At 39.0% G+C, this 144,179-nt stretch overlaps 1 protein-coding gene across 5 annotated transcripts; it reads right to left on the reverse strand.

The window, feature by feature from the left end:
- Window positions 1–4,692: 4,692 nt before the first annotated feature.
- On the reverse strand, window positions 4,693–103,786 carry SLC4A7 (solute carrier family 4 member 7). Of its 5 annotated transcripts, XM_086742730.1 has the most exons (26): window positions 75,786–75,865; window positions 67,312–67,393; window positions 52,446–52,589; window positions 50,041–50,176; window positions 48,877–49,037; window positions 45,912–46,100; window positions 42,870–43,238; window positions 39,050–39,165; window positions 37,400–37,557; window positions 35,385–35,472; window positions 33,630–33,776; window positions 32,205–32,308; window positions 30,501–30,675; window positions 28,041–28,174; window positions 27,245–27,490; window positions 22,572–22,677; window positions 20,526–20,687; window positions 19,472–19,585; window positions 18,863–19,024; window positions 18,324–18,575; window positions 16,041–16,109; window positions 15,440–15,613; window positions 14,958–15,089; window positions 14,134–14,231; window positions 12,238–12,345; window positions 4,693–9,149 (listed from the first exon to the last, which is right to left on the reverse strand). In XM_086742730.1, exons 1-26 carry the CDS (start codon window positions 75,819–75,821, stop codon window positions 9,068–9,070), a joined length of 3,744 nt encoding a protein of 1,247 aa, XP_086598856.1. In that variant the 5' UTR covers window positions 75,822–75,865; the 3' UTR covers window positions 4,693–9,067. The 5 variants fall into 5 exon arrangements, with proteins under 5 accessions (XP_086598856.1, XP_086598851.1, XP_086598855.1 ...); XM_086742725.1 differs by lacking the exons at window positions 42,870–43,238; window positions 75,786–75,865 and adding an exon at window positions 103,641–103,786; XM_086742729.1 differs by lacking the exons at window positions 12,238–12,345; window positions 42,870–43,238; window positions 75,786–75,865 and adding exons at window positions 13,869–13,903; window positions 103,641–103,786.
- Between the last annotated feature and the right edge of the window lie 40,393 nt (window positions 103,787–144,179).

Raw genomic sequence — 144,179 nt, forward strand, 5'->3', positions numbered from 1 at the left:
AAGGTGGGGACAAACATTTTAGCAGGGCCTGTAGCAACAGGACAAGAGGTAATGGTTTTAAAATAGAAGGAAGCAGATTCAGACTGGACATCAGGAAGAAAATATTTACCATGAGGGTGGTGAGGCATTGGCACAGGTTGCCCAGAGAGGTGGTGGATGCCCCATCCCTGGAAACATTCAAGGCCAGGTTGGACAGGGCTCTGAGCAACCTGATCTGGTTGGAGCTGTCCCTGCTCTTTGCAGGGAGGTTGGACTAGATGACTTTTAAAACGTCCCTTCCAATCCAAACTATGCTATTATCCCCAAGAAATTCCTCCTCTCTCCTCCACGCATCCACTCAACAGGGTTATTAAAGAACACTTCAGACCACTTCTGTTATTACCAGGGAATTAATATAAATAGGATCTGTTCTACCAGGCAGCAGACTAAATTTCTGAATTCAGCTAAAACCAAATGAAGTTAGTTCAATTCATTTACTTGCTTTGCTTCAAAAGCAGTCAAGTTAAGAGAAGCCAAGTACATTGCTAAGCATGTTTAAGAATTGCATGAGTAAGAATTGTCATGCATTGATTTAATGATACTTGTATTTTATATCCTCTCCCCAATACCCCAATCTATTTGGCCTGTTATTGAGGCATGACATGATGCAATCATCACCTCACATTTGCACTGTAAGAAACACTGCGAAACTCACAGATCATCAACTTGCTCATGAGTACGTCTGTACAAAGAACAGATTTCAAACAGTTAAAGACTCACCAAACAAAACCACACACAAAACAATTTGCCCATAAGCAAATACAGTTAAATCTGAACATTTTCAGCATCTCATTTAAAAAAAAATAATCCTTGGGTTAAACCTCTAAACTGTAAACAGCAAGATTCCCAGCATGACTAGGATTTCATCCAAAATTGTTAGGTCTTTGCGATTATTTACAAAATCTTACAACTGTAAACCAACCTTGCTTTAGGACTGCCAGTCCAGTGCTTTTGCTGTTTGTGGTACCTTAGTAAAGATGAAAGAAAGTAATAGCTGCCTGATGTTTTAAAGGTTCATTGCCATTATAGATCCAGATGTCCCTGTACAAAATTGAACCTGACAAACATCAAATCAAATTCCCTTCACTGCTGTCTGAGAAAGAAGGGATGCAGCTCAAGCAGGGATGCAGCCCTCACCCAGCTCTGAGGACTCATCCTGAGGTTATCTCTCTATTTCCTAGAGGCCACTAGGCCAGCACAGGTCAGCAAACGCTTCAACAAAAAGAGGCCATCCCTGGCCGCAAACTGACCCCACACAACCTCTTTGGTCTGCCGGCACAGCTCACCATAGGTGCACAGCTCACTGGAATGGGAAACCTGGTTCAGGTTACAAATAATCTCTTCTACTTTAACCCTGATTACCTTGCAGCTTGTCCCAAAGTACTTCTGCTGTGCAAGGGCAGGTACAATTTGCAGAAAGGAGCGTTTATCCATGCAGCTTAACATGCTGCCCTTCAGCTTTGCTACAGAGATAAACCAATTAATTAACAGCCACCTGCTGATGGAAATGGTAGGTCCTTTCCCCTTCCCTTCCCAACCTAAGCCACTCCCCTCCATTTCTGAGCCAGTTTAGAGAGCGAAACAGGCAGCAAACAATATGCTTCCCTTTGAATAGTTAGTTTTCTACCAATTTAGCTCACTGGCACACTGGCCTGATGAGTATCGCTGCTGACAAGGCAGGGGCAGGAATGCACAGCTGTAAATAGAGGCAGGAGAGCAGAAAACGCTTTCATCAGTAGCCAGTCATTAAATCGGGTAGGTGTATTAGCACCACACCCTGAGTGAAAGGTAACAAAAGGAAACAACCCTCTATTTTCCTTGTATGAGCCATAAACCAGAGAGAAAGAAGACATGAAATATTTCCTTACCTATTCTCACAGTTATTTGACTTTCTTGAAATCACTGAGTAAGTTCCCACCCCTGTGTTTCTTCTTTACTCGTGCCAGCAAAAATTTCCACAGAGCCAGGCTATTAACTGTCCTCATAACTATCCCCCACTATTAAGCCAGCCCCATGAGTAATGTGTAAGAAATTAAACCAAACATGCAAGTGAAACTCACATTTCACTTAGGTTGTGCCAGAAAAAAAAGATTGAGATCAGACAACTTGTTAAAAGAACAGAAACACATTAAAAGGAAAATATCTTTACAGCATAGAGTCTCATTCAATTCCATGTAAAACAATGAAATGAGAGCAATGTTAATTAATTCATTTTCACTGGAGATAATTACATTTAGTTAGTTTTTAATTCAATCATATAGGAAGAGAGATGCATTCTGATAGTGCTGGCATGCAGGACAGGACAAGAAAAGCTCCAAGAACCCTGTCAGAAATGAAAGAATTCAGATGATGAGAAATGGGAGCCAAAGGAATAACGACCTCAGACTTGATGTGTGGCCCAGTCTAGAATCTGTCGCAGATGACAAGCACATAAAGCTTCAGAAGGTGAAAATAAACCCCAAAATAAAAACACAAAGATCTGTTGGAGGATAAATCTACCACCACAAACTACCGTGTAATGGTTAGAAACTCTCTTAAACAAAAAGATGTCTTGCGTTCTTTATAATCTTTATTAGCAGTAACTTCTGGATATGGCTAGTTTGTAAGACAACTAGTTGCTTGATTTACCCTTGAACTCCTTTCTTAATCACCCCAGTGGCTGAGTTCCACTATCTAATTATACACAGAAGGTTAACGGGCTTAAGCTGGATAAAGAAGCAGTAGATGTGTTATATCTTAGCTTTAATAAGACTTTTGATGCTGTTTCTAGATAGGAATGTATCTAATACCATAAGCTGGGGGTAAGGTCAGGTTAAAGTTCACTCCTTAAAAGAGCAATTATCAATATATTATTGTCAAAATAGAAATGCATGTCAAATATGGTCAAAATTATGGGAAAGGAAACATCAAAACAACAAAAAGTTCCCAAAAGGTCCTTTTCCTTCTCCAGTCTGATGAAACCAAAGGGAACCCTGGACTGCTTCCCCTCTTGTTCTTAGAGAGCCCGGCAGCCAGAAAGATGGGTAAGCACTGGTGACGGCCCATGTCTAGGAAATTCTACGGATGAACCCATCAGACAACACTTGAACAATATTTTTTACACATTCTACTAACTGAATCAGTATAGAAGTCTGCATGTTTACTATACATGAAAACTTCCACATGCTTATATTTATCTCAAATTTCATTTTGTTTAATAACTTCTTTGAAGATTCTCTAAAGTTTAATTAGGATCCAATATAAGGTTCCTGTTTTCCTAACAAATGGAAATAGTCAAGCCACTGCTAGTTTTTAGAGGGTTTTTTTTTTGTTTTCCCTCTGCACCACTCCAGTTCCAGTGCAGCCATAAATGGCCAGGCCTATTCTCAGATTCCTGGACCTACGCAATGCGAGACTCTGGGCTATTTTCCACATTATACCTTTTATCTTAGGGTCTGCCTAAATCCACCCTGTTAACCTGCAGTTCACAGATGCAGGAAAAAAAAAAAAAAAGAAGAAGAGGATTTCTGAGGTCTAGTGAGCAGCTCTGTATGAACTCAAGAACAGTACATATTTCTGTGAAATTCATCTTCTCTGCCCTCCCAGACCAGGCTGGCCTTTTTAGGGAACTGTACTGCTGGGACTTAGAGCTTCTGGGAACTGTGAAGGCTCAGAGCTGGGGAAGATGTCATTAGGAGGAACAGGGGAGGGATGGGTCAGAGTAACCTTTGTTTTAGGGGCATTACTCCTAGTTTATCAGGCGAGATTCAAGACTCAGATGCGCTCTTGGGCTGGCAGGCAGCAGGTCGCACAAACTGAGCTTCATTTAGAAGCACAGAGATTCCCTGGAGGTTTCACGTGTTATTGGTGACTAAGCAGGCCTGGCTCAGGACTTGATTTTTTTTTTTCTTTTATACCAAGATGTGTATTTACATAGACATGTATGCAAACATATATGAATAACATTTACATACACGCATGTATGTAAACGCCAACATTATCTTTTGACTTTGTCAATATCGAGTTTGAAACTTGAACCTCCCCATGACTTAATTATGCCATGGCTGGAGAGCGTGATCATCCGATAACTGAGTCACAAAACCGTGGCAAGGCTGAGAAGACAGCAGCCTAACTGTCTCGCCTCCTCCGTACCCCCCCACCGGGGCTCCCTTCCAGGGCAGCAGCGAGGCGCTGCGGGCCCTCCACCGAGGCGGCTCCCGGAGCAGGGCCAACAGCCGGCCCCGCAGTGGAGGCCGCCGGCGCCCCTTCCCTCCCTCCGGCCCCTCTGCGGGGGCTGCTCCCGCCAGGCGCTTTCCGTTGGGGCGGCCCGCGCCGCGCGCGCCCCCGTGCCTCCCCCCGCCCCGTCCCACTCACGTCGCAGCGCGCGCGCGCGCTCCCGTCCGCTGCCGGTCTGGCGACGCTCCGCGTTCGCCGGCACAGGAACCCCGCCCCGCGGCCAATCGCGTCCCATCTTCTTCGAAAAGAGCCGGGCTCGCCGGCCAATCGCAAGCCGTCGTACTCGGCCGCGCCCGGGTACCCGAGCGACCGGTGACGCCGGTGACCGTTGCCATGGGCCCGGGGACGCCACAAGCCCCGGGGTCCGACCACAGCACCCAGAGCTCCCCCCTCCTCGTCCGCATCGAATGAAAACCCCAAAATCCCTGATAGGTTCAGTAGACTTTTATTGCTTTTACCAACTTTCTGAACATTACAAAAGATAATTTTATTCTAGCAGTAATTAAAACAACAAAGGCTGGATCTTTCACATTAAAGACACGTCTGAGAGTTGTGGTTTCTGTATAAACTGAATATTGCTACTACACTTGGAATAATGTTTTCATTTGCTTTGGATTTTGTTAGAAAGTAAGAAAACATATCTGTAATTAGAAAAGCAGTCGTAAAAAATTCGAACCATACAGTATGTCGTCACATTTCAAATAATCAGTATCCAAATCAAAGTTGTAGTTCAGCTACAGATGCTGAACCCTGGAAGACACCTTTGCTCAGGAGTATCAGCAACAATAGAAAGAAAAATATTATAAATGATCTGTCTAGCCCATAAAATCATTTAGAAAAAGTATTGACTTTCAAACTCATTATTCCAAATAAACACCAACAGATAGTATGAAAGTGTCTTTAGATTAACATCAATGCCAACTAAGAAGTCCTATAAATTTTCACTAAAAATGTTACAAAATAAAATAGACTTAAAATTATTGAGCAATTTTCTTTATTTATAGCACTACTTTTATGCTGACTCAAAGCTGTGTGCCTCTAGTCTTACAATTTGCCATAAAATAAATTACTGTTGGTATAAACAAAGTATTTCACACGTTTGTACTGTACTTGATAATGAATTTGACCATGATGAGTAATTAAAACATTACTAATCAGATAAAGCGAAAACTAAAACCCTTGTGGTGCTCATCTAACAGACTGCATTTGTGAACTGAAGATCAGGAACGGTTTCTCTGATGAGTTACAGAATGCATGTACAACACAACCCTTCAAACTGGCGCAGGCTCCGCGACGTGACACCTATTTGTTAGAGATACATCTTACAGCCTGTCAAACCCGCCTTTGCAAAGGGCACAAATCAGGAAGCTACCATATAAAGATGGAGATGCAAGTGAAGCAAATGATAACTTGCAGGAGAACTTTGACTAAATGTTGAAAAAATGGCCAAGACATTTGGTTGAAAAACCCCCACTAGGGCACCAAATTCTACCCTAACAGGTTTTATGATGACAAACTTGGCAATTTGGAACATTTTGCTGAATAATCTTATGTTACAGCTGCAAAATTAATCTAGGATCAAAGTATAATTAACTTGGGCACATGTAAACAGAATGAAAAGCGTTTCATTGTAATACATACGAAAATACCAGGAGTGAGTTTCATAGAACATAATTTAAACACAAGACTGTATTGTAAGTGAAGTATTTTAGATGATAATTTAAATGGAGAGGTCAAAATTAAGACCTACACTTTATGTAAACATTCATATTTATTAGAAATAAAATCAAATAAATTAGAAAAAGAAAAGAAGGGGGAAAAAGAAAAAAAAAAAAAAAGAGAAGGGGGGGTGGGAGTGGAGAAAGAGGGACTTCCTGAGGTGGCTCTGCAGCCAGATAGACAGTAGCACTAAGCTCCATTCCAGGAAAGCAAGGCATCTAAAAAAAGTGCAGGGCTGTTTATTCTCCTCTAACTGTTGGAATGGAAATACATTGGCGTAGTTTTTACAGGGCTTAACCCCTATGGAAAAAAAAATCAGTGCACAGCAATTATCACTGCTCTTGCATCTGTTAAGGCAAAACATATAGCTACATAAATTACATCCCTAGCCGTTTTACTTTAATACTATGTGTGATTTTAAAGCAGAGAAGGTGTAAAACGAGCAGCGAAATGCTTAACCATATATTATCGATGGGGTTTTATGCACTTAATACCGGATCTTCTTCTATTCATATGGGAAAAAAAAGTGCAAGCATAACACGCTACTGACCAAGAACATTGGAACTAAACTACTTTGCAAGTCATGGCATTCCTGGCACTGATTAAAATACCTACACAATTAAAATTAAATACTGCGATGAGACTTGTGGGACTTTGGTTTTGTTTCCTTTCAACTTAAAACTAGAAAAATGCCCACTTCCTGTACTATTGTCCAAAAGTGAAGCTTTCTGAAGTAGAAGCCAGATACAAGATGTGCAGCACCAGGGAACCCTGATTTCCAGCATTAAAGAGTTAAAAATCTAAGAAGCTTATAGTAATTTTTTGGGTCTTTGGAAATCATTGCAGGACTGAGAACAAGAAGTGTAAAAATACTACTGGGGAGGACTGGTACAGAAGTAATGTATTCTGGATAACGCTCTGTAAACTGCCCAAAATATCCTCCTTCTTTGATTCAGCAAGAGCTACTTGGTAGTCAACAACTGACATGCAAATGTGTACTTTTTTTTCTTTTTAAATAACACAAAGTTTCGGGAAATCATCTGCTATAGTTTCACCGTATCCGAGTTTGACTAGGGGGAAAACACAGATATTATCTGAAAGAACACACACTCAAGTTAAGGCACGAGCTACACTATTGTCTAAGAATAAAGGGACATGCATACAGGTCAGTCAGTGAAATTGCTAACACAGACCTCACTTGATTTGCCACTGACCTGAGCCTTTGTTATGACAGTTTGGATAGCAGTATTGCTGTACACTATGATTTGCTTTCTTTGAACTGTCTTCTCGGAATTCAGCCAAATGAAAAAAAAATATAATAAAATTTTAAAAAAAGAAAAACATGATTTAACTACATTACTTTTAAAGTGAACGGTAACAGTCCATGTAAGTTAAACGCTATTTTAAAATATTTCTATTTATTTCCACTGATTGCTTTATTTTTGTAATATACAATTATCTTCTCTCCCAGTAACACTTGGCTGAACGGCACCAAAATTCCATCTCAAGTGTTATTTTCAGATGAACTCTGCCCTCCTCCAAAATCAGCTCCTTCTGCAGTCGTTGAGAATTTTACCACATGGTCCATGGTAAAACACCCAACTTTGCCAAAAGCAGAATGAAGCAAACAGCATCTTCTAATTTTAAATGAGCACAGATTCTAATTACAGCCATTGTAATATATCCAGAAAGGCCTGGTGGAAATTCAGAATGAAAAGAGATAATTCCAGAAATTAAAGCCAAAAAACCTAAGGTGTAAGGCAAAAAGAACATTAATAATGGAAACTGCACAGGCAAGTGATCAAGATTTTCATTTATACATAAAATTCTCATTATTCCAAATATTATAAATCCTAAATGCTAAAACTTGAAAAGGTAAGTACAAGAAATGCACTGACTGCATCTTTATCAGTGAGCCCCAAAAAATCCCATTTATTTTAATAAATGAATATTTACTTTTTTAATTCCTCTTACATGATAAAAATTTATACTAATTAAAATAAATAAAATGTTTAAAAATAAGTTGGTGTACTATCATATATGCCCTTTACAATGGAGAAGATCAGAACTGTACACACAAATACCACAAGCAATTTGTAATCCATAAAATAATACTGATCATAAACCTATTACAGAAATAAACTACAGCTAATTTAATCATTACACAGTAAATTTAAAAATTAAGTGAGAAACAGATTAGATAAGGACATGAAATACTCTAAAGTTTCAGTCTTGGAGCTGAGTAAATCAGACTCAAAGTCGATGGAAAAATGTAAAGTGAAAACAGGAACAAAAGAATTCGAAAGTACTCGTGCGGTACTTCTGTGTAACTTCCTATAGACCAAACTGCTGCCTGTAAACCCAATCTATATTGTGTAAACATGAAGTGTCCAGAATGGCAAATACTGACTTGGGACTGTAACTACAATTACTGTATTCACACTGCTACTGGACAATAATGGATAATCAAGAGTGAATTCTTTTAAAAGTAGCAGAACAGGGTATTTATATGTATTTTAAGGATAAACTAACCATCTGACTTAGGGCACTAGGCCACTTCTGTAAAACAGGACAGACAGAATCCAGGATACATTAACATGTAGTGGAGACATAAAACACAGTAGTTCTTATCAATAGCACATTAGCATTTGTGCTACGAAAACACAAAAAACTATACCCTGCAAAAACAAGCAGTACTTGCCTGCATAGAAAACAAACTTTTGTAGCGCACACTATAAACAGAGGTATTGGGAAATTTTAAGCAATGTGGACCAGTAATCGTCAGCAAAAGCTGATTTAACTTTTACGCACATATTGATTATTGAAAATAATACACAATCATTACAATCTTCCTATTAAAAAATGAAAGTAAAATTTCCAATAAAATAAATAGTTGAAGTGTGATTACCACTCATCTTATTGTAGGAAAATCTTCTCATTACGCAAGCATATCTACAGTGCCCCAAACAATGGCAGAATTAAATACATGTCACTCCTTAAATTGGAAATCACACTTCAATGGTATAATAACCTGCAGTGATATATATATATACACACACACACACAAATACACGCAACTCCCCTTGGTTCAGTTCTATAAAGATGTTTCAGCATCCACGTATTTCACAATATGTGAATCTTCCATATTTATTTTCACGCTTTCTGGTTTTTCAGGGCTGTTTGAAAGCAAAGAGGAAAATGTAAGGTTTGATTCACTTTAGTAAAGGTTAAGTTTCAAACATTTTCTTCTTAGTGAACATGTATTTGTATAACATTCCAGTAATTGTTAATCCTATTCGCAGGAACAGTGCGAGCTTACAGAGAGACACGGCCAAGATCTCATCTATAAATGTAATTTCCAGTCCCACTATTTATTGATTCTATTGATTTGAAATAATTTTGCAAAACATCTTTTGGGAAGAAGAAAAAACCCACAACTACAAAACCGCCTGGTTAAAAATACTCAAAAATACTTAACAAGCAATATCACAAATACTACTCAATTATTGGTCAGGGAAACAATTTTGTTCACAATACAAGACTGGGAAAACACTTCAGTCTTTTCAAAATGGGGAATCACACTTGTACAACAGTAGAGGATAGTTAGACATCTCTGTAAGTGTCTGTGCAAGTGGAAGACCCTAAGACAACAGGTTGGCTGGCACCTGAACAACTGACATTCTTGGGGACACTGCCACTGAACACTGGCTTTATCCACTGGATAGGAAAATCCTGAGCTAGTCACAGGACAGCAGAAGAGAAATTGGACCTGCATAGGAGGGAGGATTGTCTAGGCATGAATTTTAGAAGAGATGACACATTTGTGGAGTTGTTCTTGAAGGGAAAAACATGATTTAACTACATTACTTTTAAAGTGAACGGTAACAGTCCATGTAACTTATATGAGGGACAGTCGAAGTAGAAAGAAAAACCAATCTGGATCAGTTCCAGAAAGAAAAAAAATATATCTTTTTTAAAAGGTAAGATTTTTAAGAAATAATGCCAGTCCACACAACATGTCATATGGAATTTCAAAAGACATTGATTGCTTCCAACAGCATCCTATTTGAGTACATCTGAAAACAGCAGTGTCTATAGAACCATTTTTGCCACAGCACTAAACATCTGTCCCTGCTGTCAGATGAAGACTGTTAACAAAACTGAGATGAAAAAATTACTGGGACTTACTTTTGACTGAGCAGTGGTGATATCTCTAAATCTCTCCAGCACCCACTATATAGAAAGGGTAGCAAATACCTCAGAAGACCAACCAACTGAGTTAAGGCTCAAGGAAGTTCTGCCTTCTAATATTTTCCAGATTAATGCAGGATCAGATTGCCTCTTGAAAGAGGTAGTTTCTGGCACCAGTGTCTTTTCTTCTCAATTTGTAGTTTTAGCAAGTTCTGTTCAAAGACGCAATTTTTACCATACTAATCTCAAACAGGGCATGTTATGGAATCAAAAGGGAAATGTCTTACAGCAAAAAAATAAAAACCAGATAGAATAATGAATATGACCTAAGTAGATAAAAAAATATTGCAAACTGGTCAGAAGCCTAATTGACTAGTGCTGCATATAATTCTATACTAACTAAACCTACTCAGGAAACAAGAAAGCATAAGATGGAGTTGTACTAACTTCTAACTGTCTGAAAACCAAATCTAAAAATTTTAGTTTGTCTGGAAAGAAAAATACAGGTCTGTATCTCTTCAAGCCTTATATACGCAATGACTATCAGATAACGTACCAGAAGCATCCACAAACTCTGTAACAGCTTTCTCAGAACTTAGCATGAAAAAAAATAAACCATTAAAATACATGGGTATACTGACACACACATTCTGTTATCTGGCTAATGCCTCTGTTATCTATCTTCCTGACAGTCCAGCTTGCATGGTACTCAAGTTTCAAAAAATGTTTTTAAAACATTTATTTAAACATTTTAAAAAGTTTAAACCATACAGGCTGAAGATTCACCGAAAATAGTGCCTGCACTAACAAGTCTCTACAGCTTTTCCTATTACAATACTTCCAAGTTCTCTCTTCGTCTCCTTCCTCAACCTTGGCTGACCTACTGTCTGGGCAAAACAAAGCGTATTTCCATGCCTAGTTTGGAGCAATGCACGTGTTGAATAAACACAGGGTGTACAAGTGCTAAGTGGCTAGTCACTACTGCTGTTTCCATGATGCAAGCTAAACAGTACTTGAGAGCCTGGACGGTTACGTGTGAATACTGTCTCATCACCAACTCTTCCACAGAGATGTAATTTTACACAAAACTTGACAACTCTATATCTCTGAAATCTGTCTTCTTTTGACAGATTAGCCTGAAAGGGACCAACCAAAAGAAGACGCATGTACAGCACCATTGCATAAGCTTAGTTTTCCAAGTCAACCGGGCCAATTCTCCTCTTTCCATTTCTTTCTATTACTAATAAGTAACAGCTGCACTGCGATGGAACAGTTCACTGATACCAGTCCCTATAAATTACAAGCCTTTCAGGAAGCTGGGGATATTCTATACCAATATAAAGGATTTGGTTTGTTCCCCTTGATAGATTCAACCAGACAGCGAAGAAACTAGGATGGAAGAGCAGAATGATTCATTGTGTGCAGACTTTCTTGTTTGACAGGGAGCTCACCAAGAAAGAGGTTCCGGGCCATTACAGAAAATGGATGTCATCTTACAGGAAATGTTCATAGCACCAACGGCTCCTAATCTGTCCAGTACTTCACTGAAGTATATTTCAGAGCCAGTGAAGACAGTGTTTGAGTCAGGTTTAATTTTCAGAGATTAAAAATGAGCTCAGAAAAAACAAACCAACCAACCCACAAAAACAGGCAGTAGGCTCTAGGGCAGCATGAAGCAACAACGAACGTTGTTGACTTACCTTTTATTCCCACTGGCATTTCTAATGTTGAGGATCAAACAATTCTCATGTTCATATACTCTCTACTAAAGCTTTTAGAAACCTTAAGCCCATCAGAGTAGCATACAATTGTATTAAGCAAATAAAGAGTAACTTTAAAATTGTAACAATACATTTAATAAAACAATTGGAATTCCTTATAGAAATTGTTTAACTGCAAAGTAAATAGCAAAAATTAAGTTTAAATGCAAGCTCCTCAAAAGTAAAAAGTCAATGCAGATTTACAAACCATGTATGCTCTTTTTTTTGAGGTACATTTCAAGAAATACAAGTACACCTATTAGCTGCTAAACACAAGACCTTAGTTAGAAAATGTGTGAGTAATTATAGCTACCTCAGGTTAGCTCTGGTTACTTTGGCATTCTCAGTACTCATGGCAAGAGCCTTCCACTGTGCAGTTTTGGCCATTTCGTCTGATATGTTTACAATTGAGGGATCAACACTAAAGAATAAACATACTTTCTGGTTAGTATTCAATACCTTGCAACAGCATTACACTCATTGTCACTCATCATTTACATCAGTTGTGCCTTCTTTCAATATTTACGCAGCCACAAGTTGAGTTCATCTCTTACAAATGTATTTTAACAAAAATTTGAAAATTTAACTTGCTAGCACTGCTTTAATCACACAGCATCTTTAAAACAGTTTTTCACATAGATACTACTAAGACATTGAGAATATTTGAGAGATACCTCATTTCTAAATTACCTGTAACTTCAGAAAATTATTTTGCATCCTCAGAAATAATGAAATTAAACACATTGTTCCGCTAAAGCTTTCATAAATCAGAATTATTTTGTTTCCAGGAAACAATCAAGGGCAAAAGAGCATATGTTAATAAAATTTCAAAACTGATAACTCAGTTGAGATTTAAAACTAGTAAAAATCTAGAAGTCCCAATTATCTAGACAGATTTCAAGTTCATTTTTTTTCCTGCAAAGCCTTACTAGACATTCTTCAAGGCTTTTTTGCCACCATCTCACTAAGTCCTGCAGAAGCTAAGTTCACCCTCTCAGATGGTAAGCTTTCAAAACTTATTTCCCCCTTTGCCCTCCACACATTTATATGTACAGCAGACTTAGGTGCCGTCTGTAGATATGTTTTCTGTCTGCTCCATACTTAAGCTTCAGAATCTACCCCAGGGTATCTGTAAGAGTTCTTCAAATTGCCCATAAATCTTTCAAAGACATTTTTCCTAAGGAATCCCCCCAAGATGCAAGACAGTGAAACATACATTAAACACACATGCACACAGATGACGAAATCATAGTTCTATTGTGAGAGCAATTAGCAACTCAAATGCTTTTTTAAAAAGCTTTAGCATTTTAATTTGAGTTGCTAAAGTCTGATTAAGCCTGTTCTTAGAGTAGACAAGAGCACTCAGCAGTACTATCTGCCTAATCCAAAAATCTGCCTGTTCCCATCTGAGATCAGGGTCAACCTAACACTACCCTAGATCCATAGGAAAGACAATTTTTAACCTAGGAACCCTTAGTATTAGAGAGGCAAAAAAAGCTGTCAAGCTATTTATCCGTCACATCTTCCGGGTGCACTGAGCAACTGTAGAATACGTGACAGCTAAGCTGAATATATCCCCAGTTAGGGAGATACATACTGAAAAAAAACACGTTCCAGTGCTGAAGGAACTTTCCATCAGTGGAATTCCAGCACTTCCTTTTCTGGAAGAGAATCAGTAACCCTGTCCTCACATTTACTTTCAGACAATGACCTTTTAAACGAAAAATGCCTGCCCGTAAAAAGTGGGGTTTTTTATATCACAGAAATTATAGACTTTAGCCTTCACTTAAATAAACCATCAAAGAACTGTACAATTTTTATTAAAAACCCTAGTGGCTGGTAAACACATGGTTCAACTGATGCTATTAGTTGCTTAATACTCAGCATTTCATGCACAGTAACACACAAGTATTCCATGAAAACTGACCAAAGAAGCATCTTCACCTTGAGTACAGCTGGTCGAAATTGAGTCATCTGATCTGTTCAAGATGGTCATGTAAATTTATAATTAAGATGCAGTTTTAAAGAACAATGCAACATAAAAATGCTAGTATAGCACCATAAGATATACCTTCATACTTCCTAATCAAGACTGAGTTACAAGCTTGAGGAAAAAAAAATAAATTCAATTCGTATACAACCAACATAATATAAAGCAAATTACAACACATGACACAAAAACTCTTGAAAGACTAACATTTTATTATACCTGTATTTTAGGGTTTTTATGGGAAAGTCCAAATTCGCTTCTCCATATGCAAGGTGTACACTTTCATTGTCCCCTGTGTGAAGCATTCTCTCTGCTTCCTGTAAATTCCAAGTAAAAATTCTATAAAATTACCCATGCAGCAGATCAAGGAGGCATCTCATGCTGAGTTAATTTTCATAATGATAAGTGGCATTTCCCTGTAGGTACTGCAGTTGAATGCAGGAAATATAGTCTAAGACCTTTTTTCTTAGAAGTGTTTTATCCAGGTAGGGGGAGCAGGGGAGAGGGGAAGGAGGATGTTAGAAGTTTTGTAAGGAATTCAGATAGCTGGTGTACAGTCAGGTAAGACTTTTATGGAAAAGTTACACAAGCTATATTACTACATTACTGGTAACTAATGGCTGGTTTTAACTACAGCTCTGCAAACACACACAAGCAAAATGTCCCTAATATGAAAAACAGTTTTGTGATTAATTTAAACAGGGTAAAGATCCCTACTCCACTACTTTTCTCTCCCATCCACATCCACCTTCTAACCTGATGATGACAAAGAAAATAACATGTTGCGCTAAAAACTGCTTCCTTCCACTTGGCTTACTGATTTTAATCACAAACAAGAGTCATAATAGCGTCACTGAAATAGTGACTTTCCCTTAATTGCCAGAAATAGTTCCTCTAGCATTAAATCTCATTAGTAAAGAATTTCAAAATGTATATTTGGTCTATAAGGTCATATGATCAGACCACTTAAAAATCTTTTAAGTCTTCATTGAGTATTTTCTAGTAATTTACTACATGCTTAGTTTGACTGTTTTCATACTTACTGCTTTCTCTTTTTTCTTTTTGTCATCTTCTTTCTTCTTTTTACTTTCTGGCATAAGATCATCAAGCCAGCTAAGCTCTCTTTTGGTGAAACACAAATCCATGAGCTTGCGAATGAACACTAACGCTAGAACCTTAAGAGAACCAGAAATTGAATAATTTATATTAAACTGAACAAAATGAACAAAATGTGCACACACTTTCAGTAAATTAAGAATCTTTAACTGAAGCCCTTTTTTGTAGTACTAGTTTTATCTTACCACGAAGTTAAATGATTTCCACTTTCAATAGCTACACACAACTGGATTGCTTATTTTCAGGAAATGAAAAGTCTTTGTGTTTCAAAAGTGAACAACTTGTACTACAGGTTCTTTTGTTTCTTTCCCACTCCCTTCTCTCTTAAGGCAGCAAATACGTTCTGAAGGGATCCTGGATGACTCACATACTCTTGGAAAATTATTAACTTGTAAAACAGATAACTTACCATCATAGGGAAAACAACAGCAGCTGCAGAGGCTTTAATCACCCATAACAGAACTAGACAAGTGAGCTGAACAACTGTAAAGATATGGACCTTCCAGAGTGGCACATAACGTAGATAAATCAGGTCGGGTTGATGTTTGGCAGGCATTCCAAAGAGTTTTATACGGTCAAAAAACTGCATTGAAAAACAAAATCATCTTTCAGTTAATTATTTTCTTCTCCTCCAGAAGCAAATAAACATTTTTAGGGGACTCCAGAAACATAAGTTAGTTCAAATAAAATACTAATGAAGGGCACTGAACATTCAAGGGGGTGGGGCTAGCAGCTGTTTTGTTTTGTTGGGTTTTTTTCCCCCACCTCTCATTACTACTACAGAATTTTAGAGTATTTCAGAAAATTTGTTGCTCAACTACACTACTGAAAGAATAAATGCAAAAGAATTGAGAAGTGAAGGCACAACACAGTAAGAACAAATACCTGAACACTCAGGAAGTTATCCTACATACTATTCAGACAATATGCTCGCATAAAGTAATATGTTACAGTCTCCTTTTCATTTAGTGTTAAACAAAAGCAAATTGCTCATTAAAATCAGACTTTACCTGAATGCCTTTTAATGAAGATACTCCCATGTAAAGAAAGACACCATACAAAACTGGCATTGGAATAAACTGAGGACAAAAAAAAAAAAAAAAAAACCAAACAAACATCCACACAGTTACTTATGGAACATGGCATAACATAGCAGACATTATTTGAAGACATGGACCAAGTCATTTTTTACTTTATATTTTACTTAAGTAAAAACTGTAAAAGCTGAGGCTCTTTACTTATAAAGAAAAACATATGCATCACTGAGCAGCAAAAAAAGTCTAGAACTAACAAGGCTATCACTAGGAATAAAAAAGTAGTTCAGTCTTGACTATGCATTCATTCAATTTTATAGGTTGCAAGCAGGATTTCTATTAATGCTAAGTATGCTGCTTTATGTTGCTATCTGATAGGAATTGTATCGAGACTATGAACTTCATGAAACTGCCATATGAAGTTTTACTTCTGATCACTGATCTTGCCTTTATGAAGGAGATGAAACAAAACACCCACCATACTTACTGAGCTGTGAAAACCTGCTAATTATTCAGGGCTAAATTTTACTCCAAGATGATGAATTTAAAGCTTACTAAGCTAATGAAGTTGTCCACTGATTTCAGTGGCACTTGCATCAAGCCTCTCCAGCTGACAAAGCTAGCAAATCTTTTTTCACTCCTGAATTCATGAAACTCCTGAGTAACGGACAGCCAAGATACAATTAACAAAAACTGCTGCTATTAAGCCTGAACAAAAGCCTTTACTGAAACTTAAATAGTGTGGAATAAAACTATGCCTTAGAGATTCATTACTGTACATATATATATATGTGTGTGTGTGTGCATATGTATAAATATTTTTTAAAAGCTAGTATCTTTACTGTAAGGTCTATAATTTGACATGCTAGTACTTAATTTATGTTAACTTCTACTGCATTACATCAGTATAAATCCATACACGGAACAAAAGCACGGCAACCTAGAGATGCAAAGACTTACTTCTCCTTCCCTCATTTGAACAATAACAGCCATTCACATTGAACAAGAAAAACATTTCATAATGAGCAATAGTAATAATTCCATTCTTACTACCCTTGGTTCCATAAAAAAGGAAGTAGTAGTTTCTAAAAATCAGTTGTTAAAATGCAGGGTAAACATCTAGCTTGAGGAACCAGCACATGTATCTTTTGCTTCCGAGTAACAATAAATCTATTTCCATATTTCTGCTTCTGATTCTAATAATTTGCATTATATGGATGAGCTCTTCGTAGCTTTTCAACCAGAGACTGCCAAATCTGAATACTCATTTTTAATAACTGCTACTGCCTTGTTGTTTTTAGACCTTTACATACTTTAACACACATAAATAGTCAATGATTAAGAATTTACACCATGCAGCTCTAATTACTAAACTATAGCTGTGTGTTCATAGGCTCATTTAAATAGCCAGTAGAAGCTACTTTTTTTTGTGAAAGGACTTGTTATCTGTCTTTAAACAGACTTTCACACATTTCTTTAAACGTATTACTAATTGTGCAATTTATGCCCTATCTGCTATTTTGGCCACAAAAAATAGTTTTTTTCATTTCTCCTTTTAACAATTTTATTTGAAACAACAAAGCAGAAGTTGAATGGATTTTACTCAAATTTGAGCAAAAAGCCAACTGAACTGATTGGTTTTCTTCCAATAAAGTTTTTGGAAGGGCACCGTGGATGTAAATTAAGAGACAAAATATACATTGAGGCCACAATATGACCTGTAAAATCTGTATTACATTGTAATGACGCACAAGATAATCTCGACACTTTAAACGGCAAAGGACGTTTAATAAGCTGAAGATAAGAATGAGAAGTGAACAACATCATTTCTGATGATCACTTTTTAATCCTGATGTTTCTGTTTCTTCTTCTACATTGTATTATTTCCACAAGCCAATTTATATCTTTATCACACTCCTTTTCTCTCTCCATTTATGCACTCACGCAGATGGAGATGAACTACTTAACGTGGACTTGAGAAACTAAAAAATAGCTGGCAAGAAAATCAGGTAATAAGGACAAAGTTTGCTTTCTTCACTACTCACTAAATTTCTAGCTTGCTGAGATTTCATTTTCTTACATTTCCCTCCATCGTTTCTGTTCAACTAACACCTGTTATTAAAAAGGCAATCTGAGAATGAGTCCATACACATTTTACTTAACATGATAAAACTTCCTAACATTATGAAATGCTAAATCACAGTATCAAAACCAAAACCACAAAGAAAATATAAGTATTTTGGAAAAATGGTCTTTTACCTTTAACACAGAGGTCATGAACACTGACAGCCCCATCAGGACAAAAATCATCAATCCTGTCACTCGCTGCTCCCGGATTCCCAAAAACTTTGGTTGCTCTCCTGGGGCTGAGCATTCAGATTCCACTTTCAGGCTATTAACATGACTTATAGACAGGACAGTTGCAGCAACAAACCACGGTAAACCCATGATAGAACATATCCCCAGCATAACACCAACCATGAGCAGATCAAGATGATAACCACAGCCTTTCTGTAAAATTAAGCAAACAAGTCATTTGATAAACTTTTAATATATTTTTTTTTATTTATATATATATTTTTATATATGATACCATATTTATAACTTCACTGGTAAACAACAGGTAACTACAAAAGTTAGATACTTTGAGAGTGTCCACAAAATTACATTTGTTCTTCATTAATCGATATATACATTTACTTAGCAGCTGTGGCTAACGCTTCACAGACGTGCAGAATTAGTCTCATTTAAAATAAACTTGACCTACACAACATTAGTTTTGTTAAAATTACTTTTACCTTCAGCTTATGCTCTTTCCTGTTTATAATAACAGCTGTTATTTGTTGATCCATGAAAATGAGAATGGTACAGAGTAAAGCAGGAACAGCAGCTACCAAGAGTGTCCACCAAGGATTGCCTCCAAGAGGATCTATGAACCATCCTCGGTCTTTTCGGGTGGGCTGAAAACACAAATATCAACAATAACAATTAAATGTCTAAGATAAACTGCAGATTTTATTGCTACAAACAGGTGCAATGAGCAAATCAACAGTCTCTTAAATATCTCTAATTTTCTTTTCCAACGGCTTTGACCAGAAGGTTGATTTAGCTGTTACATGTGAATGTGATATTTACACAGAAAAAATCAGAACAAATCCATTCCATTCCTTCATTTCTGCACATTTGCACAAAAGAATGTTCCTTTTCAGTGATATTATAATATAAAGCATAGTCTCCTCTTCAGCTGACACATACACCCAAAACAGAAAAGGGAGATTATTGCATCACCTACATGGTAAGTAAAAAAAAGATAAAATTTCTGTTTTCATACAATTCCATTGTTCTACTGTCTACGAAACTGCAAGCATTTTTAAAGTTATGTTTTTTTAAAAGGTTTTATTTCTTACTTCAAATTTCTCTGGAACATGAAGCTTAGGAGAAGGTACTCCTACAAGATAGTCAATCAAAACCATGATAACTATGGTCAGAAATACTGCAAAGTCACTGATGGTAGAACGCACCTATAAATAAAAGACTTGTGTTAACTCTTGCTTTTTCATCATTATAATTTGCATGTATAGAAAGACAATTTTCTCCCCTATGAGTAGCAAAGTCTATTTTTATTATAATGCACCACTGAACATTCTATATATTTTCTCTTTTTATTTTGAAATTTAAGCTGCCTGCCAGCACAAAATGAAGTTGCAGAAGCTAAGTATTCTGTACAATCATTCATCCAATTATCTCATTTAAAATTATCTACTGCAAGCAGCAAGTTACTTAAAATAACTCCTTCCTCATACTCCTGTCCTCTCAAACCTACTGGAAGGCTAGGGCATCACATCTAGTCTCTTGTATCTTACCTCAATAACATCACCGAACTGTTCTGAAATCAATATTCATACATTTGATGTTTTAATAGACAGGAGGATGACAATTTGCAACAGATTCAGGTTATCAAAGGTGACTTATTAAACATTAGGAACACATTGTCGGGATCAGCTGAGGTTTAGAAAAGATCTAACCACTTTATTTTAGCTAGCAGAAGTTGTGTAAATCAGTCCAAGGAGAATAATTTTGTTAGCCTCTATTGGAAATATTAATCCTCTGAGGACCTGCTCAGAACTCTTCATACATCAGCAATTTGGTGAAAGCAATCAACTGTTCTGTACAGGCAGGCAAGGAAAACAGTAGCGATATCTCTCCAAATGATACCTGGCAATACTCATTAACATGAGGAGACAAACTGCTTAGGTCTTCTAATGTTTAGAACATCTTGTTGTAACTATAGCAAAGTAGAGAGTAAGCACTGAATTTTCAGCAGACAATTTATTTACTCTAATGTCTTTATTTCTTAGAATGATCAGCTAATTACAAAAAGTTCTGAAGCAAAATGAAAAACTAGTTAACTTATACTAATGTATTTAGCACAAGATAACAATAGTCTCTAATCAGAATTACCTTAGTTGGGAAATAGCGTTTGGTCTTGAATTGCTTAAGGAAAGAGGAGAGGAAAAATGTTGTGAAGAATAATATGACAGACCAGAACAGAACATCTGGAATATATGGTCCATGACGGCCACAAGCTGATCCACGAAACACACCATGAAATTCTAAACATTCCTGCAAAAGAGAAAAACTCCTTAAATTTCTATGTTTTTTTTCATTTAGTACATTCAACCTAACTTGTTATCTTTCTATATAAAACACAACTGAGAACTTCCACAATCCCAAAAAGGGGGGTTCTTTCCTTCATCACTACCTCATCCTGAAACGCCAAAAAAAATGTGTACTGTCTATTCCAGAAGAGCCACAGTATCCATCACTTGTTATTTCAGGATGTCAAAATGCTAGGAGATGCCCAAGAAGAAACAATTTATTTGTATTCACCTAATTGTTATTCTATTTCTCAATGCATCACAAGACTGAATGTATAAAGACTGGGGACTAAGACCAGGAAAAGCAGACAATCTATCAGATTACTAAAATCAACTTTCAAGCTGATGGGCAGCAGGGGCAGAGATCTCTCCTCAGCTTCTCCCACCTATTTATTCTTGACTTTTTTTTGTCCTGATACAGTTAAGGAAAAAACACACTTAACAAAATGAGATAACTCAACTGTAAGAAACAAAAAAAATTCTAGTAAAGTAAAAAAAGCATTGTAAATAATGAATTTTAAGAAAAAAGAAAACAAAGTCAGATGATCCCTATCCAAAAGGCTCACTGAAATGCAAAGCAAAGAATTAGACACATGGAGTCCAAGGAAATCACAAGTCAATAAATCAAATAGCTGAAAGCAGCACTGTCACAACCTAGTCTTTAAACAGGTTAATTTATTGAAAATTTAACTTATGACAAAAATTCTCCCCATTACCAATCTACTTTGATCATAAGCACCACCAAATTCTGGATCAGTTCTGTCTCTCTGGGAAGACTAAAGATGCTTAAGAGAATGAAAAGGAGTATTTATTTTACATTTATTATTTATTTTATATAAAAACTAAGTTCAAGAGAAACTGCAATCCTAGCAGGTTATGGTAGACTAGGTAGCCATTGGTGGTACACAACGAAAACTCAAATAAAGCACTGCTGTGTAAAACACCTTCTACTTTCAGTGTGAACATCCAAGCTTACACACAAGGAGAGCCCATACATGGACATCTACTGCCATTTCAGACAGCCTAAGACAGCCAAAGTAAGTACATGCAGCTAGCAAATGCAACACAAAATCTACAGCAGATCCAAATCATTCAAGATGTTGGTGGAAACCAGATGCCAGGGTATGCAAAGCAGCTGTAGACAGCTGCATTTAGGCAACTGAACTCCTCCCAAATCAGCAAAAATGTTTCTTCCTAAAAGCCTTCAGTATCACTTTCACGTTAACTTTCCTCCTCTTCATCTACTCACAAAATTAGATATTGTTATGAAATATCCAGTTCAGAAGGTAATGCTTTCAAGCCTATTCCTTCAAATAGCTCTTGTCCTTTTCTTTCAACCTTCAATTTTCTAAATAATTATTTTCTTCCAATCAATATTAGTAGTTTCTTTGATTCTGTTGTAGTTTTATAACAATGTCTAAAACTAATTAAATGTGTTTGCTACCGCATTTTAATTGCGGAGTCCATCTTCACATCTTCTTACAAATATTTGTCCGTCCCTTCCAGGAAATTGAAGGAACCAATCTCCTGTTTACTTACCTCATCATATTCATCTGCACTTTAGAAAGACGACTGTTCTCCCTAGTAGGATTAAAGCAGCTACGTCAAGTAGATATTTACGATATTAGCACTTAGTGCCACAGATTTGCTCATCCAAAGAACTACAATGACAGTTTAAAGCATCATAGGAGGAGTTCAAAAATACGGTTTTGAAGAAAACAGTCCAGGTTTAAATCAAGAAAGAAATCAGATGAAAAACATTAACCAAGACTGGTACTGTGTGAGTATTTAATTTTTATACATAATATATGCACAAACATATATATATACATAGCTTTTAGATACTCACAGAAACTGTAAGGTTACTCCATGCTATATTTTCCACAGACTTATTCATACTCCTCCACACCTGCAAAGTTTCATTGCTGGGTTTCTCAGGCTCAGAACACACACATCTGAATGCAAGAAAAAAATAATTTACGTGCTTTTAAGCTGTATGTACCAGTACAAAACTCCTCCTTACATGTCATGAACTAGGATTACTCAGGGGTTGGGGTGGAAGAAATCAAGAGTCAAAGAAGCAACTGCTCAGGAGGCTTAACAGATTGGACCAAAAAAACCCAAACTATGTATTTTAAAGAATCAGAAGTAGGCAAGATGTTGAGTCATATTATTGATCTGCCAGTTTTTAAACAGAATGACACCTGCAAAATAAAATGAAATAAGACAATATATGCAGATTGCTACATATTGTGAATAAAAAACGAAGATAAAAATATGAATGAAATCACTTTCCAACAACCCTATACTAACATATATTGTGCTATTTCTGAAGATTTCCAAATAATTGGATTAACTTGGTGCAAGTAGTTTTCTATGACTGTACAAATTAAGAGTTTTAAATTTCTGTAGAGCATAACATTCCACTATTATTCAAACTTCAATTAGTCCTCCTGTACATCAACCTAAGGGAAAACAGAGATTGAAAGCATTTCATTTTAAAAAGTTGGATAGATGACACATTTCAGCAACTTATTTTCAAACTAGACATGTCATTAACCTCTAGGCATTTCCAAATCTTTTCTAAAATCTTGGTAGAGTTAGTCACTTATCTTCCATTTAGCATGCCTTCTGATCTACACATGACCAAAACTGGTCGCTCTGAATTAAGACACCATTTCTGAGTACATAGTGGGCTAACTGAAGATACAAATGCATAAATTGCTCAGATTTAAAGCAACTGCATATGTCCATTTTTAATAACTTTTCGAACAAACAAAAGTGCCCCTTGCTACTACAGTGGTTTGCAAACTCAGACTGCAGAATCCTTTCTGTCAGACAGGTTGTCAGAAGCACATATCAGTAAAAAAAAACCCAGCACACTGAATATTAATTTAACAGAATGTTTTCAAATAAAGCTATTTAGGTACACCAAACCATAAGCTTAACATGTAAGCATTTACACAGGAGAAACAGGTAATAAGCAAGAAATAAGTCTTTCTATGAGATTCATCGAATACTGAAAAACAAACAAAGAATCATGGAAATGTTAACTTGCATCTTGATGGTGTGAAGGTAAAGAAGGAAAAAGCACTAAATGTGCATGGGCAAAAAGAATCTAGATTTGCAAAACACAAGGTTTAGGGAACTTAAAAAAATAAGTAAATATAATTTTTTTTTTTGCTAACTGAATCCTAAAGTAACAGTAAAAGAAACAGGAGAAGATTGGAAAGCAGTAAGTCCTAAAAGGTAGTTGCAAACAGAGTAACTTAAGAATCATCAGAAAAGAAAGGAATTGCAACAATAAGTACGATGAGACAAAAAGAAAGCATCTTCAGTTGTTGGTCAAGGCAGTTAACACGAACAAGTCCAACGAAGACAGACTGACAAATTTCTAAACAAATGCAATTAAGATAAAGAATGTCACGAAGCAGGTAAGTGGAAATTTAGGAGGAGAAAAAAAAAAAAAACCAGAAAATTTAAGAGTATTTGTGACTGTCTTCTGGCTAACTAAGCTGAAGATGTTTGTTCTGCACCCTCTTCCCCATTGGGGGAATAGAGGAAATGAAAAAAAACAAAACCAAACCAAACCAAACCAAACAAACCAAACAAACAAACAAACAAAAAACAAAAAACCCAAAACCCAATTGTAAAAGGCCGGATCTCCTACAGCTTTCTGACATTAAAACAAACAAAAAAAAACCCACTATAAAACAAACTAAAGCTGAAGTTCGTAGCACATCCTGGAAGACATGTGTGACACCTCACAGAGCTAAACCAAGGAAATGCCACACTCCTCTCTCCACCCTCACGGCCTGCCTATGCTGGTATAGCAAAACACAATCAGGTGGCAAGGGTCAGAAGACCTACAGACCTACAGTACAGTTTCTGCTATGTAGATTAGTGAATTTAACATGCTAACATAGGGGTCCAGTGAGGTCCCAGAGCCACTGAAACAGAAGGATGAGCAGCCAAGAAAAAGGGGGAAGTAAGTGCACTCCCACAGCCCACTTACAGCAACATGGCCTGGTCTTAACGCTGTTAAGACAGGAAAGCGAGTGTAATTGCCTTGTGTGAATGGAATACACGAAGCAGTCTGAGAAGGCGTTTGTCTAAAACCGATCACGGTGAAGAGGAAGATGACAACCATCAGCTGAATTAAATAGTAACAAAGAAACTACAGAAAGACTTTTGGGGTAAAGATGGCGTGTGTCTGTAACCCACACATCTGGGGCTGGAGGGTAAATAATGGTGCGGGGACAATTAGAACTTTTGGGGGATTAGTACTAGATGACAATTTAAAAACTTGTAGGTTCTTACTAGTATTTATTAAGTGTCTCCCATTGTGGTTTATCTTCTGTATCATGGATACTGATCCGGAACATAGGGATCATTGACTGACAGTTAATTGTCTGTTGTTGACTAAGGAAAGAACAGCTTTGCTTTTGATTTGGTTTAAGCTATGTGAAATAAGCAGTTTCTCTCAGCACCAGCTAGCAGGATCTCCTCCTTCTGGGAGGTGTGAGCTGGTAACACATTTCATTGTATTTCATGCAACTAATGCCATAAGCTTGGAAACTCCGTAGTGAGCAGCAAGATAAAGCAGCATTTATGCATACCATCAAAACCAAAAGATTACAGAGCATCAAGACACATGGTATAAAAGTACTCAAAGCTAATTTCACCATATAAGCAAACTCTTTCAATTCAGGAGTGGTACAGCTGCACACCAAAAGGCAGTGTACTCTGTTTGCATGGCAACATTTGGTAGTGAGGGGGCTACAGGGGTGGCTTCTGTCAGAAGGTGCCAGAAGCTTCCCTCATGTCCAACAGAGCCAATGCCAGCCAGCTCCAAGATGGACCCGCCAGTGGCCAAGGCTGAGCCCATCAGCGACAGTGGTAGCACCTCTGTCATAACATAGGTAAGAAGGGGAAAAAACAGTGGTGCAGCAGCAGCCAGGAAAGAAGAGTGACAATATGCAAAAGGAACAACTCTGCAGAAACCAAGGTCAGGGAAGAAAGAGGGAGAAGAGTAATGCGGCTCCTGACAAGTTTTCCCTGCAGCCCATGGTGCAGCCCATGGTGAAGCAAGCTGTCCCCCTGCAGCCCATGGAGGTCCACAGAGGAGCAGAGATCCACCTGCAGCCCGTGGAGGACCCCATACCACAGGAGGTGGATGCACCCGAAGGAGGCTGTGGCCCATGCAGGGTCTGCACTGGAGCAGGCTCCTGGGCCTGTGGAGGGAGGAGCCCACACTGGAGCAGATTTGCTGGAAGGGCTTGTGATCCTGTGGGGGCCCCACACTGGAGCAGTCTGTTCCTGAGGGACTGCACCCCGCAGAAGCGACCCAGGCTGAAGCAGTTTGTGAAGAATTACAGCCCATGAGAAGGACTCGTGCTGGAGAAGTTCATGGAGGACTGCCTCCCGTGGGAGGGACCCCATGCTGGAGCAGGGGAAGAGCACGAGGAGTCCTCCCTCCGAGGAGGGAGGAGCGGCAGACACCAGATGTGATGAACTGACTGCAAGCCCCATTCCCTATGCCCCCTGTGCCACTTGAGGGGGAAGAGGTAGAAAATTTGGGAGTTAAGTTGAGCCCAGGAAGAAGGGCGGGGTAGAGGGAAGGTGTTTTAAGATCTGTTTTTCTCTCTCATTACTCTCCTCTTATTTAATTGGTAATAAATTAAATTAATTTCCCTGAGCTGAATTTGGTCTGCCCCTGTCCTTATCTTGACCCACGAGCCTTCCGTTGTATGTTCTCTCCAGGTCCAGCTGAGGAGGTGATAGAGCAGCTTGGTGGGCACATGCATCCAGTGAAGGTCAACCCACCACAGGCAGATAATATACAACTGCCAGGGAAACAAATCAAATGTAAAAAACATACACCTAAATAGCTTGCTTATTGCATTCCTTAAATTAAATGAAGTTCTTTTTGCACTGATAGTTTTACTGCTACTTACTGTGACAAAGAGAACTAATAGTTCTACTTAGTCAGGAAAGAAAAAAAAAATAGCTGTACTGTATTTTCTATCATTCTCCTCTCTTTCTCAAAAAAAAAAAAATTTAAAAGTCAAATATTCCCCATAATTATAGTAGAAAGAAACACTGTTTAAGTTGTTAACTCCCTATTCATAGCATGTGAAAGCTGCAGAAGCTCTCCATACCTCAGCTACCTGAAAAGAAGCCTCACCCAGGTGGAGTAAACTCTCATGATTTCTAGAAGAGGCAAGACAGAACTTGTATTCTGACCTTTACTCTCCAGACTGACCTTTAATAAATCTGCAGTTAAAGCAGGCATTGTCACAGCCCCTCGTCCCTTCCAACCACCCAGAGCTAACATAGAAAATTCCATTTCACAGCATCCTGAATAGAATTTTTCTGAGGTTTCTCATGCCCGTACCACCCCCAGCATTCCTCCTACCCTTCCACAGAGAGGCACACATTGCAGTTTAGTAAATGGTTTGTCTCTGTACTACAAACATTTTCCCTAGGTATTCTACTAACAGTTAGAAACTTGGTACTTACGAATATAAAGTCAGTTTATCCAAATCATTGTGCATATTGAAGGCATAGACTTCTCCCAAATGAAAAAGCTTTTCCAATGCCTCATAAATAAATATGATGCATATAAGCGCTGCAAAAGCTTCCTCAGTAAATCGAGTGATGTAACACACAAGGCTGCTGGCATCTGTGGCTACAAGCACTATGCATAAAAATGCAGTCCACAGACCAATGCTAGTTCGCAGGGAGAGGTAGGAAAGATCATAATCCCTGCATGAAGAAAGAAAAAAAAAAAAAAAAGTATTAACTGAGCCAAAACTCACCTATACTATATTCTATTTGAAAACAGACAGTGAGGTAAAGCTCTATAGGTATTCACCACATCCTTGATGTTAGTTCTGAAGGAAGTGGAAACTTTTTTGTCTCATCCTCCACCAAAGCAATGCTGCAAGGTGTTTCTAGGACTGAGGGTGCAAGTACCTATCTTGGAAAGCATCACGGGGATGATCTTTCCAGAACTACCTAGATTCTTTCTCCTAGAGGGTAGATCAATCCCTCTTTACCCCTGCAGAATCAAAGCTAACATCTCCACACAGTCAGAACATAACTTTTTTTTAGCTCCTAGCCATTTCTCACCACCAGTTTTCTCATTAAGGCTCACCAGTGCCTCACAGCTTTGCCAAATCACATCCATCTCTCAGTCTCTTGCTGCTGCATTTACATCTTCATGGACTTTTAACACACTTCGGCTTTCAATTACAGCTATTCTAACAGGCTAGAAAGTTAAAAAGTGTATCAAGCAAATACAAACATCACTTACCTGCAAAATTTAAATAGTATTTTTTCAAATACTAGAACTGGTCCGGTGCTCCCCAAAATAGTAAGAGGTTGCCCAGCAAAGAGAGAATAGGCAATCCCAGTTAATGAGGCTCCAAAGAGAGACTCTATTGCACTCTGTTTGGGGGAAAAGAAACTGCTGTAACTATGCTGACTTCAGGTTAGCATTCAGCATCACATCAGCATACAGTTTTAAGATGCATTAGCTTAGAAACAAGACAAGATGTAAAAACACTGCAATTAATATTGATGTTTGAGACAAGAATAACACCACTAACAATACCATGGACAAAAGATTTTGAAAATTTCACTCCTGAGAAACCTAAAGCCATCCAAAACAATGAGAACAAGTTACTAGTCCTGCTAGCTATGGAGGAAAAACATACCAACAATTACTACAAATTTTTTAAGTTACGCAACATGTAGTTTACAGGAAGAATTATCTGTCTCCGTAAAGAAAAATAGATATATATACATAGCAACATACCTGTACCAAAATACAATATGGTGTGCCATATCAAACCTACATCATTCAACCAAGTATTACAAAAGAAGAAACTGATAGGTGGAGGTGCAGGGGAAATTACTGAACAATATTGGTTTATGTATGCATGACACCAAAAATAAATGAGCAGTAAACCAATGTCCCACCTGGTAATGCATTTCTTTTCATTGAAGTAAGATATCTACTTCAATTCTTGAATTAAATGTCTTACTATAACATTTTCTGATTAAAAAAAAAAGTTACAATGCACCTCAGAAGAGAGGGGCAGGACTTGTTAGATCCTAAAACGATATTAAAGTTACTTGAAAATATTTAACTACATCATTTACTACTATGAGAAGTCACGGATTACAGATTAAAGGGTTCCTGGTGGAATTTTTAAGTGTTTGCTATTTTGCAATTGTGCAAGCCTAAGAAAACATTCATCCAAACTTAAGCTCCAATTCAGGAAAGCATTTAAAATTGGGAAAAATAGTTTGCTGAATTGGGGCTACTGCAAATGAAAACACAAGTCTTTTATTCATTACACTAGAAAAAAAAATAGATAATCTCAGTCTCTTGTTCTATTACCTTTGAATTAGTGCTTTTGGTTAGTCAATGCATTAACCTTGGGGCTCTCAATCAGGGTGGCAGGGACAGGAGTACCATGGAGGTGATGACCTCTGGGAATGTGAGGGAAGGTTTCAAACACGAACTGTGTACCTTACAATGTCAGCTACTGTGCTTGAACATATGTGTGCAGTAACTAAATTTTAGAGTCAATGATGCACACCAAGTATCTGAAGGCAGGAACAAACCCGCAAACAATTCCAGATAGCTAAAAGAAAGAAGGTGTTTAAGAGTCAAGCTATTACACATGATGCATATTCAAAAATTACATCAACATCTTGATAACCATTCCTACTTTTAGAGTGGCAAAAACAGCACACACAAAAGATGTAATTTATTTCTGTATTTGCTATCAGCTTGAAGTGTTACATCAATAAACAAAAATCTGAGTCAACAGCATTACTTGAAGGAGACAAAATTGTTAACTAAATTTTAATATAGTACAAGCTTAAAAACTTGATCTAAGTATCAAGAACAATTTTATAGCATCATAAGCTTTATCAGAATCTTAAAATTTGTAAAGGATGTGTCGGGATACATCTTTCCCTCTCTCAAAAGGACAGAGTCTTGTTTCTTTGTGATAGATTAAAAACAGAAAATACACTTCAAACTAGTTTACTAACAAGCCAATTGACACAAATTGCTCATGTTAAGTATTCTTTCCCTGCTCAAAAAACCAAAGTGCACTGATAATTTGTTTAAAAAGGTGCTGGTGTTTTCTATTCCCAACATAACACTACCAAAATCTTGTAGGTGTATGGTTTACATTCAAGTAATTTACAATGAAGAGTATTTTCTGCTCATAACCTTTAGCCGTTTTATTTTATTGTCAACAACATACCATTAGTGAAAGCATATACATATCCTGTCCGTTACTTAAATACATAATTGACTGCTACCCATACACTGCAGGCATTATCATCCTCGTAGGCCTACTACTCAAGGCCAGTACATGATCTTGGCTATCCACCTTGAGCCTCTGACTTTGCCTAAAGTAGGCCTAGTGGGATGGTGCACCTTTACTGCTATTCATTATTTTTTAAATAGTCAAAAAGAAGGCAATGCAAGCCCTTTCTCAATTCATGAAGCCATTCATCCAATAAGGCAGGATAAACATTTTTTACCTCCACTGTGCATCTTCTCCTGTTCACATGGGTTCCCCACATTTTCCACAGCAATTACCTTTTGGGGAAGATCTGCTTTGGGGCAGGCTAATCAACTGCTGTGGGTAAATTCTTCAAATACAAGTATAAATAAATGAGACAAATGCACACAGTGACTTGCCTCTGAAGGTCTAAAAGCCTGGCCACTACCATTCTTTGTACTCACTATTCTGCCTTGTGTAGCTTCTCCCAGGAGCCCTCCAAAAGTGATTACAGGAGACATACAGGCACAGTATAGGAAAAGAATCGAGGCCAGGCACTGCAGGCTTAATGCATCCTTGAAGTCACTCAAGAAAAAAGGTGCTTTCCTTTGGATGTCAAGTATCAAACCACCAAAAAGCCTAAATAGGTGAGATGAAACTCGTCAAACTGTACACTAAAGGATTCTAGCTAGTTCAAAACTATGGGCTACACATGACTGCCACTGCCTATTGCCAGCACAAATTAGCTATTTCATAATCCAGATTAAAGCATAATAGTTTTAAAAGTAAATGAGAATCTTATCTATTCCAATTCAGTAGTATTTAAAATACAATCAAACAGGTTATTCGTATTTTTAAAAGCTGGCTAGGTATTTTTGTGTACGGGCTAGATACCGAAAAAATATCTTTGCAATATATTTTACCTAAATAATGTTTTAAGTCAAATCTGTCTTATGATATTCAGAACAAGGAATAGAAGAAATATGCTAAACCTCAATCAAAAGCAGTGCATTGATACATTTCAGCATTACTACTCCAATAAGCAGTTGTAGCTTTTCGATTCAAATTCTCCACATATATATGGTTAGGTCCATAAATAAATTTAGGTCTATCATTTTTAACAGGGTTTTAATCTGGAGTATAGAGATACTCTATAAATGGAAATACAAAACCAAACATAAGTCAGTTCAACTGGGTAAATTACTAGCAACAAATTTAAAAGCTTTTGGCAGTTTCAAAACAAATTTTCAAGATTCCAAAATATTAGGTATAATTTGCACCTACAAAAAATGATTTTATTTTGAATTATTATTTTTTATATATATAATTCCGAAGAAAAACAATAGTCTCATCTAGAGATAATTCTCTGGGAGGGCAGAAATTAACCTCTCAGCTCCACATACTTCTGCAAAAAGGCACAGTGTAAGTACAACAAAGCTAATATGCTAAGAATCAACACAAATGTTGCAAAGTCCTTCTTGCAAAGGTATAAAAGAGATGGATTTCATTTGGAAGTTTATAATTTTCAAGATAATGACACTGTACATCTTTTCCAGAATTTCTCAGTCAATTTAATCTCTACTATCTCACATGAAATATTAAGGTTTAATCTTAATCAGTTATTTCCAGTGTTGCGGACTTGTTTGGCAAGTATTTCAGCATTAACAGAGAACAACAATGCAACTTAGCTGAAAGAAATTCCTTCAATTTTATTTTAGATCTGAAAGAAACCTAACCGAAACTTAACCAATACCAAAGTATTTTTTGCCATTTCATATTCCTTGTTGCTCCATTTCATACACTTTTAATAAAACAGATCTGCAGTAATGGAAATTTTGAGTACCTAGCCCAATACTGAAAATTGTGTATTCCTGCTATAATTATGATAATTGCATGCTCTTGACAATTAAAAATTAAAACTCAACTCTTAAAAGTCAGTTAGTTAAATCAGGCAGCATCTTCTATAAAATCCTTCACAAATGTGTTGAGAAACATTGCCACAGGCTTGAAAATGCTTTAAGGCAAGAATCCAACACTTGAAAAGGAAAAAGGATGCGCTCTGACACTTATACCATAATTTTTAATGTCCAAATGTCATCATTAAAAACTGTGAGGATTTATCACTTTTATTTCTTTATGGTAGCTAGTATTTAGGGAAATGAACACACCTTCCAGTTCGCTCAAGTTCAGGTCCAGCATGATGGCCTTCTTCTTTGAGAGTCTCTCCTGTAGGAGTAGATCCATTTGGAAATTTAGGTACCTTCCTTTTCTCCTACACACACACACACACAAGAAAAAAAAAAATTAAAAAAAAAGCCCAAGAAAAACCCACCATATTTTGAGATTGCCTTTACACTAAAAAGTATAATTCAAAGACAGTGTGCAAAGACTCTATGCCTTCTAAATCTTTTTCATATTCCCAGCTTAGCAGTCCTCCATTTGCCAAATTCATCTTTTGTTGAGTACAGAGAATGAGATTTGTACAACTATCCCAAAAAGGTATTAGTACCTTCCACAGTAGTATCAATCTTCCCTCTTGCTGCAATAAATATGCCCCTGAGACATGATGAAACAAAGTCTACCTTTTCAAGACACAGTAGAGGCCCAACCATGAGGCCTAGAAATCTTTAATTTTTTTTCCTCAGTCATTTCCAGAGCAGAAGCCTCTAGCTTCTAACAGAAACCGGCCTCACTTTATGACACACATGCTATTTAGCTGACATATAAATGAGAAGTCATTCTCCTACTGAGCAAGCTGCTCACCAGTTCCCTATACATTTCTCAGCTGAGCTCGCCTTCCAAAAACCCCTGAGGCTTGCTTGTTTTGCAAACAAGTTAAGTGGTAGACTCAGGCTATTCGTGACTACTGTGACCTCTTCTGTTGCACCCACTCCCCCAAACCACCACTAGATTCGACACCAACCTCAACCTTCTGAATCAAGAGCACTGGTATCTCCCCTCACTTTTGATCCTGGCAGCAGGAATTCCCCTCAGTTGTAAAGTAGGAGAAAGGGAAGAAATCAGAGTTCCTCTAAGGTCCAGCTTCTGCCTGGCTCTCATTCTAAGCTTGTATTACAACAGAGTGATACGATTTTTATCTACTTCATAAATATTCTGTGAACATTATATGCTAGTCAATATACATTAAAACATTTCAATCAATGTTGTATGCAAATAGAAGTTTTATAAGAATTATAATATTCTTGTTGATCGCTGAAATTAATAATAATTTATAATATGAACTCCAGTACAATTTCAGACCAATTCTCCTAGATGTCACATGAACTAATTTCAGTATTACAAAAGGAAATATAGTAAATACAATCAACTTAAAAGCATAATAGGAAACTAATCCAACAGTTTGTGGGTTTGAGTTTGGTTTTTTTTTGCCACACTTAAATGGACAATTCACTTTTTCTTCCAAATGGATGTGGGAGCTTTCCTGATGCTTTGCTAAAGTTTACACTCAGTACACAATTTACTTGCATTGGCAAATGGCATTTTCAAAGCAAAAATCAATGGAGCTCTCTACTGGACTTTTGGATTTTTTGTTTGGTTGGTTGGGTTTTTGGTTTTTTTTAAAGTTATTTTACCTGGGAAGGAACACTTTTTGGTGGTTCAATTCGTATAGATGGATCCCATTCTCCTGGAGGCAGGACTGTCACTTGGTCTAAAAATTCATCAATTCCTGACAACAAATCATTTCGGTCTTTTGCTTTGTAAGCAACATCATGGAAAACCTACAAAAAGAAAGTACCCAAGATTCTTGTTTGGTTGTTTTTTTTTTTTTTAAAAGGAACTAATTAAAAAGAACACTATTACTTTTAAAATGGCACAGAAAAGTTTGTAAAGGTCCTCATAAGTTAGGCTTTTACTTTACTTGCATACTTTTGCATTAAGAACTACCTGTATGCACACCCCTATGTAACATAAAATAAGTTATATCTCCAAACTCTTAAGGAATATTTAGTTAATTTCTGAAATTAATTAAAAAGTTAATCATCAATATTCAGTAAATCAAGTACATGTACTATTGCCTGAATAATTCTGCCCTACAGCCACTGTGCCGCTATGTTGTGCTAAATCAGGACAAAAATATTTTAAGTAACTTTCAAATCAAAACACAAGTTTTTACTAAGAACTTCTTTTGTATACCTCTAGCTTAATTAAAAGTCCTAAAAGGTGCATGAAAGCAATCCTCCTACTACTCAAAAATAAAGCCTCACCACTCTCTACACTAGTTTTACAGACTACTCCAATACAAACTCTGAACTGACAAACACATAGTATTTAAACAAAACAATTCCTAAATCCCATGTTGCATTTTATACAGAGAGGGGAAAAATAAAATGCTAGTTTTGCTCTTTAAAAAACTGTTTGCAGAAGATGGTCCTAAGTTGCTTCTGTCCATTTGAAGCCTGAATTGTTTGTCTAAAAAGACCTGACTATTAAGTCTTCTAATTGCAAATTAGACCTTTTAGGTCTATTTAGGTCTTTTTATATCACTGAATAACTTTAATTTTTCTGTTTCAATGATCTACAGTATTCCTAAAAATCAGCCTACCTAAAAAATTAGAAGTTGCAACTAAAGCTTTTAATAGTCAGCTCATACACTGAATAAATATTGTATTCACAGACTAGTTGCGCAATTGTAAAATGACCAATTTCTGGTTTACATTTCAAACTTTATATTGCTCTAGAGTAAAGAAATATTAGAATTTCTGCTAGATAACCATAACAATTACCAGCAATTCAGTAGATGGCGCTCAATGCGAAGTCAGAACTAAAACATCCTGATTTTGCTCAGTAAGATGGCAATAGTCTTAAGTCTGGATTGCCCTCTGCTTTTTAAAACTGTCCACCAGCGCGCTAAGTATATGATTTCTAACACCTAGTAAAATTATAATTTTAATTATTTGACCTCTCTTTGATAAAAGGAAAAAAAAAAAGTGTTATGACTCAACTCACTCACACGCATTCTTAAACTTTGTCCTGAACACTTCGCAGTTTGCTGTGTCCTTTTCGACATACAGTGATTCGTACTAGACACAGTTTTATTTAACAGTTCTATTTCCTAGTTTAATACAAAAATGAAATCTATACACCAAAGCTAAGATTTTTTTTCAGAAATACATTTAGGATTTCTTCAAGAAAGACAAGTGGAAAAGCTAATTTGCCATTATCTAGTTCACTAACACAAGAAATAATTAAGTTTACAGTTCTTAATTTAACCAGTTTGTTATTTTTTTTCTTTAACCTGTCACCCCAGAAAACATTTATTGAAAACATTCCATAAATACATTATTCTAGACTACTTTAACTATGAGTGTTCAAAATACATCGCTCACATCATCTGTCATAAGTGTTGCTATTGATCTTCCAATTTCATGGTACTGTGGAGCTTTTCCTGCTGGTCCCAGTAATAAAAACAAAAACCTGTGGAGAAAGCAATCGAGATGAATAGAGCTGACTCATTTGAATATACTCAGAGGGTTCTTTCAAACTAATGTCTAAAGAAAATTTAGGTGAAGTAAAAGTATCTTCTTCACCATTTCAGATCTTAAATACTGCTGGCAGACTAAGAAAAGACTCGCCTCAAGTTCTGCAAGGAACTCATAGCCTGAACCAAAATTACTCCAAAATCTTCTTAATTAAGCCAAATTTTTCAACTCCTTATAATGTCATAAATGTAGTAGAAATCCACAGGCTAGAGCTCAATGAGTATTTCCTCCAGATTATAAGCCTTTCTGACATTCCCACTGTCAAAAACCCCTAAGTGAGGGTCTAGTAGCTTTATGAACTGTTCTGGCCTCCCTGATGATCACCCCTTCGCTGGAGTTAAACCCCTCTCAGTTGCAGTGACTGGGTATGTCACACAGCAGATGCACAGATATACTTCAAGCAACACACTGGACATGCTCATATAGACACATCCTCATCCTGTGTCAGTGGAAAGGAAGGGAATCTGCATTTTGAACACCTAGGAAGGTAGAAGTGATGCTTTGGGAAGGAAATCCAGTCTGGGGTGGGTCACAGCGTACACTAACAGTCAGTCTCCATTTCCAATCACAATAATAATTATCACACTTAAAAACCAAAAAAAAAAAAAAAAAACCAAAACACCAAACCAAACCTTGAACAAGACTAGTATCTTGCCAGGATACAAACCAAAGAGTGAACCTCAGTAATCTTTTCACAAGCTTCTTCCCATACTCCATGAAAATGAAGTTCCTAAGTACAAGACATTTGAAAAAAGTAGTGCCTTCTTTCACCTCACAGTACAAAAAGCTCAGAGTTATTTTCCCTTTGCAATCTGACTACCCTAACAAAAACTGAGACTGCACCTTCAGAATCAAGAATACTATTCCAAATCTGGAGGTCTACATCATCCTGAAAAATTTAGGGCGGGATAATTTTAGCTACATTAATAGAATAATCTGTAAGCAGAAATTTTGGAATTTCCCAGGAAACACTGTAAGAACTAACATCAACTACCCAGTGAAAAGTCTCACATCTATTTATAAGAACATAATCAAGATTCTTTTTGCCTTTCATTAGAGCATATAAACTAAAAATTACAAAGATAAACAGGCACTTTGATCACTTAAAACATTAAGAGAAACACCAAAAAACATAAATGTATAAATTTATGCCAAACACCACAGAACAGCCCAGTACATCAATGTGCACATAAAATCAAGTGTCCTCCATGATGACTGATGAAATGACCTGCTATCTGCATTTTCATCACCTGTGGTAAATATACCCATAGCATACTGGCAAGACCCAAGATTTTTGGGAGGTAGGGGTGGGTGCACCAGGCTGGATGGCATATTGCAGACTGAAAACTGATTCAATGTATTAGCTGTAGATTGGTTATCCCAGTGTCAATCATGTAGATTTGGACATATAATAAATAAACTACGTTTTCTGCCACCTAGGTTATTCGTATACAGAGTATTTGGATGCAAAGAGTAGAGCTTCAGATTAGATGGACTTTCAGACTTAGTGGACTCTTCTCCAGCTGTGTCTTGCTGAAGGGAACTGTAATAATCTTCATGTCCATCTTTAAAATGGCAACACAAGCATGGAAGATTCATTGCTTTGACTCTAGGTCAGCTATCAGTTTCAACTTCTGCACTTGCTTAAGACAGTATCATTATATATACTTAAAGCATAGAGCGAATTTTATGGTGGATTTCATTCCTTCCAATTTTGTAGAAGACGACTGGCATCATGTTAAACAAAAGTCTACGTTTCTTGAGCTTAATAGAGTAGGTATAAAAATTTACAAGTATTTGCAATCTTAAATGTTATTATCTTATTGTACAAGTAAAGCCAGACTTTCCAGGCATTTATTTACCGTGTAGGAACCGGAACCTCTGTGAGACCTGAGAGAAGGACAGCAGGGGAGAGCCTCACAAAAGCAATAATAGGTCTTTCTAAAAAATCCACTTCTCCCACTAACACATTTGATGCTTCTGCTCCTGAAGGAATTTTCCTCATGAAGTTCATATCAACCTATTCATACAAAGATGAAACAAGTGTTTATTTCCTTATATTTATTAGCAGAAATTCTATAACTTAATTATAAGTGTATCAGTATTTACTAGACATTTATGCTACAAAGAAAAATAAAAAAGCAAATTAAACATTTCACAATACAGAAAAGAAAAACATATGTATGAAGTGTCAGCCAGTCAGTCAACTAATAATAAACTATTTTCTAAAAGTTAGAATTACTACCGCCCACTATATTCTAGAAGACTCCAAACTGCATAACCACTTTTCTAATATTATTTATCATGACAAACATTCCGTGATAGGACATAACTTAACAAAATCTATGTACAAATAACTAATGAGAGTTCATGTAGTTACATGTGATTTCTAAAATGGAATTAGTTATTTCACAGCTGCATATTTTAAATATATCATAATTTTGAAAAATAATTTGTATGTTTATCTTTTCATCCATAAACAATATGATGGCTGAAAATCTTAACTTTCATTTCTGTACATAATTACAGAAGAGCAGTAGAAAATAGTACAGCACATGAACTCTGTGTTCACATACATTACACACACACACACAAGCACCAGTTACGTTGCTATCTAGAGAACTTACAGATGGCCTCTTGAGTCCCATACCAAGTGTGCCACAACTACAGTGCCAGGAGGCTGACTCCTGCCCAACAGGAGACAAGGCAGGTGTACAGAAGGACAGGCCAAGCAAAAACATAAAAACTGTGACAGAGGAGCAGGAATAACTGGCACCTGCCATGATTACATGAGAACTACAGCGTAAGTTAGCTTTCCTTAAACATAATTGGCAAACCAATTTTTTTAGTGTTTCACAGCACAGATGATACTACAGACCAAGTTGTATAGTAAAAGCCATAATGGAACTTGCTCAGCAAACTTAAATTATGAAAAAAAAATACAAGAGATTTACAGTATTACATAAGATTTCCTTTAAAAAGTTATATTATGTGCTCCTGATGATTAAGATGTACAGTAACATTTGCATAGCAAACTTATAAAACATAAAAAGCAAATCTCCTTTAAAAGTCCTCTTTGTAAAAAAACCAACCAAACAAAAAAAAATAAAACCCACACCACACCACCTCCAAAAAGCCAGTCCTAGAAAAAAATGCTACAACACCATCCACAAAATAGTTTTCATAAGAGTCTTTATAATAGATCTGAAAATATCTCCCTCTGCATAAGAAGTACAGCAGCTGGACTCTAAGTTACCAAAATACTGAAAAGATCAAATGAAACAGAAAGTTCAGTCCCACTGGAAAGTTTCAAAACACCTGACACACTTCACCTATGCCATATTCTGACACTTGTACGTACAAGTTATATCTTAGTACATATGTCTTGTGTAGACTCATATGCATGTGTACGTATATGCATCTTAGTTGTAACTACGGCAGCAGCTGCACCTGCAACATTTTTGTTACATAGCTATTAGGTGCTAAGTATTAAGGTATTTAATGTTATTTACCTTACTAAAATCAACCGTGCTGTTTTCTCTGCTTCCTCCTGTCCCAGTACCTTTTACGTCTGCACTCTTCCCAGTGTCTAAATTTCCAGGTGCTGACTGTGGAGATGCTAATAGGCCTAAATTAAAACAAAGGAGGTAAGTTCAGAGTGGTGCAGCAAGTGAACTGAGTATGCAACACTACCAAAACTCAATGTGGCAGCTTGCTTAAAGCCAATGTGCAAGTTATTCAGTAAGTGCCCTACATTAGTATCATAAATGCAACATTAACAAGTCACTGTGTCGTCAAAATAAGGACACAATTAAAAAAAATTAAAATTAAATATTGCCCAAATGATGGCCATTTGCAGAACAGTCACCAGAAAAGACAACAAAGAGCTTCTTTAAGAGTAGAAAATATCACAAGCGTTGACATTTTAATCGTAACCACTCTAGCAGTTGGTAGATAGCATCTTCACTATATTTAGGAATCTGCAAACACCAAAAGCAAACACCTCTTCTATCTAGTCTGCTGTGTAGCAGTTATTTCAATTGTAAAAAGCCTCAGCAAGCCTCAGGCTAGCACAGCTACAAGGAAGCTACAAGCAAATAGCGTACTACACGAAGGACAGACAGCTTGCAAACTATTATTTCAACCAACAGACCAAAGCTCTAACAATTGATTTCACTAGATGGTACTACATGAAATGGTCTCTCTAACACATTAAACAGGCACATACAATAAAGTTACTCATGTTAAACGTACAGCTTTCCTCTAACATCTGCACTCAGACATCATTTGATGTAGCTTGCTAAACTACCAGCAACACTGAACTGCAGGTTCAGTGAAAGTGCTAAAGCCAAGTAACCCAGGTGTTCTTACACACTGAACTGCTTGTTGTACCATGGTTATCCTTACCCAACTATCATTTAAACGCTGGTCTAGGCATGCACAATCAGGCCAAATCCCATCTTTTGGATTACAGAGCTTTTAATTCTTCAGTTTAACACGCAGCAGAAGTGCATTTGGCCTTGCTTGTCTACACTAGACCTTTCAGATGTGGTGATAAACATGCTTTAACGTGCTTTCAAAACCACATCTAGACAAAGATTAAAGTCTAAACATTGTATTACATGCAGAAAGTTTGCATTTAGGTCAACCATCACTCTAGTTAAGATAAAACTGAAGTCCTCACCAGCTACATTTTGGCTATTGTTCTACCTACTGCTGCGTAACTATTTGCATCCCTCCATGTTTATGATTTAGCAATTTGACTTTTTTTTATATAATTTCAAATGGTAACTGAATTTGCTTTATTTGATCCCCAAATTTACTGCCAAAACACTCCTTCAAAAAGCCATCATATAAATGTAAATTTGCAGGTCCAAGTCTTTACCATTAATTTTCATTCTAACAGTTCATAGGGATATAAGTGGTGGGGGTAGTTTTTCCTGAAGCAAAAACCAAATGAAATTAATAACCTGCAATTTCCTTTATGAATCCTAACATGCACAATAATTAGCTAACACTATAAATACATGATCAGTTAGCGCGATTTAAAAAAAAAAAAAATAAATAAACCAAAACCACACATTCTACCCTTCTCCAAAATGTATGTATTATTCACAAGGATAACTAACAGCAATCAACCACCTGTGAAATCAGCTGTTCAAAGTATTTAACTGCTTAAGAGCTGATGTTAAGAAGTGTGTGTAGGACTAGAAATAGAAGAGAAATATTAAACAGTTGTTGCAGAAGAAGATCATAACATAAACGTTTTTACACGTAAACTTCTTTCACTTCCCACCCTGCATAACAATAAAGGTAACTGAAGATGTGTATGACTAATGAAAGATGAGCAATAAAGCATCATTTTGCGCTTTTTGCCATGTAAGCAAGAGCAAGCAGAGACTAGAACAAGAAGCGGAGAGACAATCAAGGAGGAGGACAGAGAATAAGGATTCTACATATTAGCATAAACTAATTTATTATCTCAATACTGAAGTGATACTGATTCTTCTGAAAGGTTTGCCTTCGAAATTTCTCCAACCAGTCACAGTCAAGGCCGACAAGTTTTGGCATGGATACAGGAACATTTATATGATCCTAAACCATGTGTAAATAGTTTTCCTTTCCATTGGTCTTACAGTTGAACAGACTCCTGTGCTCAGATGAGAATACTGTTTACAGGTTTTCAGATGTGAGCAAGCATTTCCATACGATACTTGCATTTCATTATGCACATCAATCAATCTGGCATTTGCAGGGAAACTCGGAATAAAAAATTATCATCTCTAATAGCAGAACACTTTTACTCAAATCTCACACTAAACTTATTTCCTTCTCTTCTCCAGTTCAATGGATACAAACTCAAGACTACCTAGTTTTTCCAGACTGTGAGACAGAAATTAATCTAAACAAGCTACCAGCTATCAAGGGAATCATTAAAAATATTCAATATTCTTCTTGATGTTGTTATGCAGATATACTACCTGCCTCCTTCAGAAGACAATAGTGGATTGAGTCTTGAGTAAGTTTGGATTAAAATCTCATAAGATCATTCAAGTTAAAGTACTTGTAACTACACCTTCACTAAAGATTATATGCATTTTCTAGCCAACTACATTTAGTTTAGTACTGTGATCACAAAAATCTAATGGACACACCTAAGCATGACTGTTCCAATATAATTATGCTTATACAGGCAAAATTTATGGAATACAAAACTTTTGAATACAAAGTCACACCATGATTGTTTTTGAGGAAATAAAAATCTTTTTTTAAAATAAATTCCAATGTAGCTTTAATGTGGAAAAAAAAAATAATAATCCTAGACGGCAAATATCTAAGCTTCCTGAATTACTATCTTCAGTAAGTAATTATTATAAGAGCAAAGCTGTTCTAAACATTATTTCAGTCTTAAAGTACATTTATAGTGAACTGAAAGACCCCTGAAAACAGGCTGCTTTGCTGTTGTTCACAGATATGAACAAAGCATAACGATGGTGGTGAACTAAGTGTTCATCTCTAGCTGTGTCACAGCTCTCTTCCTAGCTCTGCCTATGGAATTCATTATTCAACAGTTTCAAAGATGGGAAAACAAAAGCTGTTCTTGAACTGATGACAATAGAAAAAAAATAAATGTTACAGGGAACCCTTTGCCTGGTTGACTTACTATGAACTGATAACTGGCTGATAAAAATCAAGTGACAGACTGAAAGTGTGCCCCCTTTCCCTCCTTTTACAGTAAATTCACATTAAATTCAGTAACCTTTCAACTATTAATAAAGACTACTGCTGTTTTTCATAGTCTTGGATTTTAAAAGCACAAAAGCAAAAAAAAAAACTGCTTAATGACTTCATGATACAACTAAACTACAAACACTACTGATTACTGCATCCTTCCTAATTCTTTTCATACTCATTTCTAATACTTCACTACATCTTCAGCTGTAGCTAACTCAGGATATCAAACACTGGCTTAAAACATTACTTCAACCACTGACAAAAACAACAAAGCAAAACCTGACATGGACTGTAGGTGAGTGAAAGGAAAAGGCCACCATTTTTGACAGTTTGCTTATATATTTTTAAATCATATTCCTTTTTAATTGTACAAATGAAGATTAATTAAAGAATTTTTTTGCTGACTTTAGTTAAAAGCTAAAAAGTTAAAAATACCGAACAAGGAAACAGTCGCAACTAAGAAGAAATAAAACATGCAGGCAGAGGTAGCAGTTATCATATTCCATTGTGCCCAAGTTATGTGCCAAAAACATCACAATGCAAGTGATCCAGATGCAGAGAGCATCACACACGGACAGCTTAAATTTTAATAGTTGCCTGGTGTTTTGTCAATATTTTCCTCTGTCTTCTTTTCCTGGCTTTCCTGCACTTCTAAGTCCTCCTCAGGTGGGTGGATTATTACTGAAGGAATAGCATCACTGGCAGGTGACACCAGCAATTCCTTGCCCTGAAGTGGACTTGGCTGGGCACTTGTGGTTGGCAGGTGGCTGCAGGTAGGACTGGAGGGTGGTGTGTTTTGAGGGGTAGTTACAGGGGTTGTACACCTTGAGGTTGCCGGGGTTCCAGCTCTTGAAGAAGGAAGAAGGTAATTGAGAAGAACTGACAAACGGTTTTCTCCTCTCAGGGAAATATTTGAGGCAGAGAGACCTGTTCGCAAAGAGTGGCGGGAGGCTGAAAGGCCTTCCCCTGAGATAAAACAAATGAAACACCATGAGGCTTACAACCGGGATTAAAAAAAAAAAACAAAAAAAAACCACCACACACAAAAACACACACACACAACCACAGACACAAATATGCATTAACAATTTACATAGTAAATTGCAAGCTTTACAGCCCAGAAGTGTCATACTCATGCAGGTAAGACAAAAGATAAGAGCACATCTGATTTCAGACATTTGAAAAATCAGAAGTTACTGATGAGTACTAAATTAGAACACCAAAGATACGTGGAAGAAGATATTATCTTAAAGTCAGTAAGATTTGTTAATATAACAAAAACAAAAAAAAATTCTCTTGAAACTGACTCTTAAATTTTCGTAGAATTTCTTATTCCAAATTGCACAGCAGCTACCTTTAATGCCATCCAAAAAACACATTAAAAAAATCATTAGCAGCCACAATACTACAAGGCTTCAGTTAACTGCATCCACTAAATAGAAAGATTTGTTAATTTTTAAAATTACATATTTCAAAATGAACATGATCAAACATATCCGATGGCGTTAAATGCAACTGTCTTCCAGTCTTGTTTTAGTAAGAAGCTTCCTAGCCAGCTGTAGTCTCAGGATGAGATACATAATCTCTTCTCCATTTATTCTTGCTGTGACTTACCAAATATCCCCATTGCCTAAAACCAAATACATTTCTCCAGAATTCATTGTTACTCTTCTTGCCCTATCCAGTTTCAATGTCCCACTAATTTCACATAAAGAGAACACAGCCATGTCATAGTTCCCTCAGATTTAAGTTTGTAATGGATTTCAGTTCTTCCTTAAGTAGGAAGAGAGACTGTCTATCTTCGTATCAGTACTTCCATTAGAAGGTTTAGCAATACCATTCCCGCCATTTACCACAAACACTTCTCCTGGGACAGTAGTCTCCTTGAAGAGAATACTGATTACTTCTCCTACAATCCCTGAAGTCAAAAATATGCTGTTTTCATGCACCATGCCATCAAGTAAGGAAACAGCAAACTAGACACATTTAGTCTCACATTCATACTAGGCACTACAGAGACCAATAACGTTGGACAACCCTAGAATAATTTACGAGAAGGAAGCGCAGAAAGTGTGCCTAGGTAAAGGTCACATACATTTATTCCCCTCCTCTAACAATGGAAGAGTGAATCCTACAGATACAAACTTGATTCAAATTAAGAACAAAGGCCTGAATGATCAGCTATTAAAACTGCACCGCAGTAAAGACAAGAGGACCAGTAAAGTAAGCTGGCTGATTTTGTCTATATTGATCTGTGATGAATCATGAACATGAGATGTCCTGACACACAGAGGTGTTAAAAGGAGCTTAAAAATTATTATGCACATATGCATGTTTGGTTTACCCAGTTATGAGAGGGTCAATATAGCATTATAAAGAAAAAGTAAATGAGTATACGCTGGCAAAGAGTTCATCATGTTACACTGGTTTCTTATTTCAGTATATATCCCATATTCTGTTGTAGGAATAGTATTAAGAATAAAATGCACTGGAAAATAGAAGTGATACATGAAAAGTAACTGACAAGCACAAGACCTTGAATACAAAATTCTCAGATTTACAATTGGGGTACAGGTGTTCAAGGATGGGTAAAACCAAGTTTAGATGTGAAATTTTCACATTTGCTAAACAAAAAAGGAAGGTCAGAAGTTACAGAAGAAATTATGCTCTATATAAATTAGCTGCATTTTCATTCTAAAAAAAAATCATTCTGAAACCATCAGGGAAATATTTAAGCATGCAACATATATTCACTAGCTAACAAAAAAATATCAGCAAGCTTGGACATTTGCTGGAGCATACTGAAACTATGTACTGAACTGAGAGCTCCCAACAAGCACTTAACTAAGTGGAACATGTTCTAAGCAATGAGGTATCTTTCAAGACGGAAAAGGAACTTCACTTTAAGGAAAGATTCATTAAATCAGTACTAAGTTTTCATTAGACTAAAAAAATTCAGTTGAAATTATATGTCTTTCCATGTCTAGAGTAAATGTATTGATATTCCAGAATATTTTCAGGAATTGGTTCAATAAAAGATGTGGTACAGCCTATAGAAACATTGCAAATATCTTTCTTGTGGTTCCCCCTCCACCGTTAGATCCTTCTCTACAAAACAAGGTAAGAATAATCAGTGTCCTACCTAAAAGTAATTTCTTCCTAATTAGCACAGTGAACTTTTTCTAGTCATACTAACATACCACACCAGATTAAAACACAGTAATTGTCAGCATCACTAAACTCATTACATGACCACAAAGTAAATCTCTCATATAAAGACTGAATAAGCAAGTAGGATCCATCTGCAAACATACAAAGCTATGCCACAATGCTGAAATTCCTCAAACATTACATATTTTCTTCAAGCATACCCCAAAATACATTTGGACCAATGTAGGTCTATTTCTATACTTTAAAACGATAAAACATGTTGTGTATAAAAGCAGGAGCAGAATGTTTGAGTAAATTCAAAAATATACAGAAACATCATCCACAGCTACACATAGCACACACTTATCATTAGTTCTTAGCTTATCAAGGAAACACTTATCTGCTATTATCAGCTGAATTTTCCTTCATCTCCCAGTGAGAACATTATTTAACAGGTTAGAACAAACTGGATGCTACAACTTATCTCACCATTTCGTTCAAGCAAGTGAGGGTCAGAATGTTTCTTGCCTATATCTGCAAAAGATCGAACCAGAGGAATCCGATTGCTGAATTTTTTCTCATTCTGATGATGGTGCCTTTTTAGAAGAGCCTCTCTCACATTCTCTCTTATGGATTCATCCAGCTGGCCAGAGGCAATCATGTTGTCCAAAACCATATCTACATAATAACAACAAGAATTAAGAAAATTACATATATATAGAGAGAGAGCGCGCCATCAAATCTCTCCTTTACCACACTCAAGCACTGCAGTTGCATCAAATAATAAGAAAAAAAACCACAACTGATCTTAAAAAGTCTTTTCTTTAGCAAAGTCATCTTCAAGAATCCTCAGTAAATTTTCAAAGATGTCACTAAACAAGAAAATGTAAGAATAAGGAAAGCACAGCATGCAGATCCAAAAGACAGTATTCATTAGTAGCATCATTTCAGAGAAAGAAGTTACTTAATATTTTATAATCTATTGTCATTTACTTCAACTTTCAATGGTGTTTTGGTTTTGGCTGGGATAGAGTTAATTTTCTTCATAGTAGTAGTATGGGGCTATGTTTTGGATTTGTGCTGGAAACAGTTGATAACAGAGGGATGCTTTAGTTACTGCTGAGCAGTTCTTACACAGAGTCAAGGCCTCTTCTGCTTCTCACACCACCCTCCAGCGAGCAGGCTGGGCTGCACAATAAATTGTGAGGGGCCACAGCTGGGACAGCTCACCCCAACTGACCAAAAGGGATATTCCATACCCTATGATGCAATGCTCAGCAATATAAATCTGGAAGAAGGAGGAGGAAATGGAGGACGTTCAGAGTTACAACATTTGTCTTCCCAAGTAACGATTATGCATGACAGAGCCCTGCTTTCCTGGAGATGGCTGAACAGCTGCCTGCTGATGGGAAGTAGTGAATGAATTCCTTGTTTCACTTTGCTTGCATGTGTGGCTTTTGCTCTACCTATTTAACTGCCTTTATCTCAACCCATGAGTTTTCCTTTTGTTTCAATTCTTTCCCTCATCCCCCCTGGGAGTGGGGAGGGTGAGTGAGCAACCGTGTAGTACCTAGTTACTAGCTGAGGTTAAACCACAACAAATGGCAACTCCCCTTCAAAAAAAAAAAAAGCATCTATGTATTCAATAACCCTCGACTAAAAGTGAACGCACAAAGACAGAAACACAATGAAGAACAGACTTAAGACAGTCTTAGCCTGGTGTTCCCTATTTTGAAAGTATACAACTATATAAAAGTGAAAGTTATTACAGAATGAGATGAATTCCCTAACTCATGTCACCTTCAGATGTCCTAAGTTCCTGAGGCTGTCTACCAAACTTCATGCAATTCACATGCTTTAGAAGAGGAAGCGTAAAACAAAAGCTACTTACATCATCTAAAACCAACTAATCAGCTGTCAAACAACACCATGTTTCAAAAGGGCAGCTCATCAGTATGCTCACACTAGGAAAGAAAGCCTGCGTATCTGGGAAAATATCTTCTGCGATTTCTCAGCTGCCCTTTTTTTTTTTTTTTAATTAATTTAGAAAACCCTGCACAAATCAACATGAACCTATGTGACAACTTTAAAAATAGATTTTGCCAATCTTAAGTGATCTACAGAACATAACTGTATTGGTAAACTGCAATTACATAGAACTTTTAACAATTAAAAAGGTTATGGCTCAGACACCTTACAAACAAAATTATATGCAGCAAAGTCTCTGTCAGTACAGTGCAGCTTCCTTCTGGCATTACTAGCAAGACACAGCCTTTTGTTACAGCTTCTCAAAAGGAAACCTGTCACTCTCTCCCTCCTGCTTTGAGTGAGAACCAGGAATACCTGGTTCACGAAAACAAGACAATATATTTATATGTCAAGGATTGTTATCCTATATGCTTCACAATGGCACCTAACTCAAAACTAATGCATGCAATCTCTTAAGACATCCTAGTTCCAACTAAAATACCCACTATTCAAAGAGTGCTGCTTACATAGAATTAAGCAATATCTATTTTTTTATGTAATAAGATCATTGCTAAATTAAATTACTAAAAATAACTTACACATCAAAACATTACTTTCACAAACCACATGTTGAAGACTCTCGCTCAGTAAATCAGGAAAACAGGAAGGGAATACCAGTTTCCTGAGTGAATTTTGAAGATTTCAAAACAAAACAAGAAAACATTTCAAGCATCACCAAAATTTTTAACGCCAAAACACCTTGCCCTTCACATACATGTTGGTCAGCCTTAAGCCTAGCATGATTCATAAGAAGGCAGTCCACTGTGTGGCATCTATAGCAAGAGATACCAGGAAAATTATGTAAAACTAGTTCAAAGGCATTCAGGCTAAGCAGGTGTGTCTGTGTATATATATACACACACACACACATATATGAAAAAGTCTTCAAAGCTGATTTTATAGTATCCAAAATGACCATGTGATTAGTGAGGACACTCAACATAGGTCAAACAACATGTACAAAATTTATTTATGCTCACCTCTTATAAAGGTGAAAAAATTACCAGATGTGCAACAATCAACTGCACTAATGGCATCAAGTTACCATCAGCCAACTTATGATTAATAATTATGGTACTAAAGTGCACAAATAAGTCCTAAAATGTTCTGGTAGATATTTACATTTCATCTGTAGAAACAAAGACAAAGAACACATTCAGGGATTAGAACATAAAGGTAAATTCTGGGCCTTATCCTAAGATATGTGTTAGAGGAGGTCCTACTCATCCAATGTAGCTCCTTTTGTAAGTGAAGTTTGTAGGATCAGCTCTTTACAACCAAATGAAGAAAACTACAGTAAGTATGCACATACCTGTTTCTTCAATATAGTATTTTCAAGAACATAAAAAGACACCACCAAAAATGTCTCAAATTATAGAACAAAATTTAAGAATAAAATATTTTTTAAAAAAAGTTTTACTGCAACCTGCTATCTCATCGAGTGTGTTTGCTCTCATGTCCAACATGACCGTCCCATTAAGAATACAGCTTCGCAGTTCAAAGAGACTGTGCAAAGACAGAGTTGCTACATAAGGCTTGCTCCATCGATCACCACCATCTTCAACATCTTCTTCGAATTTCAGCCACCTGAAATGCATACATATACACATATTTATATTTCTCCTGAAAGACAATTTGGCAAGGAATCCCATTCTTCCCTGTGGATTCTGTATGACACAGAACAGGAGATCTCATCAGATCATACTAGCTTTCATTTTCTCATACAACTCAACCAACTGACAGTCATAACATTTCAATCCACCTTTTTAACCACACTCAACTGTTTCAGTTCTCGCTCATTTTGTTTCCTTTAGTCTGAACAATACCTGTCTATTCACGAGTTCTTGTGAACAGTGTAGGATTGTGCCTTTTTACTCAATTTGCATATCTCAAATTCATTGGTATTTTAGGATTAGAAAGTTGTCTGAAACACACCATGTACCATGCTCAGAGCTAGATGACACTAATGTGTAACGAAATCGATCTTGATTCTGACTCACAAGCGTTATGTAAATTTAACTTCTGCAAAAGCTAGCACACAATAAGGGAATTAGAAGTACTGAATGTAGAATAATTTTTTACAAAAGATATGTAGAAGTAACTTAACCAACCTGGGCCAAAAATAATCATGGCATCCTATAATAGTCATGCATGCAATTTGCAAAAAAATAATCAAATACTACGTAGGAAGAACTTATCTAAATACCCTATTTTCTTTATGTTAGTGTGAAAAAAATTGATACTAATTTATCAGCGATAATAGAGCAAAGGGATTTCTGAGACTGCAAATACTGTGCTCCACAGCTGAACACCTGTATTTATAACCAAACACAGTTGTACCTTTCACAATGCTTGGCATGATCGGTTTTAGCAGAGTTAACACAGGATCACTAAGAGTGAGTGTCTCTTGAGAAATCATATTGATTCTTCCAGAGTTGGACAAAAAGAAAAGAAGTTTTGATTTGCTGAGCATGAATTGAGTGAACAACTGCTGTAGAGTTCATGAAAATTCTAACCCAGATCTTGCTTGCAGTTCTTTGAAATAAAATCACTAGAAGATACACTTTGAAACAATCTCCTTTTAGCATACCTAGCTGTTTCTTTCCATTCATATTCTTCTCCATCCCTGAAGCAAAGTTCATCCATTTCAGTGAAGAGATCATGGGGAATGTGTTCATCATCATCTTCAGTACCCAAGATAAATTGCACTCGTTGGGATGGCGTGTCTTGAACAAAAGGACAAACTGAACAGTTAAAATAATTCATACTTCTATTATGCAAGGAACACCACCTAACAGTTAAATCTCCTGCTCTCAGTTAGAAATATGCAGCAGAATATCTTTTCAAGAGGGAAGAGGAACAAAAGAAACATGGGTATTTCTTTAAAAGGAGGCCCTTTAGAAATTTTCCATTGTTTCTGAAAACAAAACATCTGGAAATTTATGTTTATGTAACACAATTAAGTATTTAACTCTTCTATAGATTAACAATATGAAAATAAACATCAACAGCAAAACTGGTAAACAAGTAAAAATTAATATACCAAAGGGCTAGAAAACTTGTTTTCAACTTTGAGAACAAAATTATACCATCATGACACAGACACTAATAAAAGGAGGGGGTAAAAAAAAAAAAAAAAAAAAAAAGAAAGAGGGAAAAAAAACCTCACGGAAAAAAAAAAAAAAAACAACAACAACAACAAAAAAAGAACCCAGGTCTACAGAAATAAATAGCCTGACTTAACACATTAGCTGGCTTTTTCCCCCCCTCCCTGCCCCTCTCTACATAGTAGGCAGTTAGGCACTCATTGTTAGAGCAGCAGATTTTTCAACAGCCTGTTGCCACTTATGTAGGATGGAAAAAACTATTAACTTTCTCATTGTATGATTTGAGCACTGTACATAAGTTAGCATACGAAAGCAGAAACTACACAGCTAAAACGTTGAAGAAATATTTTAACTTCTCATAGCATAATGCCTAGTGGAACAGGCTCAGTAATAACTCCTAACAAAATTTAACTATCTTTATTGATCAAATATAAGTAAGTAGTAGACTTCACTGCTTTGAGCAAAACGTAAAAAAAAAAAAAAAAACAACCCCAAACATTAAAAACATATGGTTTTAGAGATATTTTTAATATCTATACATAGATCTTGTTTCAACTTAAAAGGAGAGCTTTCAAAATGCAAGGGTTTAATAGTGTAGTAATCGCAATGTTATCTCAAGGAAGGTCAGAGACAGAAAACCTTAATTTTAAAAATTTTATTTTGTTCACTGAAATGTCACTCTCACAGCTGCTAGATCTGAACATACAATTGTATTCTTCCACTGCAGATGATCACCTTTTAGATTTAGACTTTTGAACTGAATTACTAATGAATTTCATTCAGAATTGAATTTTGCTTTTGCATTGTTGTTCTGGCATACATCATCATCCAATAACGTAATTTTCAAATGAGCTCTTGAATACAAACAACATCCATTACCAATGAAGATCTACAGTAGATTGTTTCTGTCTCAAAACCAACATACCCCAAGAATTCTGCTATACCCTGAATATTCAGGATAGAGATGTAACCAGAAGAGAAGAGTGTATTTCTATCTATTTAATATTACTTGCTGTTTCATAACTTGTACAGCAAGATTCTACAACCCTAAGATCAAATTATAATAATTTGTATTTGGGAGGGGAAGTTTTGAAGATGGATGAAACTAAGAACTGTGGGAGAATGGTAAAAGGAGACTTGCCAAAGCATTCCTATTTGAGAACTCCTTTGTTTCAGGGAACTGGCTTCATGTAGAACATAGAAAGTCACAGAAAGGTAACAGTGAACAGCATGGTGTCCACGTTTGAAGTGGAACATTGCAACATAACTTTCCCATTCATTGCAGTCTAGGAATAAAAGTGGGTTTGAGGTCTTGAAGAAAACCTGCTAAAGAGTACCGCCAAATAATTTCATTTCAGAGAATGATAAGACAAAGTCAGGGGCGGGTCAGGGGGGTGGTGTTTGATCCAAAATTAAAACTTATGAGGCAGTACAATTCCTTTACTAACAGACAGCAAGAAGGATGAAGAAAATATTTGAATATATTATTGATCAAATTATCATGGCAAATGCTGCTTCACACCTATACTGATACTTTCAAAAATCTTGAGAGACAGACGAAGGATAATACAAGACTACACAATTTGAAAAAAAGTTGTCTAATTTAAGTAACACCGATTTTTACGCTACAGGCGAGTATTACAAAGCTCTAGTCTAAGCTATTCAGTGCAGGTTGTTGTACATTCACGCAGACAACTGGATGAAGTCCAAAGGCTTATGATTTAGATAAAAAAAAAGACCACAAAATCCTTGCCTGATTCTACACAGTAAGACATTAATTACTGAGAGAATAAAGAAGCAGCACAAAAGAAACTCCATTTAAGCACAGAGTAGGTACTACAAGTTTATTTTCAAGAGGCACAAAGAACTCGCACAACAGATTTCTTACCATACGATGGAGATTCTCGGCCATCCTCTCTGTCAGTTTCTTTTTCTCTTTTTCTTCTGTGATGCCTGTGCCCACGATGTCTATGCCGTCGACGGCCTTGCTTTCCAAATGGGACATGAACTCCAATATAGACAGCTCTGTGGCCTTTTCAAGAAAGTTTAAAAGGAAACAATTAAACAAAAAAAATGACTTCCTGCCTAAATTTAGTGTCTTCGTCAAAAAGATGAGGAGTTTGGCAAAAAGAAACCCCAAAGCACTTGGCAAAACCACCTGTAGTGAACTACTATTACCATTTCCTTTCTTTCCTTCCCCAGCATCAAGGAACTAGTGCTATACCCATTGCTCTGATAAACTGGGCCATATTCTTATTCAGTGTAAGAACGCGGTTGTGAAACAAGTAATATACAAACACAAGCTTGACCTATAACACTGAAAGAAGCTACTTGACAAAACGCCAGGGTAAGGCAGAGAAATTACATGATACTCCTCTTGTTTGCAGGGATTCATATCAGGATAGGCATTACAATGGCAAGATGTAATCTCCTAGTTCAGTTTATGAATTCATTAAGAAATTACCCATCGTTTAGAGTCTGCAAGGAGTTTTTTTCCGCCTGAATGAATTGCCAGTATTTCTTCAAGTACTATGTGACACATCTAAGTGAACGTGATATTCAACTATACTGTTAATTTAGTATCATTTAGGAGCATAAAAGTAACCTATATTTGGAAATGTATGACAAAATATCAAATAACTTATATAGAAAGTTGGGGTGCTTTTTTTTCTGTTCTAGAATTTTAAAATAAATTTAGGTAGTGCATCCTCAAATTAATAGATACTGCACTTCAAAACACGTACTTTTAACATTTTGTTTTTCATTTGACCTTCCACATTGAGGCAATACTAAGCATCAACAATTTGGCAAAAGAAATCAGTCAATCGGACTGTTACGAACACATTACTACCATGTCTCCTGTAACAGAGTTAGCATATACAATAATATTTTCAATTCCTTTTTAAACAAACAATCTCAGGAAGAGACCCATTAACTACAGACCTGGAGGTTAATACTAAATACTTTGTTTCATATTGTAAAAAAGTTATTACAGAAGACTGACATTAACAAAAGGAAAAGGAAGTGGTTTTCCAGCTCTTAGAGAGATGCAAATTTATAGAAGACAAGCTAGCCCTAGCAGTTTGCGACTGCACACATACATGTACATATATATCTGTGTATAGTATGCACACTAGATTAAGAATAACAAAAAATTCTTGTGATTACAGAGCTTTAAGAAATAAAAAAAAAGTGGTAGTATGTCAAACCTTTTTCTCAAGGAAAAAAAATCTCTAGGCCCAAAAAGATACACAAAACTTTTATAAAGCAATATTTTTACAGTGCTAAAAGACTAAGCAAAAATCAGTAATAATGCATGAGTAAGTTTAACATTTAATTAATCTGGTCCAGAGTCCTTTTCAAGTTACAACACTTGATTCTTGATGGACTTCCAACACCAGTTTTAATTAGTCAACTGATTGGCACTATGACCAAATCTGAAATTAAGCGTATTAAAAGCTATTTGTTTCCATGTAAGAGTGGAAAACAGATTAATTTGCTGGAGCATTCATCAGTCCTATTTACAGTCCTATTTCTTCCAACAGGAACACTCGGCCCCTGTCGAGCAGCCTGACCTCCACCCTCCACGACTACTGTGCACAATGCAATTCCCAGAAAAGTTAATTAAAATCTGACACCTAAATATAAATCAATGCGCTTCATTTTTAATATGACTAGGTGGCACCATTAACAATGGTCACACTGATACCATTGTGATACAATAATCTTATGTGTAGGGAAAGTAGAAGTACCAGGTTCAAAACCAGCTCCATTACTCACCACATCTCACTCAAAGCTGCCTGCTGCAACTGAGTGACCCACCACTCCCTGCAAATGCTGTTATCATCTGTTAGGATTTTTATTTTATATATTCAATTATCAGGTACTAAACTCTAATTATATATATAGTTAAACAGTTGTATTCATTGTCAAAGTGTTTGATTTTTTGCAGGAACTATTTTTTCCTAAGAGAAACTCAGACATATTTCTAGTAATAGAGCATTTTCTATTATTAGTTTATTTTCGTGTTCTTAATAAGACAGTTTTAGGCATGTGTTTTGATCATTGTACCAAAAAACAAAACAAAACAAAACCAAAAACAAAAAACTTGCAGGTGATTACTTTCAGATTCCTGAAGTTTTTCAAGATTTTACTTCCTGAAAAATTAGAAGGACTTCCACATTTTTGTCTCTTGCTGTTCCCATAAATTAAGATCAAAGTCTCACATTGCTTTCTGTACAACAAAAATACCATACAATTTTTTCAAGAGCCTCCATCTTAAACAATTCACACCCTGCTATTGCAAAAATTAGCATTTGCTATAGTGTTATATTTTCCGTAGTAAAATACCATGTTGCTGCATAAAGGAGAGGTGGAAAAAGGAAAAGAGAAGTCTATCTCGTACCACACAATTGCAGTCTGACTCAAAGATTTTTTCAATAGAAAAGTTTGGATGAGAGCAAATATGTTGCAAGGGAACAGGTAAAAGCTAGGGAAAACCAAGTTGAAATAAGCAACAAACTGAAAGCGGTTTTAAACAACCTGCAACCATAGCTAATTGCTCTCCTACCCAAAACGCACTGACCTCTCAGCTCTCCCCACGTCCAGGTGCCTCACAGCTGCTTGAAGGCACAGCAAGTAGGCACTGCCAACTTTGCCATCAGCCTGGGCAGCCAGCCCGCAACCTACAATATTCGTTACTACTTTCTACTCCAGACATAAACTTTAAAGAAAGTGTGTTCTCATGACCCTAACAGATTATAGAGTATCACAGAGAGAGGGGAACAGGCTAGCAATGGGTTATCCCACCCTTCAGCCTGCGCTGCTCAGAAGCGACTCTTGTGTGAACGGCTATTTCCTCACGTAGACACTGTCTTGCAGGCAAATGTTAAACAAGAATCCCTTCCCCAAATCACTTGTGTATATGCAAAGTGATCAGACTGCTACACCTGCAACTGTATTTTGGGACTGATGCGAAATGCTGACGAGCAAGATGATTTTCAGCGATTGTTAATTAAAATGCATCACAACCATATGTAATTCTATCACAATAATTTGAAGAAAAAAAATTGATGTTGAAAAAGAGCCTCTCAGCCTTTTAGTTTTGTTTTTTGGGGCAAGCATAGGAGGTGGCAGGACAAGAGAAGTTTGGCTATTGCAAACAGCAGCTTATGAGTGCGCCAGACTGTTCCTTGAGAAATTGACTTTTTTTTTTTTTTGTATCATGGATATGCATAAACAAAGACATCTCCACTAACACCTAGGAAATCCAGAACTACTGCTGTGGAGTATACTACCACGATTACCCCAGAACACATTGTGGGTATATTCAACTCCAAAAGGCTGGGCAAAACTGCATAATAACAGCTGGACAAGCTTAACTTTAATTCTAACTCCACAAAGCAAAGCAGTGAGAAGCCCTCTGAAAATAAAGACAACTGTATTGGGTAGGTCTGTGTTCCCTTAAGTTTCTTTATTCAGATAGGAGTAATTAATGTTTGCAGATGGACAGGTAAAGATTTACTTACAAATCCAATTCACAAGGAAAAACAAAACAAAAAAACACAGATATTTTTTTCTTTCCTTCTCAATGAATTGGGCAAAACAGCTTACAGTTCCATTCACTCTGGTCAAAAAAAAAAAAAAAAAAAAAAAAAAAGCCAGAAAGGCAAGTAATAGAAAAAGTTAACTCTAAACAGGCTGGAATTCATATTACTAGCATCAGAGTTGTTTCTAAAAGGTCACAACCTTTCACTTGAATATTTTTTTTTAGAAGCTTGAAAGGTACAATTATGTGACCTTCAAAGCTTTATTCACACAAACATCTGTACCACAGTACCACTCTCAAGCAAAGCTTGTTATAGAATTACTTTAAACCAATAATCAATAGAATTAGTCGACTGCCCAACACTAAATTTAGTAATTCAAAGCTCAAGAGATAATTGTTCATTTTAATCTAACATGACTTTATCCAAGCTTAGCTGTTCAAATCCACCAAGAGTATTTACTACTTAAGGTCCTTATCGGTATGAAAAATTTAAATGTTAGGAGCTTGCTACATCTCTCCATCACATGGTTGGTCTTACTACAAGAGTCAGTTTCTATCAAGTCCTATGAAACTGACAGAATAGAAAATGCTCTGTTTAAGTTCCCCGATTTCTCCCCAAAGCCCCTAAGAAAATGGTAGTAGAAGACTTCTAAAGCCTGAGAGAGATCAAAAACATGTATACAAAAATGCTCTGATGTGGCAATCCTTAAGTACAATTCCACACAGAACTTCCTTTTTTTCTAACCATCATTTTGTTAGCTAGATGCCTTTTAAGCTTTATACAAAGGAGGACATTCTTCCCCATGTTAACAAGGGAAAGTAAAGAAAATCAAGTTAGTATCTATGTGAAATCTCAAATACAGTTACTTAGGAATCTGATCTGCAGAGATCATATATTAATTATGGTTGTAAAGGACATCTGGATCGCTATCTGGTGCGATCTTGCTCAAAGTATAGCCAACTTCAAAGCTGAAATAATCTTTTTGATCAGGTTGGTCAGGATGACAACCAGCTAAACTTTGAGTATCTATAAGGACAGATAACCTACAGCCTCTCTGGGCAACTTATTCCAACATACAACAATACACTGCATGAAAAAAAATTCCTAATATCCAATTAACACTTCCAATACTGCATCTTGGGTGTGCTCACCCTCTCACTATGCACCTCCAACAAGAGTCTGACTCAGTCTTCTCCAGAAGCTCCCAACAGTTTGCTGAAAACAAAAAACTTCATTACAAAAATTACTATTTTTCCAAAAATCTTCAAATAATAATCTGAAGATAGAGAATACATTTTATATGCAAGCCTTTATTTAAACAAGTAATGTCATCATCTATGTTATCCCAGCATGGAAAAACTGGAGGATCTGCAGAAGAGATCCTAATCTGTTCACTAGGACCATAAAATAGGGAAAAAAAACCCAGCTGTTCTATTTGTTCTAACTCACATTCCCAAACACTTTACCCTAGTAGGAAGCATTTGAAATCTACCATCATCTCCAGCCTTGAGATTAATTGCCTTTACATCACAGAAAGTACTCGTATGCACAAAAATAAGCTCAATGCAATTTATTAGTACAACTTGTACCTTTTCTAGCACAGGTCTGGTCTGAAGGTAGAAGCATACAAATGGAAAAAATAATCTTGGGTGGATGGAAATAGTAAAGAAAACAAGAAAGTATTTTCATGCCCCCCAAAACTTCACAGCCTAAAGGTCTTCTCTAAACATTCTCTGCTTTGGTGAAACTTAAGGAACAAGCAGAATCCCTCATTTACACCTTCTCCCTTCTGTTTAAAGTTTATTTATTTATTTATAATTTAAATTCTAAACATTCACTTAAGTCAGTAATTCACTGAAAATAGTGCTACTATGCTAATTCTCTATAATTTTCTAACTAAAAGTAATGTTACATTTTTGAAGCATGCAGTTAAATGTACAATTTAATATTGATAGTAAAATTTATTTTAAAATAAATAGTAGTATTTTAGCTTATTTTATTAACTCCTCTCACATGAAACATCCCCAAGAAACAGTCAAATTATTTTCTAAGGAATTAATGTAGTAAAAGTATATAAAAAATGTTTTCATATAATCTTGGTCTTCCATGCATGAGGTGACTATAAAAAAGCCCTATTATAACCAAGTATTCTTTTGCTGTGCCTTGTTAAGAGAATTATTTGGCAAAAATTACCTCTTGCTTTCAGACTAAAACATTTGAAATAAGCCATGTCTGTATAAAGAAGTAAAGAAAATTCTTTCACGGGACAGTTACATGCCATAGCTGGAGCCCAAAGGTTCTCCACAGTGTAGCGCATTTTAGAATCCGTTAAATCTTCTGGGCTGTATTCTGAAATCTCCTGTTGCTCCTGGTAATTAGGTGTATTTGAGAATATACTCTTTATTCCAAAATATTTGGGACAGACAAAATTGAGAAGGGTAATCCAAAAATCTAGTATAGATTTAGTATAGTATAGCTATAGTATAGCTACGGTAAAGCAGCTCACTAAGAGTGTTTTCTCACTGCAGGATGAGAGAGAGCATCATACTATGCTGACTGGCAGAAGCAGTAAATGCCAGATTTCTCATTACACACAGAAGTTATTTTTTTTTCTGACTTAAAACTAAATATGAGTTATTAGTGGCAGTCATAAGAGAAAAACACACTGAATATTTCTATTTGACACAACCAACAATATTCAAGAAGGCATTATCAGTAGTTACATTAGGATTGCAGGTTGTAACAGTAATAGGAAAAGCTTAGTGCCAGCTGACAGAGCTACACGGGGATTCTGGCACAGTGCGCCCACCCTAGGTCTTTGTGGCCCACTGTCAGCACCAATCTCCCTCGCCTGGGAAAGGAGTCAGCACTTGGTACTCGTGGGAGGGGGCACTAGCTGCCCTTGCATCATTCATCCAAGTCAGACCATAGTTGGGCGCCACGCTTTATCTGAGCTGAAGGTTCTTGGTCCTGTCTCTGCAGCAAAGCTCATGACAAAGGACACATACCCAAGACAATTTCAAAGAGTTGCTTCTGTTGGAGGGGAGAAAAACCTAGAAATACGCAACTGAAGTAAAAGTCCCATTAAGATCGAAGATTGGCCCTCCACCCACTAATAAAGAAACCAATGTTCTCAGCCCTTCATGGATATCATACCCTGTAACAACACAAGGCTTCCGCATTCCTAACACTGTGCTTGTGAAGTATTTCAAAAGAAACATTTGCAAAGATCTTCCCACTTTATCAACGGGTCATAAATACATTCTTATTACAAATTTGATCACATGCCTCTCTTGTACAACTGCTGCACACATCAGCTTGCCCCCAACTGCATCTATTTCCTGATATTGTAAGATATGAAAAATATTACAGAGGGAATCTTGCCTCATGTAAGAGTTACCCTGTCCAAGGAAAGCTCAAACTTTCACACTTTCTTTATAAAATAAGAAATGTTGGGAAATAATGAAAAAAAAAAAATCTCAGACTTTAAAAGCTTTAACTTCTGTGAAACGTTAGCTTTCAGTGAATTGCAAATGGAGAAGTCATCCATTCAGAAAGACTTCTGACACTCATCAAGTCACAGGTTTACCCAATTTTTGGAGCAACTGATTTTAAAGGGATTAAAAATATTAAGAGAAATGTTATGAAAAGCCATCAGGAAAGAATAGGCTGCAGAATCAAGTACAGTCTCCTATTTCTTCTGCCTCACCTCAAAATTTCTAAATTTGAGCAATATATGGCCATCAAGATCACTTAAAACTTTAAGTTTCAATTGGTATTGTTTGGTAAAACTTCAGTTTTATGGCATACTACTTGAATAATAATTTTACATATGTTTCAGATCTTAAAAATGCTGTTAGTTACCTTTTTACAGAATTTCTGACACAGTCAGAACAGAAACATTACCTAATGTTATCTCAGATAAAAGTTTGAAAATTTAAAAAAAGTTAGCATAGTTCATGTCATGAAGTTTTAAAAAGTATTGCTTCCATCTTAAGTCTATTTTACATTAAATATTTCTTTTATGTCTTTGCATAAAAGGTTATTTGTTCTGAACGGCATTCATTTTAAAAACAACTCTGTTTTAAGAAGAAATACTAAAACTAGCATGGACATTCCCAAAATGGAGTTTAAAGATTTAAGTATAAGCAAACTTATGGTCTGCTGTTCTCATGAATGCATTCACATTTAAATGTTGATTCACTTTGAAATACCATTACTAGAAGAAAGACATTCTGATTGAGCAGTTTTGTCTGTTTTGGTGTGTGAGTATTAGATAATCTAAGTTTACCTGTTACAAGTTTTAACAGTTCAAGGGTATGCATATTCCGTATTGCCTTCTACCCTCTACAGAAAAAGCAGCTGCACACTGAAAAATGCTGCATCACCTCCTTAAAAGATTTTGTGCACTTAAGGTTCAGTATTTATAAAAAGATTATCTACTTTAAAGTGGCTACATAAGAAAGGAAGGATAGCTAAAATTAATGTTATGATTCCCTGCACATGTATTCCAGTTCCCATGCAGAAATCATTGAAATTACTGAAGTCTACACTTCCATAAAGCAACATCGTAATATTAAATAGAGCTAAGTCATCACAAAAGCTGTCTTCTCTGAGAATGTTTTTCTTACTCTAAAGCAGAATACATACAGATTTATACATCATACATACGGTATACAAAGTCTTTTAAACAAAAATAAAAGTAGTAATACTATTGTTATTCTAATGAATGACTTAAAATATATGCAAAAAAGTTGATTTAGTTTCAGTATGAATACGACTACTCAGTCTCACCTCAGTAAGAAAGACTGTAAAGGTGGACAGTCTTTAGCAAGATAAAACATCCTGTCAGCCACCACTCGTCAATCAAGGTACGCAGAAGGACTCCTTAGCTGTTTAGACCATTTCACAAATAAGAAATTAACAACTGTCTCAGGGACACTCCTCAAGAAGATCTGTTTGTAGAATAGTGAGTCATGTCCCTTGAAGATGAGGACAACAGTAGTATCAAAACTGCTACACTATTTTTAAGCACACTACAATTGTTACCTAGCTAAAGAATATGAATTTTGATGTGCACTAGTCTGTGCTTCTTTTTATAATCAGCTCTTGTTAGGCTGCCATCAAGAAGTCTCACGATGAGGAAAAAAAAAAAAAAACCAAAACATGTCTTGTCTCAAGCAACTTCTAACTTCTATTAAGCTTCTCTTGCCAGGAGCTTACAGTATATCTTTGCAGTAATTCACAAGCAATTTAAGATGCAAGTAAATATTTCAGAATTTATAGTAATCTGTAAGTACTGTGTTTGGTAGAACCAGAAGGAACCTCGAGAAAGAATGTTCTAGAAATTAGAAATAATGCCCTGCCTCCAAAACTAATGACACATAAACACTGAAAATTGTGTCCAGTCACTTTGGGTGCCCTAATGAGTTTTACATCTACACAATGAGGTTGCCAACTTTCCTGCTCAAAAAGCAGTCTGAAAACAGTTTTGATAGCATTTAAGGATTTACCTTTGTGATTAATATCACAAATAATAAAATAAAATAAGTTGAGAACAATTATTCTCTCTACACAGAAGTCTGAATATTGCACAAATGAGCAGCACACAAGAAGTCCTGAGGAACTTGCTTGTGGACTGTATAATGCAGGATACCCACAGCAAAATATATTATAACTAAATTTTCACACATATGTGACAATGGTCTAGCAACGTAGCCTAATTCCAAACTCACTTTATCAAGATTGTATTAAAAATCACATTGGGAAAACATCCTCAATTTTTGTGACTTATAGAGAAGGGCTGAGCACAGCTAATATTTATTTCTGAATGTTAAGGACAAAATAATTTATCCTTCACCAGCTACTAGCACAACTGATGCAAGTGAACATTTTGTTGATGTTGCATATGAATCATAGAATAGTTTGCGTTGAAAGGGACCTTTAAAGGTCATCTAGTCCAATCTCCCTGAAAAGAGCAGGGACATCTCCAGCCAGATCAGGTTGCTCAGAGCCCCATCCAACCTGGCTTTGAATGTTTCCAGGGATGGGGCATCTACCACCTCTCTGGGCAACCTGTGCCAGTGTTACACCACCTATTCACACATTTTAAAAAAATTTCTTCCTTATATCTATAGTCTAAATCTACCCACTTTCAGTTTAAAACCATTACCCCTTGTCCTACTGCTACAGGCCCTGCTAAAAAGTTTGTCCCCACCTTTCCTATAAGCCCCCCTTTAGGTACTGGAACACCGCTATCAGGTCTCCCTGGAGCCTCCTCTTCTCCAGGCTGAACAGCCCCAACTCTCTCAGCCTGTCCTCATAGGAAAGGTGCTCCAGCCCTCTGATCATCTTTGTAGCCCTCCTCCGGACCGTCTCCAACAGGTCCATGTCCTTCTTATGTTGGGGGCTCCAGAACTGGACACAGTACTCCAGGTGGGGTCTCACCAGGGCAGAGTAGAGGTGGAGAATCACCTCCCTCGATCTGCTGGCCATGCTCCTCTTGATGCAGCCCAGGACATGATTGTCCTTCTGGGCTGCAAGCCCCCATTACCGGCTCACGTTGAGCTTCTCATCCACCAGTACTCCCAAGCCCTTCTCCTCAGGGCTGCTTGCTATCCACACTCTGCCCAGCCTGTATTTGTGCCTGCGATTGCCCCAGCCCATGTGAGGAACATTGCACTTGTACATCTCATATCTGACTAGCTGTACTGTATCTGAACAGAAACATTTTTGCTTGCTCTCAGTTCAACTTAAACTAAGGAGCAGGTAAGATCTTCCCAGTTCAGGGATATCACTAGAAAGGATGGATGAAAAGTGGCCTGCCAGAATCATTAATGACCATTCTAAATTATTTTTTGTTTTCAGAAGCAGCTGCACATCACATTTTTCTACTTTCTGAATTCATAAAAAGTTACAGCTTCATAAGATATAGCATTTCAAGATTCTTTTCTGTTAAACATCATTCTTTTCTAGACCATTAAGGGGTCTCTTAAAGCTTCAAGCATTCATTCTGTAGTTTGAGAACTCTAAGAAACCTGTTCAGTACTGTCTAAATTAGTACAGCCTATTAAAGAACATAGAAACATAAATACCAAGCACAATCTTAAAGTGCCAGCAGCTACAATGTCCTGTTGTCTTACTTGCATTCACCTGCGCCTATACAACTTGTTTTCTTAAAAGATTTTACAGAAGCTGTTTTTGGTTTTTGAACAGTTGCAATTTAGATGCATCTAAAAGTCAGAATAATAGTAAATCTGCCACCTGAAAAAAAATTCACAGTATATTCCACTACAAGTTGCCGTATAAGTTACCTTAGTTCCTCAAAGCCCTTTCATAAAACTAAAATAATTTCTAACTACTCACAACACATTAAATTGCAAAACACTTGTAGAGCAACTTTTCCACTGAGATATAAAATATTCACTTCCAGAGGGGAAAAAAAATCCAGGATTATTTAATTACCTTTCCTTATCAACTAAGATTAAATGAAAACCATAGCTGTTTTCTTGATGGAAAAATAAGGCTCTAAACCATTAAGGTATCAGAGATAATAGGGTCACTTGAAATGTAAACACTACTTACACCTGCCACAGGGTAGTGTGAGAGTAGAGTAGCTATTAAATCATCTTAACTCTTGAAAGCTGCTTCTTGGATTTATGCCACAGAAACCTATCCTACCAAGACACACACTCTTGACCTCAGGTTGTTTCTGGAACAGGACTTCTGTTACGTGTGAACTCCTTATCTTTGCTATGCCTGTAACTGGTCTGCTAAGAATAACAGAACATATCCCTTCTCCCTTAAACTGTATTTAGTAAATGTATCCTCAAATCAAGGTGGAAAACTAACTATCCTGGTAATACCAAGCCAAATATGTTAACTCAGGTTTAAGAAAGCTTTCCTTAAACATGATTCTTAACAGAAAGTGCCTTTTACAAGATGCCATGAACTACCTCTGCCATTACTGTTCTTGCCTTACTTCCAGTTCCTGCCTTACTTTGTTATTTCTCTCATTCATTGCAGCTCTAAGAGTCTGGCATCAAGTAAAGAACATTAGGTGCTTTTAAAAACGTTATTTTAAGATGTTATTCCCCTTTCCAGCTCCTTTTGTAAACTGACATTTGTTATTTCAAAGTAAAGCCTTACAGCTTCATTAAAGAGAAGTACCTTTATTTAGTACACACAGAGCCTGCCCACAATTGCAGTTTACCATCTCTACCCACTCCTCTTTTACAGGAAGAGAGTTATGAAACAAGTAGCCTGTGCCTAACCTTCCTAACCTAAACACTGTCACTCTGGATACGTACCACACTTTCCCAGCCACCATAAATAGAAAGCAGAGCTTGGGAAGCCCTAACTCCAAGATCTACTTTCCCCTCTAGCTTCCATTAATAGCTCATCACAAAATTTCCAGAAAATAGAAGTACCCAATACTGACACAACCAAGAAACGTTTGCTTTAGTAGTAGTAGTAAAATTGTGCCTTCTACAGCATCAAATCAATCAACATTAGTTTGTACAGGCTTTAAAGCAGTTAAATGATTGGTGCTTCACATCATCGCTGAACTGAAATAACTGCTTGCTGCTCTCCTTGAAAACAAATCAACACACACTTTTGGAAAGGTTCCAAATTCCTAGAACTCCTTCTCAAGTCACCAGAAAAACAAGTTGGAAGACTGGACCGAAACAATTTTGTATCTTAAAACACTTACAATACCTAATGCCTGACTACAGGTGTTCCTAAACCTACAAGAAAACATTCACAAGTTCGTAATAAAAAATAATACTACCTGGAGATCTTTCACTGCTGACAGCCAGCAACTCCATTTCTCCTCTTGTAAGATTTTAATATCAGAATTAAAAGCAAAACCCAAACATCTCACATACATACATTAGTCATGATAGCTTATAAATAACAATCTCACAAAAAAAAAAAACCTAGAGCTGTAAGTTTTAAATTTATCCCTTGAATCTAAAGAATCTCTTTTACTGACTCTCAGAGACAATAACTATGAGTCATGAACAACTGTACTTACATACCTTTCTCTTTCATACAATAAAGGAAGAAACTTCTTGTTCCTACTCTGAAATAGCTTCCACTGATAAAAGTAAAAATACATGCCATTCCTTCCTTCCCTCATTCTACCATTTGAAAAAAAAAAAAAAAAGGACCAATTTTCTTACAAATACATAAGATAATACAAAATATATGTAAACACCAAAAATAATTCCTACTTATGTGTGAAAATGTGTGCCTATATGAAGTTTCAGATATGTGATAATCAATACATTTTTCTTGTCAGATACTTCTTATTAGTTATTTGTTTAACCTCTGTATAGCCAGCCCCCTTTTGTGTCGAGACACTTGCACCGGGTCACTCCAAAGAGAGTGAGAGGTAGCCAAAGGGAAGGTAAGGCAGCATGGCTAAGAGCAAAGCGAGGACAAGCGCGAGCATGTCATGTCCTCCTTTCACCAGCTGTTATATTGACTCACTTGCTCGCGAAACAGAAGTCTTGGTTTCACCCTAATTTATTCTTTGTCCATAAGATAAGATATTTTCCACAGTCAGCAATGTCAGTGCTTAAATTGCCTCAAGCAGCCTGAACCCCCTACCTTCCCACCCAGTATCTTGTGTAACTACAGTGTTGTACCAGCTGAAGCAGTCCTGCAAACGTGCTAGGAAAGAGACTGTGGGCAAGTGATCTGGCTGCACGTTCCCTTGTCATTCTTTGTGGCTGAGGCATTACAGCTGCTCATGCTGCTGCACACTACTCTAGCTGAATGCCTGCTTCCCCTTAACCCCTGCCCCCCTGCAAAACACACGCATGCTTTTTCTGGGTCACCTCCCAGAGAAAAGCAAGAGAAGGAAATGAAGGAGGAGATAGCTTAAATCTGCACTGAAGATTTAACTGCAGAAAGAGACACAGCAGTGGTTTCACCACAGCTCAACCCTATCTAAACTGGCATTGTTGCAGCCTCCACTGCTGTACCTCTCAGCCTCATATTCACACTTCCTTCCTCTGCTCAGCACTGGCACACATCCATCTGTGTGGCAAATTGGTTTGGGGTCCTCAGCTGCTGAGTTCTTGCTTATTTTTCTTAGTCAGGACTGCTACATTTTCTGCTGGCTTAATGTACTTAACCAGGCTTATGGAACAGTCAGACCAACAAAAGTGCCAGTACAAGATGGAAAGCAGCAACAGACTGAAGGGAACAGAGCAAGAGTACGACTGCAACAGCAACAAACAATCACTTTAAACTGTCTCTTGTTAGACCACAGTGTAAGAAAATGTGACAGCAACCTAAATCAACTTTTCCTAGCTAGAAACTGCCACTATAATGGCTCTCGGTGTTCTGAAACAGGAAAAAAGTCAGTACTGTCAGGAAATACTACCTAATTAATCTACTGAGAATCTTCTAGCACTTTGCAAATGTTAATTAAGCGTCAGAGCAGTCTATGGGAAAGATGAATAAATAAGATTTTAACACTGAATCTCCCTAGCTTTTTCCTCTGGCTTCGCTAAAGAGCATCCATGAATCTTCAATTCAATCTACTTCAAGTCAGTAAGACATTGTATCTTAGATGAAATATCTAATTTTGCGTCTTGCTCTATGAAACTTACTCAATGCCATTTTTAAGTCAAATAATGAAGACTAACAGGATTCCACAATGCTTTAACTGACTGCCATTGCAGAATGTACAGTCTACTGTGGAACTAGAAGCACTGTTATCTGTTCAGGCTCTCAGTATTTAAAGTGCATGACCTCACTCGCAAGGACACTTAACTTTCAGAAAACAAAACAAACATCTCCCCTCATGGCCTCTGTTCCCTGAGTTTTGATTCTGCAGAACTTGACATCATTCGTGCTGGGAAATTACTAACCAACAGCAATCATTTCTTCAAAACTATCATCTCAAAAAGAAGCCTGCCTTGGAAATATTCACACTTTTCTTTTAATATTTTTTCTATGACAGATTTGAATAACTGAGTATTTATTAGCATGCACAGAGAAAAAACAGCACAGGTCATCCGCCATTCACTGGTTCTACTCCTAGAATTTTATGATGGCCATAAAATTCTGATTCCTTTCAGTGATACTGGTTGCACTTAAAGGAAAATAGATCTTTTATCCTGAGGGGAAAAAAAAAAAAAAAAAAAAAAAAAAGTATGTTAAGCAAACAGAAAGCTACCACAAACTTACTCTCTAGTTCTTCTTTCTCAAAGTTTGTATTGATAGTAGAGCTGATTTTGCCCATATCCACAACGGCTTCTTCATCATGACCCTGAAGAAACAAGACATAAGTTTAAGTTAAAACTAAATAGAACTATTTTCTTCTAAATTCCTAAATATATTCTGCAGCTCTGAAGTTGTCAACTTTTTCTAAAACAACACATTTTCACCTCTTAGAAACTGATACAGAAAAAGTCACGGAAAATCCACCCACTCAATTCTTCAAGAAAACATTTCCCTGTATTAAAGGAAAAACAGAGTAAATCAACAAACATGCTAAATACCATGCAAATTCCTTTTGCAATGCTTTTGACTTCATCGTATCAAGGATCAGGACATACATTTCAGGAGTGCAACATTCTTTTAGTTTTGTACGTGACAGTAATTTACTTTAAAAAAAAACTAGCAAATTTATAAAAAGTTATATTATTAACATTCAGAGATCTTGAACCCATTTGCTTAGAAGCCAATTCCCATGTGAGATCTTCCAGCACAAGTAAGAAGCTTCTGTAAACCAAAGTTTACATAAAGGGGTGGCAAAAGAGTAATATCGCTATGTAACTTGGGGGTTTCTCCCAGACCAACAGTTTCGGGAAGATAAGAATAACCGTTTCACTCAGGTTTCAACAGACAGCTTGTTAATCACACTCCTATGTAATTCATGTTTTTATGCACAAAGTTAGAAAACAGCAGTTGCAAGATGATCTGTTCAGATTCCATTACTGCTGAAACCTCACCACCCCTAACACAAAAGCACAGTATTTGGAATAGATATAGGCTCAAGAATGAGGCTTACCTCTGGTGTCCTCTAATCGCATTTAGCACATCACTAAAGTGGACCTTTAAACACTGCCTTTTGCTCAATCTTGACAAAAATAAACCTTAAAATAACTGAGCAGTAAAAAATCTCAATCTCACCTCAGACTTGACCAAAACAACATTAAAGTTGCCTTTCTCCAAAGGTCTGCAGTCTTTAGAATACAGTTTAGTGAACAGCTCACAAATTACAGGTCCCTGGCAGAACTGGTTCTCCAGAAGAACTGCTGGCTACCCAAAGGGTAATGCTTTACTTTACATCCAGGTATGTATAACAGCAGGCTAGCTGCTGAAGAATACTGTCCCTGCTCCTTCTGCTTCCTTGGGCACACACTTTTTTCCTGAAGTCAGATCTATCAATTATTAAGTCAGATACAAAGAGCTGAAGCAATGGTTTTTGGTTTTGTTTGTTTGGTTTTTAAACAACTTAATTAGTTTTCCATTGATCAGCTGACCAAACTGATTTTTCTTGTGGCCATCTGACAGGTAGATCCACCACAAATAAATCTGTTTGATCACTGCTTCTGGCAGTAGCCCACTGGTGCATCTACATCCATCACTGTGGAATCTGTGATAATGGTTTCAAGAGAAAAAAATGGAAGTCTAAATGAGGAGTCCCTAAGGGGGGGGAGAACCCTAGCAGTGTTGACAGTCACCCAAACTTTGATCTTAGAATTAATAGTGCAATACTTTAAATACAGAACAAGTTTGTAATCTCATGGGGAAGTGACAAGGATTAAAAAGAACACACGTGGAACAGCTGTAAGTTAAAATATACTGTAGCGACCTACACCAAAAAGAAAAAAAAAAATTTTGAACAAGTAACTCCTTGGTCTTTCTAAAATATTTATTATAGTGTATTGTGTGTGCACATACACAATAATCCAAATCTTTGTTTGACTATTGAGGAAAGTAGATTAAAGAATACAAAGATGGCAAATGGTACATGTAGGGAAAAAAAATTCAGATGAGAAAAGAGTGGCACATGGCAGAATAAACCTCTGGAAACTTAAAAAAAAAAAAAAAAAAAAAAAAGGTCGATAATAAGTTGTGTCTCCAAGAATGGGGGGTTTTTAAGAAAGGCGGGGGGGGTGTGGTGGGGGCAGTAATACATTCCTGTCTCCTACACACCAAAATGAAATTAGAGAGCCTTCTAGAAGATGTCTTCATAATGTAATTTGCCTCTCATCTCTTTGATAACTATCTTGGAGGTAGGGAAAAAAACACAGTTACAAAGTGAGTCTTGGTTCTGATCTTTACTGAAGATGTATTTTCCAACACAGCTTGGGAAACAAAAGTTTAACATTCATAAACTCAATAGCAAAAAGAGGTCTCTAAGCAGTAGCATTAAAAAGCTTAAGTTAACAATACTTTCAGGCATCATTTAACTGCATTGCCAAGGCCGTAACGCCATCAAGGAGGAGTCCAGCTTACCTGCTTTCTGATTTATCTCAGTGACACAGAAATAGAGAATTATAGGACTGTAGCACACGTCGATTACAGAAACAGACATGCATGCAAACCCTGCTGGTTATCAGAAAACTCAAATTATGGACAGAAATAGATGAAGTACTACAAATCCTCAATATTGTATCAAGTATCTTACGAGAGAGACAAAACCTCTAATATTAGGAAAACTGCTACCAAAATCTCTTCCACAATTAGCTTCACTGTTACAGCCCTAGACTGCTGAAATATTCTGTACCTAACTCCCTAACTCCCCCCTGCATCCCGAATAGTCCTTGTAGGACTCTTGGAAGCTTGCCCAACACAGTTTTTGAATAATAAAGGAAGACAAAGGTTTTCTCCAGATTATGCAGAAAATTACACACACTGTGAAAAATACACATACAAGTGTAGCATTTTGAAACTGTACTTGCTGTATGCCTTGTACCATGTTATTAATATTTATCATCCTTTGCTTTAGTAACAGAGTTACTTTGCCAACTTTGTACACACAGAAGCAGCCTTCAAAACCACATCATGTGAAAGTAACATGTCTTTTGAGATTAGATTACAGAAAGGCATGCGTGCCCTTGCAAATCGTTCTATCACTGTCTCAAAGTACTCAACCTATGCAAAGACTCTTCCAAGAATAAAACATTAACAAGCACAAATATCATACTTGAAGGAAGCGTATCATTTACAGCCTTTGTTTAGAAAAAAATACAGCATCATTTCAATATAGACCTTTGTGATGCCAATAGTAAATCCCACTCTAAGATCTTTTTGCCTCAGGTCAGGTAGGTAAAAACCCCCAAATATTCAAATATCCTATAAAACAAATTCCAAGCTACAGCCTTTTCCTTGCTAAAAATAAAGTCTGTAGGGCATAAGTTTCCAGTAACTATAGAAGACCTACCATGTCAGTTTAAGGCACAAAAGTGAGAGGACAGTTTCAGTTGCTGAATCACAACACATTCCCATTCTAGTTCTCTTTCATTTTCTGAATTTTTTACATACATAAACAGTTTTACCTACAGAAACAGGTTAAAACTCATCAGCTGCCCTTTCTTAGGCACAGGGAATGAACTTCATCTTAAAGCAAGCATTCCTCTGCAGTTTACCAACCATTTCATGTGAAACTTATGTACAGCAATCCCTCAGGTGCCCAAAAAACAGCTGATGAAGAGGAGCAAAAATAAAATTTAAGATCAACTTGGAATCTATGTAACTCCTGTCTTCAGTCAAGAGACAGATCAGTTGGGGGGGGGGGGGGGGGAAACACAAACAGCAACCAAGGTGCCCCAGGGAGAGATTAAGCCTTCACCTTTGGTTTCCTTTTTCACAAGGAGATGGTCACTTATAAAAAGAAAACCAATACAGAGTACTTCAAGGGAAAAAAAAAAAAAAAAAAAAATCACAGAAATCCTAGTACATTGTAGTATATTAAGTACAATTTTTCCTAACAACAAATTTGTGGATACTCACAAACACACTGTAGAAACAACCTTCCAGTAAAACCTTCGTATTTAGCCAGAGGTGCCTACATACACTGCCATATGTCTGCTCAGCTTTCCAACTTTCCCCAGCACGAAAATGAAGCCCCTTTTTGACTGTTACAGACCAGACAAGACTTTCAAAGGCTCTTTGCCCTAGCAGAATCACAGTAGGATTCCTCTTGCCACCTCTGATTTTCAAATGTTCTTCTCAGTCCAGGAGAAAAGAGTAATCCTCCTTTCACTGCAGACAAACAAGTATCCAGAAATTACTACTTTCTCAAATATTTGTCTTCATTTAGTATGGTACACTTTTGATACCTAAAATATGAACTCTATGTGTTTTTTAAAAATAGGTTTTTTTAAAAGTCAATCCTAAATTGCATGAAACATTAAGGAAAGCCCTCAAGTTTGCAAGACTTAAGCTGCCATCCTCCAGCAACGTGTGTTAGTTACCATCAAGTGGACTGGCACAAATATGACATGCAGAATATTAAACCTACAGGAAACTTTCCCCTGTCATCTGTACAAGCTCTTCTCACCATGTAATGCACGTAACCTTATCCAATCACATACACATGACGGACTTCAGATGAGCACACTGCCAAAGAGATAGCACAAGTGTTTGTGGGACATGAACAGGTAGGGCACAGGAAAGGACAAAATCTATGACTGTAATTATATTCCATCTTCTTCAGCTTGAGCTGAAGGCAAATACTTCTCCTCTGCTTCCCACAAGAACCCATGGATACATCTCTGCCTTTACAGAGACACCAGATCTAGTAGACAGGATTTAGCTCTTAGACTGGAATGAGGCACCAACAAACCACTCCTCTCAAAACACGAGCACACACTGCTTACAGGCCCAACTGGTAAAGCTATATTGTATGCCACTGTAGATTTACATACCAAGAGCAACAGCACGAGACATTTTGCACAGTGCATTTTGCACTTCATACTTTCCGCTTCATTCTTTCATCATCAGTACATAGGGGCAGTTAAGCTGGATCAAACCATCCATCCAACCCAACAAGCTGTCTCCAAGAGGGTACAACAGTAGAAGCCTACAGCAACTTCCCACTAAACCTACAAACCAGTGCAAACAATTCAAAATGGTGGCCTGACCAAGACTTTGGAAGCATTATCAAAGTAGTGCTTTTGTTGTAACGTCTGCCCTCACTTTGTTAGATATGCATTCAGAAGACAGATAGCCATTAAGACTCCAGCAACAAAAAAAATAAAAATAAATAGCAAAAAAATTACCAATATTCCTCTGCTTGAAAAATAAAAAAGTTTACCTGGAAAAATAAATAAAAACCTTCATTTTGACCACATATCTCAAAGATAACTAAAAAACCTGATTTTGTAACTGTCTTCCAGATAGATGTGTGTGGGTATGTATGTATATAAAGTATTTTAAAATTAACCTTTTTTATAGATAAACACACACAAACTCATTAGTTTTGTCACACAGCTACTGAAATATGTTGTTCAGAGTAACTAAGAACCAGTAAGGTAACTCACCATTCGTTTTCATAGCAGCATTTCATAAGTGATTTGTTTCAGAAGCCTGCATTTCTGCTATAAGCACACAAAATACACCATGGAGTCGGGAAATAAGAGATCTCTGATTTACAGAACACAGGTACCGTGACTACTGTATGCAGAGTTCAATGACAACCACACTACCTCTGGCAACCATCAGCACTAGGTCCACACTATGGCACTCTCCTCTCACCACTTCCCACACGGAGCATCAAGTAGTCTTAGGCCAAGAGTTAGTAAATTAGGAAAGGCTTTTTGACATGGTTCACCTGCAGGAATGACTAACAGCAGCACTTGGTAAGTTCTAAATATATTGTTTTACTCCTCTGTCAGATTGATTCTGCTTTTAAACCAGAGGTAAGATGAGCCTATGGTGGGCAGGAGGGCAGGCATCTCCGGTTGCTGCCTCCTTGAAGGACAGCCAGCATATGAAAAATCAAAAGTTCTTTCTACATAGCAGTAAGTGAAGGTATTATTCAGCCTATTAAACAGTTTTTAGCTGAATTGCACAATCAATCCTATAAATGTATTTGAGATAAGTCCTTTGGGCACAGTATTGGTCTGTGCAGCAATACTGTATCTTCAGAAGTTGCCCAAGTGATGAAAGACTATCTAAATCCAGCACATCACTTAACAGCCAAGGGAATAGTGCACCAAATATAAACGGGCCCTGTCTCATTTTGTCAGCACACAATTTTTAGCTGGGCTTGCCCTCTAAATATACACAGATGATAGTAAAATTAATAATAATTCACAAACAGAACAGTTGCCAGTTTTAAAATAGGAAGTGTCCTCTATTGATGGGTTCCCCCTTGCTTGTATTTGCTATGGTCTCATTTGCACAGAACAGCTGCTTTCCAGATTTTTTTTTTGAGGGGGTACTATCATAGCAGTGGGTACTGCTCTAGCACTACAGGAAAGACTCCAGTACAACTCAAGTGTTTTGGTGTCACGTCTTCTGCTCTTTGCTTGTTTATTTTATCTGTGGTTATAAAATTACTATTTTACAGAACTATCCTCACATGTAAACGCAGACCCCTCCTGATCAAAGCAATACTCAGAGCCTCGCAGGAAGGTTTATGCTCAGATTTCAGTAAGACCACAGCTGTAACAAAAGAGGTCAGGAATACTTAGAGAAGTTTTTCTAGCCTACTAATCCCCTAATTAACTGCTCAGCTTACCCTACCAAATACGTCTGATCAATCTGCTTCCAGAAGACTTACAAAAAACACAGGACTTGTACAAACCTTCAGTTTGCTTTAAGTATGTCCAATAGACATTAACAGACTTCAATAAGACTCTCCAGAAGTTGCATTTTACTTTTACAAAACTGTATGTGGAGAACGGTAAAGAAAGAAATGTATGTATGATCCTTTAAAAAAACGCAACAATAAAAAATACTCCACAACCAACAAAACACACCACATGGCGGGGGAGGGGGGGGGGGGAACAACCACAAAGCCATCACACTTATGGAAAAAAACAGTTCTAAACATGTAAATGTTTTTCTTCCTGCATAACTGAACATTTAATGTTTATAAATAGTTTTATTTCAGAGGTTCTAGCAGGCATTACTCTGGCCACTCTCACGCTGAGCACCACAATCTGCAAGACAAGCCACATCCCAGACAAATCACAGTCTTTGGACAGTAAACAAAGTGCTTATGTTAATCAGAACACAAAATTAAATCGGGAATTAAGGAAGCATAAACACTGACAAGAGACTGTTCATAGTAGTGAGTGGCTGTCAACTATAACACACCACAGCCATTTGTCAAAAGAAAAAAAAAAAAAAAAAAAAAGAAAAAAGCGGGGTTAGAATGAACACAAAAAAGGGGATGGCTTCATGAATATAATGTAAGAGAACATTTTATTCAATTTAGAAGTCCATTTGAATTCAACCTGAGTGTTCAGCAAGTCAGAAAATTTACCACCATGCATAAACTTAGCAAATAATGTCACCAATCCAAGAGATCAAGTTGCATATCTAACATTATAGTAGTCATTTTACAAAGTTGCATTTTATCACGCCTCACAGCACTAAACTTCATTCAAAAAATTCATAGCTCCACTCACTTCAATTTCTAAAATTACAGTTAGAAAAAGTAGTAGCAGTAGAATCTTTATAACTAGTCACCTCAGATCTTTGCCTAGTTTTCTAGGCATACGCATGCCTGATAAGAGTTCTGTGTCCAGAGGCAGTGCCACAATGAAAAGCGAAAATCCATCACTGTACTACAGAGATCCTGACAAACAAGACCACTGCAAGCAGATGCATTTTAATAAGTCTAAATTAGACTTTTACTTCTTATGCTCACACAAAGAAACAGAAAATTTAGTGGTTGTCTTATAAAATTAATGTAAAACAATTCAGGAGTCTTTAAAGCTTTACAGTGTAGGAAAACTCCATCCTATAGATTTCAGTTTCCAGGGAACTCTAAAGTAGTAATCCCTGTTGCACGCTGCATTGCAGTTCAGCGGCAGTGATAAAGGCTACCCAGACAAGAGCTAAGCAATAGCTTTTAACATTAATACTGGAGTTCACTGCCTCACTGTAGAAATACCTACAAATGGGAGTTTTGTAGCTATGTCACAAAAGTCTGAAGAAAACACAATCTCTGTGAACATGTCACCCCAGTTACACAGCTTATTAAGTTAACTGGGGTTTTTTTGGTCAAAAGAAACAATCAATAGGCTATTTCAAGATTCTTTACCAGAAACTTCTCTGCTATATTTGCACAGAATTCCTCAAAGCCACAGATGATAACCTTCAATTTAAGAAAAGATGACTTAAAATGATGCAAAAGGGAAAAAAAAAAAACAACCAAAAAAAAAAAAAAAAAAACACAAAACCACACCTCACACAAAACACACACAGCCGCTCTCAAAACCTGATGGTATACTCTTGTGATTATAAAAGCACATTTTCATTCTGAATTAAGCCAGTTACTATGATTAAGCAATTTCAACTACAGAGAAAAGTATCTTCCCCAGTACAGAAGTCTCTACTTCAAGTATTATTTCTATCATCAGATCTTTCAAAAATTTCTTCCACAACTAACAAGTCTAAGGTAGCTGCTAAGTATCCCTTGCATCAAAGCACAATCAAACTATTAGTAAGTTATTCAGCTGCTATTTACATACAGGTTGCATTTTCTTCCCTGGACGAGCTGCTTCCATGCCGATGTGCCGAATCGGAGAATGCCCTTGTACAAGACCCTGTAATGAACCTCCCAAGAGATCAGAGGCTGCGCATACATGACTGCTTTAGCTCGCTCTGCTTGACACAGATGTACTCCGGGAAATCGCTCCCCAGCCCCGCAGCCAATCGCTACCTCGCCAGTCTCTCATCTCCCAGGCCACTGACTACAGCTACCGCAGGGTCGCACAAGAGCGGAATGGGCAAGACAGCATGCCTTCAATTCCATCTCCAAGAATACCAAAAAAGGAACTGAAACGGAGTTCGAGACTTAACATTTTCTGCATTGACAGCCACTAAGAACAGCTCCAAGGTTGTATTTTTGCTCTGATCCAAGACTTCATTAGCACTACAAAATGAAAGCACATTTGTACCTCAGGTCCCAGAACAGAACAACCCAGAAGTCAAACATCTGCTAAGTGTGTTTACAGCTGTATTATCAACCTTTCACTAAATACTCATTCCAAAGCAAGCTTTTTCGACATAAGCCATATATTCTCATTCAGCAAGATAAACCAGGGCTTACTAAAAAAATCCTTGTTTATTTTTTTTTTCTGTTGAAGCAGTAAAAAAAAAGCCATGCTGTTAGTTGTAATTAATTTCATGTCTCCTTCCAGAGTAAGATGTCTCTCTGTTTCAGGTATGATATGAGTAGCTATACTTTCTCCTTGCTTAAGCCAACCTTTGAAAAATCCAGCCTCCAACACCAGCAAATCAAGTTCAGAGCTTCATTTCACTCCACATCACCGACATACCTTAATCTCCCTGTCCCATCATGTAACATGTAGAAAACTAGCTATTAAAGGCATTATCCATAACTTACCCTTCATGACATGACACTGCCTTCCTTTTTCTTTTTTCTCTTCTTTCATTCCTACTTCTTGGATGACGAAAACTCTAGTAATGAAGCTGGACTGGTGCCACCCCAACCAACAAACAACTTGTACAAAACAAATAATGTACTGTTCACAAACTTGGGGCAAATACTACCAAAAAACACACTGTGCAACTGTGAAGTTATTTATCAGCTAGCAGTTCAAAAATCAGAAGACTAGATTCAGTTCCCCTCACTGCCGTTCTCAGTTCAGAAAATTCTCTAACCATAGACTAATAAAAGTATTCTCAGATAGTGCTGACAAGAGAGTTTAAAAGTAGTTTGTTTCCACTCTGTAAATAGATGTTCACTCTAACATGTGTGTGAATCTTTTCACTTCCAAGCTATTGAAGGCCTCTCTGTTGCTATACATAAATGACCATAAACTATATTATTCATACAGGAAGAATAAAGTTAAACAAAAATATCAGATACCTTAACTCTTAGTGATCTCTTCTCAACTGAGCGTCCTTTAAGCATCCTAAAACAAGCCTGTTCTTTTCCTAATGCAGAGCAGATTCATACAGTTCTTTCAGCTACTCAGATGAATACTGAAACAGCCATGCTGAACTGTTCTGGTGGCTCTCCCGTATTTTAATGCACTCTTCCTTAGCATAAATCCATAATGCAAGTTCTTCAGTTTCTTGAAGTACTGAAGTTGGTTTGTTTAGGTCAAGGTTTTTTTCTGTGTGAAGGGGGAACAGGCTGTATAGATTAGGGAGGGGAGGGTATAGCTGGGAATCATACCTTTTTTTTTTTTTGTAAGTTTTGGAAAGAATACTTACTTGGTTTGGAAACTTTAAAAAAAAAAAAACAAAAACAACAACAACATACAAACCTCTCTGAAGCGATTTATTGAAATATCTTTCTAGTCTGTAGTCAACCAATGCCTAGTTAACAGTCACTTAGTCTTGTGACAAAACAAAAAAAAAACACTCAAATTTTATTAATTAAAAAAATGGAAAGCAAAGAACATGTGCATGTACAGTCAAGCTGAAAAATCCATCACTCAAATACAAACAAGATTTTTTTCAAACAGATGGAAGTTTTTGTGTTTTAAGTCTCATACCAAAATACTTTGTGGATAAACATCTGCTCTTACCTCAGAACAAATACCAGGGAAAAACCTTTGCATTTGATGGAGAACAACACAGCAACTTCAAATTGCAACTGTCTCAACAAGCTTAACTACAGAAGTATTCTAAAACAAACTGTAGGCAAATATATTCAAAATTATCACATCCGTGAATATGTTTAGTGATAACACTGTGAGAACTCAGAGCAAAACTATTTGTGCTGCAGCGCAATAGGCACTGTACACTTTGTGCTGCAAAAGAATCTTTGAGGTGTATGAGGGCTTTTTTTTTTTTTTTTAATAAAAAGAAACATAGGTAGCTATCACAAAACATACTTTTTCCTTCTTAATTTTTACTTTTATACTCCTTCAAGTTCCACTTATTTGAACTTATCTCTAGCTATAAAAGCACTTTTTTGGAAACAGGTCCAAAAAAATGTATCTGTCCTCTAGACAGAAAAAAAAAAATATTTCATCTGAGCTCTTAACTCTTTGCAAAACTTTTAATCTTTTCACAAGCAATATATTGTCCATGATGTCCCTGTAAGCAGTACAATCTTCCATTAAAAATTCCCTCAAAATCAACCAAATGGGACTAATTCCAAAACCTCTGTTAATCATGAGGTGGAATGTAGGAACATTTACAATGGATTAGAAGAGAAATTTTCATGTCACTTGTTATGACTAGTTTCTGGACCAATCCTAAAATATCCCCCATCACACCTCACAGCAACACTAGCATTAACACACCAGAAGCTGCATATACTACTACAGCCACAAGCTCCTCTTTCCTATCCTCCAAATTTTACTCTTAAAATGAGAGAGTAGTTATGATTGCAGTCTATCATGAAGTGGCAGTAACTGCCTTACTGCGGGGTCTGCAGAGTCTCTGGCAGGCAGAGCTGTGCTTAATCTCCCATTCTGAGATGGCAGGACATGAGCACATTTTTATTTAAAGTAGCTGTGGTGCGCAGGACTGTGCTCTCAGCAGGATTTACCACATGAGCCCATGCCCAGTGTTACCAGACCCAGCAGACAGGAACAAAAGGAAACTGAGTGCTTGTTGGCTTGCAAAGAGGCCATACTGGCGTACAGACACGTCTAGCCCTGTAAATTGGTATGAGGTTTCTATCGATACTTTAAAATCCTGTTTCGGGTGCTAGGCAGGTAGAATGTTAGAGTTGCATCCATAATCCAAACTCAACTCCTTCCTTATATGAACAAATTATACAAAATGAACACAACAATCTTTTCTAACATTGCAGCCCAAAAAAAACCAACCCAGTTCACTGTCGCCCTTCTTCATGCATCTGAAATGATGGCATCTATCAAACTCAAAGCACCTCTCTTTAGAAAAGAAAGTAAGAAATACCTACCCATGAGACAATAACACAATACTTTTATACAAGACTTTATTTTGGATGGGGGGGTAGTCAAGGTCACAGGGGAGTCAGGAGGGGAGGCAAGGTGCTAGGGGATTAAAATTACACAGGAGCAAGCTGTGTGACACAAACTGTCTAACGTTAGTTATGTCAAATACCATACGACTACAGATGGTTTTGCTCAGCTTCTTATTAAATGGAAACCTACTAGCTCATTACAAAGAACAGCTTCCTATGAGTTTTCTACTACACATAAATTAAATGTAAACTATTCCTCTAAAGAGAAGTTATTCCCTTAGCAAGGGAACACAGAAACCTTCGTAGGCAGTGGCTCAGCATTCAACGAATTAAAACTATCCATAAAAACTAAGAGTTTGACTGTCTAGAAGTATGTTTCAGAATACAATTTCCACATAACAGCTAGTTCCCAAGCGGTTTATCTGCACAGCATGCTTCAGCTTGCTTTAGTTTGTATCAGCACGTACACACGGAATTGAGTGTTTCCAAAAAAAAAGAAAACAAGGCCGGGGGGGGGGGGGGGGGGGGTAGGGAGTTTAAAAAAAAAAAAAAAAAAGATAAGATTTACTCTGCACAGATATTCTCTAGTGTATTGCCCCAGTAGCAGATTCTTGGGTTTCTCAGCGCATTGAGGGACAGCTGTCATAAGCCACCAGAATGCCGAGAGCCAGCGTGAGGCAGATCGCTCAGCTCGAGCCCTCCTGACATTACACAATTACACATCATTCTGAGAGCTGCACACTTATTCTCTAGAGAGGATATCACTGAGATTTGCAATCCGAATCAGCATCAACAGCGAGATTACTATGTACTCTATTATAAAGACTACTTCATTAATCACCTTGCAGTCCTGATTTGGATATATTGATGAAGCAGAAAAACAAAAAGACGTATGTACAGTTTTAGAGTACTTGTTTCTGGACTCAAAAACATCCTTTAGTAAAGACAGATGGAAAAAATTCACCATGTTCAAACAGAACACTACCGAGAATTTCACTTCAACATGTACGAGCATGTGGTCACCATGCAAATGGCACTGAGCTAGGCTAGGGAGGTTTGGGATGATTTGATTTGCTGGGGGTTGTTTTTTTGTTTGTTTTTTTTTCATTATTATTATTTTTTGGCAAAAGAATGAGGATGCTTTCTAAATTCAAAGCTGCTCATTTTACAACTACAACATATCCGTTATCGCTTGCTTTTACATAAATTCATCTCCAGGCATTTTGGTAGCATTTTTGAGATATTCTAATTTTTCTTTATCCTAAAGGAGACTTAGATCACTGTGCAAGTTCACAAGAACTATAAACCAGGGCTGTTTCAACACTGTTAAGGCCACCTAACCAAGGCTGTATGTTTAAATGCTCTACAATCACTTGTACAAATATTAAACATTCATCTCCTAGAATAATCAATGCACAGAAGTGAACAGTTGACGAGTCCGGATATGAAGCAGCATAATATGGGGCAGATAATTTTATCTGTTTTGTACTAACATTATTTGAAGCACAGGCACACGAAAGCCTTCCCCTGACAGCAGATGTTCATGAGAAAAAAGAGTGGGGGAGGAGAGAGAGGAAGAAGAGAGAGAAAAAAAAAAAAATTAAAAAATTTAAAAAGATCAAATTACCCAATTATACAGTTAGGTCAGACTCTGCAAATACAATCAACCCAAGCTACACCCACACAGAACAGTTCCTTAACAAGAACACCAAACATCAACAGCAAAGAAATAAAAAAATTTCTCTTTCAATGAATGCTTTCATTTTTGAATGATTATTCACCCACGTCTTTCTCCTCATAGAAGAGTGAACGATCATCTCACCAATCCACAAGAATTCAAGGCTTAACTCTTTACTTTCAGCTTTCCCTGTCTCTCAATTTCTCTATTAATATAATTGCATACCAGTCAAATCAAGTATCTGTGTAATAATTTACTGACAACACGTTTACTGTTACAGTGAACAAAAATTGCTACCTACAAATCAAAGCTCAGCACACTGTAGCAGGAAGGTAAGACAACGTTTCCAACATCAGTAGCAGGAGTGAGACAGGAGGAGGTACCAGCACTCTGCTGGCCCACAACATTTCTTCTTAAAAACAAGGCAGAAGGGAAGTAAAACTCTGGGCGTGTTCATGACCACTGCAATTTGAACGAGGGCAGAATTTCATCAATGTTTAAGTGGTGTCACTCAGAGGATTCAATATTGTTGTCTGCGGATTACTTTAACACAAAACACATACCAGAAATCACATCTCCCAAGTTATACTGAATAACTTCAAGATATCTGAAATCTACATTTGTCATGAATACTAGTCAGACTATTAGCACTGTTACATGATGTCAACTAGCTACCTGTGTATTAGCATGCCTCCATCATGATAAAGTCATGGCTACAAAAAAAAAAGAAGTTCTAGCAATCCACATGTATTTTATTAATAAGGCAGACAGTAACAGAAAGCTGCAATTGCCATTTTTGTGCAATCATCTGAACCAACAACATATCCGATCAGGGAACCAATCCAGCAATACAATTACACCGACAGTATTTTGCCTCTTCAGCTCTGATGCCATCCATTACCGGCGGGGCGCAGGCAGGGCACAGGGCGAGTGAGGCTGTTGAGCCCGGAGTAGGAAGGGCAGGACCAGTGGGCAGCTCTAACGGAGACCAACTTGGCTCCAACTTGGAGCCATGCTTCAGTGCTGTAGCTTCACATCTCAGCTTGGGTAAAATTAACAGCTTGGGGAGAGATATCCGTCATGCCACTTTCCCTTCTTCTCACAATATTTTGACGGGACATTACAACATCCTTGCCTTACATTAGATCTGATGCTTTCCTGATCACAGAGTAAACATGTAACTCAGTTAACATTCATTTCAGAAAACTAACTGACAAATTTTGGGTTGATTCGTTGGTTGTTTGAGGTTTTTGTTTTCTGCCAGCTTCACAAGTTGAATCAGCTTATGAGAAAGGAGATAGGACAAAGAGGGAATTACACCTCCCCTTCCAAGTCCAGGAAGGAATTAGTCCAGCTCAGTCTAAGCATGAAGCCATATCTTAAGACTTTTACTTTCTTGCCAAAACTTCTTCCATTTTCCTCCTGCAATTCTAAAGCACAGACTATCTTAAAAGTCTGAAATAATATTTATAAGGAAAGATGTTGCTAGACAAAAAAACTGTCAGAACTTTAAACTTCTAGGAGCCAGCCTAAGATCCTTCGGAAGGATCATTGAAGCGACATTTAAAAGCTGATCCACTTCTATTTCTTATTGCCTTGTCTAACATCATTTAAGGCTATACAGTTGAGCTTATTTTGTTTCTGTTTAGAGAAAAAAAAGCAGCTGATTTTCTGATGCACTAAGAAATGCAATGTTTTTGCTGTGTCTGATGAGGTTCTGGGATAAGTCAACTTAAAAGTAAAGTGCTGATTCCAACACAATCAATTAGTGCATGACATCATACATAGTACACATTTTATAAGAAAGTTCAATTGACAAAATGTAAGGGGAATCACAGACAGATCTAAAAATTAGCCAAAAAAGAAAAAGAAAATCTACTACTTTTGTCGCTACTGCATCCTTTGTCTAAGAACAACTACTGAAAGATTTTTTTTTTAGTACCTTTTAATACTTTATTACAATTTTTCCTTTTGCAAATAACCACATAAAAGACAATCTACAACATAGTACTGCTAAGAAAGATGCACACATTTTCCTTATAAAGATAAAAAACTAATGCTGTAGGACTCTTACTATGAACTTATGACTTGAGGCGCTATTTAGTCAAAAAAGTCAAATGCATCCAACACAGGGCAGGCAAATTATATGCTCTTCATTTGTTTAACAAACACTTAGAATTCTCTACTTTAGAGAGTATTAACCTGTGAGTTTGCATGGGAGTTCTAACCAACCAAGAACTGCTAAAAAGGGTGCTGTCTGAAAAGATTACTCAAACAATACAGAGACATTACTAATCATTTTGGAATAAGCCACAGAACTTACCTGTCTTCCTAATACAGCCACAGTTCGACCACAGTTCCACGCAGCTTATTCTGTACGCTGCCATCCAGTAGCACATATACAAGTTCAAGGAAAGACTGATTTTAAGTTAAATTTGAGTATGGCACAACAAGGAATTTCAGTAGGCTTTTTGGCTTTCACATTGGCTTCTTACAGACAGACAATTATCTAGCCTTGCATAAAGTCTACCCATAAATATTCTACTGCCATTATTTTATTTTCTCGTAAGGCAAATTTGAACTTTCAGAATAAATTTACACCAGATCCATGCTCCTTGAGATGCAAACATGGGAATTTTGACCAGCCCTAGGAACTCTAAAGCTGGCTTTAATATATCAAATCATGCTCCTAGATACAAACTCTCCTCCTGCATTCTCTTCCTGAACTTGAAGAGAGACTCAATAGCCAAAAGCAAAATGTAAAGAAATATTCAAATAGGAAAAATTTGAACATAGTTGTTCTCTAGGCAATTCCCCATGTTTCTAATGATAAAGTTCTCATTTGCATAGATCATACACATATTATAAGCATATCCGTCCCTTTTTTCCAGTGTTACTTCACTTAAGTCACAGAACACACAAAGAAATTAACCTACCCACCAAATTATTTGCTATTATTCTCCCATTTCTTCACAGGACTGACTACAGAAAAAAAAAAAAATCAACTGCCTGTAAACTAGGCTGACACCAAACAGCATGCCGTAGAAATCTCCTATATACAGAATAAACAGAACCAAACTGGCTTATACTGCACGCTAACCTTAATCAAATGAGATCATATCTGAATGATGGTAAGGCACTCGACTCTGGTAGAAAATGGTACCTTTTTATTGAAATTTGAATAAAATTTCATATTTGGGGCAGTACAACATCACAGCTTTTCGTGATCTTGACATCAATTTCAGAGCTTCTGACTGAGATGTAATTAATTTAAATAGAAGCAATAATTTTGTATCTGATTTTAACAAACTTTTACAGATTTCCCCAAAAACTGAGGTTTCCAAAAGAGGTCTTTAAAATTTGAATCAGTTTTCATTGATTTCCAAAATTAACACTAGCAGAAAGATTACTTTTAAAAAAAGTATGTAAAGCAAAATCATTCAAGCATAATGCGACAAACAAATGGGTATTTTAAGATATTTACAATCAGGTCAACTGTCTGCTAAAAAGACATCTATGTTGTCTGAGGTCTCTGTGCTTTGACAGGGGCTTAAAGAAAGGGTAAGGCACATATTTCTCACTGGGACCGAACAAGCCTGCCAAAAGAAAGCTCTTGCATTAAAGGAAGACTGAAAGGTAGCTCAGTTTAGAATTACTGGAGAGGTGGGCCCGTGCAAAACTAATAAAGTTCAACCAGGCCAAAAGTGCAAGGTCCTGCACACGGTTTGGGGCAATTCCAAGTGCAAATACAGGCTGGGCAGAGAATGGATCAAAAGAAGCCCTGAGGAGAAGGACTTGGGAGTGATGGTGGACGAGAAGCTCAACATGAGCCGGCAATGTGTGCTCACTGCCCAGAAAGCCAACCGCATCCTGGGCTGCATCAAAAGCAGCATGGCCAGTAGGTCAAGGGAGGCGATTCTTCTGCTCTATTCCACTCTGGCAAGATCCTACTTGGAGTAATGCTGGGGGCTCACCAGAGCTGTATGCATAAGAAGAATGTGGACCTGTTGGAGTGAGTCCAGTGGAGCAACAAAGATGATCAGAGGGCTGGAGCACCTCTCCTGTGAGGACAGGCTGAGAGAGTTAGGGCTGTTCAGCCTCGAGAAGAGGAGCCTCTGGCAAGACCTTCTAGTGGTCTTCCAGTACCCAAAGGGGGCCTACAGGAAAGACAGGGAGAGACTCTTTAGCAGGGCCTGTTGTGATAGGATGACGGGTAATGGTTTTAAAATAGAAGGAAGCAGATCCAGACCAGACATCAGGAAAAAATTGTTTACACTGAGGGTGGTGGAACACTGGAACAGGTTGCCCAGAGAGGTGGTGGAAGCCCCATCCCTGGAAACATTCAAGGCCAGGTTGGACGGGGCTCTGAGCAACCTGATCTGGTTTGAGATGTCCCTGCTCCTTGCAGGGAGATTGAACTAAATGGCCTTAAAAGGTCCCTTCCAACACAAAGGACTCTATGATTCTATACAGCATTCATACCAGGACACTAGGGGGAACCTGAAAGCAGTCCACTTGAAAAATCACTTCTATATGCTGATGCCACTATTAACCCCAAATTTTCACTCACAGACAAGTTATTTAGATACATGAGGGAAGATAACTTTTTTTCAGACCACTGAGGTCATAATGCTTGAACACTTGAAATTCAGTCATACAGACTATGTAATTGTGAAAAAAAAAAAAAAAAAACATGGAATTCTGATAACCTCAGAAAGGAAGATATTAGAATCTTAGAATGGTTAGAGTTGGAAGGGACCTTCAAAGGTCATCTAGTCCAACCCCCCTGCAAGGACCAGGGACATCCCCGACTAGATCAGGTTGCTCAGAGCCTCATCCAGCCTGGCCTTGAACGTTTCCAGGGATGGGACATCCACCACCTCTCTGGGCAACCTGTTACAGTGTTACACCACCCTCATTGTAAAAATTTTTTCCTAATATCCAGTCTAAATCTACCTCCCTCTATTTTAAAACCATTGCCCCTCATCCTATCACAGCAGGCCCTACTGAACAGGCTCTCCCCATCTTTCCTGTAGGCCCCCTTGAGGTACTGGAAGACCACTATAAGGCCTCCCCAGAGCCTCCTCTTCTCCAGGCTGAACAGCTCCAACTCTCTCAGCCTGTCCTCATAGGAAAGGTGCTCCAGCCCTCTTATCATCTTCATGGCCCTCCTCTGGACCTTCTCCAACTGGTCCATGTCCTTCTTATGTTGGGGGCTACAGAATTGGACACAGTGCTCCAGCTGGGGTCTCACCAGGGCAGAGTAGAGGGGGAGAATGAACTCCCTCGACCTGCTGGCCACGCTCCTCTTGATGCAGCCCAGGATGTGGTTGGCTTTTTGGGCAGTGAGCACACATTGTCGGCTCATGTTGAGCTTCTCTTCCACCAGCACTCCCAAGTCCTTCTCCTAGGGCTGCTCTCAATCCATTCCCCGCCCAGCCTGTATTCGTGCCTGGGATTGCCATGACCCAGGTGCAGGACCTTACACTTGGCCTGGTTGAGCTTCATGAGGTTGGCACGGGCCCACCTCTCCAGCCTGTCAAGGTCCCTCTTGATGGCATCCCTCCCTTCCAGCGTGTTGATGGCACCACACAGCTTGGTGTCATCGGCGAACTTGCTGAGGGTACACTCTATCCCACTGTCCGTGTCACCGACAAAGATGTTGAACAGAGCCGGGCCCAACATGGACCCCTGAGGGACACCACCCGTGACCGGTCTGCACATGGACATTGAGCCATTAACCACCACTCTCTGAGTGCGGCCATCCAGCCAACTCCTTATCCCCCGAGTGGTCCGTCCATCAAACCCATGCCTCTCTAGTTTAGAGAGAAGGATGTCGTGCAGGACAGTGTCAAAAGCTTTGCACAAGTCCATTTGTACTATTGTACAATAGTACAGAGCACAACCATCATTCCCTCTATTCTCATGCTTCTTTCAGTATTTTCTATTGAAGAAAATCACCAAGCTGCATACTCAAATAGCAATCTGTTAAAGAAGTATGTTAAATAAAAAGCAGTTGAAAAGACTGCAGTGCATATTTACACTTACTGTTTAAGAAATGAAACAATGAAAGCAGCCTGAAGAAAAGTTTATTCTGCGTATTTGAAGCTTGTTTCCACCTCTGACTAATTCCATAATGTAACTGGATTTTTGGTAACATATTATACACATTCACAAACACACATGCCCTCCTGAACAGTATCATCACCAACACATTGCACAACACAGTAACTATACCAGACTTTTGTAACTATTGTGTCAGGAGGCTTCACTTCTACTCTGGTTCTTAATTTTAGTTTGCAAGATAACTCGACATTTCTAAAAGCTCTAAAAGAATTAAGTAGCATTAGGAGACAAAGATAGGCATGCAGGTTTGAAAGATGTCATTAGGAGCACTCACAGTCTAATACTTTATAAGAAGAAAGATGGAGGAAGAGGGTGGTGAAAGAGAGGTCACCAATGGTTTCCTGAAACTCACCCCTTTTCTTTTTCTTTAAATAATAATTATTTTAAAAGCTCTGAGTGCTTACTGACACTTTAAAGCTGTATTATATTCAATAGCTGTATTATATTCAATAGCTAGTCTTTCTCCAATATAAATAAACAATCTTTCAGATAACTACTCATGTATTTTCTAGGTGTTGCAAACTGACTTGAGTCAAGTACTTTTTACTAGTGTTATCAATGCAACTGTCAAATAATGCATACCAACAGGAAGTACAAACTTTTGCGGATGGATCGATCTTAAAAGTCTTTTCCAATAAAATTACTCTGATTTCTGTGATTCTAATGGAGATACATTTGTGCTTACACTGCTGAAGTGGAACATCCTTTACATTTTACATTATTCTGAAGCATCGACTCAAATACAATTTTTCAAACACTAACCTCTCACCAAGATTTTATGAACAAAAATCAATAGAGACACAGTACAAAAAACTCTCAAGTTGCTTTTATTGGAAACCCATGAAACTATAAAGGCAAATTCTATCTATTTTATATTAGGAAGCTACTGAAGGAGCAGAATAATACTAATACATGATCTAAGAAGCCATGAACATAACTCTCCCACGCTATACTCCCTTGTCAATCAGGGTCTACTTCTTTGCAAACACATTGGGAAAAAGCATCTTGAATTTACAGGCTGTCTCCATTACAGTAACAGAGACTCAAAAAAAAAAAAAAGTCACCAGGAAGTATTTAAAACCAGTTACCTCACTCAGCCCTCAGTTGCAAGGAAGACAAATTGTCCTGTTCCCTATTCTAGACTTCTCTGAATGCTGTAGTTGTATGCTGGGTGGCACTTTCTAGGGTGAAAAGATGACCTGCTTGTTGCTCAAGTGCAGTCTCAGAATACCAGGAGAGGACCACATGCAATTATGCAGTTTAAAGCGAGTAACTCTGGCTCTGTTTTACTACATCTAGTCTCTGAACAACTTTGATATAAACCATTATTTCCATTAATATGGCTTCTGTCAAACTACTTGCTACCAGTAAGTTTAACACATAACTTGCATGATCAGCAGAGGACACTTAACAAAGACCAGCTTTCTCCTCTAGAAAGAGTTTCATGATGAACTGCACCAAGATCTTTGCCCCTTTAACACTACATGAGCTTATTTAGACTCTCATTGTTTCCAACAAACAGTCAGTTGTCGGGTTTGGATTGTCTATGACTTGAACTGATAGAGGATTATTGACCTATCAGATGGAATATAAAGCATATAACTTGTTTTGAAACTTCTGTCCACACTGGTGATGCAAAATTAGGACATCACTGCTGATGACTGTCTCAAAGCATGATCGTTAGGTATATCAAAGGGAAAATAGGATTATTTTTTTAAGTTCTTCAATTTCTAGTTCTTCAATTTCTAGTACTTCTTTCTTGGGACCTAAGGGGAGAACCAAAGTTAAAAAAAAATACAATTACATCAAGGACAAAATTTACAGTTCGGTTTTCATTACTATCTGCCCCCTTGCTTTCCAAACTCCTTCCAGGAAGGAGCCTATGTGCGGTTGGATCCAGACTTGGCCCCGACTGTAATGAAGAGCCTAGGTTCTGTCACAGAGTCAGTTTATTACAGCTCGACCTGGGCCTCTCCCACGAGGGACCCAGAACAAGAAACCCCTGGGTAATTATACCCTTTGCAGTTAAAGTTCCCACCCATTACATCCTCTTCACGTGCTGTCCAGGCATTAGTTAGTCCAATGGTATTTCAGGGCTGAATTCTTCTCACCCCTCTTCACAGGCTGTCCACGGGACATTTAATCCAATCACATTTCTGAGCTGGAGTCTTTTTTGTTCCTCAGCGGTTCCGTCCTTATCTCTAGATAGGCCATCTCCTTATCTTCAAAGTTTGCAGCTGGATGCTAATTTCCTTGTCTCCTGGCTTGGGTCGGTCCCCCGGGGCCCTTAGCTATCAAGGTCTTTGTTCGTTGTCTGTTAGGTGACTTGAAGGTCTTCCTTTCCCTTAAGTCATGGGTTTGGTTCCCCACATCTTGTAAATTAGGATATCCGGTACTCCTTTGTTACCTCCTCTGCATAGCCATCCATGTTAATAAACAGAGTTCATTTAAAATTCACTTATGCTAAGTTTTAAACAAGGCCTACTCATGCTAAGCTGTAAGCAAGTTACAATTCAACTACACTTGATTCTAATTTTGCTTACCTCTAAGCAATCACACAATTAATTCTAACATTCTACAAGTAAACTTATTTTAGTCCCCAACAATCAAGTCCTACAGATTTCTTCCAACGATAGCCAAAGAAAAATAAGCCTTTTGTCAAGAAGCTGAATTATTTGTGAATGCATTAATCCACAAAAGTTTTTAAAGTGTAGTCTTACTCCCCCCACAACTCCTGCAAAGAAACACAGCTACAGAGTTGATGGGTGTGCACTTACCCACTAGTCCACATACCCTGCACACATTGAAGCACATGGAATATGGTCTGGAAAAGTATATCTGGTTTGAATACTACTGTTTTAACACGCAAATTCTCACCTTTACATGGCCTCCTGGATCTGGAAGTGTGTAATCATTAGATATCCAGCCTGGGCTAGCATAAATGCAAACAGAGTAAATATCCAGTCATACAACAAACCACTGAATGTGACAGAGAGAAATTAGTCACCTTATATAACAAAGCAGCATATTCCAAGTCATTTGCTGTATTAGGATTAGCTAAAGTCCCATATACCAAATGGGTCACAGTGGGTTGGCCCCATCACCAGTGAGAAAAGCATGCTGCAAAAGCATCCTTGTTTGCCTGTCTTTTCAAAAGGTTCTGTCCATTCAAAGCACAGAACACAAGTAATAGCTATACTCTTTGCCCTTCAGCATATCAAGTTTCTTCAGTTCCCTATTTATATTTGCCCTTCATTTGCATCTTCTTCATACCAAAGGCAACTTACTCAGGCTCAAGAACTAAAAGCCTCAAACTAACACCACTGTCTTCATTCAATAGAATACGGCCATCTTCTTCCTTAACTATAAGCCAACAGGCTTCCTCATCATCATCAGTTTTCAAAACTCATTAATTTCCACAAAAATCAGTTTGAAAAGCTTTAATAAATTAGCTTGTATTTACAATCTAAAATTAAAACCGTCCAATAACAGTGTCCATCTATCCTATCATTATCTATCTGCAATTCAACCAAATATTAATTTGATAAAGAGTATCTGCCTCTCCAATATCCCTCAATGGCAGGCAAGCAATGTTAATAAAAATCAACCTGAAAAAGGAAAAGTTCTCTGCGACTATTGGTTTTTATCACTTCCTCAAATGAGTCATAACAATCATCAGATGCTATCTGTTTGTTTTTATATAAACAGTTTTAAAATGCATGTCTGGTAGGGTGTAGTCATTTGACAAACAAAAGGAATTTACCACCAACGGTAACACCAACTGTGGCTATTCACTAAGAAGCCTCTCATTTCCTTTTTCGTACACAAAGTCTGTCTGGAAATATGTTTGACATGTTAAAGAAATGCATGCACTTACATAATAGTATATTCTTACAATAGTGCTGTACAAGCCAAAGGAAAAAAAAAGGCAAAAAATCACTAGTCCTAAAACAAGCAGTAGTTTAAATACAGTATCCAATAGCTTTTTTACTTAAAACTAGAAACAAAGAAGCAACAAATCTAGCAACAACCTAAGTAATCCTACTTTACTGTTTAAATTGGTAATTAAAGAGCTTGCAATCAGGCGCTTTGACTTCACAAGTTAGTCAAAGAACCCACAAAAGTGTAACTGATTCTTGATTTGGACCACAGCAGTGCTGAGATGCCAGTTCACAATATTACTGTCCAACAAGTTTTTTTTATATCATGTACACAGTCATCATCTCTCCATTAACACAAAAAAAAAAAACCCAACATTCCTGACACTCTTTTAAAGTTTATTTTTTGTAGACTTCCTCTATTTTTTTTTAATTAAGGTCCCTTTTATGAAATTATATCTTTACAGGCAACTTGGAGACTAAGCAGATGTTGCATTTGAGTCTCAAAGCAAATGCATACCACCCCTTTGAAAAGATTAAAGGCCAAAAGAGAAATCAACACACCTACAAAAAAGGGTATGAAAGGTTATTAGGGAAAAGGAAGCATCTTTCATAAGCTAAAACTATGTCCAAGTGACAGTCATAAACTATGATATTTTAAATGTAGCCATACAATAAGCAGGCAAAATAGACATCAAAATTACATAAATTATTAAAAAAAAAAATAAAACCTGGCACTAGCTTTTCAACTATAACAGGAGTAAGACAGACTGCCATAGAGTCTGTAAAGAAAACAGATAATCAAACTACAAAATGAATGTTCATAAAATACTAAGCTACTCCTGAAAATTATGAGGTTTTGCATCCAGGTTCACAACGGAGAAACTCAACACCCTGAAATGCCAGGACCTACCCCAAGCTTCACGTAGTAAATGTCACAGCTGCATAAAAATGTCAGGTATACGAAACAGCTTTCACTTGATTTTGGTGTACAACTTTACAAAGGATCTGAAAAGTCATAGTACTTTCTACTGCATTCTTCAGTGTACCTCCATTAGTTTGCTTTGAAGGTTTGTAAAATCTATTATCTTTAAATGTCTTAATTTTTTTAACTAGGGAGACTGACGCACAAAAGCAACTTGCCCCAAACACATCTACAACAGACATCAGTGCTTACAGCAGCTGTCAGATCTTTTGGAAAATAGGATGTTAGGTTTATTTTACCTATAAATAAAACTAGTTAACAGACAACACTTTAAGAATTAAATGGGACCTCAGATAATGACCAAAGAATGTTCAGTTCTCAGCCCATACGTGTACAGTGGAAGTCATTTATTAAAGCATTCTACTAAGCATAATTGGATAACACAGTAGTGGTAAGTCAAAACACAAAAGGTTACAAGCAGAACACAGCTGTCCAGTATAAAAGAGAAGATTGTGAGCAGGTAAATTAGAGAAAGTTTTATTGCAGTCAGAAGAAGAAATGTGCAAAAATAAGCTTCCAAACACTTCAGGAGCATAAACTGACATTTCATGCTGCACTCCTATACAAAAAACTGAACCATCATGCCTCAGGTATGAAATTTTCCTGTTTGCAGCAGTGTAAGAACTAGAAACATTTCTTAGTTAGATGGCAAGCATTTAGAGTTTTGAGAACTGAAATGATTCTGACTCAATTTCATTCCACTGTGCCTTGTGAGATTATTAAGTTGTTCCTGTTTGTAGATATAACAGATTGTACACACAGATTGTTTAAAGAGCTCAAAGTGTTAAGTAAAACAAGCCATACTTGTAAGCTAGGCCAGAAATTCGGGGGGGGGGGGGGGGGGATCCCTTCTTTTAAGTGTTTTTTTTTCTTTTTCCTGGGAAGTAACCACAAAAGAGGATACCCTAGTTTTACCTAGCACTAGTAAGCACTAGTAGCATTTTTCAGTTAAAACTCCTCTATAAAAGAGACAGAGACGAAGGAAGTAACTCCCAGAACATAGGCCAAAGCTGCAGCGTTTCCACCTGCAACAAATTATGTTTACAGACACCACAGAGAAAGAGAGAAGAAAACCTAAGCTTTGACGTGATGTGTCTATCAAAACCACTTTCAAGTAGAACAAAGCATTCACATAAACACGTGTGTTTTAAATCTGTCTTGTGAACCGAACGAGATGTTAAAGTTTAATAGCTTAACAACATGGGCACAGCACATCTCCCACCAGGGCTCAGCTGACACAGGCAGCTAACAGATGTCACACCAGTCCACACGACAAAGCTACAAAGGGCCCTGAAACACTGTTCAAGATTTTGCAACACGTTACAGGGTGAAGTCTCCAACACCAGCCAAAGCAACTGTCCCTCATACATCAGAGATCCCAACTCCAAGAACTGCACAGGAAGGATGTCATCATCCAGATGTTGGGCTGCAGGGAGCACCCACTGTTCCTCCCTGATGCTGTTGACAGCAGTGGCCTCATCTGAGGGTGGTGCACTACTTCTGAGGTGCTGAGTGGCCTCAGAGAGAGGCCTCAGGGCCTGTGAGAGCTGCAGGAGGGGATAAACACACTGCACAACAAGTAAGATAAACAGGAGGTCCTGGGAGGTCTGCTGCTTGCTGAATAATGTTTTGGAAAGACTAAGGCTCATCTAGTCCTCGAACTATTGCACTTTTCTGCTTATCTATGTGGGCACCAGTGACGCCTCCAAAAAGCAATTACTGAGCAAATCAAGAGTACCAAGCACTGTGGGCGTGGGTAAAGAGGCCCAGGTGGTGCTTCCCCAGTCTCTCCAGCTAGAAGCAGAAGGCTTAAGGTAGAGTAGATGTATCCAGAGGGTCAGTATCTGGTTATTAGCAGAGCTTTTACTGCTATGACCATAGGAAACTCTTTCAGGAACAAGGATCCCTCTGACAAAGTGTGGCAAGAGTTACTTTGCCATCACGGGCACTAAACTCATGAATAAGACTTTAAACTAGACAGTGAAGAAAGGTTGTCACACTTAAGAGAAGTGAAGACATGGGGAACATGTGACAGGGAAGGCTGTCACTTCCCTTGTGAAAGAGGCGTGTCTGGGGGCCCATCACAAGTGCTTGCACACAAACTTATACAGCATGGGAAGTAACAGGAGGATCTAGTCCATGTACACTTGCAGAGCCATAATCTCAAAGAAACTACAGAGTGACAGTGGGACAGCTCACAGGGCTGGCGTGCTCCAATGGATTGATACAGGCTCTTGAAAAAAGCCAGATTGGAAAGGCAAGGAATATGTTTTTCAATATAGCAAATATAGCAAATATAGCCAGCAAAGGGCTGGCAACAACATACACTGCTTTGCTTGGAACAAGTGACAAGACAGTCAAGACCTTGCAGGTAAGGATCAGACAACAGTCCACTGTGGGTGATGCAGTGCTAAGTGCCTGCTACAGACCTTCTGATGAAGAAGGGGAAGCAGAAGTAGCCTTCATTCAAAAGCTGGAGGAAGCCTCACGATTGCAGGCACTGGTACACATCAGGGCCTAAAACCACTAGTATCTGCTGGTAGGGTGCAGCCAAGCACAAGCACTCCAGGAGATTTCTTGAGTGTGTTGAAATGGTTTCTCGGTGCAAGCGATCTGTGAAGTGAAGATGCACTGCTGGACTTGTTGCTTACAAACAAGGAAGAACCAGACAGAGATAAGGAAGTTAAGAGCAGCCTTGGCCACAGCAACCATGAAACTGTGGAGCTTAACATCCTGAAAGAAGTGAGAAAGACTAACAGTATAGTGTGCAAGACCCAGTACATGCAGTTACAATGTAATTCAGGAGAGCAGATTTCAACTTGTTCAGGGATCTTCTCTGTAGAATCGCATGGAAGACCACCATGGAAGGTGAAAGGAAAGCCTATGAGAGCTGGCTGATCTTTGAGGACAGCATCCTCAAAGCACAAGAGGGACCATTCCTGCATGCAGAAATTCAAGGAGGCCTGACAGTGGACCAGCATGAAAGAAAAGGGAACCTGTGACTGAGCTCAAATGCAAAACAGTGCATGAAACATGGAAGCAGGGGTGGGAAGAATATACAGACATTATCTCATCCTGCAGGGGTGGAGCTAGATAATCTAAAGCTCTGCTAGAGTTGAAAATAACAATGGATGTGGAAGGCAGTACAAAGAAAAGAAAACACATTTTTATTTTTTCTTCCAAAACCAAAGTTATACAATAGAAACAGAAAACATATCTATGTACAACAACGTTATACACATTAGTAACTCCTATACATCCTTTTGTTACATATGTAAAAGAAAATCTGAAGAACGAGGGCTGCTAAATGTGAACTCGGTATTTGATCTGTTAGCAATAAACATGTTTTACTAGCTATACTAGCTTACTCATAACTCTGACTAACAATTAAAAAAAAATCCAAAAAACCCCACAGTTATATGTGCTTCCCTTAACATGACTTTCGAGATTCAGAACACAGCAGCCTAAATCTCTTGACACGGCAACAGCATTTTTGCACTGAGAAGCAATCACACTCCAGAAATGGACATCAAATGAGATTCTATTATAACACCTCTATGAACACAGGTTTGCTTTAACCTCTTCCTGTTCTTTGGTAACAAAAATATACAAGACCACCTGATTGAGATTCTCTAGTTTTCTGATTATACTCTGCTAGGGAAACAGTCATGATGTTTCAGAAATGGCACTTTTCATTGAAGCAAATTCTTAGCTTTTTCTAGCAAGGAATAATTGATATCATTACCCTTGCCATAACCTAGGTATTTACAATCACTTAGCTGTCTTTCTCTTCATCCCAAAATAGATCCCAGCCAAGACACAGCCAGCATATATTTCGTAGACATTAGTCACGGAAAATGCAAAGAAATCAGCCTAGTGCAACAATAAGCAGGGGGGAAAAAAAAATTAAAAAAAAAAATTAAAAAAAAATCTTCACATTCCACTTGAGGTAAGCGTAGTTTTTCAAGATATGCTGTTCTCACACACACTCTTGATGCACACGAGCCTTCACAGTGAGAAGATAATGATGAAAAAAAAAAAAAAAAAACCACCAGTTAAGTTTACATGTGAGTCTTCAGCTCTCCTCACTTAAAAGCAGATCTCAGCTATAAGATCCTCAGTAGTATAGCTGTACTGTAGAAGGAACAGTAGCAGAGGGCAAAGCAGAAGATCAAACAGCAGAATTCCAGTGTACAGCACATGGTGGGGGGACAGGAGATGCTGCTTTGTAAGTAATTCCCCCTTCCTCTATGCAGCCTCTGCCCAGATATCTCACTCACAGGAAGCTCAAGTTTGTTTGGAGGCAGACTCCAGAAATCCTGTTAAACTGAGGCAACAGTTTGACGACAGGTGCCCAATCTGAAAACTTCTGCTGAAGATTCTCTTTTAGTTATAAAATCTTCAAGTCTGTTTTCAAGTTTAAAAATATTTTGGTATTTCAGGTCTTAGCCATATTACCAACAAGACCAGTCTAGAGGCCTTCCAGCACAACTACATCTTATGAAAAATATCAGTACTCCTTCTATTATCTTTTCTAGGAAATTTAAACTTCCAATGAGATTAAACAAGAAGTAGCCAAAAAAAACCAAACCAACTCACCACTGAAATTAACAAAAACTGAGTCACAGGAAATGTCAAAATCTCTCCCAGCAGAAATCTGAGGAAGACGACGACACACCTATACTTCACAAAATACCATATACTGAGAGAGTTAAAAAAAAAAAAAAAATAAAAATTTGAATAAGGTCCTACTCTTCAAGTTGACATTGCATTCACCAAAAATAATCTTCAGTGTCAAAGAGTTGAAGGAGTAACGTGAAAGTGGAGGTCTGTACACTACTAAGTACAAATGCAGGGGCAAAGGGTCAAACTCTAAGAAAAACATTTTAGAAATGTGGATGCTGAAGGAGAATATGAGATGATACAAGTACAGCACTGCGAATACTTCTGCTAAAATGGGACTTGCTAGAATTATGAAGCCAGGGGTGTTTCAAGGTTATGAAGCACTCCAGCATTGCTGAAATAAGAGAACTTGTGCTAGCACACCCAAATAAGACAGTCATTCCATTACATAGCTTAGAGTCAACTTAGCTTAAGGCACTGGAGTAGGAAAACCAAAATCTCAATGAGAATTAAATAGCCTTTCCTGGGCAGAAGTCACAAGAACATCCAGACTGTCAGATAAAACACTATGGATAAATATTCCAAAACGTTACTTCAGGCAACACAAGGTTTACAAAGACTATAGAGCTTGATACTGGAGAATTTACAGAGGTAACTGTAATTCCCATAAAGCACAAGCATTCATTCCCTTTTTTGCATATTTATGAAAATGCAATAGCCCTCCTGCTGTACAATCCTGGCACTGTTACTGGAAGAATAAAACATTGTGTCTTTATCTACAGAGAAGACTAAACAAAATAATTGTGAGTCATACTCGAAAGACAAAATGACTGAAAAGACTTTAAGAAACAAAGTTTTCAAAAACTTACACAGACATGCTGATACATAACTAAAATGGCTCCATCTACTGGTTAAAATAAACATTTCCTTTGTTATGACACGCTTTCTGGACTGCAGAAAATTTAACCCCCAGTGACACAAGAACTCAGAGCGCAAAGCACAAACTAACACAGACAGTTATGCAGACAATCCTTTCTAATAACCACTGAGATACATCGGCAAGGTAGATTTGGGATGCTTGCATAACTGATGCTTTATTCTCAGCAACACAAAAAGGAGCTTCTAAGATATCAGGACTGACTTTTTAAATGCAAGTGTTGTGCTTTTAAAAAAAAAAAAAATGTTGTAATATTTTCACCTACTCCTAATTGTGCAAATATAAATTTAGAGATCCATATTTAAGAACACTGTAAGATTATCTGTAGAAGAATCAATAGTCTCAGTTTGCATTCAGACATTTACTCATCTACAGGGTTAAGTAGTTTGTGGTGCTTTTCTAGTATCCTTATCTACAAAAACCACATTTGAATCTCACTATTCGTATCACTATTTCAAAACATTAGCTAGACAGCTATCTTAATTTTAGCAAAAAATTTTAAACATTCCTAAACTTTATCATCTCAGAATATGCTACACCTAAAGCACGACAGTATTCTTTGGTGACCTTCTTAAGCTAAGTTCAAGTATATTCAAGTCATAGTCTGTATTTTGTCAATCACCAGTTATGAAGCAGTTCTGTTTACTAAAGGCCACTAAAGATCCTGTGTAAGAGACATCCTTGTGTAAAGGATATCAATATTCAAAAGCCAACAACAATCATGGTGACATGTCAAAAGTCACCTACAGAAGCAGATCAGTCACATGGATTTAAGGCAACAACCACTCAACTGAGTACACCCCACAGTTTGTTTTGGACAGCAAATAAAACTACTGCAATGAAGCCTAATGAAAGTTATCAAGTAACATGTCAAGTTTTTGACAGCTCTGGTAACTTTTTAAGAACTCAAAGTCTGCCAGCATACAGTTAACAGAGGCTTACAGTACTTTAACCCAGAGGTGATCTGAGACATTGCCCACAGCATGGTGCAAGTGGTACAAGGCATGCACCCTGCCCAAACAGCACAATACAGAAAAGCAGTTTGTCTCTCAAAAGTCACAGATTCAAGTCTGCGAGGTTGTCAAGCTAGTAAAAGCCTCTCTCATCAGGGCTATTTAGCTAGGGCACTACCACACCAGCGTAACAGTATTGCTTTAACTTGTGCAGACCATGTGTTCAGCCAGATGCCATGAACTTGCGGAGGAGGAGAGTTTCCTGCACAGTTCTCAATTATGCAGTACAAACATATCCTCAGTTACCCTCGCTCAGCCATAAAGGGACAACACTGGTTTGAGCTTACCATGTTAATATGAAAAAAAAAATTGTATGTACCAGCACAATACTCTTCAGAGACCTTTCATTTGATTCACCGTCACAATAGCTACATGTCAAATAAGCAAGCCAATAATCACACTTAAGAACACTTTCCACTAGTTAGTTTATAAAACAGTACGTCATCCAAGATAGGTGGAAAGATATGAAGTAGTCAATTGTGTAAAACTTTGCTTTAGTGTACTTACACTCCTACATATAAAGTACAACCAAAGGCAAATCAAGACATATTTTAAAAACATTTTTTTTCAATAACCACTTAAGAGAAGTACTACATAACTAGACAAAATTACCAAGCTATCTGAAATGCAATAACTGGACGAAAGCTTGGTTGGGAAACTATTCCAATTAGTTAGGAAATTATTCCAATCTAGCTGCCACCAAATACCTGGTTCTGCCTTGAAATCTATTCATGAAAATTAAGTTACAGTTAAGATTTTTCTTTAAAGGAAAAGGCACTTCGTATTTTCCATTATTAAACTGTTGAAGTTGTAACAACCAGCAGATTCTGATAGTTAGGATACTCCTCATCAATGTGCGTACTTTTTTTTATTTCCAGTGGCTCTGGTGCCTGTCACCCTACATTCCTACAAGCCTTCATGGGTTTCGTTATGGATTTGAGAAGTTGGGAGTACCAGACACTATCTTGCGGCATTAAAAAGATGCATCAGTATAAAGGAACGGACAGATCCCGTTGAGGCAATGATGTGTGTTGGTGAAGCAGTCTGTACCTGAACGAGTCTTCAAATGAAGTCTGAAGTGAAAGCCCAAAGCAATCACTGAAACAAAACCACTGTTGAACAAGAAAGTCTAAAACCCACCTGATATTGTGCATACACAGCTGATAAAAACATAGAAGTGGTAACCAACCGCGTAGCCACTTCAGAAAAAAACACAGGGATACTAATGCCCTCTTCAGTGAGATATGGCAGACCACATCACTTTAACGCTTTGATTAGGAAAGCCAGAAGTAGAAGCCTGGAAACACACCCTTCAACAACAACAGCCATTTTCAGTCCTATCATCATGTGCAGTAGAATAGTGATAAAACCGGATTTGTTTTATTGAAAGAAAAAGACGACACAAAGAAACAGAAACCCATTACTTAGCCATACTGCATGGTCTATGACTTATGTGAACATTTTATAATATACATAAAGTAGTATCAAATACTAGAAGTTTCCATGTACTTTTTTTTTAAGGTAACAAAGTATTTTCAAAATATTACCTCAAAATACCTAGAGGCAGAACTGCAATATACACCCCTTTAAATGCTACTTACAGTTGCTGCAAAGAAACCCACCAAACTATTTGTTAATGAACACCATAATGACAAAAGCTAGAACCAAGATCACTGGTACGCAGTATTAAGCATTTTAATACCATCACTCTAACTGTCAAACTCACCACTGTAGAGAAAGCAACATACTAACAATGCTCCACTCCTACTTGAACAAACCAAAAAAGAATGATCATAAGTAGCTGTTGAGGGAAGAGGAAAAACAAGACAAGCATACAACTCCTCCTCCTCACACTCTCACAACCTCCAGCTATTTTCAGCTCAGACTTCCTGAGGCTGTTACTCATCCATTTACTAACCTCAGTGCATTTCTCTTCCAAAGTTTGCCCAGCCTCCCCTTAAGTCCACAAAAACTTCTTGTGTATGCATCCTATAGCAAGTATACCTCAAATTCCCCACACTGAGTGAAGAATCACCTCTTTTTGTTCTGAACCTAGTGCCCAACTCTGATATGATTCCGGCATCCTCACCTGCTCGCTGCCCAGGAGTTTTATAGAGCCTTACTCTATCATTGTGCCATCGTCCCTACTAGGCTGACAAGTCCTAGCCTGTTCAATCGTTTCTCATCAAGGAACTAATTGCTATCTTGTTGCCCTTCAGCAAACTTTTTCCAATAATCATAGAATTATTAAGGTTGGAATGGGGCTTTCAAGGTCATCTAGCCCAAGTCCCCTGCAAGAAGAAGGGACATAGAATCATAGAATGGTTAGGGTTGGAAGGGACCTTCAAAGGTCATCTAGTCCAACCCCCCTGCAAGGAGCAGGGACATCCCCAACTACATCAGGTTGCTCAAAGCCTCATCCAACCTGGCTTTGAAGGGGATGGGGCATCTACTACCTCTCTGGGCAACCCGTTCCAGTGTTCCACCACCCTCACTGTAATTTTTTTTTTTTTTTCTTCTTGTAATGCATCTTTTCTAAGGTGAGGGGCAGAACAGCTTACATAAGATATGAAAGGACCATGGATTTATGTAGTTACATAGCCTTCTTCTCTACTTATCCCACATGTTCTGGTCATCGATTGCTCTCTGGTTGTAATAACTATATCAGGCATTTGCTTTATCTCACCCTTCCACCTTTCACGTATACACTGCCACCAAGGAGTCTCCTCAAAATATCAGTGTCCTAAACACTTGATGACTCTCTTCTTTAAGACCTAAAATGCAAAACAAGCAAGGGTAAAGGCTTACTTTTGATAGAATAAATCCGAGGGAGGGTAGTGCTGACTGATTGAGATGCTCCTCCATACAAGAAGCACCAAAGCTTACTTATTACATATCTAATACCACATAAACACAGAACCACCTGATTTACCAACACTGGAGGAAGAAAAGGAAGTGTTAGGGAGTTTTGTTTGATCATGTATCTGTATTTTTAAGCCGCAGCACTTAAGTTCTCAGATGTGATTCATACTTTCTACACAGTCCTTTTATCTTACCAAGACACTTATTTCTGAAAAAGTGATGCATGTGTAAGCAGTTTCAGCAAGCTGTGCCATCAGGAAGATGACCTATACTACCAGAAGCACAGGATTATAAAAATTAAGTAGAAAATACTCATATTTTTGATTAAGTAGCTGTCATGTATATAAAATTACAACCCTTGCACACAAAAACCACAGCAAATCTAACATCGCTATGATGTGTAATTGCCCAAAGATCAGCATGCCTTATTTTTCCTTTAAGCCATTTACTTCATGTGTTTTTCCTAGATATTCCTTTTTTTTCCTAGTTCCTACCAATGTTTCTACTCTCACTTTTTTAACCATTTCAGTTTTGTCTCAGCTGCAGTTACATTCTGAATACACTTCGGCACCAAGGTCAGGTTCCTGCCTAGGCGTTGCTGTTTTGAGGAAACCAACTTGGACTGCTCCTCTGAGCACCTCTGCTCAAAACACCTACATCAAAAATAACCATGCAGTAGTATGGCAGCTTATGCATCTGTACCAAAAGACCCTTAGTTATTTTTGGTAAAACAGAATCCAAATGACTCCTTGCCAGGCCTGGCAAAGATATGCTCAAGGCACACCAACTTCCATGAAATCTGTAATCCTCTTTTCATTTTGATTCACCTGAGGGTAACCGTTAGCATCTCGCACTTTAACTCCATACACCAGAAGTCCAAAGCTTTTGCAACTTGCTCCAGACAGCCTAGCATCTCTTTACTAGCTGGGAGCATTCTCCTGCCAGCTAAGAGATACCTTCTACGGAGAGACAAGGTAGTCTTAACAGAAATTAAACCCATCAAGTAGTCTACTCTTACCAAGAAATTTATCTTGATCAAACTAACATGAATTAGGAACATGCTTTTTTGGGGCAGAAACAAGAAGGTGGAGAAGTAGTCTAGAATACATCTACAAAACCTTTAGTGGTGAGCACATACATTAACTTCTCAAGCCAACATACAACGACTGTAATAATCCAAGGAATTTGCAAAATTCATGGACCTTTGAACCACTAAGTTATCAACGCTCCTGTTATAACAAAGGAAAGACATACTAAACATACTCATGTCACAGGAAGCTAGCACTTCATTAGATTGCCAAATTTATCAAATGTGACTGAAGTCTTTCCTTGAAGAGTAGCGGAAAGATGATGAGAACTCGCATGTTTTCAGTGTTATTTCCCTCTCCATGACAGCATTCTTTGTGTCACAAACTACACATCCCTCCTCTCCAGGCACTGGAAACAAGTCGCTGTGCGACACCTTTTTGGAAAAGGCCTTGAAGGGGAATATCAGAGTAAGGGCTCAGAGGCTCATTAACAAAATCCAGACTTTGACTCATCTGAAGGGAGGGGACATTACAAGCGTGGAACCACATGTATTTTTCAGTAGCACAGGAAGTAAGGCAACCCGCCTGCTTTACTTAGCCACCGGCCCGGGAAGGAAGTGAACCCAAGCTCGGTAGTTTTATCCATCTCCCCTCCCTCACCAACACTTCTGCCCCCCCCCGCCCACCCCGCCTTCAAAGACCAGAAACCCGCCGGTGAACCCTATCCACCACCTGACCCGGCTACGCGGCCGGGCACCGTGAGGACAAGGGGAAGCTCGCCGCTTGCCATGTGTGCGCACTTCTCCCTCGCCCAGGAACTCGTCAGCGAGCGGGGCCGGCGGCGGGGGAAGAGAGGCGAGGCCAGGGGCGGCCGCACCGCCCACCGCCGCCGGCACAAGACCGGCGGGGCTCTCACAAAGGGAGGTCGTGGGAGGGAGAACGGGGACGCAGGGACAGGGGCAACAGCCGAGCGCCCGCCGCGCCCGGGCCCGGAGCCAGCGGCTGAACAAAGGCTCCGGCCCCGACACGGGGGGAAGGGGGGTGGGGGGGGAGCATCGGCCGCGCGCACGAGGCCGGCACGCGGGCACACCTGCGCCCCTCCCGTCCCGCCAGGCGCTCAGGTACCGGCGGCGCCGCTCCCGCCGCCGAGAGGCGGGGAAGCCAGAGGAGGGTCCCCGCCGGGTCCTCATCGTGTCGTGTGTGTGTGTCGACAAAAGGGGTCCGGGACGGCGCCGCGCACGAGGCGGGTGGCGCTGCCCGGCGGCGGCCCTTTGTGCGCGCGCCCCCCTCTCTCCCCACCGCACCCCGCCCCTCGCGTTACCGTGGTGAGCAACGGTCTCATCTGTTCGCCCGCCCGCTCCTCTTCCATCGCGGCCCGGCAGAGGGACCGCGGAGCGGGAGGCGGACGGCGGGCCGGAGCTGTGGCGGCGCGGCTGGCTGCCTGGCGGAGACGGGCGGCGCTGGTGCCCTCAGGACGAGACGGCCGGGACTACTCCGCCGCGCCGGGGGCTGAGCCCAGACCGACTCGGCGCGCCCGCTCCCCCCGCCCCGCGCGCGACCGGCAGCGCCGGTAGCCAATGGGGAGGGAGCGCGGCGCCCGGCGCGTCGACGCCCCCGCCCGCCGCGGGCCCCCCGGGGGCTGGCGCGGCTCGGCCGGGTGGGGCGGGGCGGGGCGCGGCAGGGAGCGCGGTCCCACGCGGAGCCGCGTGGCGGGGTGGCCCCCCCCCTGCCCCCCTTCCCCCGCCTCCGCCTCGCCGAAACCGCCCTCCCGGCGCAGGGTACCGGTTGCCGGGGCGGGCGGGCGAGCCCCGCCTGACGGAAAGGTTGCGGTCCCGGGTTGGCGGGGCCGGTGCGGCGCCCCCCACCCGCGGGGGAGAGCAGCGAGCTGCCGGCGCCGGCGGAGGGAGAGCGGGAGCGGTAGCGGTGCCGGTGAGGACGGCGCTTGACAGTTGCCTCGCACAGCACCCCAGCCCACTCGCCGGTAACTTCTGCCAAAGCTTTCACCACGCAAGCTGAAATTTTTCCATGCCAGGTGCCTGCCTCGGGCTTGATTTTTTTTTTTTTTTCTTTCTTGGAAAATACTAACCAAAATAATTCAGTCATTTCCAAAAATAATATTATTTGCCCTTGTATAAATATTCCAACAATCCTTTATTCAAAAGGTTGGCGGGGGGGGGTAGTGTCAAGGTTGTGCTTTTGGTTGCCTCTGTAAAGCTTCGCTCCAGTAAAAGTTTTTAGAAAGAACTGGCTGTTTACACCCGTCTGGCAGAGATGACTTTTGCCCCATCTGCCCCTGTAAAGACTGCACCCTCCTTGGACGCATTCAGCTCCAAAATACCGGACACGCGTGCACACAGTGGATGAGCCACCCCTTCATGCTTCCAGTGTTCGACGACATGCTTGTATCCAGGGGCTTCTCCTTCCAGCTGCACCCATTACCGTTTGGGGAGGGGAGGGTGACAGTTTATGGCCCCTTTTTCCACCCTGAGACCCTGCCTGGCCTGAGGAGAAGGCAGCCTTTATTCGCCCAGGACTTCTGGACTGAGCTGTCAATGAAGCTCTAATACATCAACGCAACGAGTTGGTGTGCACCAGCGGGGCCGAGATGCCGCACAGCTCCGCAACGTGTGCCACCCTGGGACCGCTTTTGGGGTGCTTTGGGCTTAAGTGCTTATTTCTCATGCACAGCATATGAACTCAGAATGGCTGGGAAGCGTCAGGGAGAAAATATCAATGACTTCACTGCAAGCCCGATCCCAGCTTGTCTTCTGAAGGTGATAAAGTTTGAATGGGTCACTTCAAGAAAGGCACAGAGGTTTCGGGATCAGACTGGGAACCCAGGAGATGCAGTGTAGAAGAGAAGCAGGCTGACTGACATGTGTAACACGGGCAAGACAGATCAAGGCAAGGGGACCAGAATTAGACCGGGTCTCAAACAAGCCCTCTCAAATGGAGACAAGAGCGCTGCTGGTCTTATCAGTACCTTTAGAAGCAGCAAATGAAAGGAACACGTGCATCAGCAAACACCGTGCCGGATGGACTAAGAACACTATAAAAGGAGGCTCTGCAGAGCCGCTGGACAAAAATGTAAACCTGGCCGCAGAGGCAAACCAGGCCTCTCCTCCAGCCTACCAGCAGGAGGCTTGGCGCGGCTTCAGCGACCCGCTTACTGGGGAGGCTGGCTACTGGTGAGCCAAAGGCTCTTAGCCTTTGCCAAAAAGACCTGGTTGGTGACCAGCAGTCCTCCCTGTGCTTTTCAGGAAAGGCACTGGCAGAGACAGATCAATCTGCAGATTAAAACAGTTCACTGTTTCCCTAAGCGGAAGCAGATGTCCTGGAAGGTACAGCAGACGCGCACAATGCTGGGTGGCACTGGGCGCAGATGAAATCCTGGCCATAAGGCCAGACCTCTTGGCCCATACAACTCGGAGGAAGCTTTCAAGTTAATGACTTGGCATGGGTCTACACCAGGTCACTATAACCTGTACTTTGAGGAACATATCATTAGTTGTTGTGGTTTAAGCTACACCTGCCGAGTTGTACTGAGGAGATGAAGTAAGGGAAGCTGTGTGGAACAGATTGAACAGGGAACAATCTTAACACACTCCTCAATCAATGATTATGACCTGGATCAGGTCTCACCTGAGTTTGAACAGACAATAGAAAGAAATAAAGCACAACCACCACAAAAATAATTACCTTGACATAAAGTGCCTTGATACACCTGCAGTATTAAGTGTGACCTCTTCTGTCCTTTCCTCTTCCAGGAACAGGACTGGCAGAGTTTCAACTCAGATAACTCACTGAAAATGACCTTGCAGTAGACAGCACGGGTATAATGGGGATGGATTGTAATTTCAGGTCTCACACAATTACTGCAAAATAAGTGTCTTGGGAGGCAGATTACGGAGGTCCTCTTTTGATACTGGGATGAACATAACCCATCTTCACAAGCAAAAGACTTGTCAATTCTCTGGGGACTCAGCCCAGGGAACAGTAATATCTAAAGTAAGGACTTCCCATAATGTGCAGTAAACTACAGTATTTGGTGAGGTTCTTAAGGGGATAGCAGATAGTGTTTCTAAAAGCTCAGCCAGAGTGAAAAGAAGGTTTAGTCCATCAAAAAGGAGGCTACTGACAAGAATGTCAGTTAGGTTTCATCATTGAAGGATGTTCCTTTTCCATTATCCTCTTGATCTCTGAAGAGGGGCTCTAAAGAGAGATCTCTAAAGAGATGCTCTAGCACTCTCTTCCCTGGCATCAGAGAACACCCAATAGACAGATCAAGGCACAGTGGGGCCCAGCATTCATTCATCGTACTTCCTTTGGCACATTATACTAAGAACAATATCTCCAGGTGAACACCCAGTCATTTGCTGAGCTGAAAAACTTGTTTGCTCACTGCATTCCATCTGGTCACCGTATATATAACTACAGCAGAAAAGGCCAACCTGGCTTCCCCATGCCATGCTGCTGGAGTGTAAAGAAAGTGATGCCTCTGTTCACATCAAGTTGACCAGAACTTCAAAATGTTCAAAACCTACCTTTTCCAAAAGCGATTATTGAAATAGGCCAGGTTTGTGCATACGAGCATAAGTGCAACTGTCACCAACACACTAGATGATATATGAAAAGAAGTGGATAATTGTTTTTCTTTAATAAAATAATGTACCCAGTCCACCTGGAGTGGCCTGATGGTGCTTTTCCTCCACTCCTCTTCCTCCCTTTCCTCCCCCCACCCCCACACACATTCTTGGACATGGATGGAACAGGCAGAAATTGTTGGATAAGCCAGATCTCTGATTAGGAAATTGCCTGTCTCCTTCAGGCAGAGCCATCAGTGTCAGCTTTACACCTTACTCTCCTGCTGTTTAATTTCTTGCCAACTATCAGGCACTTGCAGCGCTCAAAGGAAGTAAGTTAGGGGCTGATGAAAGCACCTTCCATCCAGCCTGACACCAGCATCTGATCCACTCCAGTCGTCAACTGCTCTGGCAAGTATGACCTCTGGCAGGAAGTTACCACAGACCTCATGGACAGGATGAAAAGATGGTGTTTGATGGGTAACTGCTACAGCCATTACCACTGTCGAAGCAGACTCCTTCTCAGGGTGTTTGTCTGTTAACACTGGCTGTTCTTAGAGGGTGACACAATATCATTAATGGAAACATTGGCAACTTTAATGGTGGTTCCTCTCAGACTGAGGAACCACCAATGGAAAGAGAAAAGGAGAGAGGGGCTGAGGGGGGAAAGAAGATAAGGGGACTGGCACTTCTTTCTCATTAGAGCATCTGATGCTGGCAGAAGCAAACAGAAATTCAGCAAATGAAATCACTGTGTAAGGAGGAGAGGGATGCAATATGCAAACAACCGGTTCCTATAGCTGCGCTAGGACAAAGAACATTTAAATCGGAGTAACAAAAGTCAAATAAAAGGGATAAGGGCAAAGAGACACAAATACTAGTGCAAAGAACCACAGGTGCAGAAGGGAACAGACAGGAGAAACACGTGGGTAGGGTGAGAAGACTGGCTCCAAGCAAAATAGTGGAGTAAGCTTGGGAAGAAAGATGCTGATCTCTTGGGGATCAGAAAGGTAAGTATCAGATGTTAAAAGGGAGGTGGAGAGGAAGAAGGGGTGAGGAAAGAGACACACAAACTAGAGCTGCAAAAGGAAAAAGGCGTTCTAGTCTAATGCTCTAAAAGGCAAAGAAAGGGGTCTAGGGAGAAGAGGGTTCTCTGCTAGGAGGCAGAGTATAGCTGAAAAACTAGTCTCAGGACCCCTGCCAATGTACTTTCTCCATCTCTATTTAAAAAATGAAACTTTGTCTTACATGGTCAACTAAACTGTGCATTCTTTACATTCTACGTATCTGTTTGCCAGGTTGAGACTGCAAAAAAGTCAAAGACATTTGCAAATAAAGCCAGGGTATGTTGCATTTTGAAGATGAGCGTCATACAATACTTAACACTTAAAAAAACTACCACTTGCAGGTGTCTAAAATTGGATACTGAAGATTAGTGGAAGCTCTTGACATCGTTTGGCTAGCCATCTACAAAAGGATAAATACCCCTCGCCTTACTTGTGAAAGCTGTCATGAAAGTCAATGCTTATAAAACAACCAGACATATAAAGCTGAATACTAGTAAAAAGCAAAAAAAAAAAGAATAATAATAATTTCACCTCCAGAGCAGTAAGTAATAAATACATCCTAAGTCTACACAACTAAGATAAAACAATGCGAAGTTGTTCATTAAGTAAATGTCATATTTTATGTGCTGAGTGCAGTAAGAACGGTCTTGTAAAAAAATCCCAACAAACTGAAGCACCTGTGTACATCAGGATCACCTCATAAGGCACATGAACAACAGGGTCAAATCAAAACTAATAGCAATCTGCATTCTGGCAGATCCTAAACTAAGATTTACAAGTGTTAAGTGCTTGTCTCCACACAGTTTGTGGGTGTAATATTAAATGCAAAATTGTGACTAAATATTTATTGTATATTAATATGGTCAAGGATCAAAGTTATTCATGTTTCTTTCCAGAAGTTTTGTTGTTCTATGTGGTTTTTTAATGCTTATGAAGAAATAATCACAGGCCTGAGGAGTTCATAATCTAAAGCTAAGAAAAAAAAAAGCAGACTAGAGGACAAGTGAAGCATGTTTGAGGTATACCAAAATTACCAAAGTCCAAAGCTGAGGCATAATCAATACCTCTCCTAAACCCACCTCTATTGTGATGCCATCAAATGAGATTTCAGTGTAAACAAAACAGTGATGTCACCATCATTACTGTCACTAGCTTGAATGAGTACAGGTTTAGATGAGTAAAGTAGATTTGAAAGGTATATAGCAAGTCAAGACAGGTTACTTAGGAAATAAAATCACTTCCACTTCATTTTCTCTCCTCAATTCTCCTGCCTTTTAGAAGATCAATTGTCTTTATGTTTCTTTTTTCTTCCACATAAAGAGAAAGAAAAATACACTTTAAAACATGTTTGAGCTGTTACACAGTTAAAAAAGAGTTTTTTTAGTCTGGGGAAATTTGTTTCAGTTTGTCCTTAAAAAAAAAGAATAGAAAAATCTACCACTTAATCATTTTCCGGTATGTCACAATACTGAAACCAGTAGAGACCTGTGCCAGAAGGAAAAGATTTACTAGCTTCAGTGTGTAGAACCTGGCCATCTTAGAAGGCATGGTCAGACAGTATGAAAGGTCTCTAACAAACTAACAAATGTCTTGTTTGTGTATCCTTCTATTGCTATTTATCCTTCTTTAGTACCAGCTTTACTCATACATAGTACCTACCTTGTCCAAGTACAGTAATGCAAACAAGGAATTTGGCGATCAACAGCAGCAGCAGACTTCAAAGAAAATTTTCATTTAAATTTCTATATGTGTGAAAATATATGCAGCTGATTTTTAACACAAATTTATATTTCTTCCCTCATACAGTTTATGTGCAATATCTCAAATGCAGAGAAATTTCAGCTCCCTCAGACTTAAGCATATGTTTAATGCTTACGATCAGGGCGCCAACTCAGCCTCACTATGGCCATCTTATACAAGAACAGGTCTTCCTGACATTCCACCTTCACATTGTTAGCTCTATGGTAGCCATCATATTTCCTTTTCCCCTAGGACAAAGAAAGGAACAGTTGTTTAACTTAAAAGACAACATTGGCGCAATTTAGGCTGGAAAAAGTTTCTAGACACCAAAAGAATGAAAGTCTAGGGAACTCTTTTAAAGCAGGTCTAGGACAACTTCAAGAAAGCAAGAAGATAGACCTTGAAGTAGTCATTAAGGATTGTAGCATGTAAATGCTTGCTGTAGGAGAGAACTCTTCCAAGAAAAGCTTCCAAGAAGATCTTTCAAATCCTGTGGTCTCACACATTTCACATCTGCACTTGTTCCTTGTTATCTATATAGGCTCTCAGTGTAATATTTTAACCTCACCTACGCAGGCCTTCAGATCATCAAAACAATCTGCACCCTTTATTATAGCACTACTTAGTCTAAAGTCCTCAGTTTAACCTTTAACCCGTTCCTCAGCCAAGGAAGAATATTGAAGGTTAGTCAACTACTGTAAACATTTTTCACATGCACAGAAGGAAGATAGCAAATAAACACCAAAGATATTTATACATCCTGGGTTCTAGGTAGCTCAGGTAAGTTGTGCAATATGGGACACCAAATCTCTTTTCCCATAAGGTTCTTTAGATTCTTCCCCACACAATTTCTCTTCCATCACCCCAAGGAGTTTAATCATACCTGTTGTGATGAAATGCCAACTTCTAAATGAGTTTGGACACCCTCTGGACTCAGTTCCAAAACGCCCAATTAACTACATGCCAATTATCTACATACAAAATGCCTTCAGAGTTGGCATTTCTGTTTCACAATGTCGTACCACAAGGTCTTCACCCAGGATCTGGTGACTAGACCTTTAAAAACAGTTGTAACATCATCTGCATTAACACCATTTTCCCTTATTTCAATAATCGGCTTAAACAGAAAAGTGTGGGGTTTTAAAACTGTTTATCAGTAGAACTGTTCTTTGCTCAGCATGCTATCAATAGCTTAATTTTTGTTTTTGAAACTATGTAACTGGGCTAAAGAAAAAATAACAAAAATAGACACTATACTTATGCAATCTCTACCTTTCAAAACAAAGTAACTTTACTACCTACTAAGTTTTCAATTCACTGTTGTGGTCTTTGCTTTCTGACCAACAACATAGACAAAAAGCATGTCTAACTTTGGTTGCTTTTCTTCCATATTCGAGAAGTTTCAGCTCTTGAGAAGTAAGGTACTTAGGGACGAAAACAGCAACATAATAAAGTCATAGTCCTTTAATATTTAAATAAATCATTATAACAAATCAAATTATAATAAAATATTATCTAATTACAGATTGCAACTTCAATGTTTTACTGAATATTATCACATTTATTAAACATTGCTTTTTCCAACTCCTATGTTGAAGCATAACCCTACATATTTCTATTTTCTCCACAAGAGTCAGGAAAACTTTACTTTAAAAGTGGAATTAAGCAAGAAGATTAGAGTTGGCAGGAATATATCAATAAGACAGGAAAGCAACTCTTTCACTCCTGGCCTCCTGAGAGAGAATGGATTTGAATGTTGTTTCTAACAGAGCATGGAAAGGATGGTGAAAAATGTGTTTGTTGATGAAGGACGAGACTGGTGCAAAAGAGGTTACACATCCCACTAGGCACTGCTTTGTGATATTTTGGAGGAGGAAGTGGGTGGCCCACTTTGCTTCCGCCCGCACTTAAAGAGAAATGCTTACTGCATAGATCATCATCCCCACTATCTCTGGTTTTCTGGCACTGATAGAGGAGCATGGATATAGGGACATTTATTTACAAGTCAAATATATGTCCCACATTTTGTTATGCGGTAATTAACTTTAAGACGACAGTGCTGCTAATGAGCTGTATGTATTCCCTAATGCAAATCAGATTAGACTTAATGACGTTATAACCTCCTCATGAGAGGACAGTTGTCAAAGTCCCTTGTGTAAATGCGACTTCTAGAAAGTTCAAGTCTCCTATCTAAGACTTCTAAAGAACAAATACTGTAACAATGTACTACATAAAGATTCTTAATTGAAAGGAAAAAGAGTTGATGGCAAATTTAGCTGTATTGTTCAGGAGATAAAGCGATTACAGCACAAATCCAGAGATTACTGTCCCTCTGAGTATTTTTCTTAGCAAAGACAACTCCTCACAAATCACCAATAGATAACACAAAACAAAATAATACTTTCCAGGTCCTTGCAATCAGATCTATTCTTCCGTCTTTTTCTTCATGAAGAAGCATTCATCAGATTCGTGTAAGAGGTGAGATATCCGCAAAAGAGTTTAGAAGAATCAGATCACAGTTGAGTATTTTCCAGAGCCACTGTCAAAGTGCACTCTTGTTCTTGTCCTTTTCCTTAAGGCCTCTTCCACGCATGTGCTTTCTGTTCTAATGACCTACTCTGTTTTCAGTCTGGAAGTTGCCGTGGCACAAATCATCATAGAATCATAGAATGGTAAGAGTTGGAAGGGACCTTCAAAGGTCACCTAGTCCAACCCCCCTGCAAGGACCAGGGACATCCCCGACTAGATCAGGTTGCTCAGAACCTCATCCAGCCTGGCCTTGAACGTTTCCAGGGATGGGGCATCCACCACCTCTCTGGGCAACCTGTTACAGTGTTCTACAACTCGCATTCTAAAAAAATTTTTCCTAATATCCAATCTAAATCTACCCCCCTCTATTTTAAAACCATTTCCTCTCGTCCTATCACAACAGGCCCTACTGAACAGCCTCTCCCCTTTTTTCCTGTAGGCCCCCTTGAGATACTGGAAGACTGCTTTCAGGTCTCCCCGGAGCCTCCTCTTCTCCAGGCTGAACAGCCCCAACTCTCTCAGCCTGTCCTCATAGGGGAGGTGCTCCAGCCCTCCGATCATCTTCGTGGCCCTCCTCTGGACCTTCTCCAACTGGTCCATGTCCTTCTTATGTTGGGAGCTCCAGAACTGGACACAGTACTCCAGGTGGGGTCTCACCAGGGCAGAGTAGAGGGGAAGAATCACCTCCCTTGACCTGCTGGCCACGCTCCTCTTGATGCAGCCCAGGACGCAGTTGGCCTTCTGGGCCGCAAGAGCTCATTGCTGGCTCATCCACCAGCACTCCCATTAGGCAATTTTGGGCAAAAAAAGCTATGAGGGTTACAGCAAGAAGAAAGCAGCCAGAAATGAGAATGGCCAGCTAAGAAAAGCAAGGTACAGCATGAGCTGTCTCCATTCCTAAATTGCCTGTACTCGGTCTAGAGGATTTACTGGGTGAGCTGGCAGTGTGCTTAGAAATGATGGCCCCAGGCCATCACAGTGAAAATGGAAACTGCTACCTGCACTTTCTGTCCTATATGACACAAGTTCTTATAATATTTATGAAAGTACCAAATTGTAAGTATGTGCTATCCAGGACAATTGTTCTGTCAACAAATGGAACACATGTTTCTGCAGCGCTCTGGTAACTGAGTAGGAGTCAGATTACATCCCATCAGCCAGTTGGGAAGCTATGTTTTCCCTTGTGATTATGAACCACCAAGTTGTTTTTGGCAAGATACAAATAGCTGTGTCCCTGACAGATATCTAGGCACTGAATTTCCAATTATGGAGACGTTGCATTTAAGAGTTCCAGATCTGAACTGCAGAGTTCACCTTAATTCAGCAACTATTGCAAAACAATTTGCCTGTCAAGTTACAGGCCAATCTGGAAGAAAAAAAATACAGAAATTCATCAAAAGTTTGCTAAGGTACTTGCATTTGTCTAGCAAAGGATTAAAAGGCCTATAGCCAGACCACGCGGATTTTCAGTTTTAGTAAAATGTAATTATTTTACTATTGTCTTTTTTTTTTGATTGATTGATATTAGTGGGATAAGAAGTGAAAAGGAAAGTTGGAGTCTATGCATATCAAAATCTACACAGAAAAGATAAAGAGCTTCTTGGATCTTCTTCCTCTGAATTTAAAAAATTAAAATTTTATTCTGCCTCCCCATCGGGCTGTACTGACACATTCAGCTTCCATGCAGATGCCTTCAAAATTCCTTCATACTATCAGTTTCAGTTCTTGTTTATTTCTTATTGCAAAAAAAAAGTTGTTCTGCGCAGCTTTACAATTACATGGGATAGACCATACTCTCGTTGTGCTGCTAAAATGCTCCTATACTCTTCACAATGCTACTTCTTTACTATGGTCCATTTTAAAGGTGCAGCCTAGTTGGACAGTCTCAAATTCCTATCTGTTAATAGAAAACTCAGAGTTCTTGAAAGACAAAACTTTTCTCTTTGTGATCATGCAACTCACCTACTGTAGCAGAAACTTTCATACCCAGCATTCACTCAGGAATTAATCCAAAGTGAGTCTAGTAAAATCAAATATTAGATCATTTATGAAATATATTGAAATTGCTGTTATTGATTTTTTTTTCTGGCAACTTTCTATCTGCAAATGTAGTTCAGTATGCTAGATTTCCTATTTTAAAGACTTAAAGTAGAATCAACATCTAGAGAAATGAAGTTTAAACAAATAATAAGGAAAGAGAAAATCTGTGGAAACAGAATACGGAAGTGGATTGTTTGGGAAATATATTTACAGGACACAAAAAAAAAATTACTTACATCTTTTAAATTAGGCTACCTAACCTGAAATGCTTTACATCTGTAACCAGATGTCTGTATTTGTAACTAGGTTGCCACATGTTCCAAATGGGTTACAGCAGTTACTCTAAAATTTAAGAAATCTAGGTTCTTTACTTAGGGCACATGTAACAATTTAAACTTCAAATAGTAAAACCTTGAAAAAAATCAAGAAAACAGGCAAAAATCTTGAACCTAACTCATGACTCTCATTTTAAGTTAGCTCCCAGTTACAAAACTCTTGCTTACTTTGGTGACTGTTGCATCCGCTAAAGTATTCCCAGTCTGAAGTACAAAACAAAGCAAGGATCCCTGTGTTATTCCCTCAGGCATGGTGTCGTGTAGGACACACACCTCATTTGGGCTCATTGTTCAGGGTACCTGCAAGAAGAAATGTAAAATAGTAAAAATGGCCATACTGGATCAAGTCATAGCTCTTTATGTTCCATATTCTGCTTCTGACACCAGCCCACAGCAGAGGCCTAGCAAAAAAAAAAAAAAAAGAAGAAGAAATAGAACAATTTTAATATGATCTTTCCCCTGGTACATCCTCCCAGTTCTCAGCAACCAGCGTAGGGATCTCTTAGTCTGAAGACTGTCTCCAAACCACCGTGTTAAGAGCTGCCAATAGAGAAATCTGCCATGACTTTCTTCAACATATATTTGAATTAATTTATACTTTTGCTGAGCAGATAACTGCCTTTTGTGTTTAAACTGCCTTGTAACTGAAGAAATTAAAGTTCCCAGTTAAGTTACAAGAAATAACCAATATCCATTTCTTGCTAATTTTCCCTGATTCACATGTGATTTTGAAAACGTTGTCACTTTATGTCTCTGAGTGTCGTAGTTCAGCCCCGATCAGGACCAGACTATGCAGCCTCTCTCTCACTCCCCCCACCCTCCAAGAGAATAGGGGGAGATAATATAAGAAAAAACAGTTCAAGGTTTGAGATAAGGACAGGGAGAAAATCCTTAAAGTTACCGTTACAGGCAAAACAGACTTGACTTGGGGAAAACTATTCATTTATTACTAAAAACAGAAGGACAATGAGACAGAGAACAAGATAACCTCCCCCCACCCCTCCCTCTTCCTAAGCTTAACATTATCTCTACTACCTTCCCCCCACCCCTGAGCGGCACAGGGAGGAAGAGAGAATGGGGGTTGCAGTCAGTTCATCACGCATTGTTTTACGCTGCTGCTTCATAGCCAGGGGAAGAACTCCTCACATTCCTCCCCTGCTCCAGCGTGGAGTCCCACCCGTATGCCACAGTCCTTCGTGAAACTGCTCTGGCGTGGGTCATCTCTTCCACAGAGTGCAGTCCCTCCAGAACGGCTGCCCCAGCAGGCCTTCCACGAGCCACAGCCACCTTCAGACATCCACCTCCCCCAGTACGGGGTCCTTCACAGCCTCCAAGTGGATGTCTGCTCCTTCACAGGCTCCAAGTGGATCTCTGCTCCTCTGTGGACCTCCATGGGCTGCAGGGGACAACCTGCTTCACCATGGTTGTCACCACAGGCTGCAGGGGAATCTTGGTCGGGAGCCGCATTACTCCTCCCCCTCCTTCTGAACTGACCGTGGCGTCTGCAGCTGTTTCTCTCACAAGAAAAGTTCTTCACAACAGGCTGGCAGATGCCTCTCAGAATCTCTTCACATCATCCATCTCATCTCCTCTCCACTTCTTGCAGCCAGGCCAGGCCGAGTCGGGCCCAGTCGGCCGCCTGGCAAAAGGCCAGAGGGTGAGGCCTGCAAGGCCCATGAGGCCTGCGCCTCCCCCTCTGCGCCTCTGCCCCCACTCAGCTTCTTCACATCTTCTCTTCTCTCTTTTTTTTCTGTTTTCCCCTTCTTAAATATGTTATCACAGAGGCGTTATCATGGAACATTCTGCTACCAATTGGCTCGGCCTTGGCCAGCAGCAGGTCCGCCCTAGGCCTGGCCGAGTCCACTGAACAAAGGGGAGCAACTTCTAGCAGTTTCCTACAGAAGCTGCCACCTTAGGCCCCCCCTCACTAAACAAAACCACAACACTGAGGAAGGGGCTATCTTTTCCTGAGGACAGGAGTGACCGATGAGACCAGGTCACTATGGTTCCTCCTTTGCATAAAAGTCAGTTTGTACCACTGAATGCCTGTCCCCATCTCCAGCTCTGCTGTACTCAGAGGCACAGCTGTGTACAGTATTGAAACTGCAGGTTGCTAATACTAACATAACATTATCTTCTTTTTATTTGTTATTCTTTTCCTAATAATTTCTAGCATTCTGCTGGTTAGTTTGCCCACCACTGAACACTGAGCTCACTTTTTCACAGGATTATCCACAGTGACATGAATATTATTTCCCTAGCAGTAATATCAACTAAAAGCAGTGCCTCTGAGACACATCAGCAGAATCACTAGTACTTCATGAAGTTGCACAGAATTTCCATTCACCTCTAGTTTTCATACAATTTTTCAAATTCTTTCTTCTTAAAAAAAAAAAAAAGCTCACTTGGTTTAAGCATTTTCTCAATGGATAGAAGAGGATTTTTTAAACAAGTATTATCACTGTCTCCAGGAAAATGGAAGTTCCTATGGCACCAAAGGAAGAATGTTGCCACAAGTACAAAATATCATAGGACAACAGCAGTATTACCTAAAATATTCTATATTAAGCTGATTTTTAGGATGTTGACTATAATGATTTCTACTAGTGATCTAAATGCAAGTTTGCACTTACAATAAACATATACCACTTTCAAGATCCCATTTACAGCACTTAACTCTCCTGCATCCTGTTTATCTGTTTTATTTGAGCTTAAAAAGTTTTTTCTTTTTTTCTTTCCCCCCCCCCCTCCCATTTACAGTTCTAATACTCCAACACTATTAAGGACCGATACTAAATATGTCTAACAGAAGAACATCTTGGCCTGGATGTAGAAAGGGTAGGAAAAGCCAAATACAGTCTCTGCTGTTTCATTCTTCCCCGGACAAGATATACTCTGAGCAAAAGTCTTCCTTACTAAAGATTTGCCACTTGTGTAAATAATTTTGGCTACCCTGGCTTGACTGCATCCATGTCAAGCAGTCCATGTACAGCCTAAGCAATAGCGGTATACTATCTCAAAAGTGTGCAGGGAGAGACAGAGGAAAAAAGCTGACCAGACGTGAGGCCATTCTGAACTGAGAAACCAATTGGCACATTAGCATGGCACTCTGCTGGGGCCAATCACCCTGGTGAGAAATAGTCCATATAGACATACCCTCAGACAGTTGCTGACATTTTATGTCTCTCCTTTGCCTTTTATGGGAGTTGCCATTTATAGCCAAGAAATAGTTCTAATTTTATTCCTTCCCAATTTCGGGATCTAAACCAGCACTAGAAGTCTGTTTAACAAACCCATGTGAGACTCCCCAGTTTAGAAATGCCACCACCCTGCTGAACTTTGAAGGCAACAGGCACTGTCTATGGTTTGGCATTCCACCTTATCTCCCCATCAGCATTTGTCTTAGGCTTTTATTTATATTGTTCTGTGAAAGTAAAAACATACAGAGACAACTCTCTACCTTCAGCTGTCTGATGTGGTTTGGAGCACTTTTGGCAATTTCATTTATAATCAGTCCTACTTAAGCTGTGAGTAAAACGTCCATTTACACCAGTGGATAGAGAAATTGAGTTTACACATCAGTTCTGACTTAGTACAACCAGTTGTTGTAACATTTTGTTCCCTAACTGCAAGGTACAATAAGAACATACTGTCTTGCAATCATTGCACACTGTTACTTTTTGCTCCATGTAATATAAAGTTACTATGACACCTGCAGAGAAACACATTCCAAAAATCTAGCATACCAAAATTGTCTGTAGAAACAAAGTTTCTAATATTTTATTTTTCAAAGAAAATACACATAATCATGACAATGTTAGGGCCCCTAGTTTGGCCTCTAGTCTCAGATCCTCAGAGATATTTAAGTGTTACTGTTGTATTGCATTTCAGTAAGAAATTTGCTCTCCACCTTCTTCTCCATTACAGATTCATCTGAAAGAAAAACAAAACGCTACTGAAAATAGTTGCTCATTCAACACCAACATCAGTTTGGCAAAGCTCTGCACAAATCTTCTGATATAGGATATGGCTTGCTTTGTTTAAGCTTCTAAATCGGGTTATATAGAAACTTATTGGAATTTATATGACCCACCCAAAACCCTGTATAAACTCTAAGCTCTGCAAAGTGTAATACAAACCAAAGATAGAAGATTATAGAGGGAAATAAAATGCTAAACATAAGCTTTATAATTTGCCAAGAAAACTGTAGATAAAAATAAAGCCTGGAACTTAACTCTAATACTTGGCTGCAGGAAAGCTTACTTTGCCGAGGACTAGAGTTTAGAATAACTCCCTAAAGAACTCTGGCACTAGTAGGAACAGACTGCAAGGACTTATGTTATTTAGAAAACAATTTCTTCTAGAGCCAGAATGATTAGCTTTCAAGAGCACATCTGGCTTTCCCTCCTCTCAGATTTTAGTTAAAGTAAAATTCTTTTGCCAACAGTATTTTTGGAGAAGCGCCAGAGTGGATAAAAATGGTTCCATCAAAAGAGGACAGCTTTGTGACAGAGATGATAAATTCCATTATGTTTCAAAGCAGAAGTGACAGTAATTGGACATTTCTGGCTACTATACATTCCCTCTGGCTACAGAGGGAAAGGATTTTCCCCTGTGAGAAGCTACACCCAAAATACCTCAAGTGTTTTATTATATCACGGCCCTGTCAAGACGTCTAGGCTAGAGACAAGTTACAATCCTAGTGCTTATTGCTACTACCAAGTTTTGAGTTTTGCACGTTGCTCCATACAAAGGAGTATGCCTCACAATTTATTTCTACCACTGAAATGCTCTGTTCAAAGCTAGTCTCTGAGAGTGAGATCATATTAGCTGTTTGCAGAGCTCATGGCAGTAAGGAAAAAAATCAACTCATAACTGGTGAGACTCCTTCCCTTGCACCTATTATGTCTCGCTCAGTGTCAGAAGGCTGGCGTCTGCTCCCGTAGCTGTATAATTTAACCTGAATCTGGGCTTCTACAGTCCTGCTCTCCTCTGCATACTACTATTTACCTCTCTTGTCCTAGCACTGATGCTTCTGCAATTGTTCAGGGAGGTGAGCCAGCTGAAAACCAATCCTAAAATAAAGGGATTAATTTTTGGCTGGCTCAGCCCTTGAAAGCGAGAGGACCATGGCAGCCCCCAGTAGTTCAGCTACAGTTGCTGCAATACTCCACTTTTATTTCCATCTCCAGTTTGCTCATCACGTCAGACTTTTCTGTCCCCTCCACTAGATTTTCAAACCAGAGCCTTGTGCTTTCCTCTTGCAGCTTCTCAGTTAGCTGAAGCTCTCCGTAAGCATCCCCTGAGCTATCTTATTTTTCCCCTTCCGATCACTCTGCACATAACATGGGTGCAATTGCTGACCTGCAGTGACAACTTCCTATAAACATGGATCAAAAATATCCTCTTGTTTACTTACCCTACCCTTTTGGAAGACTTGTTTATGTGACTGTATTCTTGAGGTACTAGCTATGTCTGTACTCATACTGTACAAATACAGAACAAAAGTTTCAGCTGGAGACACAAGGCAATAAAAATGACATATCCTAGATCCAATAGAGCAGACGTTCCCAGACTATGTGAGGTTGTATCAGTAGCAATACTTTCAGTGGTGATACCTGTTGCTGTTGCCATTACTGTAGCTATTGCTAAACACAGCAAAAAAAAAAAAAGAGTTATGAGGTAAGAAGCACTTGTGTCACTGCTGGCCGGGACATTACTAAATAAACTAGCCATTGTGCATGTTCACTGTGCCTGCACTTCCATAGCCTACTCTGAAGCAGGGAAACATATGAATTATTGTGAGGCTCAGCAGAGAGAAATAGGGTTCTGTGATGAAAAGTCACTTCAGCCACTACAGCTGCAGATGCGTCTTCAAGAGCAGGAGAGCGACCCAAGCCAGCAGGCCTTACTGTCAAAGAAAGGAGGGATTGTACTTTTCCTACCATACTGTCTAAACACCAGACAGTGGCTCTTCCTTTCTGCCTTCAGACAGATGTTCTAACCTTGAGCCCACTTTCAGCCTGGTTCTAGCAAAGTAATTCCACACTTTTTGGCCTTGGTGAAAGAGCCCCTTGTGTGTTGCCTCACTGCCTCCCATGCTGTTTCAAATGTAGAGATTCCTCAAGAACACCAAGCTCGCAGGATGAAAAGGAGGTAACTCAACACTACTAGCATGTTTTCTTTCAGGCAATAAGGTAGGGACAAATCAAAGGCCATTCCTTCTATCCTTTCTACAGTCCTCAAGCAAGATGCATACTATAAATTTTTGCCAGCCCAAATTACCTTTGTTAACAGGCCCAAACAGGATTCCTAGTAACAAAGTCTAGACTGTGTTACTGAAATAAGACAGCAGGAACTAAGTACTCTTTGGACATTCTTTGACAACAGATTGCCAGCACAGGTGTTACATAACTAGTCCTGATAAGAACAGTCCTCCAGCAACTATCCCACACTAGAACTCCACCACCCAGGAACCCAGACACCAGAGCCGCCACCCTTTCCTGCAAAGCCCATTTCCTAGCCCACTTTGCCACGCAAAAGCTCCAGCTCAAAAATGTATTGCTGCTTGGGAAATGATTCTTGAATCCCTTAGGCCTGTGGGCTTGTACTGCTTCTTACACCCCACTGCAGGACACATTTATGTGGCTGCTGCAGCATGAGAAGCAAAACTGGGCTCTGCTGAGAAACACGTAAGGCAAAGGCACAGCAAGAGCCTGGCTGAGAAGTGAGGAAAACACACAATCCAGGTTGCTCTTCTACAGAATAGAAAGGTCCTTGACAAACTTGGCAACGATGCCACTCCAGTGTTGCCACTTGTGCTTCGTAAGACCCAGGAGAAGGACTGTTGGCTGTGCCTACTGACGATGGATTTGAGGGGTTGCCCCTGATGGCAAATATACACAGAGGAGGGAATACAGACTTCATGAACAACAGTAATAAGTCTGTCTTTAGTCAGGTTAAACCTAGACTTTGAAAGAGGCACAGTAAAAGCAAGGGAAGAAAGTTCAAGTGACTCTGGCACATGCTTTTCTCACTCAGGAGGTCTGCAGTCTACATTCCCCTCCTTTTCAAGGTATGCGATGTACACAGGTGGTATGATGTATACAGGCTAGGAAATAAAATTTGACTTTTTAAGACCAACTTATACCAGAGGCGTGTCCTAACGAAGCAGACTGAAGGAAAGGACCAAGACGTTGCACTGAGAAGCACACCAGGAGGCTAGCAGAGCACTGAAAGTGATGCTGACACTGGAAAGTAGCATGTGACAGCCTGTCAGCCCATCTGCAAGATGCAGCTACATGCATCCCCGCTGCACCCAAGTAAGCAGTTTACACACCTTTCACCTCACAACTGGGGCAAGCAGAGACCACACATGTGACCAATTTCCACAGTGCAGCTGACAGGCACTTGCTAACACTGCTTTGCAAGTGCCCACACCCAAATATGTTTCTCAATCAATGAATTTTGACAGGGTACTCACTGGACGGCAGTCACACTTCTTGCAGAATGCAAGATGAAATTTTCCAGACACTTGCAAAACCAATGACTACTCAGTCTACAGGTAGCTTGGTGCTCATGGGATCACACAGCTTCGCTTCTTATCTGTCTATACTGTACCTAAACCAAACTGACTGACGCAGAGGAAGTCAATATCTGGAAAGTTTCCCATGTTTTTAAAAATGCATGTATTTTAAGACAAATGAATATGTAAGAATTGATAGGTTTGTTTATTATTATTAATTAAATCTCTTCTGATTTGTTACTGCTAAAGTTTTTTTTCTTTTTGAATCAAGATATGATCAAATAAAGCAAAATGTCACAGGTCAAAAGTTTGCATCTTGCCACCATATTTACATGGACAAATATTTGAGCTAGTACACAAACATCAGCATATTAAAATCCTATTTGACATAGTTTAAGTTATCTTTTCAAGCCTCACCCAGTTTTACAGTACTGAATGTGTCCTTGCAGCTACGAAGGCTGTTTAAGTATTACCAATAAATATCCTGACATCCTGACCCTTCCACTCATAGCTGTATTTCCCCATACATGTGCAAAATATAGTAAGATAATGTACAGTGGGAATATAAAATCTAAGCCTATTGGAGGCCTGTCAAGTTATCAAACTCAACCTCTTGCACCTGTTTAGGTAGTAATGAAAGCCATCCTTGCTTCTATTCAATGCATGGGTCTCCGAGCCACGGAAGGTTGTGAGACCGAAGCCTTTGCAGTTGTTACTCGCACTGTAATGGTAGTAATTTAAGCATATCGGTCTGAGGAAGAGGTCTCTGCTTGCAGTGTTTTTAAAAGATCTGCACTTCTAAAGGTGTGCTTCTGTGCTCCTTCAGTGCTCAGAAAAAAGTCCCTAGAAAGCCACCCACAACAGTGAAGTGCTCCTTCTTCGTTGTGCTCTGAGGGGAGGTCACATGCAGCCAAGGAAGGCAGGACTGAGTTCTGCAGTCCCACCAGGAAAAGCATTATTTCAGAAGCACCTCTTATTTTTGGCACAAAATCTAGAATCGACACCTTCAACTGAATGGCATACTTCCCACTTGGGCAATGTCCCCACTTAGAAAAAACAATGATTTATTAATCAAGAGCTTTCCAGTATTTCAGGCTTCCAAAGTGTGATTACAAATAATTTTTTCTTGCATCAGAGAAACATCTCTTCCAAGCCTTAAGTTTTGTTGCTACTCCTGTTCATTCCTGATGGGCGCCTGGAGTACTTCCCAGCAGCATGTACTCATCTCACATGCAGTCCCAAAAGCACTAGTCCATCTCCTTAACTGTGCCTCTGATAAAGGCTGTCCTAAAAGAGACATACAACTGCACCATTTCCATTTTAATGGAAAGGTAGCAAGGTGACAAAGTTGAGAAGCAATGGCTGATTGTTTTTAAATGCTAACAAATTTATGGAATAAAAAGCTATTATTACAATGAAAACCATGGAAACTTGAGTACAGCATGTGTAGGACATGGAGCACAGCAAAAGGGTCCTACGGAACAGTACTTTGGACACTGGCAGGCTGCTCTTCACAGTGCCTTGTGTATTTTGTGTTTGTAGACTCTCATAATGGCATATCACAAAGACTCTGAGCACAAATACAACGGCCGAGCAGCCAAAGGCTATTAATTGCTCTAGCTTTTAGTGCCAGACCTCGCTTTAGTCACATTGGCCAAGACTGGTGACAAGCATAAAGAAATCGAACAGTTGGCCTGAGTTCCTCTGTTTGGAATTAGTCTAACCACTATAGCCTCTCTCTGCTTCTGCTAGCAAGGCTTCATTTGCGTTCACTGTTCCATGTTGTACCAAAGTACGTGGCTTCTTGCTGGGAGCCTGAGCCTGTGTCACACGATCCACTGCTGCTAGGCTGAAACCAACCTTCTGTTTATTGACTACTGTGTGTACAATGTTTGCTTTTTATATATCTTATTGGAACAGCTTTGTAGAAATCAAAGTCATTTAATAACTCCTTATCAAAACTTCAAACCAGGTTTTATCTTTCTGCTGTTATTGCAAAGGATATTATTTGTGAAAAAGGCATCTGACCAACCATAGACTTATTTTTGTTTCTTTCTATGCTTATGAAAGGATTTACATTTAATTTCTTTTCCTGTAATTAGTCAGTCAAGTTTAACTGTTTTCCAACTTAGCCAGTAGATATGTTTGCACCTGGAAAAATATACCTCCTCCCATCTCATGGTTAAATAGCAGGATCACTGTTTTTAACACCATGTATGATTTATACAGCATCTTCACATGCTAAGTGTTATATATCTTGGATATGGTAAGTATACATTTTGGATCTCATAAGTGCAAGCAACTACAACACTTTTCATAAGCTTAACATTCTTGAAGAACCACTATTGAACACACATTACACTATTTTAACGAGGAAGAAAGAACAATTAATAGTAGGCTTGGACTTATAGCTATAGCTTTTTCAATGAATTTATATTTGGCAATGTGGTAATGCTGTTTTCAGCTGAAGGACAGGTGACTGAAGACTCACTACAATAATAAATGAATAAAATCTATTAATTAGAAAAAAGGAGAGAGGATGCAAGGGAGAAGAGAGGCTGATGGCTTTCCATAAAATGTTTCGATTCTTGCTTTGATTTCCTTTAGGCTTTGTGGTTAGCTGTTGCCTAAGGAAAACTCTCTGATCGAACACATCACATCTAATGTTAGATATAGTCAGTCTAATGCTTTGCATGGAACACTGTTAGTTTACCAGAAAGTTGCATCAAATCTCTAACTAGTTCAAAGGGTGTATGTGCAAGTTATTAATTCCCTAGAGATAGGGCAATCCAAATAAAATATTGTTTCTGCTCCATGGACCAGAAAGAGAAAGGGCTAATTTTGAAGTAACCGGGCCTCTTAACATCAGGCCTACCTATTTTAGTTGGCAGAAATTACTTGAAATATTGTCAGTGTTATGTCTTAATTGAGGACTGTAAAAAGATCACAAGAATATGACCTAGATACCAACAAAGGATTTATTTTTTTTTTAGCTAAAAGTGAATTTCCTATATCTTCAAGTTTCTGAAGTTCCACTAAGAGAGAATGAGAATTTTTCAGTGTTGCTGTAGAAAATTTCATTAATGAGAATTAGATAGACAGCCTCTATATCTCACACTATTCAAAAAGAATGTCATACACATATTAGATCATTTACTGTTATGAATTGTAACTGCTTACAGCAGCACAAACAGCTCTGGGGACCGTTTGATGTAAAGTCTGCAATCGCTCAATTCAGTGCAGCTCCAATGACTTCAGTGCAGATATTTCAGATTTATATAAGCACAAATGAGCAAAATCAGAACTGGGAAATGTGCTCAGCAAAGTTTTCTCACAGTTAGTCCTACTTGCAGAAAAAAAAATTATTTGATCTTTCTCTTTAAAAGTATTTGATAAGCCTTAAAAAAACCCTTCTTCCCTCCAGCAAACACACAGGTACTGCTGCAATGTATTTACATCCCACTTAAAGTGCCTTCTTGCCTTTAAGAAAGAAAAAAGATGTAATTCTGTATTAAAATCGGGGTACAGAGTGTCATTGTTGGCATAAACAGAGCTGCCTCAGGTTGCCATAACTTAAGCAGAATCCCTCTGCAGGCAGCTCCGTTCTGAGCAGATGCTGCAGAGTTATCATGCTTTCACCACGTCATGTATTTATGATCCCCACAGGAAAATAAAACTAAATAAGAAAAAGAGCTGAGTCCAGCGATACTTTTAAAATAAGTGAGAGCAGGTAAAAACACGCTCCGCTTAGAGCAGCGCCAAGAACAGCTCATTCAAATACAGGCAGCAAACACATTCGCTCATATTCCAGCCTCCCAGTAAACTTTCGCCTGCATGCTTATCAGCCATGCAGAGCTGCTCAGAAAATTACTTATCAACCCTTGTCAATAGTATTTTACCCCTGTATCTTTTAAGGTGCCTAATTCCTAATCTGAGGAATTTGGGCAGCTGTGTATCTTTGAGGATCCAAACCTAAGCTTCACTGAATATCAAGTGATTCAAGCTGAGTCATTAAACACATATTTGAAAAAGATACCCTGTCAGGAACACATCCTTACCAAGTCCCAATACCAGATTTGAATTATTCACTCTGCCCTCTGCAATCCACATCCTAAAACTTCCTGGCACAAATAACTAAATTACTTACACTTCCAAAAAGCTGGCACTTCTAATCAGCTTGCAGGTGGTAATTCATAACACAAGTGGCTCCTTACTCAACAGCAGGTGAGCTGGTGGAAAATGTCTGGGGCTTCACTAACTGAACGCAACTTGCTGCATGTGGAGCTGAGATATGGCAGAACTTCCCCTCTACCTGTTAAGAGCCTACAGCAGAAGCCACAGTTACTCAGTTTGATAGTGCCACTGCCACCTTCCAGGTACGTTTCTCTTCAGGTGCTGGAGGAGACAATGCTACACAGAAGGGCCAGCAAAAGGCCTTCTTGCACTGAAGTGCACCGCTGTTCATACAGATATCTATGAATTCTGAGGGGGAAATATTTTGCCCATTACAATCTTTCATCCCTGAAAGGGTTATCAAGCATTGGACCAGGCTGCCCAGGGAAGTGGTTGAGTCACCATCCCTGGAGGTATTTAAAAGACGCGTAGACTCCGCGCTTAGGGACATAGTTTAGTGGTGGAGTTGGCAGTGTTAGGTTTATGGTTGGACCTGATGATCTTCATGGATTAGTCTAACATACAAGACATACTACAGGAAGAAGACAGAGAATCTTTCTCTACAAAATCATGAACACTGATTTCAGAAAATGCTTTAAATCAAGCACAGCATCGCTGGTCACCAGAAAATATCTTTATCCGTTTCATAGTGTAGATGTCAATGTTCTTAATAAAATTTGGATCTAAAATTTTAAAAGGTAAGAAACCTATCATACATAGGTTATATATTTTGCATTGGTCCATTATCTACAGTGATCAGCATTTACGTTTCTTTTCCTGTGCGTACCTTCAGATTCCACACCTCTGCTGGAACCAAACACAGGAAGAGAGGATACAATGTTGTCTTATGGATTTCACAAACAAATGCACTCAAGTTGTGAGCTCAGGCCTCAGGAAACAAGTTCAGACATCATGTAGCTAAACTGGCAATTTTCCTGCCTGAAAGAGATTCATTAGCAGAGGAACACTGTACGTGAGCAGAACCCAGGTACCAAAGCAGTTAGTGCTGAAGAATATGAGCAGCACTCATATTGTTTCACAACACTCAGATTCATTTCACAACACTCGTATAGATAAGGTTAGCTGGTTCCAGCTCATCCCACTAGTTCCTTCCTTAAAGTAGATTCAAAGTACCTCAACAAATTTCAACAGGAGTTCTAAAAATATACTGATCTGGGAAACCACAATTAAGATTTTGGTTGGTTGGTTTTTTTTTTTTCCCCCAGGTTTCAAGGAGATTCTCATAGGATGCCTATCTCCTCATTCACAATGACATGATCCTGGCTCATGATACATATTCCTGAGACTCAAGACAATCCACCTAATTAACCACCTAACTGGAGATTCCCTAAACATCTAGGCCTTGTTCAGAGACACAGGGTACCGTGGCATTTCAGCACTGTTTTAATTGCCTGAAGGCGCTTTGGTTTGTTGGGCCCCATTTAGAGGAAATCATAGAATACAGGTCCGGAAGGAACCTCATCTAGAAGTTTCCCTCTTCTGCCCCGAGACAGGATCAGCAGTACCTATATGATTCTTGACACAGTGATGGTGCAGTTTTTTTCCTTGTCCCCTAAAGGCTACAGAGTTGCTCTGTGAGTGCTACCTACCTCAGCTATTAAATGAGGCCTTGCTAGCATCAAGTCTAAACATCACTTGCTGCAACCCAAGTGCTATGCACAGATAACATAGAGAATCATTCATTCCTTTCCCTTCTGCAGCTATCTTGTCTGCATTTAACTACTTTTTTCCATCTTTCTTCTGACTTCTCTTTCCTAGAGTAAGGATTGACATCTTTTCAACCTTGTCTTGTAGATCTTAACTGTTACCTCGAGTCACCAGCAGGAAGATGGCACATCATTTGATTGATTGCCATGCTGACAGCTTTCTTGTGTGTCTGAATAACTATCTTCTGAAAATTGATTTAGTTTTTGTGTATTTCAAAAGTCATTATGATTACATCTTATACAAGCAGGCATTTTGTCTCTTCACTGATAATTGTATTAATTTCATTTACCACTGAAATGTATTCTTTCACTGTGCTATGAAAATAAATAATTTGCAAATCCGCAGAACTTTTATTAAACTCAAATTCTGCAGCTCACCTGACTACAGAAACCACCCAGGTACTGTAAGTTTGTTCTATAATACAGGAGAAGAATATGCCATTCCTCTAATCAACTACCTTTTCACCTGCTGTCAATGGCCATAGTCAAGATAGTTTGATTAGTAGCAAAATTAAGAAATAGAAAATTATTTCCCCTCCCTTTTCACAAACATATTCTTCAATTTTTCCAGTATCTGGTGTTTATCAATGTTTTGATTAAATAGTTCACCCATACACTCTCTCCATACCAACAACTGATAAACCACCACAACTAGAACGGAAAACTACGTCTGTTCAGGAAGTGTGCACAGACAAGAAAATTACTCCAGTCACTAATTAACTTTATGGCTCCAGTCAAAAAGTCATTTCTGACTTTTCAGTAGTAAAAATTAAGGTGTATCTGCTTTGCAAATTAATTAGTACCTGTGATGCTTAGACTTTGGTATCTTTTGGTAAAAGTTGCAGCGTGGAATACTTCAGAAGTCCATGGTTAAAAATGACCACTACAGAGCAGCGTGCATGGCCAATTAATAATGGAATAAATTAGAACAAATTACACACTGACAGTATAAAGCAATGCTGGAACAAAGCAAGTGAAAGAAAGCCCCACAAAGCTCTTTGTTTAGCAGGCAGGCGAATCAGTTTCACCATCCTTGGTAACAAGATCACGCACTGTAATTAACTGTTAGAAAGCTAGTCCTGTAAATAATCCAAGCTAGCTGAAACCAGGGTGTGATGTCTGAGTATGTTTATCTTGAAGGGTGTTAGCTTCACAAGCCCTTTTCACAAGAACTGACCTAAGAAAACAGGCTAAATATTCTTGTTAGTGGATTAGATACAGACATTTTAATTAAGCTGTAACTAAACGGCTTTAGAAAGACAAAAAGCAAAGGGAAGAGAAAGACACTACTTTTTGTACTTCATATTGACAAAGATAAAATAGAATAAATGAGGCTTCACATAACTAAGCAGATTCTGTAACTAAGCAAATGTTGAAAAATAAGCGGTCTTGAGTTGGAGATCTGATCTTTCAAAGGATCATTCCTTTTTGTATTTGTCTTTTCCTATTTCTACTCGGACAGCCAGTACATAGCCAGAGCTTAACCACTTTCAAAATACCTGAGCTGGCCAGAGCTAACCCTTACATCATACGAAGCACAAGTGGGAACCAGTCTGTTACTCGTGAACTGGCCTCAGCGTCACAAGCCCGTAACAGGCACTAGAGACCCGCCTTCTCTATGGTTTCTTGCATCCAGGCTATGCTAAGTCTCCACCTTTTTTCCAAAGCAAATAAATTCTCTAAGACACCGTTGCATTCAGAGACATCAGTGTTTAACTATGCACTACTACAGATACTGTAATCTTCCATTTTGTGGTCTTCAGGACTGTAGATTTCCTCCACTGTCAGAATAACCTTGGCAAAACACTTCCTTCATGACATCCCCCACCTTTGAACTCTTCCACTACCACTTCTTTTCTACTCAGTAGTCTCTGCTTGTTCTGGCTTCTAAGATCTCCCACAATTTCTTTGCCTCTCTATTAGTTCAGCATATTATTGACTTACTACCTATACTCAGCAACAACATAAGCCCTTTACAGTGACACCATAGACCACTAATCTGTTTAGCAGACACTTTTAATCATTTGGGATTAGGCAGAATATAACCAACAAAGCAGACATAATTTGAGCAAGGAAAGAAAGACAACAGACTAGGGGTTTGACTTGAGCCTGGTGAAGTTTGCCCCAGAATATTTTTAGGAACTGCCTGCAGCTCTTTCAGAGCCACTAGCAATTATCTTAGAGAACTTGTGGAGGAAGGATGAGACTTTTGATAAACAGCAAAGGGTGAATACAGTGCTTATCTATAAAACCAGAGAGAAAGGAGGATCCTAGAAATGACAGAGCACTTAGCCTAACACTTCAGTTCTTGGAAGGACACCAGAACAAATCAGTCAACTCTTATGTAAGCACCTCAAAGATAAGGACACATCAGCAGGGATTTGCCAGTAACAAGTCATTTCAGTCCAAGTTATTTCCTTTAAGGCAAGTAGCAAGCCTAAAACCCAGTGGAGATATGAGCGATCATTGCTTTGTTAAGGCTTTGACACTGCATCATGTAACAGTCTCACAGGCAAGCCACGACAACATCATAAGACAAATGCAAAACAACATGGAAAAAATATATTCAGAATTATGAGTTATCAATCAGAAATTAGAACCACAGAATCATAGAATGGTTAGAGTTGGAAGGGACCTTCAAAGGTCATCTAGTCCAACCCCCCTGCAAGGAGCAGGGACATCCCTGACTAGATCAGGTTGCTCAGAGCCTCATCCAGCCTGGCCTTGAACGTTTCCAGGGATGGGACATCCACCACCTCTCTGGGCAACCTGTTACAGTGTTACACCACCCTCAGTGTAAAAATTTTTTTCCTAATATCTAATCTAAATCTACCCCCCTCTATTTTAAAACCATTACTCCTTGTCCTATTGCAACAGGCCCTACTGAACAACCTCTCCCCATCTTTCTTGTAGGCCCCCTTGAGGTACTGGAAGACCACTATCTGGTCTCCCCGGAGCCTTCTCTTCTGCAGGCTGAACAGCCCCAACTCTCTCAGCCTGTCCTCATAGGGGAGGTGCTCCAGCTCTCTTATCATCTTCATGGCCCTCCTCTGGACCCTGTCCAACTGGTCCATGTCCTTCTTATGTTGGGGGCTCCAGAACTGGACACAGTACTCCAGGTGGGGTCTCACCAGGACAGAGTAGAGGGGTAGAATCACTTCCCTCGACCTGCTGGCCATGCTCCTCTTGATGCAGCCCAGGATGCGGTTGGCCTTCTGGGCCGCAAGGGCACATTGCCAGCTCATGTTGAGCTTCTCGTCCACCAGCACTCCCAAGTCCTTCTCCTCAGGGCTGCTCTCAATCCATTCTCTGCCCAGCCTGTAGTTGTGCCTGGGATTGCCATGACCCAGGTGCAGGACCTTACACTTGGCCTGGTTGAGCTTCATGTGGTTGGCACGGGCCCACCTCTCCAGCCTGTCAAGGTCCCTCTGGATGGCATCCCTCCCCTCCAGCGTGTTGACGGCACCACACAGCTTGGTGTCATCGGCGACCTTGCTGTGGGTGCACTCTATCCCACTGTCCATGTCGCCGACAAAGATGTTGAACAGAGCCAGGCCCAACATGGACCCCTGAGGGATGCCGCTTGTGACCGGTCTCCACTTGGACATTGAGCCGTTGACCACCACTCTCTGAATGCAGCCATCCAGCCAACTCCTTATCCACCGAGTGGTCCACCCATCCAACTCATGTCTCTCTAGTTTAGAGAGAAGAATGTCGTGCAGGACAGTGTCAAAAGCTTTGCACAAGTCCAGGTAGATGATATCTGTAACTCGTCCCTTGTCCACCGATGCTGTCACCCCATCATAGAAGGCCACCAAGTTGGTCAGGCACGATCTGCCCCTGGTCAAGCCACGTTGGCTGTCACCAACCACCTCCTTGCTTTCCATGTGCCTTAGCATGGTTTCCAGGAACATCTGCTCCATGACCTTGCCAGGCACAGAGGTGAGGCTGACCTGCCTGTAGTTGCCCAGGTTCTCCTTGTTCCCCTTTTTAAAAATGGGGGTTATCTTCCCTCTCTTCTAGTCATCGGGGACCTCATCAGACCGCCACAACTTCTCAAATACAATGGCCAGTGGCTTGGCAACTTCATCCGCCAGTTCCCTCAGGACCTGCGGATGGATCTCATCAGGTCCCATGGACTTGTGCACCTTCAAGTTCCTCAGATGTTCCCAAACCTGCTCTTCAAGTACAGTAGGCAGTTCTTCATCCTCGCAGTCCCTGCTTGTGCCTTCCACAGCTTGGGTGGTGAGACAAGAGCCCTTATCGATGAAGACTGAGGCAAAAAAGTCATTGAGTACCTCAGCCTTCTCCATGTCCCGGGTAACCAGGACACCAGTTTCCTTCCGGAGGGGGCCTACATTCTCCTTGGACTTTCTTTCATCCCCTACATACCTGTAGAAGCCTTTCTTGTTGCTTTTTATATCCCTGGCCAGATTCAATTCCGTCAGGGCTTTAGCCTTCCTCACCCGATCCCTCCCTCACCCTGTGCCACTCGCACAGCCTCTTTGTAGTCCTCCCAGGCTACCTGTCTCCGCTTCCACCCTCTATAGGCTTTCCTCTTCACTTTCAGTTGGTCCAGGAGCTCCTTGTTCATCCACGCAGGCCTCCTGGCCTTTTTGCCCGACTTGTTCTTCATCGGGATGCACCTCTGCTGAGCTTGGAGGAGGTGCTCCTTGAATGTAGACCAACTTTCCTGGGTCCAAATTGTCCAACTGGAAAGTATATCAACCTGTGTTATGCAGAACACTGCTCTAGGGCCCCAGCTAGTCAATATATGCATTTGTGATTTGGAAGCTGGTAGAGACTTACTACATCTGCAGACAATGTCAACCTGGAGGGAGCTGTGAGCGCTCTGGGTGATTACAACTGAAAGCAACTGAGACAGCAATGAGCAACTGCTCTGCGTCCCTTCCAGCCCTGTTTTCTATGACCGTGTTTTTCTTCATATCTAACTCTTATGCAAAGCACAAGCTTTAATCTCTGAATTTGACACTTCCTAAAGCTTCCCCTTAACCATGTTGTGCTTTCACTCAGTTTCTTTTGGCCACTCCAGACAATCACGTGCCTCCTCTCAGGCTGTCACAACTTACTGCTTGACTGCAAGTTCCTTGGGAGGGGGCCTGCTTTTCACTGTGTTTGCACATCCCAAACCTTTGCTGTGGTTTCCAGCAGTTTACAAGTTAGAGATCAGTTAAAAGAAAAGAAAAAAAAAAAAAAACATAAAACAGGCAGGCCTCTTTTTTGTCATAAATTATGATTGTTGTTTTCAGCATTAAAGTATTCTGAATGTTTCAGAAGAGGATAGCATACTGGACAGGAATTTAATTTAAATTTGCATTCACTTTTAAGTTGCTTTCTTTTCAAGCAGTACCTTAGGCAAGAGTATTTAGCACTGGTATGTACTAATAGCACATGTACTGAGGGCTGACACGTGGAAAATGAAGCAAAGTCTGTATAAAATGAAATCATTCCATACAAGGACACCAGGGCCTAAGGGATGGAATTACCAGCCCTAAATGGTGCAGCAGCCAGCTTCTGCAGTGTCTGATCCTGCAAACATTGAACACACATGCTCAGCTTGACTATGAATAACCCTATTGAGTTGAATGGAATTATTTACAGTAGTAAAGTTAAGTACGTGCATAAGCACTCACAGATTTGAGGTTCAGCACAGGGCATAAGAGAAAAAGAGGATGAAACCAGATGTTTCCTGTTCTACAGAGAAGTTTCAGTCCAGCAAATCTGCTCAGACCCACTTGCCCAGGCCTGGAACTTTCCTTTCTGTAGACATCCGCTGTGAAGTCTTCCTGGCAAACAGATGAGGTGGAGCTCCATTGTGTCAGAGGCACTGCTGGTCCTACCCTAGCACCTACACAATCTCCACAGTGCTTCTAGATCTAAGATGACAATAAAAAGCACCCTCAAATTTGGCACCTGTGGCCTTTTCACTCAGTTCAGAGAAACTGAATCACATGCTGTATTTTCATTGACAGTGAAAACATACAAGCCAAGAATAAAATCACACAGGCTTTTACAGACTGTCCTCACCCTCACCACACTGGTATTTTCCAAACTCCCAGCCAAATGAATACATATGTCCACAGTCTTTGAAGGGCCAGCCCCCATACTGTGATGCCTCTCCTCTTCACTCTCTCTATTAAAAGTCATTCAGATCTGATTTTGGTGTGCTTAATGGTTTTAGATGCTTTTTTTTTCAGGGAATAAAGCAATTGACTGGATCCGCAAAGGTACCTAAGTCACATCACAAAAAAAAAAAAAAATGTCTATGGAGGATTTAAAATAAGCCTGGATTTTATATGCTGTAATGTTTTATGATCTAATCACTGGAATGGAGAAGGGATGATGCCACGGTCAAAGCATAGGACTGACACTTAAAAGATGTGGTCTTTGTCACTGACTATTCCAAATATGCTCTGTGACTCTGACCATATTGTTCAAACTATTTGGCTGAATTTTCCTTAGTGATTCACAATATCCAACCACAGCCTTCAAGCCTGATACTTAGAGACCTTACACTCTACATTCTGGAAACCTAGCAGATTTCCTTTCAAATACCTCATACACTGCCTGTCCCGTAACTGGCATTTTCAAAATAGAAAATCAGTTCAGAAATCATAGGGTTCAAGTCGTAACCTGGGGCTGAAATTCCAGTCCTCAGGATTAATTCATTAATGAAAATTTCTGACAGGAAAATGTTCTGAACACTTTGTGTTATTTCTTACATTTTCCTTTCTGGAGTTTGCTTGCCCCAAAAACTACGTTCACATACCAGCCCCTGTAGGCTCAACATAAAGGTTTTGTAGTTATGTAACAACTGGAACTGAAATAGCCCCACCAGGAAAGTGCTTTACAGCAGAATATCTTTGACTTTGGCATGGGAAAATAACACTAACAACCTCTTTTAGGTTCACACTTCTGCATTGTATAACAGGAAGTGGTATGTGCAGCTCTTAGAGTACTCATCTACCACACCAGTTCCTCTAAAGGGGAGGCAGAGCAGAGCACGAAGCACGAGCCAAAAAGCTGTTACCCAGGTTCACTATCCACCCCACACAGTAAGGCAGTGGGACACAACAGGCAGGGCTGAGATGACGGCAGCAGTGCTTCAGGTGCACCACTGCCGCCATCTCCTCCTTTGAAAGTAGCAGGGCACCGATGCAGAACTGACTGCAAGGCAGCGGCATGAAAGAGAAGGAACAATCTAAGACAATGTATGGTGTAATTACTATTAATCCCTCCTGGAGTAGCCATGCTCTGCTCAGATGTCAGTGGCAGAAGATCAGTTTTGCAACTAGAGCTTGTTTTGCTGACGTGGGCTAGAAAAAGCTGTTCAAGCTGAAACATAGCTTTGCTGTCACAAACCATGGCCACAACAGGCAACTGTTCTGAACCTTAACAGCACAGTAAATTCAGTAGCACCTCCTCCAGAGAGACAGAAGTTGTGTGTGGACAAGCTATCATTAGGCTATCCGGTTCTCATTTCTTTCCACTATTTCCACCTAAAGAAATTCAGAGGTGTTAGTCATCGTAGACCTGATGAATTATTTTCACTAGTGATTTTGCCAGTAGTAAATCCTGATGCCTTCAAAAAAATTTTTTTTAATTTTCACTCTGATCAAAACAATGCTAGAAAGTCTTCACTGCTTGTATTCTATTTCAAAGTTGTCTGGAAAAGAAAAATATTTTTTAAGAAGGGATGATCAGTAAATACTCGTTCATCAGGATTATTCTGAACTAAAAAGTGAGTTTAATTTCAATCATACTTCTTCTGGAATAAAAAAAAAAGATAGTAAAGATCCTTATGTGAACAGACTTGTACACATCCTTATTAAATCCTGTCAGTGCACTGTTTGGTAAGATTACACTGTCATATGACAACAGACTTATTTGCATCACAGGCTTCTTTTTAACCGAGAACGTGTGTTTCAGCAATTTGGACTTCTATTTCCTGAGTGGGAGCTTTTCAGAGAGAAGATACTGATAGGCCCATTTAAGCAAGCAGACAGATAGAAGCCATGGAGTAATACTGAGGCGCACAGCTAACAGAAGTTGGTCTTTTTGTAAGAATAGAGATAAGGATATAAAAGCAGTTCCTTTGTTTTTACTCCACAGATCACTCCAGTTGGCCTCAGGCAAGTGGAAGCAGCCACATCCACACCCTGTCCAACAGCTGGGAAGTGGGTTACATCCTGTGATTCTTAATTCAGCTACACTGAGCTGAATTTATCTGAAAACTATTGTTGGAGGACTTGCCTGAACTTTCTGGGCACGAGAAGAGGTGGTCATAGATCAGAGGTTCACTGAAATGAACTACTTCCAGCATGGCACACACTTGATTTCTGCCTGTGGGCTTCCTTTCAGTTAGTGTCAAGGCATGGGGCCAACTCAGAAAAGGGACTTGTTTCAGCTTCTGAGATCAATACAACCTTCAGTATGTTGTAAGTAGGAACAATATAACAATTACAAAGGCCAGGTATCCTTGGAGATGGAGATGGAAACTCCCCCTACCAACCAGGACATGCATCCTGGTCAATGACAGTAGTATATTCATAGACCTGTCAAGTGTATATTGTGTGTAGGTGATCCATGGTTTGTTAAACAAGCCTACACTGGACCCTAACCAAAATTTGTGTCCTGAACTGCCCTTGGGTGATTTTAATGCTAAAAATTACACCCCCTTATGGATAAAGAGTATGCTAATGAAGAGGATCTCCCTCAATATTTAAAATATGAACATATGTAATCATGGGCAGTAGGAAAAGTATGGGTAACCAACAGTTATTGCGTTGTGATTTCTTCCTTGTTATTATTTTGTATAAAAGATCCCTTGTATTTCCAAGAGGTGTGCTGGCTGTGTTAGATGCCTAGAACCCGCTTCTGCAGAATCAAAATAAATACAAATATCTCAACTCAGTGTGTTGATTGTCTCTTGCACACTGGGTAAAAGAACCTCTGGGTTCTGGGACAAGTAGTACAGGAAGCAGGAGGAGGTAGAGGTTACCCAGCACAGCTGAGTTTATAATGACAGTGGCTCCTTACCCTGGGAATGAGGTGCTTTACTGAGCAGAGGCTGCTCCAGGCCTTTGATAGGTGTAAAACACCCTTGAGCTAACAACTTTGAACAGGACACCAAGTACAAAATGGCAGAGATTGCATTGCCAAGAAAGCTTAGGGTAACACACAGGAACTCCAGAATGACCTCGCAAGGCAGTCTGAAGTCCTGGAGCTGTTGAAAAGTCTCTCCAGTCCATCAGTGCACAGCAGAGGTGCCACATAAGCAGGAATCTGAGTTAACCTTGCAACAAAGAGGACTCATTTACATTTCCTGGTATTTAGTATTTGTGCAGAATGTCCATGTGGTTTCTTTGCTGCAGTATCACCTGCTAGTTCTACAGTTTCAGCCACAATAGTTTCATAAAGCTGAAATGTTTTCCCTGGCCACAAAAGCTTTGCCTTGCCCAGATAGCAATCCCATCAAAGGTTTATCTTGAGCTCTTAGAGTGCCTGGCCCATGGAAACAGAAATAAAAAGGGGCAAAGAATGAAAAAAGTAAGCAGAAAGGACTGAAAAAGGAAACTGGAAAACAAAGATCTAAAGAATAGAAAAGTGATATCAAAGTAACATCAAAGATATCAGAAGAATAGCTCCAGCTGCAATAGGAAGGTGTGGTGTGTAATTCTTGTTTGCTTTTGTATACAATAATAGACAGGAACCAGAGCAATTCAGTGGAAGGCATTATTACTTCTTGTATGTAAGAGCACACCTGAAACTACCAGTGAGGAGTTTTAACTTTACCAGGCCCAGCTCTTCCCTGAAGAATTGTCTTCATCCATCCCCTCGAGCTCCCTTTGCTAGCACCCAGCAGACTGGCATTTTGGCATCTCCCACATCTTTTGACTTCATGTTCATGACTCCCTAGTGTGCGTGGAAAGAAAAGCCAAGCTCATTGGTTTTAAATGCACTGAAATAAATGCCAGGCTATTTACATGCTTATTTAAGAAAGCAAGAACTGGGCATTACACTGCTAAAATCTGTTTGTCACGGGTCTAAACCAACATGATTTCTTTGAAATTTGGACAGGTGCATGTCACAACCAGTTACTGCAGCTCAGCACACAGCTGGCAGCTGGTTAAACTGCACCAAAGTAGCCACTCTGTATAAAGAGGTCGCAGATGACAGTGCAACCCAGACTGATGGAGCCCACAGGCTTCCAGCTGCAGCACGGGATCAGGAGCACTGTTATGCCTGATTTTAAGGGCTAAAGACATTTAAAGGGCTTGGTCAATGCCAGGCTTCATATGAGATATTTCAGCATGTAATCCTACTGCCACAGAGGAACTAGCAGGGCACCTGCCTTGCTAGATCTAGGCTTTCACATCTCACTGCCTGGTTTCCCAGATCTGAGTTAGACAGGATCTTGGCTCCCTTGTAAGAGCTGATTTTAGAGAAAAGATGAATGGGGCAAGGTGATACAAGTACGTAAAATGCTGGTTGGTTAAAAAAATAAAAAATAAAAAACCAAACCAGATAAAGTGGATACTTCCAAATTTCCATTACCTCATAACTAAAGAATAAGAAAATGTTGAAGCAAACTGCAAGATGATAAATTCAGAGCTAAGAATGTGGTTATATAGCATACAAGAATTTGAGCCAAACTCAACAGTCAGTGTCACTGAAGCTACAAATTATGCAAGATTCTACCGGGGTTTACATGTTTATGAAGCAGAGTTACATTAACCATTTTTCCAAAGGGGAAAGCCAACTAAATATATGCTCCCAGGCTTAGTATTTAGAGATTGCATTGCAACAGGGAGGAGGCTCCTTTGAGGAACAGATTATCTCACACATACTAATTAGAGGCACGCTGTTCCTTCCCCTACAGCATCCCATACTGACCACTGCTGGAGAAGAGGAATTGTCATGCTGAAGCAGACTTAAAAATGCATCAAGGTGCTGTAAGGCCCATGGCCAGGCAGGGAAGGACTATGAGGAGCGGGAGACCCACCTTGCTGCAGCATCACTGGGACAGGGACTGACAGCCCCAGGCTGTGCTGAAATGGGGTCCTGGGCCATGGGCAGGGTAGGGGCAGCTCCTTGGGGAAACTGGACACACCCATTAGTGCCCTCAACACCCTGATAACTTATGAAAAAAAAAAAAAAAAGAAAGAAAATTCTTCCCAGTTGCTAAATAGTTTTTCTATGATCAACTCAAACGCAGTCTCCCAAATTACTCTCAAAAATAAATATTCAGCAACTTTTATGAATGATACCTGCATTTGTTCTGAGGAATGGAAGCATCAGAGTGGGAAAAGCAAATGGATCCCTCCAAATTCTCCTCCTGGTCTTGCTAATAACCTGCAGAGGGTAGGTCACTTGCCCCCAATTTTACTATCTTGCAATAGGGGACAATGAAACAGTCCACAGCTGTAAGCAACAGGCTTTACATATGGCCAGAAGAAATGGGATAATTTTGCATCAGGCCGTTTTGGAAACATTAAGAATTGAGGATGACAGGGTTGTTTTGTGTTAATAGATACTATATATTTGGGCTATTTTCTATCTAATTCATATCCAGGCTCAATTAGTTGCCAAAAGTCCGAACAATACAATTCTAGGAAAGAGAGGACTATCTGCTCAATGCATTCCTAATCTTTTAAGATTGTGTAGAATAGTTTCTCTGTCTCTAGATGCCATTGTTAGTGCCAATATGACAAGTGTATCTAAAACTGGATCTGTGCAAGCAGTACCCCTAACAAAGAAAGATTAAAGGTGAAAATACAGGCAGGGTGGTCAAAGTACATGATAGATTGTTTTGTTTTGTGCAATTTAGCATTGTGCAATTTAGCACAATGATGTCCTTCCACATACTGCGGCACTGTTATCTTAGGACTTAAGCAGTAAACAAATAAAATCTCTGCTCTGCTGATTTTATTCAGACACATTATTTCTAGATTATCAGAAGTTTTACATGGGTCATAAGAACAGATCTGGTCACTGTTTCAAGAATCTAATAAACAAACACACCTAACCATCAAACACAATAAAAGCATAAAAAAATGTATTGAAGCATTGCAGCATCTGTAGCTCATGAGGTAATTATAGGCAGATTTTCTAAATAAAAATCTAAAAACTTTGAAATAATTTAAAAGTGAAATTTGAAAAAAGACAGAAGTGCCACTTGAGCATGAGAACTAGCAGTGTTCCTCATAGATAACATAACGAAAAAAAAAATAGACATGAGAAGAAAAATAGAAAGAGTCTAGTTCAGTTTCACTGATGTCAGTAAGCGTCTTTCCATTTGGTCCACAGGGCAAATATGACTAAAGACAGCAGTCAGCAAAAAGGTCTGCAAAGAGTAAGCAGTGGATGGAGGATATAATGCATGAGGGCAGATTGGGCTGGAAATATAAAGATATCAGGATAAGCTTGAACTTCACAAATAAAGTGGTGAACTGATTGCAGGGAGGGTCTAATATGTCACAGCCAAAAATATGATCATCCATTTAACTTTATAGCTTTGTTTTAAATTAAATCATGTGTGATATGAGACAATGTTCACCATTACCCTCTTGGAAAGGTCCAAACTCCAGTTGTCCCAAGTACCTTCACCTCTTAATGACCTGGCATTTTATAATAAATACTAGAAGCAATAATCCCCATTGGAATTGTGCTGTCATGATATTAAGAGGTTGGCTTGCATGGATATTTGGTCATTGTCTGCCAGAGAGGCAGGGAGATAGTCAGAAAGCAATTAAATCTGTCTGGCTGTGCTGACATTTTACTCAGTGGTCACCAAGTCCTTTAATTTCTGTAAGCATACATTAGAATTTGAGCCGCTGAGAGGAAAGGGAGGGGGAAAAAAGATAAGACTCTAGAGCCTCTTTTGTATCAGGTTGGAATTTTTGTTTAAATCAAGTTTAATCACTTCCCTAACACGGGTAAAAGTCCTGTGTAAGAGGCCATGTCACTCTCCACTCGAATGGCCAGAAGCCATCGTTTCCACAAGAAACAAAAGCAACTAAAAGCTTTAAATCCTATCCCATTGTAGGAACACAATTGAATTCTCTTGCCAACATGAGGACAGAGTATACATAGTCACTGCATAGGACTGACAGTCTGTGTGGGAATTACTGAAGTCTAGCTACAAGATTTCCATATACAGACATTTCCTGCCACGAGAATGTTACAGTACTAAGTCAGCATCCAAAGTAATATAAAGAACAAAAGCAAAGCCTCTAAAACAGCAAGGAGGAAAAAAAAATTATGCACAAAGAATGCTTTATACATTCAATACAGACATTTAAAGTAGAAGATACCAAGGTCATATCCTGCAGCCTTTATTCAGGCACATCAATAGGAGGGGGTTGTTCAAGCAAAGCCTGAGGCAGTATATGACCTTTTCCAATTTTACTTTTTTTTTCCTTTAGATAAGATGGTTATGAGATGCTAACCCAGAACAGAACTATAGGACATACCAAACTCAAACACACATTTGCAACTGAGTAGTACCTATGTTTCAAAGTATGGCCCCAAAGAAGCTCCACAAGTAGCAGTAAGAGAGACAGAAGATACTTGGGTCTACAGTCTGTTAATATAAAAATAATCTAATCTTGCTACAAACAAAGCAAAGGGAGTTTAATTAATCAACCATTACATCAGCCATGTTTGAAGTGAACACAGCAATTCCCATGGAGGTTAAATGGCCTCCTAACCCGTCACATTCATTTTGTGGCAAAAAGTGAGCTAATGCAGGTAACACGCACTGAAGCAACCCTGCCCACCCAGCTCCCAAACCACCTTGTTTAGCATAAAGAGACTGTGACTGTATCAGCTCAAATACACAACTCATCCCTCTGACCTGGAATCCTGTTGCTTAACACAAGGAGAAATAGGAGAAGATTTCCCAAGAAGTGTCATGATGGAGAGCAGCTCCTTCTTCCAGAAACACAGTATGTTGAATAACATGCTTGTGTCCCCATATACACAGACATCTGAGAGGAAAGCAGCCGCCATCCATGTCAACTTTCCTGCCAGGTTGCCTCAGCTCAATCCCATTATAAAGAAAGTCAAGAACTATTATGTCTGCAGTATTTTTCCACTGTTTTCTCATATCCCTTTTCCCTTTTGCAATGGCTAATGACATTTACTTACAATTAAAAAAGCATAATAAACTATAATAAAGCCTTTGCTTTTCTATATGCCCAGTTGGTACACCTGTGCAGGGAAGCAGACTGCTAGGGTGTCACAAACCTGGCTCTGATGTTATTATACAGCACTAACACTTAGTAGCTGTTTCATATGCTCCCTGCAGCTCACTGCTACCATTATTGATCATTACTTCATAATACTAACTCCAGTGTTATCAGAATAGCTCTTAAAGGTCATATAACGGGCACCTGGAAACATTCCTGTGCCATTGCAAATGGTATACACTGATACCTGTTGAGTAGGTCTGAGCACTTATTTTCTTGGATAAATGAATAAACTCTTGCTTCTTTCACTGTATGCTTAGAACAACTTAAGTTTTACAGAATTTTCCGCACCGAGTTTTCCACTTCTTCTAGAAGAAAGCAGCTTTGGAAAACATACTAAAACCACCATGGCTCGTATGAGGAAAATAGGAACCCCTCCATTGATGTGTGCTGGGCTGGGCTTGGTGCTCCCCATTAAGCAGGGCACAGCTACCTCATGCAGAGTATGGGATTTACACGTATGTAACATCTCCCTCTACTGGCTAAAACCGTGGGAATACTTTAATTTCCAAGCAGGAAGGTTTTCTCTGGAGTGAGAATCCCGACATCAGGTCACCTTCCATCCTCTTGTTCTTACATACTTTTGTAATCTCTGTCTGTAGCCGTAAAGTAGACAAGGTTTGTGTGATGAGCAGGCAATGATGAACTGGGCACAATTCACCTGAAACTCTTCCTTGATGCTAAAGTCCTCAGTGAAATGCTTTGAAGACAAAGTGACATTGAGCAAGTGCAATGGGGCCGTTCTTGGGAATCCAAGACTAAAGGAGACAGTTGTTTTGCAGAACCTTTCATCTTGGACTCTGGAGTAACATCTGATTTAGCAATACTGTTTATGAAGTGATTTTGAAAACTAAGATCCTAATGGTGAACCTTAAGTCTGTTCAGTAAAATCAGAGTCCAGTGGTAAAATAAGGAGGTTTTACCAAATCTCAGTTCTTTACTTTTTGAAGAAAGACAACTAAAACCATAACTCAGTGTTATTGTGTACCTCACACTAAGGGCATTTTTGTATCTGATCCTGTCTGTATTCTTTTAAAATGCCCAACAGCTGACAGAATTGATGAAAAACTATCTTGGTATGTTTTAAGAATGAGAAATGCTGGCCTATGAATACACTCCAGAGAGCAAGGCAAAGCTGGGATACTCTGTCAGGACAGTTTCATGACACATAGCACCTACACGCACTTTCTGTTTCCAGCACTGCATAACATGTTTTCTCACACCCTGGAGAACTAATGGTGCTTCTAGGGCCTATAGGCTACAACTGGGAGGGTACAATTCCCATATACCCCAACACTAAATGGCATTAAGCTGAGATAAAGACATTCTAAAGTTAACTTGCTCTTTTGTAAGCTCCTATCAGAATTCCTCGTATGGATCTCCTGTGGACAAGAAAAATAGAAAAGATGATACATTCCATTAAAAATGGAGAATCTAGTTCACATCAGCCTTTCTGAAATGTGGCCTACAGTATGGATTCAGAGATTCTTGATCTATAGGCTACAGATGCTAATATGTTTCCTGCTACAAGCTTGACAGTTTCAACAAATAATTCAAATGCTATTTTCTATCATAATTCACACCATTGTAAATAATGTAAATAATTGAAAAATTTAAGTTAGTCATAGCAAAAGAATTATATCCTTTTCATTTTTCTCCATCTTTTAAAAGCTTTTATAATTCACTATTTCTTTTTTATTTCCCTGCTTCCTTTGTTTGATAAGCTTTTTCTAAATTTCCTTTCCCTGCATCCTGCATGCAGGGCAAAACCATTCATGTAGAATTCATCACAGGAAAACAAACATAATATCTCACTCCCATATTCCCAGGTGGGAATTAACTGAAATTACCAGTTCTTTGGAAATTGT

This window comes from Chlamydotis macqueenii, chromosome 2 (assembly GCF_036417535.1).
Source record: "Chlamydotis macqueenii isolate bChlMac1 chromosome 2, bChlMac1.mat, whole genome shotgun sequence".
Lineage (NCBI taxonomy): Eukaryota > Metazoa > Chordata > Aves > Otidiformes > Otididae > Chlamydotis > Chlamydotis macqueenii.

Bases quoted from the DNA above. Each gene is read 5' to 3' on its own strand.
- SLC4A7 (XM_086742730.1), bottom strand. From the start codon at position 75,821: ATGGAAGCAGCTCGTCCAGGGAAGAAAATGCAACCT. The intron at 49,038-50,040 runs GTATGCTAAAAG...TATGCATTTCAG, and splicing joins GAATGGAAAGAAACAGCTAG to GTGGCTGAAATTCGAAGAAG. The intron at 20,688-22,571 runs GTGAGTATCTAA...TCTCTTTTGCAG, and splicing joins GGAGTAACCTTACAGTTTCT to GAATGTTTAGAATTTCATGG.